This window comes from Muscardinus avellanarius, assembly GCF_963383645.1.
Source record: "Muscardinus avellanarius genome assembly, chromosome: 14".
Taxonomy (NCBI): domain Eukaryota; kingdom Metazoa; phylum Chordata; class Mammalia; order Rodentia; family Gliridae; genus Muscardinus; species Muscardinus avellanarius.
In genome coordinates, this window is record NC_137800.1 from 39,193,010 (window position 1) to 39,337,188 (window position 144,179).

Here is a 144,179-nt window from a genome sequence, read left to right on the forward strand (position 1 = left end):
AAAAGCGGGGCTTACGAGCCCCGCTAACAACCAATCTCTATTACCACAAAATCAGCGCCTTTTATAGCCAGAAAACACCATCAGCAGAGAAACAAAAAATGTAATTTCAAGGGACAGAGAAAAAGAGGGCTGGAAAAACGAGACACCAGAAACCAGATCGCAGTGCTATAGCTGGAGCTGCGGCGCGAAGCGGCGGCACCATTTTCCCTTGCAGCACCAGGCTCCAGAGAGGAAGGGAACTCATAACAGAGCTCAGAGCCACAGAGGAGATAAGCCGGCCTCACGGCCGAGGACGCAGCAGCAGCACCTTACTTCCGGCGGCAGTGGCGAGTTCACCGGGCAGCAACAGACCAACGCACTCAACAGCCCACCAGGCTCCAGAGAGGAGCGGCGGACAGCGAGCCGAGGGGAGCCACTACGGATCAGCCGGGAGGAATTCGGCAGATTTCTCGGCGCAGGGACCATCTAAAGCTCCCAGAGGCTGGGCTCAGCACACCCTACAGGGACTCAGAGCGGAGCTCAAAAGCAGAGAAGAAATATGCCAGCCTTACGGCTGAGGGCATGACAGTGGCGCCATATTGCTACTGGCGGTAGCAGCAGCGAATTCACCGAGTCCACGACAGCTCCATCTGCGCACTCAACAACAGTGAGTCAAATTGTGGCCCCTACAAGAGAAATCCCAGTACTGTACTCCCAGGGACTTGACCCAGTGGGGGAGTGGCAGTGGCAGAGATATCACACCATAGGAGAATACCCAATCTGGCACCCCCCATGGTCTAAAGCAGCCTCAATTGACTCCCTGGGTCTGAGACTCTGTGATACAACCCAGTAAAGGAGTAGTGGGGACTGAGATACCACAGACTCGAGATCCAGAGCACCTTAAGTGAAGTCGTAGTGACCCAAGGGAACAACCCAGAGAAGGCACAAACTTCTGAAATCATGGGAAAGAGGAATAACAATGGAGCAATGAATGCCCACAACCCCACAACATCAGAACCTGATAAAACAGAAATTCAGAGATTTCTAGAAGATCAAATCAGGAAAATAACTATAGAAATAATAGAGCTGTTTTGAAAAGAATTCAGAGAGAACCAAAGAGAGATAAAGGATGCAATCATTGAAATAAAGACCTCAATTCAAAGTACAAACAACCGATTAGACCACATGGAGAATAGAATCTCTATCCTAGAAGATAATCATTCAAAAAATGAATGCATAGTATCTAATTTAGAAAAAAAAATCAGGCAGCAGGAATCTGACATTGAAGAAATATGGGTCCATTTTAAGAGAGCTAACCTAAGAATATGGAATAGAGGAGAGAAAAGAAGGTGAAACTAAAGGGATCAACAATCTCTTCAAGGAAGTAATAGCAGAAAATTTTCCAAATGTAGAGCAAGAGGTCGATACACAGGTCCAGGAAACTTATAGAACTCCCTTTAGAGAGGATCAGAGAAGAGGATCCCCACACCACATAATTGTCAAAATGACCAATGTGGAAGCCAAGCAGAGAATCTTAAAGGCAACAAAAACAAAGGGCCAAATGACATTCAGAGGCAAACCGATTAGAATCACTCCAGACTTCCCAAACCAAGTCATGAGAGCCAGAAGGGCTTGGAGTAACACATTCCAAACTCTGAAAGAAAACAACTTCCAGCCAAAAAATTTCCTACCCAGCAAAACTTTCTATCAAATTAGATGGGGTAATAAGAAGCTTCCACGACAAACGGAAACTGAAGAAATTTATGTCTTCAAAACCAGCGCTAGAGAAAATACTCAAAGAGATTAACTACAAAGAAGAAATAGGTAACACAAACCAGAACCAGAGAAACAAAATTTTCCATCCAACAACTAAGATTGCTTATCTGTGGAGATTCATTATTTATGTTAGTCTTTTACCTATCTATCTCTAAATTGTATTGTTTGCTTTTATTGTTGCTAATTTTTAGGATTTCTAGTTGGAATATTAATATACCTTCAGATATAGCATTTGGAAATATTTTATCCCATTCTATCAGTAACTTTTAACTCTGTTTGCATTGTCTTTGGATATACAATTTTAGGGAGTTTATTTACCCTTTTGTTGCCTGTGCCATTGAAATCATATCCAAGAAATCACTGCCAATTTCAATGTTGTGAGGTTTTATGACCCAGATTTTCTTCTAAACGTTTATAGTATTAAGATATATATTTAGGGTTTTTATCTATTTTTGAGTTAATATTTGTGTTAGGGAAGGGTCCAATTTTATTCTTTTTTCATGTAATTATTATTTTTCAACAATATTTAGTTAAAAGATTAGTATTTCCTCCACCAAATGTTTGTGGAAACCTTGTCAAAAATAACTTGACAATATATGGAAGAATTTATCTCTAGGCTTTTATTTAACTCAAATAGTTTATATATCTGCCTTTAGAACAGTACTACACTGTTTCAATTATTGTAGCTTTATATGGTTTGAAATCAGAAAATATACATCTTCTAGCTTTGTTCTTTTTTTGAGATTGTTTTGCATATCTAGAGTCCATATTCCATATCAGGATAGATTTTTTCTGAAAAATAAATAAAATAATGTATGATAGTTTCACCTAAAAAAAAAAAAAGAAAAAAATAGTCTCTGGTAAGAAAGAAAGCAAAAAGAAATATTGAAATGTTATCTTTAAGTCATCAAAAGCTTGGTATCAGACAAATGAAACTGTTATGTGAGATTATCATTTTTAATATTGGATAAATTGCTATAAAACTAGATGTCAACCAGTAAGCCAAGCATGGGAAGGAGGGATGGGGAGGGAACAGGGTGAGGATCGGGTAGGGGCTAACTGGGTTATGTGTGCATGTATGTCTACAAAAGTATTTTCTTTATACCATTATGATGTATGAATACATTGCACCAATAAAAAATAAATTAAAAAAAAAGAAACTCAGACTTAGCTGGATGTGGTGGGGCATGCTGTGAGCCTAGTACTTGGGAGGCTAGACAGGAGGATTGCAGGTTCAAGGACAGCCCCAGCAAGTAGTAAAACTCTCATCAACCTAGAAAAACCCTGTTTCAAAATAAAGAATAAAATAGGGCTGGTGGTGTAGCTCAGAAATAAAAAATAATATACTCCTGTGTTCAATCTCCAGTACCGCAAAAAAAAAAAACACCACTCAGATTTTATTTTTCATGTTAGTTTTTTTATATTCACTAAATAAAACTTAAAAATAGTCACATTTAATGCATCTCCACATATTTATAAATTTTCCATACATTGTACTCTAATTAAATATTAGAGATTTATTTCATTTTGTAGGACAAAATGAAAATACTTTCTAATATGTTCTCCTACATCCCAGTTGTTTTTTCCAACTCTCTTTTAGGACAGTTGTGCTGCTGACAGGTTCTAAAGTGGGGATGGAGGCCATCACAGATTTGTCTTTGTACCACTCATCTGTCCACGGTGGTGCGCTGAGTTGAGGTTGATAGGACTGAAGAAGAAAGGAAGAGTAGTAAGCAAGATATTGCAATGGGTCAAGCAAGACAAAATACTATTTTATTTCAGAAAAGTCTGAAAGAAAGGGACTGAGTTGAAAAATATTTAGGTATCCTGGGCGTAGTGGCGCACACTTGTAATCCCTGTGCTTGGGAGGCAGAGACAGGAGGATGGCGCAGGTTCGAAGTCAGCTGTGCTGGCTTAAGAGACCCTGTTTCCAAATAAAAATATAAAATAGGTCTAGGAGTGTAGCCCGGAGGTAGAAGGGTTTCCAGGAACCCCAGTACCACCAAAAAAAAAAACAAAATAGGTAGACTTGGCAAGGCCTGGTCCATTGGATAAGAGTGAGGAGTGGATCTGAGAGATGGTGGTAAATGAAGGAGAGAAATAAATGGTGTACATGTTATTTGTGTGACTAGAGGAATAGTGGTAGTGGGGATATTTAATAAGAGAACTAGTAAATAAAAGTCTTGGGGTAAGAAATGGAAGTCATTTTTATATAGACCCATTTCCTTTCACTTTTCTCTTACATATTATCCAAAATTAGTGCATTGTTTTTCTGCTGAATGACCTGCATTCTTTTTCAAATTTCTACATTTTTGGCTCAATCTGGTGTTCTTTGGTAAATATATTGATTGTCTTTTTCTTGGAAAATAAAGGGCCTATTTTTCAAGTGCCTTCTTTGTTATCTGTAACACAATGTCTTTTTATTGTAATTTTGTAGATGATTCTTTTTTTTCATGTATATATACTTGTAGTTAGTACAGTCTCTGTTACTCTTTAGGAACAAATGACCTCAAAGTTTTAGTGGTTTGCAATAAATGAAATTGATTTTTGCTCATGTACTTTTATCCCAATATATACTTCAACAGGGGACCCAGAACAAAACAATCATTCTGACACAAGTGATTTATTTTGTAAATAGTTTTGAGGGATAATGAGGTAAGAAGGAAATACAGACAAACAATTTTCATTTTCAAGCAAGTTGTCACTGAGGACAACAGGGCTTGATCCTCCTATGGAGCTTCAGGATCCAGGATGAAATATGCACATGATTAGCCCATTCTAAGGCCCCAGGGAGCCATAACATTTATATACCTGTTTACATCGTGTATTGTTTGAGGCTGCACCCATGAAGACTCATTCTGCAGTATTTTGAGCTACATAAGGTAGCCCAGAGGGCTTCAGAGTCAGAGGAAGTCCTCATGCTGCCGTTTGCAAGTGAGTCAGGAGTACACTGGTGTGTTAAGAGGAAAGATACAGAGAGACATCTTGAAATCTGTCAAAGAATAACAAACAAGAAAGTGGGGGAAATGCTAATTTACTAATCTTATTTTACCACCATTTTTTAAAGAATTTACCTTATTATTATTTCTATCCTATATTTTTAATAGATTATGAAAATTTTGTAGCATGAATAAACTCAAATCAAATATTTACTCTCACTAGAATACTATATATATATATATATATATATATATATATATATATATATATATTTTTTTTTTTTTTTTTTTTTTTTTTGGTGGTACTGGGGTTCCTGAAAATTCTTCTACCTCTGGGCTACACAACCAGACCTATTTTTATACTTAAAAAAATTTGAAAACAGGGTCTCTTAAGCCAGCATGGCTGGCTTCGAACCTGTGTGATCCTCCTGTCTCTGCTTCCCAAGCGCGGGGATTACAAGTGTGCACCACCATGCCTGAATTACACCATACTTTTTTTTTTTATCTCTATCCTATTTCTCCATCTTTCCTTAATTTGTCTGGGTATGAAACATGATAAGTCATAATTTGTCTCAAATGATATCTTATCAATAAACACTTTTCTAAATTTCAGTAGGAATTGGTCATTCTGTACTGGGTACTCTTGAAAAACTTTGTCTAGACTTTTGTTATGCCATCTTATAATTTTTAATCTATTTCTTTTTTTGTGTGTGTGGTACTGGAGATGGACATCCTACTTCTAAGACACACTCCAGTCCTATTTTTTTTATTTTTTATTTTGAAACTGAGTTGCAAAAGGCCTCACTAAGTAGCTGAATCTGTCTGCAAACTGCGATTCTCCTGTCTCAGCCTTCCAAATACTGAGATTACAAGCGTGCACCACTATGCCCAGTTGACTAATCTATTTCTTAAAACCTGTGAACATCTTCAAGGTTTGAATTGTGTCTTTTGATAAATATTTGCTCACATAATAAGCTAATCCATAAATAAAAACACAATTATGATTTTCTTGCAATTATGTACATTAATCTTGACTTTGAAAAAATAAATGCCTCACATTTTTCAATGTACTTTTGAAAATTTCCATATAACTATTCTCTAAATACAAAGCATTCTTTATATATTACATGTTAAGAAATTTACTATTTTATTTATATTTTTATTATATATATATTTTTATTGGTGCATTGTAGTCATATATCACAATGGAATACAAGACTTGTGAGGATATACAAGCACACGTCATCCAATTAGCCTTTATTCCAATCCCCAACTCATTCCTTCCCCCTCCCTCGATCCCATGCTTGATTTGGTGATTAACTTTTATATATTTGTTTATGTGCATCATGAGTTTTAAAGAGATTCCATCTTCCTCCATCATATCCCCTCTGATTGGTCACCTTAATTGCTCCTCTATAGGGCCCTTTCTTCAACTAGATCTCCTCCTATTTCTTTCTGGTTTTTTGCATATTAGGGAAAGCATCTGTTTTTTAATTTTCTGTGATATTTCTCTGTGTATGCTGCACTGAAAGCTCAGATCCCACTCTTGAAGGTGCTGGCACTGGCCTGGCCACCCGGTAGACTCTAATCCTGGCCTCACTGGCCCCGGCACCAGCCTCACTCCTTGCCTCACAGCAGTCTCCGATTTCAGCTTCGCTGGCCTAATCCCTCGGCAGGCTCTGATCCTGGCCTCAGAGGCCCAAATACCAGCCTTGTCTCACAGTAGGCTCCGATCCCGGCCTCACTGGCCAAGCCATCGCCAGCCTCAGGAACTTAGAGAGACTTTCAACAATTGAAGGCGGTGCTGTTTTAAAAGAAAGATAAAATAAATATAAAATAGGGCTTATGTTTTAAAGGAAACATAAATATAAAATAGGTCTGTGGATATAGCTCAGAGGTAGAAAACCCTTGAGTTCAAGCCTCACTACCACACAAAAAAATAAAGCTTAAGAGCATCCACTTAAAACTGTAAAATAAAGCAAATTGTGCTAGTATTTAATCTCTTATATAAGTAGCAAAATAATAAATAATAAAATAAATAAATAATAAAATATAAACAATATTTTAATAAATATTATTTATTTATTATATTATAATAAATTTATTATTTATTAAAATAAATAAATAATAAAAATATAAATTGGAAATTTGGAATATTTGTGAATAACGTATGAAGAGACAGCTCCTATTTGCTCTCTGTCTTTGTTAAAAGTCTTGGATTTGCTCCGTATATCTCGCTATAGAAAACTTTAAAATTATGTTTAATTTAGAAAGCAAATCCAATGTATGTGCAACTGAATTTCCCTTGAGACAATTTATTATAGAAGATATTATACTGACAAGTTTTTTACAGCCCATACGGTACTCAGAGCATTCTGAAAAGTTATTACAATCATAAAAACAAATAGTCTTTGGGTTACATTGTTGTAGTTAAAGTTCTTGGGCAATTTTTTCAACATCCAAAACCACCTTTAGTTTGCCTTTTGTGGTAGCATTTATCATTTCTAAAAAGAAATACCAAGCCTTCTTTTCTATGCTACAATTAGTCAAGGTTCCTGGTCAAAATAGATTGTTCCCAAAATTACCACAAGTGCTCTTTGGGCAGCAGCAGAACTACACTGGTCCACTTATTTATTTTTGTGTTTAATATATAGCTTGACCCATCTCGAGGCAGAACTGCATGTGCCGGTCTTGGTTTTGATGAATGAGGTGTGGCACACAGATGGAGAAAAGGTAAATATCTCCCCCAAACAGACCTCTGCGTTCATAAATTATTTATAAAATACTTCGATGTGCTGTGGCAGTGGTCAGAGCCAGTTTCTCATGTGGAGACAAGAGCTCTTTAATCACACTCTTTCCCTCTACAGAAAAAGATTGGCATTTAACAGAGAGCTATAAGCCGAGAACAGGATGGGAGTGTGACTGTGAACGTGAATCTCTGATTAGTTGAGGAGTCGCTTATCAATTACAGACCTTGAGAGTTGACTGCCAATTTCACGAGCCTATACAGCAATAGCAATAATATCTTAAATATATCTAGTATTTTCTCCATAATATACTGAAAATAGTTTCAATTTATTACCAGAATTTTATAGGTTTTTTAGCAAGTAGAAAATGAGCACACACTATTTCTATGCTCCATGATCAGAAAACTATCACCACTTTCCTAGGATAAAAATAAATAAGTTTAGAAATTTTAGTGCTAGTCCAGTAGTTGATGTTTACCAATGACTGTTTTTGTGTGTGTGGTACTGGGGATTGAAACCAGGGGCATTGTACCTTTGAGCTATTTTTTATTTTGAAAAAGGGTCTTGCTAAGTCACTGGGGTCAATCTAGGTTTTTAAGACTGATCTTGATACTGTGATCCTCCTTTCTCAGCCCCCCAAGTTCTGAGATTACTAGGCATAGACCAACATGCCTGGCTCCAATAATTTTTCTTACTAGTGGATAGTAATTGTAAAAATTTCTGGGAATCACTGAGATATTTCCATACATGCACACATTGTACATGAATCTTATTCATCTGCCCTTTTTCTACTCAGTCCCTTCCCAGTGCCTAATACCTACTTCTACCTCTAGTTCTTTCTTTTATTCTTTCTCTCTTGCCTTCCACATATGAGAGAAAACTTATGATAGGTTGTCTTTCTGTGTCTTGCTTAGTTTTTGGATATGACATCCTTCATTTCCATTAATTTGACTGCAAAAGGCAGAATTCCATTCTTCTTTATGGCTGAGTAATACTTCACTGTGTATAGTCTACCATATTTTCTTTTCCTATTCATCAGTTGATAGGGATTTAGACTGATTCTACATTTTACCTTTAGAGGATAGTATGGCAATAAACATGAATTTTCAGATATCTCTTTTGTATCCTGGTTTCATTTTCTTTGGAGATATACTCAGGAATGGGATAGCTGGATCATATGGTAGTTATATTTTTAGTTTGTTGTTGTTGTTGTTGTTGTTGGTACTGGGGTTCCTGGAAACCCTTATACCTCCGGGCTACACTCTCAGACCTACTTTTATACTTTTTAAAATTTGGAAACAGGGTCTCTTAAGCCAGAAAGGCTAGCTTCAAATCATCGCAATCCTCCTGTCTCTGCCTCCCAATCACAGGGATTAAAAGGGTGTGCCACCATGCCTGGCATATTTTTAGTTTTTAAAGAATATTAAGGAACCTCCGTACTGTTTTCCACATGGCTGTACTAGTTTATATTTCTACCAACAGTGCACAAGCGGTCCTGTTTTCTATACATTTTCACCAGTATTTGATACTTTTTGCATTTTAGAGAATAGCCATTTTCGCTGGGATGAAGTGGCACCTCGTCATAATTTTGATTTGCATTTCCATGTTGACTAATGATATTGAGCACTATTTTCACATACTTATTGGCTATTTGCATTTCCTCTGTTGAGAAGTGTGTATTTAGATAATTTTCTCCTTTTAATTGAAATTTTCATATTTTTTGTAATTAAGTCTTCTGAGTCCTTTATTCTGCATATTAATGGTCATATAAACAACTGGCAAGTGTTTTCTTCCATTCTGTTAAGATGTATCTTCACTGTGTGGCTTGTTTCCTCTGCTGCAAAGAGATGTTTTGTTTGATGTATCCTGTTTCTCTGTTCTTGCTTTTGATCACTATGGTTTTGGAGTCCTATTTAGAAAATCATTGCTTGTACCAATTTCTTTAAGTGTTTCTCCTATGTTTTCATTTAATAGTTTCAGATATTACATTAAGATCTTTGATCTACTTTTGGTTGATTTTTGTAATAGAATTAGAGATTCAAATCAAGGCTCAATCTTCTATCTCCTTTAATTTCCCAGGATCAGGTACCAAGGATACTAGGGACAGTTTCTGTGGCCCAGAGACCACTGAAATTATTCAAATTAGCTGATCCTAACCCTGCTTAGCCTGCTGATCCTACCTCTCTCATTCCCTTCTGACAAAGCCATAATGAAGTCCCTCCCCTGCAGTCCCTCTCTCTGTCTGCAACCAGCTTTGGTTATATTTTTCCTGTGGCTCTGTGTGACATGCCGGCATGCCTTCTCCATTTGGAACTACCCTAAGAAACTATCTTTTTAATGGCAGTCTTCTAGTCTGCTAGCCTCACCAGACCTGAATGAAAAAGTCTACAATAAAATTGTAAAGCAGTGACTGAATGACTCTAATCTCTTCTCTGTCTTCACCTGGCCCTTTCTGTATGCTTCTCCTGAGTATCTTCTAAAGAAACTTATTCTTGGGTTTAGGACCCATCCAGGTAACTCTAGATTATCTCATCTCAAAATCCTTAATTATGTATCTAATGAACTGTTCTCTAAATAAAGCTGCAACTCCTGGAATCCTCTGGGGATCAGTGCTCATCCCACTGTAGAAGGAATGCCACACGTTCAGCCCTGGGACTTGGACAAGAGGCTTTCATGTGTGCATTTTATCTTTGCAAGCTTTTCCTTGCCAGGTAACTACAGAATTGCAGGTGGGCTGAGAGGGAAGTCACCATTGGTTTTGTTTTGCCATCATGAGAGGACCTGATCTAGACAGACAACAGAAGTTCAATACTCCCTTGTTCCACCCAGGTGGAGCTCCACACAGGGAACTGACTATGTCCAGAACTTGGGTTAATTTTGTAACTTTAGCTTCTCTCTTTTGGACTCTAGAGAGCACAGGATGTGTCAGCCACTGTCAGTTCCCTCAACCCTCGGTGTTCCAAGGAAACCACTATCTTCTTACTGTGGCACTGTGGTATCTGAGGGCTTCCCCACACAGGGATGTAGTCAGTAGCTCAAAATGGCAGGCGGAAAACACCAGTGAGATGCCAGCCTAGGAGCACCTCTCAACCTATGTGGAATAGAAGTTGGTGGATTAATATTTGACCAAGTTCCACATTCCATTGGTGGAACAGAGTTCAGATAGATTCCAAACAGAGGTCCCAGGAAGACTGAAGCCAGTTTCTCCAAGCATCAACGTGGTAGTTATTATCATACAATGAATTTGCTTCTTTGGTTTCATTTTCACATTTTCTCAATGCGTCTTGGAATCACATCTTAAACAAGAAACTTATACTCTAAGCCGGGCGTGGTGGCCTACGCTTGTAATCCTCGCGCTTGGGAGGCTGAGACAGGAGGATTGCACGGGTTCGAAGCCAGCCTCAGCTACTTAGTGAGGCTCTCAGCAACTTAGTGAGACCCTGTTTCCAAATAAAATATAAAAAAGGTCTAGGAGTATAGCCCGGAGGTAGAAAGCCTCTGGGTTCCACCCCCAGTGCCACCAAAAAATAAATAAATAAATAAATAAATAAATAAAAGAAACTTATACTCTAAGTCTTGTCTGGGGTCTACTTCCTAGAAAATCCTAGAGATCCTCAGATTGGGATTCCAGAGATTAGAACATTAGTTAGCTAGACGACAATGAAGACACTATTACTAGCTGTAATTTCAATGGTGATAACCTATGGTGCCCCATGGCATCATGATTTCTAAGATTCTTAGCTGTGGTGCGTAGGAAGAGAGACAGGCGGCAGAGTTTATACAGATTAATGCATTAATTTGGCAGTTGAACATCTAGGGTAAAGTGTAATGATAAGCAATGTGGAGTCTTTTATTTCACTTCAACAGTCAGTAAAGCCCTGCCCTGAATAAAGAGATTCTTCTGCACCGAGAGGGCAGAATTAAAGTCAGGTCCAGATTTGATATTAAGAATGGTCACATGACAAAAGAGGCTGCATATTAGTTGTCTGGGATTGCTATATCAAATCACCACAAACCAAGTGCATTAGAATAAATTTATTATTTCACAATACTGGAAACCAGAATTCAAAACTAAGTCTCCAGCACTAGGCCAAGCCATGCTTCCTCTGGGTTTCTAGAAGAGATGTCATTCCCTGCTTTCTTCAGCTTCTGGTAGCAGTGGCATTTCTTGGCTTGTGGTGGCATCACTCAGATCTCTGCCTCTATCTTCACATGGCTCTCCTCTTCCATGAGTCTCTAGTTGATATACTTGTTATGGTACATAGAAGCCATCTGGAGGACTCAAGTCGATCTCATCTTGAGATTCATAATTACATCTGAAAACACTGTTTTTAATAGGTTGCATTCATGGGTTTTAGGGACTAGAACATGGACATAAATCCTGAGGGGGACACTCAGCACACTGAGGGCTAAATTTACAGTCCTCAAAGGGATTCTACATAAAGTGAGGGCCTTCATTTAAAAAAAAAAAAAGAGGAGTTCTGAGACATGAGATAGGAAAATATTGATGGGAAACTAACAGACAAATTCCCGCCTCCTCTTTCAGGTTCATCCATGCCCCGTGCCCTGAAGATGATGCAAAACCTCTCTTGCTTGCCTGCATAAAAATGTGTAAGTGGCATGTTACAAATGTCTCTCTCTGTGACTGTTGTCTTGTTCACTTCTTGCCCTGTGAACTTTTATATTTTTCTATTGTTTTTTATTTTCTTAAATAGTTTTAAAATTTCTTCAATAAGGTAGCAAATTGGTATGATGATTATATTCCTAAAAAACAGCCTGCAGGTGAGGATGGGAAAAAATATGTTTTCTCTCCTAAGCAGAAGCTAAAGAGTAATTGGGATCGCAGGGACTTGAGATGATGGAGAAGAAACTCCAGTGAAGTGAGGGAAGTGGTCAAGGGGAAGGTGGGGGGAAGGAGAATTAATGAAGGAATCACTTCCATTGACATTATGTATATATGTGAGAATACCTATGCCAATCTCAATATCTTGTATGAGGAAGAGGGAGAGGAGAGGGGGCCGGGACAGCTGACCTAGAGCTCTGTGCATGTATGCCACTATCACTAGGGACTACGCTATGATGTGAGACTATAATACACCAGTAAAAGTATAAAGAAAGAAATTTACAAGTAATAATATTTGATAAAATAACAATATTTTATTTAATAAAATAATAAAGTATACTAACTATGATAATATTCTGTAATGTTGTATAAATGTGGGGAGGAAAAATAGCCTTTGAATTGAAAAAAGAACAAATTTCCATTTTATTTTAGTCAGAGTTCTGCTTTAAGTTCTCTTTCATTTATTTTCTTCTATATTTTGCTGACATTTTAAGGTTTTTATCTTGTTTTTGTTAATATTTTTTAAAGCTACACAAGTTCTTCTCAGTGCAGTTTTATCTATAGCATGTAGGTGCTTTTTATGAACATTTGTTTATATTAGAAATATTTGGCAGTGTTTTTCTCTTTGGCTCTTAGTGATATTAGAAACTTTAAAAATATGTGTTTTGTAGTGCTTTAGGAGTTTTATTTATTTAACCTCACTGCATCTTAATAAAGGAATGTTGTTGGTACTTTTTTCACTTTTTGGAAAACATTCATGTTTTTGTGGTCTGAAATATGGTCTTATTTTTTATGATCTGTGGATTCTTGAAATAAAAGAGGGCATTTTATATGTTTAAGGTGCTAAGTATGATATTTGTCAACTAGAAAACACTAATTAAATATGTTATTTAAGTATGTTACAAGTTATTAAGTATGTCTTTTTTTGCTTTCTTCAGCATTCAGTCTGATAATGGTGATTTAATTTCTTTGTATGCTAATATGTTTCTATGTTTTACCTTGTAAACTGCAGATTAGTCATTTAAGATTTGTTGATACAATGTTATTCACACTCTAAAATTCATAACTGGCATATCTCCATTGTGAATCACACACTTATTTTTCTTTTCTCTGTTTCTTTTCCTTACCACCAAGCTACTTTTTCTTTCCCAGTTCTTAAAAAACAAAACAAATAAAAAATCAGCAATGTCACAGGAATCACTTAACTTTCTCATGAGTCAGTTTAGAGCTACAATTTTAATATGTAGCACTTCCATTCAGGTGCTGTTGGGGATTGAACCTGGGGGCATTCTACCTCCAAGCTACACTGCTAGCCCTATTTTATTTTTATTTTGAAACAGGCTCTTGCTAGGTTAATGAAAGTCTAATTATTTTCTGAGGCTGCCCTCGAACCTGCAATCTTCTTGTCTTTTTTCCGGGTGAATTGTAATCATATATCTTAATGAGGTACAGGATCCACATTACTCACTTAGGCCTTCCCCAATTCACATTTAATTCCCTCCCCCTCCCTCCATCTCATGTTTGGTTTGGTGATTGATTTTGATATGTTTGTGAGTGTACATACTGTGCAATAGAGTGTTTCTTCCTGCAAGAATTTCATGGGTTGCTATCTCCCCTAGTTTTGAACACTGTTAGACCACAGTCCTGTGATTACAGATTCAATGTATCCATCAGACTCACATGAAGCAGATAGGCTTTAATCTGACACATTTTGTTAGCTTTGCAGAAGACTAGGGACTAAGAGATCAACTGGCAGATTAGCTATATCTCATTGGGATTCCCAGCAGCAAGTTTTTCTTCTCATCTATCTGGAGCATGAATGGCCACCACAAATAAGAGTTAGTCATTTGGGGCCACTTCAGGACTTATTTGCCACTGATCTGATTTCCCACAGCTACTTTCCCTTCCTTTCTTTCTTCTCTTTTTTTTGTATGTATGTGGTGTGATGGTATAAAATAGTGTGTGTGTGTTTGTGTGTGTGTATGTGTGTGTGTTTGATACTAGGAATTGAACACAGAAGCATTCTACCTCTGAGCTATATCTCCAGCCTTATTTTATGTTTTATTTTGAAACAAGATCTAAGTTGCTGAGGCTAGTCTCCAACCTGTGATCTTCCTGTCTCCAAAGCACTAGGATTATGGGTGTGCACCACCACACCTGGCTAACATCCACCATTTATTAACTCAGGGTGCTGCTGAGTAGTTCTATGGTCAGGCATGGGTCCGTGTGGTCTCACTCACACGATGAGCTTGCTCCTGTGTCTGCGCTACGCTGGCAGGATGGCAGGGGATCTGTTTGGCGGATGGCTTAGCTCCCATCAGTTCATGAGTAACGGTGACTGGGCCACGAGTGTCATCGTCCAGGAGACAGGTGGCCTCGTTCATGTGGCTTTTCAGTGTTCCGATGGCATCAAAAGAGGGTGAGTGCACTGAACACACAAGGCCCCAGCTTCTACTTTGGTCACATTGGCTAGTGTCCTATTAGAGAAAGTCCCATGGCTGAGTCCAGAGTCAAAGTAGGAAGCCATCTCAAAATTACCACAAGAAAACCATAGTGTGACAAGACAGACCTCAGGGTTCTTCTCAGCAGGACATAATAATATTAATATATATACACTTTTATTGGCGCATGGTAATCTCACATCATAATGTGGTTCTGAGTGATAGTGACATACATCACACAGCACTTGGTGGGCTTTCCCTTGGCTCCCTCCCTACTCTCTTCCCTTCCCCATTCAGGATATTGAGATTGGCATTGGGAATTTCACTTATGTACATCACATGGATGGAAGTGTTTCATTTATTAGTTATTCCCCACAAACTCCCCTAGACAACATCCTTCCCTCCACTGGGGTTTCTCCATTATCTAAAATCCCTCTTGTATCCTGATTACTCTTTAGCTTCTGTGTGTAAGGGAAAACATATGAAGCTTCACGTTCTGTGAAAGGCTAATCTCACTTAGCATAATGTCCTCCAAGGACTTAATAACTTTTGATTATGAAAACTGAATGAAGCCATTCAATTCCCAGCCCTCTTCCCACTCCCACACTCCTCTATGACCCAGCTGTGCCAACCAGAAGGACTCTTTCCTTAACTTCAGGAATTAGCAATTTTACTAGGTTAGTCCAGCACTGACTATTCTCAGTTTTTCCTGGGATATGGTGTTCACTTTTAGTATCTTTAGTGCAAATCTTCTATTAAATGACCATCTTTATTTACTTTATCTTTAAAAATGTATTCTGTTTTCTTATTTCTTTTTATTCTTTAAGATGAGATTTATGTAGGATGAATCTCTGCCCATTTTTTTCATACTTATAATTTTCTAATTCTTTCCTTTATTCTACTTTTCTACTTCTCATTATTTTTTCAATACTCATATATATATATATCATATATACACATATATACACACACATATATACATATTGTGTATATATATACACAAATGTTTTAATACCCCTTAATATACATACATATATGTTAACATATAAACATATATATGGTGGTATTGAGGATTGAATCCTGGGGCATTCTACCTCGGAGCTAGCTACACCACAAGCCTTCTTATTTTTAATCTGGGTCTCCTTAGGTTGCTGAGACTGGCCTCAAACCTGTGATCCTTTTGTCTCAGCTTCCCAGGATTACAGGCATGGGCCACCACACGCATCTTTTCAATTCTTTTTTTTTTTTTTTTTTTTGACAGTATTGGGGCATTCTACCTCCAACATCCCCAGTCCTATTTTTTATTTTTTACTTTTTTAGTTTGAGACAGGGTCTCATTGAGCTGTGGAGGGCCTCACTAAGTAGCTGAAGCTGTTTGTGAACTGTGATCCTGGATCTGAGCCTCCTAAATGCTCAGATTTTATGGCCTTCTTTTTCACCACCTTTTCCTTGTGCTTACATATTCTCACCTTTTGCCTCTTTTGGTTCAGTGTGTTGCTTGTTTCATTATGTTGGATTCTCTTTGGTTCTTAATTAATTATTTATTTTTCGGGTCTGGGGATGGAATCCAGGTGCATTCTACCTCCAAGCTACACTCCCTGCCCTATTTTTTATTCTTTATTTGAAACAGGGTCTCACTGAGTTTCAAAGAGCCTCACTAAGTAGCTGAGGGTCTCTGCGAACAGTGATCCTCCAGTCTCAGCCTCCCGAATACTGCCGGCTTGGTTCTTAATTTTTGATCAAATATTGGTCTCAATTTTCAGCTACCCTGTGGCTACACTTTTTTTTTTTCCTCCTGAACTCTCTTTACTAGCCATTTGTTTTCTGCTGTTATGCTTTGCTCCTTTCATGTGATTGCTAATAAGTCACTGATAATGAATTTTGATTACTTAGTTTTGAAGGTGTTTCATTTTTCCTGGACCAGTTCTTTGCTGTAGGAAGAGGGGCCAGAGCTGTGATTGAGGAAGAAAGACATGCAGAACTATGTTCAAGTTCAGGCAGCCATTTCTTTGACCCAGCCCCTGGATCCTGACTGTGGTGTGATTGGTCACAATGCAGGACAGTTCCCTTGGTCCGCAGCTGCTTCAGGGATAATCAGCTTCTAGCAAAACTGTTTGTATGATTTCATGTCTAACCTTACTGTTTGTAGACTCGAATTCAATACCAGGGAAAATTGGTAAGTCTTCTCCTCCGCCTACCATTCCAACATTGCAAGCCACGATTTTCCACTTTCTTCTTCAGCATGTCTCCCTTCCTCCCACACTGGAAAATTATTGCTTGCTGGACTTGCTGAGGTCTGTGGCCTCAGGGTCAGCCCTCTGCTTCTTCCCATAAGCAGTGCTGCTCACTTTGCACTGGGCTCACAGTTCTCTGTTTTGTGGTTTCTTGTTTCACCTCATTACTGTTTTCAATAAAAATGTTTGAAATTCTGTGGGTTATTTTGGGGAAATGCTATCTTTATATTATTTTCAAAGTGCAAATATATCCCTTAGTTTCTCTTCAGGCCCACACTCCAGCTTCCTCTTTCAATCTTTCCATTTGGGGAATGGGTAGAGGATATAGTTAGAATTATATTTTCCAGGAGCTCTTTCTGTTTCTCCTTTCCCCTCCTTTATAATTTTGTGCATGTATGCATGCATATGTATGACATACAGGTATAGAAAGATGCACAAATTTTAAATATACGGTTTATAAGTGGTTAGAAAGCCAATACGACACAACTACACAGTTGAAGAAGCTAAACCTAGACAGAGCTCAGATCACTATGGGTCAAATTGATTTTCAACTTAATGATAGTATGAAAGTGTATCCACCCAACCATTTACTATATATTATTCAATAAATTACATGACATAGTCAATACTTTATTATAAAATATACTTTATGGTATATGATTTGCTCAACCATGGGCTAATGAAACTGTTCTGACTATATGTAAGGTAGAGTAGGTAACTTTTGATGTTTGGTTGTTTAAATATATTAAATTTGCATTTTTACTAATGATAATTTTAAGCTCATGATGGGTTTATCATGACACAACCCCTGTGATAAGTCCCAGAGCATCTGTATTACCAAGAGCTCAGCAGTCTCCTGGGTGATGCCCTCCCCCGCCCAATTACACCACTCCTCTGACCCTCCAGTACAAATAGATGATTTTTGTGTAATTTTTTCTTTAAGGAAGATGGTACTGGAGATTGGGCCCAGGGGTATTCTACCTCCAAGCTACACTCCCAGCACCTTTTATACTTTATTTATTTGAAACAAGGTCTCATTAAGTTGCTGAGGGCCTTGCTAAATTGTTGAAGCTGGTCTCAACTTTGCGATTCTCCTGCCTCAGCCTCCTAAATTCTGGGATTATAGGGATGTCCCACCATTCCCGAGATGCCTTTTCTGACTTTAGTATAATCATTTCCTAATTTTTTTCATAAGTTTACTATCTATATTTTCATTACTATAGAAGATCAATTTCTTTATCTTATTGTTGTAGGTCATATCTTTAAGGATATTTGAAATAAGTTTTAAGACTATAACTTCTGTTTCTGCTATCTCTCTTTGTAATGGATTCTTTTCATCTGTTTGATTGACTTTATTCTACTTTTACTAAAAAGTTGTCTCAAATGCTCTATTGACCTTTGGATCTCCATTCATAAGTACATCGGATGAAGCAGAACATCGTTGGAAGTTCAGTATGTTAGAGGGGTTGTAGGCAAGTGGACGCTTTAGCAGATTATGACGGGCATTGTCTAACATACAACCCCTGTGATAAGTGTCTTGAGGAGAATCTCCTTTTTGGAGGTTGTGTCTGACTGCAGCCTGCTGGCAGAAGGTGGGAAGGGGCTAGTGTTCTACCATTTAAAAGGCATGTTACCACTTAATGTCCTCAAATTTAGTTTCATGCTTCACCCAAACCACAATGGTTCTGGAAAATTACAATGAAATCAGCACTGAAATAGATGCTCAAGATGAACTCTGGAGGCTGCTATGGAAGCAGGACAAATGCACCATTCCATCTGGTTCCTGGAATGTAAACTTCCATGCTTCTGCCTTTTGGTCACTGGCATCTGGAAAACCTAAAGGACCAGATAATTACATTGTGGGCAGAGGCTAAAGATAAATACCAAGAGATATCAAACTTTCATTTTATTAGAATCTCTATTCTGTTTATATATTTTTATTTTTTATCAATTACATAGCCTCTGTTCTTAAAGTTTAATACCCCATTTAAGCTTCCAATTTTCTTGCCTTCTCTGGAGCGTAGATTCAGAGCTAGCTGAAATCATGTCTCCCGAATTGCAACTCTGGAGTCTCCAAATAACGTCCTTTTTATGTTAACAGTGCCTGAGTTCTTTTCCATTTCCCCAGAGATGGAACCCTGGTATTCTTCCTTGTAAAGCAGAGCATCTTGAGTGTATGACTTCTTTCTACACAGACATTCATTCCACCTCATCCCAACATTTAACTTTATATTTTCTAATCTACCAGTGACTCCAAGTAATAACACTTTCTAAGATTCTCTGGGTGAATCACATTTCTTCTCTTCTAACACTTATATTATAGTCTTCTTTATCCCACTACATCAGTTACCAGTAGTCTGTTAAATGCCAAAGACATGTTCAACCTTTTATTTGCTAATATTACTTTTTTCATTTTTTTTCCTATGGGTCCATACATTTCAAAATTTTGACCAGGGGTAGTTGAAAGGAAACACTATGTAAAATTTTCCTTTTCGTCTATTCTCTTTCCAAAATCTCGTACACTAAAGAGATTTTTTTTTTTACTACTTATAACTTTCTGTGTATAGGTGTGTGTTAAAAGGAGATATTAAAAGTATCAGTCTTCAGGGTGGCAATATTGAACATTTATTTTAGTAGTGAAGGTAAATGTTAACATTCGACTATATCTTTAGAAGATCTCCTGCCGTTCCACCAATGCAGAGACAGCATTGATATTTTCAATATAAGATTTCTCATACAATACACTGTAGATGCATGCATTTTCAAAGAAAAAAAGAAAGGTATAAAATTGTGTTCAGATACTTTACTCATGAACACTATTCCCCCAACTTCCTAAGCTTAGTGTTTTAGCCTCCCTAGGATTTACCTATTATGAGTTTCTTCTTTCTTCCTAAAGCCTTTGTTTTACTGTCCCACTTTACTGCTTTCAATTAATGAAATCCAATTCTAAAACCAAGAACTCCTGAGGTGTTGGCCAGCAGCACTACCCTCCCTACTGCCATCCTCTCTGTCTGATCAATCTCTCTTTATGGGGACATCACAGGTTAAGGTTATTAACCTCACATAATGTTTCCTTCCTTCCATTGGACTCATTTTGTCCAGGGTGGGTAATTCAAATGTAAATTGCTTTGGTCACAAAATCCCCCACTTCTTATTCACCAAATGCCCTGTAATCTGCTCTTTACAATCATCAGCTCGCTCCACTTTAACCTCCTTGGTCTAATGGTAACTACCTCTGCCATGTCAGGACACCCCCTGCAGCCCTTAGATCTGAACTTCAGGGAGGCCACTGAAAGCCTTTTGTATTCTTTCTTTGACTGCCTCTGAATCTCCTAATTATTTTAAAGATAGAAGAGAATGGTAAGGTCTGAAAGTATAGAAACTATCTTTCTCTGGCTTGATTTTAAAATGTAAAATCCAAGTGCTTTAACTTGAAAAAAAGTTTTTTTTTTTTTTTTTTTTTTTTCTAAACAGAGCATGGTTCCTCCACTATAAGCTTCCCTGCCTGGAGAACATCATAGGAGATGCTATGTTTTTGTAGATCCTTTGGCTTAAACATGGACTCCACTTCTCACCAGCTGTATAGTCTTAGAAAGGACTTCTTACTTCATTATGTGTAGGACAAGGATCCCAACTCCAAGGGTTGTTGAAAGGATTAAACTAGACAATATACTTAAAATTCCTGTTAGATAAGAAACACTATAAAGACTGATAATTTTTATCACCTGTGTAGATATTATAGTTTGCCAGGATATTTTAGGATTTTATACTCTGCAAGTCAGAATTGCTTTTCTATACTTAATCTGATCTAACTACTATAGGACATTGAGAAAAAAAAATTTCAGTGCGTAGATATTTTTCAGCTGTTTTGGTCTGAAGAAGGAAAAATAAACACTTTAGATTTTTAAAAATAATTATCTCATTTGTTCTTCCTGTTGATTCTCAGTATCTGAGGAGGTATCCCACATTCTTGGCTCCAATAACCACATGATATACCATTATGTTTAGGGTGGGAGAGAGATCAGGGCTTCCTGTTTGATTTTTTCCCACTACTTCAAGGCATCAGTCCTTGTATAAAATCTTGAAGTGTTTCAGCTAGTATTGAATATTGAATTCTGGCTCATCAATAAGATCATATTCCACCATATTCCATTTAGAACAGTTTTACCTTCTAATTTCAATGTTTAGGATGCCAACTGGAATCTATAAATCCCTGTTCAAGGTATAATAGATTGAAGATAAACCTCTCCCAGATGAATTATAATGATTGCCATAATATTTGGAAAAACCAGCAGTTAACATAAAAGCAGTAGGGACAGGTATGTGTATATGTATGACTTAAACTTTAGATTCCATTAAGGAATTATCTGGAAAATCCCCCCCCCCGATATTAAAAAATGTATATAGTTTGTTTATTTAAAAAATAATATATCTTTGGGTCTTGACATTTTTAAACAAAAATATCTTTAAGAAAATATTGCTCTTGTTAGTTTTCCTAAAGAATGTTTTAATCTTTGGAATCAGATAAAGTGATTCTATTTATTGTTTTCTTTGAACCTTATATTTGTCTTTAGTACATCTATATTTTTATATGTATTAAAATTTGAAAATGTGTTTTATTTAAATAATTAAATTGCCTTTTTTTAAGACAAAATTTGGCTGTGGTCAATATTCTGATGTGAAGTATTTTGCTGATTTCTATTAGTAGTCTTGGATATTTTCTAAACTTTTAAGTAGTCTACATAAACTCCTCTGGGATAGTTCTATTTTTCACAGTTGTTGTAATCATACAACATATTTGCCTCCCTGTCTTCTTCAAAAGAGCTGGCTAGATGTTAGCTTCACTGTAGGATTTATTGTCTCTGAACTGCCACTTATTCTGAGCCGCTCACACCCATTAATCAGCCTGACTTACTGACTCTGGTGCTATCTACAATTGTGTGCTTATCTCAGATAGGTTGTGGCTCAAGTCTATCCATTATTTCTAAGCTCTAACTTCTCTGTACAATCCTACTTTAATCATGCTGGCAAGTATCTGGGAGGCACATAGTCCTGAGGAGTTCTATAAAGGAAAATTCCAAATAGCATTGGATTTTACATTCAACTTCATAATCAAATGTGCAAAGGCTTCAGGCATCATTTACAATTAAAGTTATTGCAGACTTTTTTAAATTTTAGATAGAAAAAAATTTGCACCCTAATAATACTCTCCAAACACAAAAATGTAAAACAATTAACATCCCAAATTTGGTGTATCTCTATCTTGGAGAAAGGGTCAGGCTTAGATGGTTACGAGTCAGCTCACTTGCCTATGGTTCACTAATTCTGGCACCTAATTAAATTTGTCAGCTGCAGTGATCACCAAAGCAGTTGTTAGCAAAATATTACTGGCATAAACTTAGCATATATTTCTGATTTATTTTATGGTTTCTATCCAGAATTGAGGACAAATAAAAAAATTCATGTTGAATAGGAAATTGTTAACAATTCTACATCATAAATTATACTAGTAATATAACCACTGAACATTGTTTATTTCTTACTTTGTTAGCCTTCATAATATTGCTTTAATGAGATTTTTCCATTTTTATAGTTAATTCAATTTTGCCAATGTTTTCTTTCAACAAACTTTCCAAATGTACTTAGTTGTTTTTAAGAAACGAAACTAAAAGTATCAACTTCTAAGTAAGTATTGTAAGGCTTTTTTTAAATCAATTTTTGTTAAAACAAATATTTGTAAAGCAATATATAATGTGCAAATGTTTGACTAAGATAGTTTTAATAATGGATTTTTGACTTAGTAGTTCAGGATGATAAATCTATATTTTCTCTCAAATCCTACTAACATAGGTTAAAAAAATTCTTCAAAACAATAATAAACTTGAGAAAAAACAATCAATAAAGCTACCAATATTTTTGGTTCCTACTTGACCTCAATGTGAAAGGCAAATTTACTAGTTAAATTCAAATAATTAAGAGGAATAAAAAATGGAAGATTTTAATTTTTCTCAATGAAATGCTTTCTTAGCATTGGTAAAACAGTGAATTCATTCATATGTGTTATTATTCTTTCTATGAATTAAGGAAAAGTGAGGGGTATTGTTTGGTTTTTCTGGTTTTATTCTATTGATCTTGTATCATAATAGCCAAGGTATGGCTTTGAATATGATTCAAAGAAGGATCTGCAATAATTATAAGAAAAGTAGTCTTGCCATCATTCAGAATGTTCACTGTGTGGCAGAACAACATTTTTATGCCTCTTGCCCTATAATCTTTATTCACATTCTACTTTCGTAAAGAGGGGTCTTTGCCAAGAGTAAAGGGGAAAGCTGAGACTTTCTTGGTATAGCAGATCTAAATTCCAAGACAAATTTCATGGAAAAAGTAAAATATTAGTTTATTTATTATAAGGCTGAACGTCATTTTTATCCTATCCATTTTTTATCCTGTTATGGAAACTTAGTGCCAATTAATTCAGAGTCTCCTCTGACAATCTGGTATCCTCTTTGACCAGGATTAAATCTAAAACCTTGAAAGCATTCCTTGAGCTATGGATGTGAGTTGGAGAGGCTTTGTGTCCTTGGCCATGGTCATCTCTGTAGATACCTGCAGAGGTGTATATTATCTCCTTAGGTCTCCTTAGTTACCAGTTATAGGCTTCACACCCTGTCAATATCTATATCTCTCTTTTAGCTGCTACTTTATCCCTCATTGAAAAACCAAAGTACCTGGATATTTTTCTGGCAGTCAGGCATCAGGAACAGGCCTTCATGAACCCTGCCCCTGAGTGCTTAAGACAGACCAAAGAGGTATTTTACTTTGTCATTCCTGTGTCAACACAATGTCATATAATAGTTGCCATTTTTCCAGACTCTACTTAGGATGAAGTCACACTGTGAGCTCTTGTACTCACCAAACCTATCTAAAGTTTCTAGTACATTACCAGGAAGTATTTGGAGCTATTCTGTGGCATGTAAAGCCATAGGGAAAAAAATGAGAATATGGAAAGAAGAAAAATACTAGATGAGACAAATGACAGGGAATGAATAGCAATGTCTAGTGGGACATGAGGGTCTCCTGTTCATTCATCATGTTGAGTGGTCCATGGGAGACTGTTTTCTTGAGATGAAACATTAATTCATGTTTTCTACCACCCTTTGGACTCAGATTTTTGTGGTTGGCCACACAATTTTTTTCTTTTCTTTTAAAAAATCATACCCTTTTGAAACTAGCCTGTATAATTTAGGTAACTGAATATGTGCATGTGTTTGCACACAAATATGTAAATGAAATTGAACTATTGTTTTCAAATTAAATCCTTTTAAGGTAGCTTATTCCAAAGACAAAATCCCATTGAGTTCAAAGAAACTTGTCTATATCATATATCACTTCTGCAGACTACCTACTCATTCTAGTTTTAAACACATGCACATACACACCTATGTCCTAGACACTCTGACTCATTTCAGTTCCTAAATCATGCCATGTCCTCGCTTGCATCAGATTTTTTTCTAGAATATTTTTTTTCTTTCTACCCACAGCCTATGATTCATGTGAATAATTTCTATTACTCATTTTCATCTTCATTTTGGGTAATAAGCTCAGGAAAAGTCTCCCACAAATACCTAAGAGTAAGTTCTGAAATACTTGTGTGTGTCCACAGCATTCTATAGTATTTGGTACCTATTTTTCATACAGTTGGCTTATATTCATACAGTTTTCTGTACTTACCAGGAGACTAAGCCCCCAAAGGCAGGTTTTATTTCTGTCCCATCCAATACTTTATCCTTATGTCTAATGCGGCACTTAAAATATAGAATAATTTTTAAGCCGGGCATGGTGGCCCACACTTGTAATTCCCCCCGCTTTGGAGGAGGAGACAGGAGGATCGTGAAGGTTTAAAGCCAGCCTTGCTGGCTTAAGAGTACCTGTTTCAAAAATAAAAATATAAAAATAGGTCTGGGAGTGTAGCCTGGGGGTAGAAGGGCTTCCAGGAACTACAGTACCACCAAAAAAAAAAAAAAAAAATTTAAGAATTTATATTTAGTATAGCTAATCAAAGTTGCAAAATCTATGAGAATCCTAGTGAAATGTTTATAGGTAAAATAACGAAGCAAAAATCTAGCCTCAGAATAATGGCATCTGTGTCTTAGATATCAAGGAAAACTTATTTTGATTTTGTTGTTTACTAGAGATAAGCTAAGGTTGTTAGGGTCCGAGAGTTGCCCCCTTATCCAAATAGTGAAGAACACACCCAGGATGTAAATCACAAGCAGTGTTTATTGTGCTGCAGCTCTTACTGGCAAGCCAGGGTCAAGTCTCCTTCACAAGCCTAACTATCATTCAGAGGAATTGTCCAGCAGCTACCAGAGGAATGCTTCCTTCTGGCCAGGCTAATGTTCAGCCTCTTAGACAGGCAAGTGGTTGGAGCTCGACCCCAGGCCCAAAACAGACCTTACTTTTATAGTCCCAGAAGGGGCATTCACATTGGGATACAGCCAATAGGTTTACAGAGTAAACAAGTGCAGCCATCTTTTTTTTTTTTTTTTTTTTTGCAGCCATCTTGTTTTTCTATTAAGTTCCAGACACTTTGGAACCATTCTTAACAGAAAAACAAGTTCCAGACACTTTGGAAACATTCTTAACATAAAAACAAGTTCCAGACACTTTGGAAACATTCTTAACAGAAAAACAAGTTCCAAACACTTTAACTTACTTCTATATCCTAATATTTTAATTTTATAAGGAGAACGGAATGGCCCTCTCAATACTCTTATATTCCTAATTTTATAAGGGGAGTGGGATGGCCCTCTCAATACTCTTACAAGGTAAGCTAAAATGATGACTTCCTAGACAAATAGGTATTTTATGGGTACCAAATATAAAATGTTAAGTTACTAGTGTATATAAATATAGTTTAGCATAACATGAAAATTATCTGAAGATGGTGATGAAGGTATTCTTGATATTATAATGACAATAAGAATGGATAGTAAATGGAATATAAAAATGATTTTATCAAAACACATAAAATAAATATTTCAGTAATAGGGCCAAGAAAAACATTGTCCTAAAAATGAGAAAGAAAATTAAATACCTACAATGAATATAATACTTCACATAAAATGAAAGAATAATGCTAATGCTTAATTAGTCTCTCATATAACTTCATCCCACTGAAATCCTGCTGAGATGGGGTGTCTTTGTATTTTCCCTTCCTAAATCCCCCAAGTCAACACGCTTACTTTTTGCATGAGGAACCTTCCACCCCAGCCCCCTCAGACCTAGATATGAGTTACCAAAATAATTTTAGCTACTATTGTTTCTGTTATATGCTTTGCTTGAGGGAACTAACCTGGTCAAAAGATAATGAAACCATGTTGCTTATTCCAAAAGAACACCTGGTGTTTCTCAACCATGAAAGCTTGACCTTTCCATTCCCCAAATTTGTAACAAAGGGGTATAAAAGACACTTAAAACTGACATGTGTTGCAAAAGTATTCAAGTTCTCTTTGCCCCAGATGGTGAATAAAGAGACCTCTTTGGCACTTTGGAGTCCAAGGTGCCTCTGAGGGTTACCTGGCAACACTGCAAGTTGATTACTATTCCTGTTTTACAGGTAAACAGACAAACATGCCAAGATTTTGTTTCTCATAGAAGTGTTATAGCATCAAAAATAATAATCATCTATTATATTCTTATTATTTACCAGGTCTTGAGTATGTGGCTTGTGTTTATTTTGTAATATGAGATTTATTACAATCAAATAGCTTACATATTATAAAATAATATAAGCTTGAAGGTTTAAGTAATTTACGTTTCACATGTAGTAAATGTTAGTGCTTGTGTTTGAACACAGGATAGAGTCTTTCTACCAAATAAATGCTGGCTGGGCCAAGTAGAGTTAAAATATTGTCTCATTATCTCAATTTCATGCTGTATTTTTGCCACTGTGAATGCTTTATCTAATTATCACAAATTAAATGTATCACAATCACAGAAATTTGTTCTCTCACACTTTAGAGCCCAAAAATCCTATTGCTGTTCAACAAATAGTGTTGGCAAAACTGGTTAAGCATATGCAGAAAATTGGAAATTAATCCCACTTTCTCACCCGGTACAAGAATCAACTCAAGATGGATCAAAGACTTGGAAATCAAACCAGAGACATTGAAGCTCCTTGAAGAGGGCATAGGTCCAACACTGCAACACATAGGCACAGATAAACGCTTTCTCAACAAGACCCCAAAGGCACAACAAGTTAAAAGGCGAATCAATACGTGGGATTGTGCGAAACTGAAGAGCTTCTGTTCAGCAAAGGAAACTGTCAAGAACCTCAGTTGAGAGTCAACAGAATGGGAGAAGATCTTTGCCACCTACTCCTCTGATAGAGGACTAATATCTAGAATATACAGAGAACTCAAGAAACTCAACACTAAGAAAACAAAGCATCCAATAACAAAATGGGCAAGTGAACTAATAGACACTTCACGAAAGAAGAAATTCAAATGGCCAATAAATGCATGAAAAAATGCTCAACATCACTGGCAATCAGAGAGATGCAAATCAAAACTACCCTGAGATTTCACCTAACTCCAACTAGAATGGCAATCATTCAAAATACAAACAACAACAGATGCTGGCGAGGATGTGGAGAAGTGGGAACTCTAAAACATTGTTGGTGGGATTGCAAATTAGTGCAACCACTTTGGAAAACAGTATGGAGGATCCTCAGAAGGATGGGAACAAATCTACCATTTGATCCAGCAATACCACTTCTGGGTATCTAGCCAAAAGATAGGAAACCAAACTGCCAAACTAATGCATGTGTATCTGTGTTCATAGCTGCACAGTTCACCATAGCCAAACTATGGGACCAGCCAAGATGTCCATCAACAGATGAATGGATTACAAAACTGTGGGATATGTACACAATGGAATTTTACTCAGTCATTAAAAAAAACTCAATTACATCCTTTTCAGGGAAATGAATGGAACTGGAGGACATTATGCTAAGTGAGATTAGTCAGTCACAAAAAATAAGAAATCAGATGCTTTCCCTAATATGTGAGAGGGAGAAATGGGTCATAGGAGGAACTCTTGAAAGAGGAAATCCTATAGAGGAGCAAACAAGACAACGTAAAGGAGGAGAAAGGACGGGGAGGGGGGGATCTCTAAAACACACAATGTACTTAAACATATCGAAGTCAACCATTAAGCCAAGCAAGGGAGGGAGGGACGGAGAGAGAATGGGGTGGGAATTGGGTAGGGGTTAAATCAGTGATGTGTACATGCATGTACACACAAGTTTTTTTTTTATCCCAATATGATGTATGAATATAATGCACCAATAATTTTTTTTTAAAATCCTATTGCAAGGTGTTGGGAGGGCATGCTATTCCCAGCATAAGTAAAACTCAAGGGCATAGGGATTCTGTTCCTAAACTCTCCTAGATCCTGATAGCTGTGGATTATTTCAGCTGGTGACTTAAGTCACTTTAGTCTCTGCCTGTCTTTACATGGTCCTCCCATTGTACATGTTCTTCTACTTCTAATTTTCAATAGTGAAATAATGTAGAACAAGGTTCTAATACAGTTATTTATTACCCTGAACACAGCTTAGGATTTTATTATCAGGTTTAAACTCTCTACTCAAGTGTTTTTGAAATATAATTATTTTAGCTTAAAAAATAAGAATATAAGTAAAAACTCTAAGCAACATTAAAAAAATAACTGTGAAAAACATAGCTAAGAGTTTAAAAAATTTCAGGGAGCAAATATTATCTTTTGTATTCTTCCTAAATGTTCACAAGAAATCAGCTGAGTTAAAAAAAGGTTATGATTTATGATGAAACATGTGCAGAATTAAAAAATTAAATAAAATTTAACTTTTCATACTCAACAAAATATTTTATAGAAAAAAGCTAATAAATTTAAACCAGAGTATATGAGTATATCTTTTAGAGTATATCTATTAGAGTATATCTTTTAGCTAGATACAAATCTGAATGGTTAAAGTCATCAAAATGACAAGGTTTACTGCTTTGTATAGAAAAGATTTTTCTACCATGATAGCTAAGACCTAGAGTTATTTTCCTGGGTCAAGGGAAGATGTGATAGAGAACGGGGAAGGCCAACTCCTCCTAGTGAGGATGTAATTAATAGATCAAAGTGGGTCAGCAAATTGAGGGAGTGCAAAGGGACTCACTAAATTTGAAGCTTTTGAGAGTTTATTCTTTTGGATTTGCCATTTGAGGTGGTCCACAGAATTAAGATGGTGGGACTGTGTGGATGGGCAGAGAACATCTTCTTTGTTTTCAAAGACTCCTTCATTTCATTTTTGTTGTTTACCTTCCCTATGGGATTTATATGCAGTAACTTATTTGACCTTCACAACAGTATCAGCAATTGAAGAATACACTTTAAGAATTAAGGTACAGCTAGGTATAGTGGCACACACTTGTAATCGCAGTATTTGGGAGGTTGAGATAAGGAGGATCACAGTTTGAGGACAGCCTCAGCTTTTAGTGAGGCCTTCTTCAACTTAGTAAGATTTTGTTTCAAAATAAAAGAATAAAAAATAAGGCTGTGGGTGTAGCTTGGAGGTAGAATGTCCCTGGCTTCTGTCTCCAGGATAGCAATAAAATAAATAAATAAGTAAATAAATAAATAAATAAATAAATAAATAAATATTAAGGTACAAAGACCATAAATGATTGGCCCCAGATCACAATTATAAAAGAAATATACCCTAGGCCATTTAGTTCTAAAATCAATACATTTAGTCACTATGTAACTGGATCCAGAGCTGTCATCCTTAAAAATTAAGTATTAGTAACAAGGATTCTAAATTATTGGATTTATTTTCAATTACAACCATATTAGATATAAGTGCTTTTATTAAAGAATGCCATTTCATGAATGAAGTCTTATCAGGAGGATTAAGTAAATTATAAAACAAAAATAAATAAATTTTCTCTTTAAATATATTTTCTGCAGATATAAAGATCTGCACACATATTTATAATTATATATGTATACATCAATATGCAGACCATATTTTATACACACATGTATATGCATATATCATTTTATTGCTGAGGGTTTTTTGGAGAAACAGAATATGTGTGTATACACAAATACACACACACACACACACACACAGAGAGAGAGAGAGAGAGAGAGAGAGAGAGAGAGAGAGAGAGAGAGAAGAGGGAAATAGAGGGAAATAGAGGAGAGAGGTTTATGATGGGAAGTGGCTTACATGATTATGGAGGCTGAGAAATCTCATCATCTATTAAAAAGTCAGTGGTATAATTTAGCCTAAATCCAAAGTCCTTAAACTCAAAGCATCCACCTCTGAAGGGAGGAGAAGATGGATGGTCTAGGTTAAACAGAGAAAATGTGCCCTTCCTCTTCTCCAGTTCATCCAGACCCATTGGATTGGATTGGATGATGTCTTACCTACATTGGTAAGTTTGGATCTTTTTTATTTGGTCTACAAATTCATATGCTAATCTCTTTCAGACACATTCTGAAACACCCAGTAATAATATTTTACCCATTATCTGGGCATTCCATAGGGCTATAAATTTGCTATATAAAACTAACCATCACATACTTATATACATTCATACATACACAAAGGTACGAACATATTTGTACGCCACCCTCAATTTTTCTTGCTCTGGCACTTATAATCTTTACATAATTATTTGGGAAGAGGGTAGTTATCAAGACTCCTCTAAAGAATTTTTCTGTGTTCCTGAGACACAGAGCCTGACTTAGCCTGAATCACAAAGCCAAGGAAAACTTGAGTGAATATTGAACTCAGCAGTTCAAAAATTAAATCTCTTCTAAAAGTATTTACTGTGTCCATACCACATGATGGCACATTTCAGGCTTTGCAATATATAAGCAACATGCATTCTAATGTGGGGAAAACAAACAATATAAGCAACATAGAATAAGTTATTAAGAATTTTTAAGAGGATGAATATTATGACCAGAAAATAGGATGGGAATGTCAAAATTCTAGTTTGGGTTTGTAATTTTAAATTGGGTGAGAGGTTGGAAAAAGTTTAGTGTTGTGAGTATATTAAATAATATTTAGAAAATAATGAACAATAATATACATCTACAGTTAGAAAAATAGCTATAAAAAGAGACTAATCAAAATTAATACGCTATAAAATTTTTGAAGCTTAAATTATAGTAAGGTTATTAAAATATCTTATGTTCATAAAGAAATCTACTTAATTTTATTTTCAAGTATTTGGCCACGTATATTTAAATCTTCAACAAAGACAGCTCAACTTTGTACAAAGGACAGTAGTGCGTCTATTGATAAGCAATGTGGAGTCTAAAGAACCAGAGACAGGAGCCAGCTCTGCAGTGAACATATGTGGGACATTGACTGTAGCAATGACTCAGATTTGCCTACACCTCCCTGTATCCATTCATTTTCCTACTGTCTTCTCATACAGACACTGGGATTGGATTCCTTGGACAAGTGGGACATTAGCAAACATGATGCATACAGAAACTCGAAGAGGCAGAAGCTTGAGGCTTATGCTAAAGCACTAAGAAAATAAGCTCAGACCACCCCAGTGGTGGATGGCAGATACTTACCAACAACCCAGCCTAATGCTGACCAACTACCGGCTATCAGATGGTAGTTGGTAGAAGTCAGGTGGTCTCAGCTGACCCACCAGCTGATGATGGTTACCAGAAATGCTGAGTCTACCTGAGGGCAAAATTGCCAGTAGAATTAGCCTAATTGTAAATTTATAGAATAGTAAGCTGAAAAATGATTGCCATATTAAACCAGTAAGGTTGGGTGGCCCTTTAAACAGCAAGAACTAATTGGTACTATTTATTTATTTATTTATTTATTTATTTATTTATTTATTTATTTTGGTGGTACTGGAGTTCCTGGAAGCCCTTCTACCTTCGGGCTACACTCCCAGACCTATTTTTTTATATTTTTATTTGGAAACAGGGTCTCTTAAGCTAGCGCGGCTGGCTTCGAACCTGTGCGATCCTCCTGTCTTCGTCTCCCAAGCGCAGGGATTACAAGCGTGCGCCACCACGTCCGACCTTGGTACTGTATTTAATACTTCAATTCTAATAACCCATCATAGGACACTTTATTCAGAACTACATAATTTCTTATATTTTCTTCTGTTGGAAATACTTCATAGAAATAGACTAGTTGCCATATACATAAAATGATACATCACTATGCATACATTTTTGTAACCTATCAGGCAGTTAAAATATAATAATTTAGAAGTTCTAGGAATGTTTACAAGTTTGTTCACATATCAATTTTTTATTATTATGTCTAAGTAGTCTTTCTTACCTCATCCCAAAGAGCTACCTACTGTTCACCTAAGGAACGCCAGCATTTATGCTTAATTATTCAGAATGAGTACCTCGTATGAAAATTGAAATTGGACATGCTTACTATAAAATGTGAAAATTATTTTTATTCCAAGACCAAATTGAATTAAAAAAAAAACCCTTATTGATCTGGATTGTACTTGAATTTGCTGAAGTTAGAAGGAGAGAAGTTCTGTCCAGCAAACTTTGAATAGAGAGGCTGGCAAGGCAAATAGCCTGTTCATCACAGGTGATAAAATTAAAAAGAAAAAAAGTCAATAAATTACTTTTTACTACAAGAGAAATTTCTACTTTATATGCCAACAAAGAGTTGAAATGCCAGGAGCGGTTGAGGACTAAATTACTAAACACTTATTTTATCACAACGGAACGTTAATGCCAGTGCCTGATTACAACAAGCAATCCAATTGCATGAATGTGGACTGCGAGGCACCCAGGCTTTTATATTCATTAGAAAAGTTATCGATTCTGGAAAGTTACCACTAATAAAACCACAGTGTTTGCGCAAGCCTGTTATATAGGCACAGACAGATTATTTGATCAATGATATTGAGCAAAAGGAAAAGCATTCATTGCCTCTGATCTCTTTCCCCTGGTTTCTAAATTGTACATTGCTAACAGCAGAAACACAAAAAATAGATGTGGGCCCATCACAATCTATGTACCACAGAAACACCTTGTTTGGATTCATAGAGCTATATATAATTTAGGGTAATTAAATTATATTCTTTTGATAAAAGTTGTTAAGCAGCATTTAAAGTTTAAAAATGACAAAATGATGTAACTATGTTAATAAAAATACTTTTAAATGTGCATCAATGTATAATTCTCTGTAATAAATTGGATTGAGCAACATCACCCATAAATTATACAAGTTATTTCCTTTAGCAGCTGTTTGAACTTCTATGAATTCAGTGCTTAGAAATTAGTGCTTAGTCTGTAAAAGAGCATGGCTCCATAATATCAAGAGAACTATTTTAAATTAATTTTAATCAAATAATATTCCACAGTTGTCATACTGAAGGGACTTTTAAAAAATAAAATTAATGAAGATGAAACACTAAATCGTTTTTTATTTTTAAAAATAAGATGTGAGCTGTTTTGCATCTGTTCATATTTTCATTTAAAAATTAGAATCATTTTGCCAATTTCTACACAAATATTTCTGATATTTTTATTAGAATTACATCAAACATGTCAATTTGGGAAATACTAAAATATTGATTTTTTCCTAGCCTATCAACAAGGGAATAGTTCACTATTTATTTATAAATTTAATTTATCTCAGCCATATTTGTTGGTCTCACTGTGCACATTTTAAAAAAGTTAATCTCTAAGTTTTATCTATTTTTATACAAAATATACTTAAAATTTTTATTTTAAGATTATTTGTCGCTAGTATATATAAATGAAATCAATTGTATTCTGTAGTATTGCTAAATTCCCTTTTCTAGGTTTCTTACAATATTTGTCCACAGATAAAATAATTAAAAGAATTTGTTCTTCAGAAAATTAGTTATGAAAATGAAAATTCAAACCACCAAGTAGGAGACAATATTTGTTTTTTGTTTGTTTGTTTTGGGTGATACTGGGGATTGAACACAGGGGTGTCCTACCTCCAAGTTACAGCCTCAACCCTGATTTTTATTCCTTATTTTGAAACAGGGTCTTGTTAATTTGCAGAGGGCCTCACTAAGTAGCTGAGGCTGGCTGAGAACCTGTGATCATCCTGTCTCAGCCTCCTATGTTCTGGGATTACAAACGTGCACCACTATGCCTGGCTTGATATTTGTAATACACATGTCCGACAGAGGAATTGTATCTAAAAGGTATAAGGACTGTTTTTATAACTAAATATTAATAAAAATGACAACTGAAAATGGTCAAAAGCCTGAAATAGGCAGTTGGCAATATAAGACATATAAACCACCAGCTGATGAAAAGTGGCTCAGCATCATTAGTTATCAGGAAAATGCAAATTAGAGCCAAAATGCTGCCTGCACACACACACACACATTAAAATGGCTAAAATTAAGATTTCAAAGACACTAAGATGTGGCAAGTAACTGAGGCAGCCAGAATTTGTATATGCTGTATACATATTTGTATACACATTTGTATATGTTGTTGACAGATTTGTAAAGTGGCATAACCACTTTGGTATTATGGTATTTTTTTACCCTTTACTATTTGTCCCAAAGACATAAAACACCATGTCCACAAAAGTGCTTGTAAAGCAAAATTCATGTCAGCTTTATTCATAATAGTTCCCAGTAGGAGATGAGCCAAATGTCTGTCGAATCATGAGCATAGAAACTAAGTCATAGTACACGTACAGAGTGAAATCCTCAGCAGCAGCTACTGCTGCAACAACATAGATCTTACTTGGTTTTAGATGAACCTCTCCCAAGCAGGCGTGTTTTTCAAATTCAGTAAGACAGTCTTTGTCAGGAACCTGGAAAATTTATATAAAATTGACATAAGAATAGCTCTTTTTTCTTTCTTTCTTTCTTTTCTTTCTTTTTCTTTCTCTCTCTTCTCGCTTTTCTTTCTTTTCCTTTTTGTTGTACTGGGGTTTGAACCCAGGGACATTCTACTTCTGAGCTACACTTCCAGCCCTTTTTATTTATTTATTTTTTATTTTGAAATAGGATTTCACTAGGTTGCTGAGAGTCTCACTATGTTATTGAAGCTGAACTGGAACCCGTGATTCTTCTGTGTCAGCCATCTAGGTACTGGGATTACAGGTGCGCCACCACACTTGGCTTGTTTAAAAGTAATGTCTCAGCCGGGTGTGGTGGCGCAAGCTTGTAATCCCTGCGCGTGGGAGGCAGAGACAGGAGGATCGTGCCTCGCTGGTTTAAGAGACCCTGTTTCCACATAAAAAAGTTAAAATATAGGTCTGGGAGTGTAGCCCATGGAAGTGTATCCTGGAGGTAGAAGGGCTTCCAGGAACCCCAGTACCACCAAATAAATAAATAAATAAATAAATAAATAAATAAATAAATAAATAAATAAATAAAAGCAATATCTCTTCAGCCAGACAGACAGCTTGGGTATGAAGGGTGTCTCTTCTTTTGGACAATAATTAACCTTTATTATAGACTGAATGTTGTGTTCCCCCCAAAATTTATATGTTGAAGCCCTAATTGCTAAAGTGATGGTATTTAGAGATGAGGACTTTGGGAGTGGTAATTAGGGTCACAGAACATTCACAATGGGACCAGTGCTCTTATAAGAAGAGACAGCAAGGAGCTCGCTTACCCTCATCCCCCTACACTGGCTGGCAAAGGCCCAGTGAGAACAGAGCTGGGAGTGGTTCCACAAGCCAGCGATGAGGATCTGCAGGGAGCCTGCCCTCCCTCATCCTTCTCTTTGCAGCCTCTTGAGCTGTGAGAAGACACTGTGCTGTTGTTCAAGTCACCCAGTTTACTGCATTTTGCAATGGCAGCCTGAGCAGAATAAGACTACCTCTCTCTGCCCAAGGTGTGCATCTGGAAAACCGGGGTAGGGGCAGTGCCCGCGCAAGGGTTTGTTGCAAGCAGAAAGTGATTTACTATATTTCACCATCTTTTAAACATTGTCTGGCAAATACAAGCAGTGTGAGTCTTGGTTTTAGTGTAACCGAACCTTTTGTAGGTCTTGCCTTCCCCGTGTTTTTTGATTCCTGTCTCCTTCCCTTCTTACTCCTTTGGAAGTGATTATTTTTCTCCCCCTTCACTATTTGAAAACCTGGTCCTGTGGTATACTATTTTAGTAATTACTCTTACAAGGTGAGCACATTAGCCAGACATGGCACTCATCTGTAATCCCAGTCTTTGGGAGACTGAGGCAGGAGGAATGTAGGTTCAAGACAAGTTTCAGTAACTAAGCGAAAGTCTCAGAAACCTAGTAAGACCCTGTTTCAAGACAAAAAAAAAAAAATGGCTTGTGGTGCTTATAGCTTGTAGGAAGCATTCTTTTGGGTTCAATCCTTAGTACCTCACATGTACACACACATACAAACAATTCAAAAACAGAAGCATGTGTATATGGAATAAATTCAAGGTCTTTACAATGATTTATATCTCATTATCCCTCTCAAAGTGCATTTGCAATTATCATATTTTATGCTTGTTTCTATAACCCACAAATTAAAGCATTTAACACTTCAAGCAAAGCTTACTAGATGTATCCTTTGTCCCTTTCTATCCCTTCCTCAGTGTGTTTCAGACCTTCTATGGTACCTTCACTTATTTTTGAAGCACATCTTTAGGGAGTTATTGTTTTGGGGTTCATTTAGAAGTAAGTGCTCAAATTCTGCCCATTTGTTGTTATTTTGTCCTCATGCTTGAAAGATACTTTAGCTGTGTAAACAGTTCTAGACTGACTTTTATTTTCTTTGAAAATACTGAGGACATTTCGCTCTCTTCTTGCTTTGTTGATTATTTTTTTGTGAATAAGCTAGCTGTCAGTCTAAATGCACCTTCGGAGAATTTGCACTTGTTTCTTCTAGGTCCCTGTGAGCACTACAGGCGCAAGCCCACCTTAATTTGGGGTTTGGGGATTGAGGTCTACATAAACAATATGGATCCAGGCTCCAAGCCAAGAACAGGCCGTGGATATCAAATTACCAGGAAGATGATTGTGTTTTTCCTCCACCCTCATCAAGCTGAAAAGACAGCTAGATCGTTTTTCCATTTTCTGGGGTTCTGGCTTTATGCAGATAGTCCCAGATGTGAAACTGTGGGCTACAGCGTGCTGGATGTGGCCCCAGTGTCTGAGCTTCACTGCAGGTTGTCTCCTCTGCTCTTCCTCCTGCTCAATTTCTGCCCACCTAAATTTAAAAGATAGGCACGCCCATCTGTGTGTCACTCAACATTTTTATTTGTTACATAAGTAAAATCAGGGGAGATGTAAAATCTCTGGTCAGTCGCATTTGTTGAAGTAGAAATTCACAAGATATCATCTATTTTCGTTTAATAAGTTTGAGGAAAGATATTAACAAATGAGCACATGTAGTTATCTTTGCTTTTAGCATGAAAGTTAATATACCAGTTATGTGGTCAAAAAGGGATAGATCATCTAATATTAAGGAAATTTAAAATTAACATCTTTATGTTCATGTTTTCCATATCTGTGGTGCAAAACAGACACTATAATATTATTATTATTAGTAGTAGTAGTAGTACTGTGGTATTGGGGATTGAGAATGGGACATTCTGCCTCTGAGCTAGATCTCTAACTCTTTTTAGTTTTTGTTTTGAAATAGGGTCTTGCTAGGTTGTCGAGAGTCTCACTAAGTTGTTGAGGCTAATCTTGAACCTGAAATCCTCTTGTCGCAGTCTCCCAAGTACTAAGATTACAGGTACGTGCTACTATGACCAGCCTGTGGTATTAGTCAAATATTATTATCTACCAGCAAAAATTGAAATAAGGACTACTTTCAAGTGGGAAACATAAAATTTCACCTAAACTTTGAGAAACATACATTGTTTTCTACATGTTATAAGATATTCTTTCCTAAATTTTTATATAAAATGTAGCTAAATATCAAAATTTTCAGGAAACATTTTTAAATAATTTAAATTAATTGTGAGGTATTTTGTTGATTCATTGTGTAGAGGACATTTTGAATCTGTTGATTTATTTTATTATTTATTATTATTATTTTGTGTGTGTGTGTGTGTGTGTGTGTGTGTGTGTGTGTGTGGTACTGGGGTTCCTGAAAACCCTTCTACCTCCGGGCTACACTCCCAGACCTATTTTTATACTTTTTTTTTTTTTTGGAAACAGGGTCTCTTAAGCCAGCACAGCTGGCTTCGAACTTGCGTGATCCTCCTATCTCCGCCTCCCAAGCGTGGGGATTACAAGTGTGCACCACCACACCCAGCTCTGTTGATTTATTTTGATGAACCATGACATAAAATTTTTACAGCATTGTATTAGAATCTGACTTGTGGGTTGTTGATACTTTCTTTTATTTATTTATTTATTTATTTAGTTAGTTAGTTAGTTAGTTAGTTTTTGGTGGTACTGGGGTTCCTGGAAACTCTTCTACCTCCGGGCTACACTCCCAGACCTATTTGCTTTATTTTTTATTTTGAAATAGGGTCTCTTAAGCCAGAGAGGCTGGCTTTGAACCTGTGTGATCCTCCTGTCTCCGCCTCCCAAGCGCAGGGATTACAAGCGTGCGCCACCATGCTTGGCTGTTGATACTTTCAAATGATAGTTATTACATATTTTTAGTAGGATTAGTGTCATTCTCTTTATAAAATATGAACTTTAATTTATACCTTAATCAATGTATGAGAGTGGCATATTTAAAAAAAACTGATTTGAAACGTCTAAAATTGGCTACAGTTTGTAACCGGAGTAATCATCAACTAACATAATATGAATGACCTCATAAAAAGAAATTCTAGGAAATAAAATATTTTAGTAAGACAAAATGAAGTCAAAGATATTTGCTGACTTTTTATTAGTGAGAAAATATCTATTGTAATCTATGTACCTAAAATGTAATCTGTTAAATTACCAAAAATGCCTGTTTTAACACACACACACACACACACACACACAGCATATTTCATCATTCATTATTTGCTCTTTCATAAGAATAACTCCACAGAAAGTTGTTTTTTTTAAAAATAAATGGTAGAGGTTGATTTTTTTCTTTCAGACATTAAACGTTGGAATCCATGTCTTTATTGAGTTATATTCAGCTTGTTGCACTCATGAAGCTAATCTATGATAATTAAGGGAAATGTATGAAAGGTTTTCACTAAAATCACCAATAAAGTAATTGATAAATAAAAATAGCATGTATCAATGCTAAGTAGGCTACTATACTTAAGTATTTCTAGTTTGTTGCCAAATATTAAATCTGCTAATACTTTTTTTAAACAATTTATTATTGTACTGGATTCTTCTCATCTATAACTTAGGTATATTATTAAGATGTTGGTTAAGACAACTTTAATTTATCCTAACATAATAACTGTCTATATTGTAAGTGTATTAATTAATAGGGCTTCCAAGTCTTCAATTACTTAATTCAATTAATTTTTATTAAATGTCTATTGTGCCGGGCGTGGTGGTGCACACTTGTAATCCCCGCACTTGGGAGGCAGAGACAGGAGGATCACGCAGGTTTAAAGCCAGTCGTGCTGGCTTAAGAGACCCTGTTTCCAAATTTAAAAAATGTATAAAATAGGTCTGGGAGTGTATCCCAGAGGTAGAAGGGTTTCTAGGAACCCCAGTACCACCAAAAAAAAAAAAAGTCTATTGTGCATCCAGTCCTATTCTAAATATTGGAGAAACATAAAAAAGCAAAGTCCACACTTTCAAGTAGTTTACATTATAATGAAGAAAGTAGACAATGAATACATATATACTACAATGTCAGATATAATGATAACTTTTAAAAGAACAGTAAGATAACTTGTGGATTAGAAAAGTGGTGGCTGAGAGAACGCTCTAAGGATCCTGTTTGAGTAGAGAATTAAAATGGATGTAAGAGCCTGCAGGTATCCAGGGAAAGAGGTTGTCTGGATGGAGGAACATCAGGGTCCTTAGGCATGTTGCTGTGTTGAAGAACAGGGAAGAGGCCATTGTGCCGGGGGAAGAGGTAAAAGGTGGGCATGCAAAAGTAAGATGAGGTCAGAGGGGAGGCAAAACAGGTATTTAATGTTTGGATAATTATGGTTAGGTTGTTGATCCTCCTCCTCCTCCTCCTCCTCCTCCTCCTCCTCCTCCTCCTCCTCCTTCTTACTATTATTATTATTATCTGGATTTTATTTTAAATGTGACGAGAAGCTATTGAATGATTTTTTTTCAGTAGAAGAATAACATAATCTGGTTTACATTTTGAAATGATGATATTGGCGGCTATGTGGGGGAACAACAGAGAGGGAAGCCCAGATAAGAGTTCATTTACAGGGAAATGGATGAAACTGGAGAACATTATGCTAAGTGAAATTAGTCGCAAAAAGTAAAATAACGGATGCTCTTCCTAATATGCAGAAGGTAGGTAGAAAAAGGGTCATAGAGGAACTCTAGGCAAAGGAGAAACCACAGACAAACAAATAAAGTAACCTGAGGGGGATGGGGGGGGAGAGGGAAATTCCCTAATGTACATGATGTACATTCACAAACATATCAAAGCCAATCACTAAGACAAATAAGAAGAGGGAGGAGGGAACGGGGTGGGAATTGGGGAAGGGCTAAATGAGTGATGTATTAGGCATGTATGCCTGTACCAACTTGTACTTCATTAAGATTATGACTACAATGCACATTAATAAATTAAAAAAAAAGAGTTATAAGGGCAGCCAAGCAAGAAATGGGGTGCCACACAGGAGTTAAAAAGAGAAGATACACTAACTCAGACAGTAATAAAACTACTTATATAAGCATTCTACACATGTATATTTCTAAAGTTATTTTTGTATATTTAAAAAGCTTGCTTTTAAAGCTGGGCATGGTGGCCCATGCTTGTAATCCCAACATTTGGGAGGCTGAGACAGGAGGATCATAGTTTGCAGCCAGCCTCAGCTACTAGTGAAGCTCTTTGCAATTTAGTGAGACCCTGTTTCAAATTAAGAATACTAAATAGGGCTGGGGGTGTTGCTCAGAGGTAGAATGTCTGTGGGTTCCATTCCCAGTACTGCACACACACACAAAAAAAGCCTGCTTTTATCACTTTTTTTCTATGTAACTATTAAGCTTAAGTAATATTTGATCAAATTGAGGTAGAGTGTTTCCTAGATATTGTACCACCTCAAGTGGGTTTCTAGTTCATGATATTTTATTTAGTCCATCCTTCATATAGAGTGAGCCTCTAAGCACTGTACAAACCAAAGTTACACTCTTTTCTCTCTTTTTTTTTTTTTTTTTTTTGAGAGTCTGGGGATGGAACCCAGGGGCATTCGACCTCTGAGCCCCCCTGCCCTATTTTTTATTCTTTATTTTGAAACCAGGTCTCACTGAGTTGCAGAGGGCCTCACTAAGTAGCTGAGGCTGTCCACAAACCGCAATCCTCCGGTCTCAGCCTCCCGAATGCTGGGATTACAAGCGTGCGCCACCATGCCCGGCTTCGAAGTTACACTCTATTAAAATTTGCTAGTGAGTCCTCACTGCTTCCACTGTAAGAACCCTGTATCACACACAAGGCCCCTCAGCTACCTGTCCCTTTATTTTTTTTTTAATATCTCTGTGGCTCACATTTTCCCTTTATTTAAAATTGCTGATAAAGTAAACTAGATAATTGAATTATAGTTTCTCAAATGCAGCGCTTTTGTGGTACTGTGTCCTATTTAAAATATATATATTTTTCCTGTGTTAAATCTGTGTAACCTCTGAGTTGTTCCTTTGTTCTAAAAGCTGGCAAAACCAAAAGCCTGCAACTCCAGCTCCCCCAGCTTCCAAAAAAGGAAGCATTCTCTGTGATTGGCTAAGTTTAAAATTACTCTGTGAACTCTTGTTTCTGTCCTGGGGATACTTTATATAGGGGTCTGTGAGCTGATGGGGGCTACTGTAGTTTCATGCCTAGCTCAGAGGATGGCAGCTGCCATGCAGCTAATTAAAGCCTCTTGCCTACAGTGTGTAGCAGTCTTGGTTTCTTTGTTCTACACTCGTGATATAACTTTCTTAATTTGGAGTGTCCTACTGCCCCTCTTTATGTTATTATTACACATTAGTGATTTTCTTCCCATGAAAAGCCTCTAAAATTTTCCAAATCTGAGTTTGATACCCTTTCCCTAAATCCTATTGTACAGTATGTATTTTACTTGAAACACCCCCATATTGTACCAGTATGTATTTTACTTGAAATTACCTATTTACTTTCATGTTTCTCCCATTGGACAATAGATTCATGGTATTTGGTTTTCCATAATTTTATCCTCAGAGCATAACACGGTAAAGGTGACTCCTAAGAGCTTGGTAAGTATAGCATTCCATAAATAAATATAAATTATTCTTATACAGCAGAGAATAAAACTTCTAGGGAAAGAATGTAAAGTAGAAAGGACACAAAGTAAGGTAAGAGACCTGGGAACACTAATATTTAAAAATAAAAACAAGAAATATAAGATAAAATAGAAAGGAGAGATAGCCACAAAACATAAAGTGAATATTCAGAGTATTATATCACAGTAGTCTAGGAAAAATATAATTCTAAGAAATGAATGGTTAGTGATATCAAACATATCTAAAAGTCAAGAATAGTGACTGTGAAATGTCCAATGTATTGGGCAGTTAGAAGGAGGCTGATGACTTTATGAAGCATATTTAGTTTAGTGGTGGATACAGAGGCCAGATGATGGAGCGCAGCGTGGCCAGAGGAGCACAGCGGGCAGATGACAGTGCAGCTCTGCTGTGATGTGACAGGGAAGATGATGTGGTTGGCTTTAACCTGCTATTCACTGCCTTCTCAGGGTGGTGAGTCCTGGTGACTAGCGGATATTTAATTTCCTGTACAAATCAAATCATGGCTTCTAATAGACCTGAAAATAGTAATGGGTGATGCCAATTTGCATAAACCTATGGAAGAGACAAGAGAAGGGAGAAGTGTAGAAAAGCTCTGGACATGAAGTCTTAAGTGACTGAGGTTTGAACGATTAAATCAGAGTGAGGTTCCTTGGGGCAGTCAGTGAAATTTGCGGTGGATATTAGAGCAGAGGGACAGTGAAGAGATGTTTGCAGTGGCCAAGGGAATACACCTGGCATATCTCTGCAGAGAGTGGCATTGGCCTAGCAAATGACTGTTGAGCTCTGAAGTCCATCTTGCATTGTGCTGTGGCCGCACTTTCCTGGGGCTTTTCTCTGACCAGGAAGACTAAGGCAGGTTTTTTTTTTTTTTTTTGAGGGGGGGCATTGTCTCCTCTGATGGCCAGGATGATTCAAGGACTCTTTAGTAGGTTTATTCAACCTTCCTTACACTTGAAGATATTCTAAGATGCTTTCTTTCCAGACCCTTCATAATTTTGTCTTACATTATTTTTTTCTTTCTTTTTGGTGGTAGTAGAGTTGCATTATTTTTGTATTCTTATATCTTTATTTTTAAATTTCAGAATCTTTTACTTTAACTGGCACAAAATAATTTATGGGGTACAGTGTAATAATTTATGCGTACAATGATCAAATTGAGGCAATTAATATTTCCATTTTCTTAACATGTCATTTGTGGCAAAATGGAAAGACTTGGAGCACATTCTGTTAAGTGAAACAAGTCAGGCATATAAAGACAAACATCTCCTGTTCTTATTTGTACATAAAGACTAAAAACATGGATTTCATAGCAGAACAGAGTAGAATAATGACCACTAGAGGTAGGAAGGGTAGGGAGACAGGGTTAAAGAAAGGCTGGATAGAGGTTCTAGAGTTTACAACAAACTTTTGCATATTACATGGAATGTAAGAAGAAAGGAATCAAAAGGCTCTAAGCATGAAGAAATGACTATTGTGAATTTTTTTTACTAAAATCTTGCATGTTTAGTCTTGTGTTAGTGTCTGTTTTACAAGGCCCAGATCAACATAATATCCAATGAGTACAGTGTGAGTGGCTGTGCTATTTGTGCTATATGCCTCTCCCATTCATGTTTCTTCAAGATATATTCAGTAACTGACCCTTACTTGAGTGAATTTCCTTCTTGGTAGAAGGGATACAGTAAAATGATGAGAACTGTCAGGGATGGCATATGTTAAGGACAGAAGCTAACCCTTAACAGCACGGAGTCCCACATGGATATTGGGTAGTGAGATTAAGTAGCAAGTTGTTTACAGAATGAAAACCCTAGCATTTATTTTTATGGAACTAGAGGTTGAACCCAGGGGCATTCTGCCTCCTAGCTACACCCCCAGCTGTATTTTTATTCTTTACTTTGAAACAGAGTCTTACTAAGTTGAAGAGAACTCCACTAAGTTGCTGAGGCTGGCCTTATCTGTGATCTTCCTCTCTCAGTCTCTTGAATACTGGGATTACAAGCGTATGCCACCAAGCTCAGCTTAAATTCTAACTCTTAAGGTAATGCTTTTTAATTTTGAGGCAATTTGTGTCATTCAAATTTTGCACTACACCTGAAGAAAACCTGAGTTCCAGATTGTGGAATAGCTTGAGAGGTGGAAGGCAGGTAACAATTCTATAGAAATAAAAATAGCAGTATATTGGATATGGTCTCAAAGTCTTAAACATTAATAGACTACTAATTACCACAGGGAATGTTAGAGATCATTTCCTAATTTTAAATGCTCTTTTGAACATACTAGTGAGAGAAACTGCAGGGTGTTGATATTTCACAAAATCAATATCTGAACAGAATCAACATGTGTGGATGCAGACGGAGAACAAAACCCACTTCCGTTTTCTTTAATAAGATGACTATGTGCTTCACCCTTGCTTTATATGCACTTAGGAATTCTTTATAAGACTCACAAGAGTTACCTAATAAAATTCTATTTTTATAGATGATAAGATGAAGAGCACCAAGAGATGAAATAATCAGTGTTACAAAGCTAATCCCACTTCTTCCAAACTCGAAAACAGGGACTGTCTATTGAACCTTAAATATCATTAGAATCCTTGTAATTATCTATCTGAAAGCCCATTTAAGTTGGACTCATAAGCCGGGCGTGGTGGCACACACTTGTAATCCCAGCATTCGGGAGGCTGAGTCCAGAGGATCGCGGTTCACGGACAGCCTCAGCTACTTAGTGAGGCCCTTTGCAACTCAGTGAGACCCTGTTTCAAAATAAAGAATAAAAAAAAAATTGGGCAGGGGGTGTAGCTTGGAGGTCAAATGCCTCTGGGTTCCATTCCCAGACCCGCAAAAAAAAAAAAAAAGAAATGGGTTCATATACTTACACATCCATATTTTATCATATAATTTATTGCAGAGGAAAAATAACAGATGCATTTAATATCTTTGAAAACATTTAAACAGGTGGATCTCAAAGTATGTGAAATAAACATATTGCTGCTCTTTATTATAATTTCCTTTCTTTCTATTTTTTTTTTTTTGCTACAAAACCTTCCAGGCCCTTCAACACTTGAAAAGAAAACGAGCATTTGTTTTATTATGTTACTTTATATAAATAATTTTTAAGTGTTGATTCGTGTAGTAGCCCAAAACTAATTCTAAGTAACAACAACAATAAAAAGTAAATGTTACAAATCCTGAACAAGTTCTGGAAACATACTTTACTATCTTGCAAGTAAGTTGTTTTTGTTCACATCAAATATGAAAATGATTTTACAAACTTCCTTTTAACAAACAATACTAACTTAAATTTTACCAATCAATATTAATACCTTTTGGACAGTCTTAATTTTCTTTTTTCAACTCCCTTGAGTGATATATTTATTGAATTATTCATTGCTTTCAAGAGAAAAAAGGATGCAACTAACAATATATGCAGAACATATGGCCATAGGCTGAAATATTGAGGAAATTAATTTATTTAAAAAATGTTCTCTCTTTCTTTGTGTTTCAGACTTCTTTAATTTTAGAACTTTATTCTTTTTTATGATTTATGATACAACAACCATATTTATATTCTGCAGTGAAGTTGGTCAGAATTTTCCTATCATACCTACCCAAGACCTGTCTTCTTTTGTCCTAAGCGATAGAGATCTAAGCTAATATATAAGGTATTAGAAAAACATAAAGAATAAGCTGGAAAGATAGTAATTCTCTGAGGTTATGCTGTAAATTATGGTCACAGCTTGGCAGAGGTATTGCTATAAGCTTAAAAAGAAAGGGCAGGTGGCTGTCATGTTTTTCTTTTTTTCTCAGGAAAGATCTGAAACCATCTTCCAGGCCTACATGGGAATGTCCAGATAAAACTGAATGACAAGCCTTCTAAGATGGATGAAAAAAAACCACAAAAACATCAAACCTTATAACAAGGGCCAAGGGATGAAGAGACTAAAGAAGTATAAAAATATGGAAGCAAGAATGTAGGAGTCCAGAAAAATCCTCTGTGGCCAGCCTGGGAGATTTGCTACGAAGTAACAGACAATGTCAAGAACATCAGTAGCCAGGTATGGTGGTGCATACCTGTAGTCCCAGTATTAGAAAAGCAGAAACAAGAGTATTGCAGGTTCGAATCCAGTCTCAGTAACTTGTCGAGGCTCTCAGCAACTTAGCAAGACACTGTTTGCAAAGAAAAAATAAATATGGGTAGGGGCATAGCTCAGAGGTACAATACCCCTGGGTTTTGTCCCCAGTACCACAATACAAACATAGAAACATACATACATACATATATACATACAAATTAAATGGTCTGGGGTGTAGCTTGCAGGTAAAATGCTTCTGGGTTCTATCTCCAATACCACTTGGACACACACACACACACACACACACACACACACACACAAGAATATCAGTATTTGACTACACGTTGCATTATTTTCTAGACTCTATGTGTGTACTCAATCATACATTAAGTGTTATTATTTATTATTATTTAAATAATTACTACTTATTATTACTGGTATGGACTCTATCTTGTTTTCTTTATAGATGTTACAGACTGTGAAAGGTTTTCAAAGCTAATAAAACAGAAATTAGCTATCTTGAATAATTAAATTTTACAAAATTAATAAAATTGAGTAGAATAGGAATTTATTTTCAAAGCCCTTTTTATTTTGTATTTTGAAGAAAGATCTTGCTAAGTTGCTGAAGCTCTTGCTAAGTTTCTGAAACTGGCCTCAAACCTGCGATCCTCCTGTTTCAGCCGACCACCTATAGGAATTACAGGTATGTGCCACCACACCTGGCAAAGGAGGACAGGAATTTCAATATTGCTCCCAGTCCCTTGATTTTACATTTGAAATAACTGATGTTCAAAGAAGTGAGATTTTTCCCAAACCCCTATTATTTATGATTAGAAAATCCAGCACTGAAGCCAGTCTCTGATCTCCAATTCTTGCTTTCTTACTGTGAGAAGACAAATGTCTTATGAGAGGAAACAACCAGACAATGTAAAAATCTCTAGCTTCTGTGGTGTACACATACTTTCTTGACAAGGGTGTAGAGGAGAATGTGGCAAGGAATCATCGGGCTTTCCAGGTGCCTCAGAGTGGCCATCATAGGCGTGACGGTGACTCGTAGTGGAAGCCCAGGTGGCATGTGGGAACCGAAGGACAGAGAACAGTGCACAGAAGAGGAGCAGTGACCACGAGAATAGGAAAAGCCCTTATCAGTGGATATGGGTAGAAATACCGAAGGAGAGGGAGAGGTGTCCAATCAGGAGTATAGAGCTTTCTTCTTACAGAGCTTTCTATATAGAATCATAGGTCCGGTATTTATCTCTTGGTGCTCAGCCTCTTTCTTCTGTGCTCTTTGATTGTAACACAGGGAGCTGGATATCTGCAAACTGCATTTTCCTAACTCTTTTGTATACGATCTCTAGTAAGTTTTTGACACTGGGGTGGGGGCACTGGAAAGAGATTGGAAGGTGAGAAGAACAAACCAGTGATTTTAGCTTTGTTATTTTTCCTCCCTGAAGTACCTCCAGCAATGGTAACCACAGTGAGGAGGGAATGCAAGCCAGGTTCTTGCTTAGGGAGCACAGTTCCAACAGTATCAGCAGCAGTGGATGCTCTAGAAGCTTCGTAAGCACCAGCACTCCTTGGCCCTGACTCTTGCAGTGTCAGAAGGAGTGTGGCTCTTGGCATCCTGCACCATCAGCAGGAGTGTGGGCTCCTGGATTCCTGCAAAGTACCAGAGGCAGACCTAACTACATCCGGCCAGGAGGAGGATCTCCAGCATGCTTATCAGCACAGCTTTGTGGACTTAGAGTTGAACCATCTCCCTATTCCTTCTTTGCCTCCCAAAATAGTAATAGCATCCTCTAGTTACTAATTATAGTGCAGCTGTGGCCCATCTCTGAGGGGCTTCTCCCCTTCTTTGATTTTCTTTACTTTTTTTTCCTTTACTTTTTATAACCAATATTCTAATTCAGTTTAAGATACTTGGGATTTGTTATTCATCTCCTAAATGTACATGGATAGACACAATATGTGACACTCCTATGTCATGCTCAAGAAACATACAGCAGAATTTTAGATTATTCATCAGTTCTGCTATTGATATGAAAGTGAGTATGGTCAAAGCCCAGTGTCGGTGGGGCCTTGGTATCAGCCTGTTTCTCTTGTGTCACTCTGCTTAGAGTATGTAAATAGTGAATAGAAGTAGCATTGTCAGGAAAAAAACTGTTGTGCAGTTTTGTATCAGAGCTGCTCTTTGTATTACTTTCTTAGTGCAAGTTCTTTCTGTGTAAAGTATATATATATATATATATATATATATATATATATATATATATACATACACACACACACACACACACACACACACACACACATACATAAGGCAAGTAATCACATCTGCAGTGTGATTTCATGGTTCAAAAGTATCTATTATCCCCAAATAGTGGTTTAAGGTATATACTATATATGTGTGTGTATACATATATGAGTAAACATATATATGGAACATAAATATATGTAATGTAACATATGCATACATATATGTTACATATGTATACATATTTATTACATTATGTTCAAGCTAGGCATGGGGGTGCACACCTGTATTTCTAGAACTTGAAGCCTGAGACAGGAGGATCACAAGTTAGAGGACAGCCTAAGCAACTTAGCAACACTTTCAGCAACCTAGTGAGACTCTGTTTCAAAACAAAAAGATTAAAAGAGCTAAAACTGGAGAGAGAATGCTCCTGGGTTCAATATCCAATGTCACTAATATATGCATATATACATATATGTACATATATGTTTATGTATGTAGGTATATATTATTTATTTAAATAAAGACACACAACTACCTACAATTTATATATTAGTTCAAATAATTGTTAAAATATTAGACCATAATAACAGCCCAAAATGCAAAATAACAGAGGAATCGGTTGCTGTTATATTTAACAAATATTGTGGAGAATTAGTAAGTTCTGTCAGTGAAGGAAAGGGCTCAAGAAAATTTCAGCTAAGGGAGACTTGGTATACAAAGTTTCCAGTGGAGTAATGGCCTGTGATGGCAGGAGGAGGTCAGAAGCTTGATCCCACTGAAGAGGGATGGTGCGGTTCCAATGATGTATTCCTGCCATCAGTGACACTCCTTGATGTTTAAAATGATATATTTTAAGAGATCTCATGTTAAAATTTTAGGGTCTTATATGGAAGAGTAACATAATGTCTTTGTTAAATTGCACATAGGTCATTTTCAGGTAAAACAATTTTGGGCAGACTGCAAGAAATAAAAAAGAGTCGCTGGATCTTGAATAGCAAATTCAAAAGGAAATAAAAGAGAGGAGAAAAGAGAAAACAACACATGATCTATTGGCTATGATTTTCTTTGGGTTTAAGAGGCACAAAAGAAAACAAAACTGTAGTGAGGGAAAATAGTGTTGGTGACTAAGCATTTAATTGTTTTCTAGCTTCAATTTATAGGGCAAATCCTGTTCGTGGCTATCTTCAGGAGAATGAGCAAGGAAATTCACAGACAATAGAGCGTGGGATATGAGTTCTAGAGGACAATGAGCAAAACATTTTGTAAAGGTTTAAAAGCTAGAACAGAGCAAAACAAGAAGTCTCTTCATCAGATTCCAAGGAGAGAAAAGAATCTCTTGTCATTGCATGCTGCCAAGGTCATTCAAAACCTGAGATTTGATTTATGGGAGTGTATATAACCATCTGTAACCAATACATACATTCTTTATATGATGTGTGTATATTTTCACTAATTAAAGTATTCCTTACAGCTTAAAATTAAATGCACTTGCAAGGTGGGTGAGCATGTGTGCTTTTTTTTTTTTTTTTGGGTGTGGAGGAGGATGCTAAATAAAGAATATTGCCTTGCAGCTAGCAGATTATTCCCAGGTGGGGTGGGAGCAATACACCATATGAATAGAAAGGTTTCTAAAAGTGTTTGCTTGTCCCATAAGTACATTGCAATAGAACAGGCTTGCACATGTATTAAGATATAAAAAGAAGTATACATTTGTTTAGCATTATCTGTCACACCTTAGAGAAGACACACTGGAGGACATGGAGAGATAGTAAGAGACACATAGAAGCTGTGTTGGGAGACCAAGAAACAGTATTGAAGACAGTAGAAAAAATGAAGGGAGCCTTGTTAAAGGGACTCTTGTGAAAAATGAAGGAAAACGACAGAGACAAATAGGGGCTCTTTTCAATAAATCTTTGAAACTCAGCACATCCAAATATGCACCCAAAGTGTGATGCAACTAAACAAATTTTAGTGTTGATGATGACAGGGAGATTGAAAATTTGGACTAAAAACATACCGTGATTATGATTATCTTTTCAAAGATTATGTAGTGCAAAAATATATCTCTGATGTTCTTCATCAATCTGAGGTTAAGAAAACTCAGTATATTCTCCAGTTTACATTTGGTTGATTGAACGATTGAAGAGCAATCAGTATAAAACCTAATTTCAAAAACCTTGGCAGCTACAATATAATATTTTAAGTTTCACATGAAGAAATTTTCATTCCAAATTATATTCTATTGCCTTAGAGGAATATAATAAGTAAATCCGTTTCAAAGGCCAATGAAAATAATGATATGCTAGCAAAATGAATATATGAACACTATATATTTATATATATTTATAAGATTTTATATTATATACAAAATATTATAATATGTGTAAAATATTATTACACTTAGCAGTCTTATTTATAAAAGCAAACAAAAAAGTCCCAGGTAAGTGTCAAGCTGAGCATACACTTTGAGCTGCCTTTTGACCCAGGACCCTGTAGGAGGCAAGATGAAGGGAAGATGAAAAGGTGAACAAAGAAACATCAGCAGCCTCCTCTTCACTGCCCCATGTGCTCCTTTCCTTCAATTCTGCTTTCTTTATCCAAATCCCTTCTCTCAGACTTGTATTCCTAACTGAAGGAGTAAGAAAGAACTCAGGTGGTGACCAGTCCAGGGAGTGACTACATGCTTGCTTTGTTCCTGAATTCCAGGCCAGGCACAGAGGAGTGGGGAAAACCAAGAGCCAGGGAGAGCATCGGTCTGTGTGTGTCTACCCACTCCCCTATCATCCCAGCTTACCCCAGGACCTTTCTTTTGGAGATGTATTCCTCTTGCCAACCGTGTTTTTATACAAATTCCGGACAGAGTTGAAAGAGAAATTTTCAAGGAAGAACTCTGCAATGGCTTTGGGTAAGGGGTAGAAAACAGAGATGGTTCCATAATTGGGCTAATGTGAATTGTGCTGCTATAAATACAGATACATAGCGGATGAATGTACTCATAAATTATGGGATACACACAGAAACAGAATTCTACTAAGCAATAAAAAAGAACAAAATTATGTCATTTGCAGAAAAATGAATAAACTTGGGGAACATTATATTAAGTGAAATTAGCCAGTCACAGAAAGTAAAGGGTCAAATGTGTTCTCTGATATTCAGCAGCTAGGGAGTAATCTGGATTCCAGAGAGACTTCCGATAATGGAGGAGAAACTCTAGTGGAGCCAGGGAAGTGGTGTAGGGGAAGATGGGGGAAGAATTAATAAAAGGATCATGTCAATTAACATTATTACATACGTGAAAGTGCCAATCTTAGTATCTTGTATGGAGAAGTGAAGGAGTGAGGAGGAAGCCAAGGTAACACCTACCACATGCCCTGTAAGTCACCATCACTATTAACTACCTTGTAATGTGAGACTAATGCACCAATAAAATTATATAAAAAAGAAAACAGAGATAGGAAATTTTATTGTTTTACCTTCATAGAGAATGGATCTTTCTCTTCTGTGGGGTCTTCTCCAGTATTAGACATGGAAGTTGGCTTCCTTTTCTGCACTGGCAATGATATAAGTCTTTCTTTATGTGCTACAGACTGCAGCAGTTTGTGCTGCTAGAAAAATAACTAAATTTACCCACTTAAATAATATTTCTATCTATACTTTGTTAAAATGAGGTTAAATACCAAGTGTTGTAGGCATGTATGAACCTATCACTGAGAACTATATTATAATGTGAGAATACCATGCACTAATAACAGTGTATTAAAAAAAAAGTGAGGTTAAAGATAATGTAAGACCACTGCAGCTCTTAAATCCAGAGTGACTATATAATCCTCTGGCTTTAGATGACATTTTTATACTTGTTTAAACTCAGCTTTCTTTGTTTCATTAAACTATTTCTAAGACCAACAAAAGGTCTTGGCAGCCTTGATCTTGCATAATGTGAGATAAAGAGCAAAAATTATCATATTAAAATTACACAGTTACAATATATTTATTATATATAAGATATAATCTCACATATCTATTTATTTCATATGTAATATATGCTTATATATAGAAATTTATGTTTAAATTTTTATATATACAAGGTTATGTGCATGCTGTTTTATTTGTTATCCAGGTCCCAATCTTATTATTAGAATCAGTGAGCCAGCATCTCAAAGAACTCTTGTATTTCTGCTTGCCTGCCAAGGTAACTCACAGAATCCGCCTTCCATTTGCAATTCATATAGTCAGTTCTGGTTGCAATTGCCATTTACTGATTCCCATCTGTTAGAGTTTTTTCTTGAACCCGATGGCAGTGGAAGCAGATTGTGAATGTAACAGAAAATGTTTTCCTGGCACAGAAAAGAAGTATTTGTTTTAATTGACAAAGTGTAACATTTATGAGACAAAAATGAGTTTTAGCCATCTCATTTATTTTACTCGGGTCTATTCAAGACAGTTATTGGCGTTTAGGTGTATATGCAGTGACCTCAGAAAATTATAGGAAAGGCAGAAAATAAAACTCTCAGGAAAGTCAATTCAAGAAATTTGATTTTGAAACATTCAGGGCAAGAGCAGATTTGGAGGATGGAGAGGAAGAACTAGGGAGCCAGTGGAAATTCTTACTCTCTTATGTGTTACCATAATTATTTATATTTTTAGAAAATAAAGGAGCCTTATTATTTTTTAAAAAGCAATTTCCCCTTCTTGGCAATGATAAATAAATCATTTTATTATAAATGAATCTGAAGTCAATGCTTTTAAATGAGAAAAAAATCAATCCACCCTCCTTATTAAGAATGATCATATATTTGATGAATATCTTTTATCTGATAATGATTTTTAAAATCCTATTTCTTGGTACCCTCATGAGTAGTAGCATATCTTGAATAGTAAAATGCTAAACAATTTTAAGCTGAAAGCACTGTTTCTATTAAACTTATCACAATTAACGAGAGAATTGAGGATATTAGATATGAACTACATTAAAGAGATATTAAAAAGATGTCAAAGAAAGTAAAGTTGAAACTAGCTATTCTTATTAGTAGAAAGAGATAATATTTTCTCAAAGGAATCAAACATGTTAGCAACATTCTCATGAGATCATTTTATCAGAGATTATTTTATATCATTTGCAACCCACTCAATTTCATTAAATAATTATACAATGCTAAAAATAAGAACTATCTATTGGCTGAATCCTATTTTTCATTTGGAAAAATACCAGGTGCAATGCAAAATATTATAAGGGAAAAAGTACTATGGTGTAATGAAGAACATTTTAAAAATAATACTGGTACTTTTAAGTTCACTGGGAAACATCAAGTATTCCTTTAGAAGTATACGATAAAAAAAAGAAACCTACAAAGCCCGGCATGGTGGCACATGTTTGTAATCTGAGCATTTGCGAGGCTGAGACAGGAGGACTGTGGCTCGCGGACAACCTCAGCTACTTAATGAGGGCTTTGCAACTCATTGAGACCCTGTTTCAAAATAAAGAATAAAAAAAAAATAGGGCTGGGAGTGTAGCAGAGGTAGAATGCCCCTGGGTTCCACCCCCACCCCACTACCGCAAAACAAAACAAAACAAAACAAAACAAAACAAAACAAAACACCCTACAATATATTCCATCTTCTTGGATTAGTGTTATCCGTTTGAGAGATAATTTTCCCAGAGCTATTTCCCTATCTTTTAAATTGGTTTATGAGTCAGGCTGGAAAAAGAAATAAGGGCTCTTGGAAAGTTTCTCCGACTGCAGTCTTTGTTATCCCTGCATCTTCTGACTGAGCACAACTGTGCACCTGTGCCTTTCCTTTTCAAAATTTTCAATATCAAACTCTGTATACTTTGTAATCCCATTATTTGGGAGGCTGAGACAGGAGGATTGCAGGTTTGCAGGGAGCTTCAGCTACTTAGTGAGGCCTCTGCAACTTGGTGAGACCCTGTTTCAAAATAAAAAAATTGAGCTCGTGTGTAGCTCAGAAGCAGAATGCCCCTGGGTTCTTTGTGCCCCCCAAATAAAATACCTCGCATATTAAATAATCTTCTATAAAAGGTATATACAAGTTCAGAAATTTTTTTTAACCATCAGTTGATTTATGCTGTGTTGACTTGTAAACTCTGTAATAACTGACTGGGGTCAGAGTGTCTGTAGGGATGGCCTTGCGTACTCCCAAGCTGGTTTCCTGGGGTGGTGGTATTTAGAGAATGCTCTTTAAGATCTGTTTCCCCTTGACCTTTCAAGTCTTGTCAATTGATTATGTAGTAAGCATTAAAAGTCAAGCCTGGCAAAATCAGGAAAACTGAAAAGAACAGATGCAGTTTGGTTCCAAGGAGCATAATGAGGGAGAAGCAAGGAGTGGGTACCATGTCAAATGTGGGTCAGCTGGAGACCTGGACTGCCTGGCAGAATGGCAGTCAATTTGTTTGGCTTGACTCCAGAGTAATTGAGAAGATAAGAGTCATCTCTAGGAGTCTTTTTCTGAAATTGCTGAGGTCTCTGACACTCCAAATATTTGAACAGAGGATAAACTAACAAACAATTGGAATACATCTGAGACGATTCGCATGTCAGATGGTGATAGGTGAGTAAAAATTATTTCTATGCTTCCTGTTCCGAAATTTATATTTGCTACAAAATTTATCATATCTAAAATAACCCAATTGAAAAACGGGCAGGTGAAATAGACACTTCACAAAAGAAGAAATTCAAATAGCCAATAAATGTATAAAGAAAGTTCAACATCATTAGCAGCCAGAGAGATGAAAATCAAAACTACCCTGAGATTTCAACTAACTCCAACTACAATGGCAATCATTCAAATCACAAACAACAATAAATGATGGCAAGGATGTGGACAAGTGGCAACTTGGGATTGCAAATTAGTTAAAATACGTTGGAAAACAATATGGAGGATCCTCAGAAAAATAGAAACAAACCTACTATATGATCCAGCAATACCACTTCTGGGTATCTACTCAAAAGAATGGAAATCAAACTTCCAAACTAATGCATGTGTATCTATGTTCATAGCTGCACAATTTACCATTGCCAAACTATGGAACCAGCCAAGATCTCCATCAACAGATATATAGATTACAAAACTGTGGGATAAGCCGGGCGTGGTGGTGCACACTTGTAATCCCAGCATTCTGGAGGCTGAGACCGGAGGATCTTGGTTCCTGGACAGCCTCAACTACTTAGTGAGGCCCTCTGCAACTCAGTGAGACCTGATTTCAAAATAAAGAATAAAAAATAGGGCAGGGGGTGTAGCTCGGAGGTCAAATGCCCCTGGGTTCCATCCCCAGACCTAAAAAAATAACCAAACAAACAAAAGTCTATGGGATATGTACCCAATGTTATTGTACTCAGCCATAAGGAAGAAAAGAAATTATGTCATTTGCGGGAAGATGGATGGAACTGGAGAACATTATGCTAAGTGAGATTAGCCAGTTACAAAAGGTAAAAAATCGCATGTTCTCCCTAATATGACAAAGCTAGGGAGAAAAAGGGTCATAGGAAAAACTTCAAATGAAGAAGGAGAAACCATAGATGAGCAAATAAGGCAACCCAACTGAGGGAGAGGGGAGAGAGAAAGAGAGAAATTCACTAATGTACATGATGTAAATTCACAAACATATCAAAGCCAATCACTAAACCAAACATGAAAAGGAGGAAGGGAAGAGAGAAATGTGGTGGGGATTGGGGAAGGGCTAAATGAGTGATGTGTGCATGTATGCCTCTACCATCTGAGATGTATGACCACAATCCACCAATATACTGGGGCTGATTTAATTGTGGGAATCTTTACATAATGTATAGCCATTACATTTTGTGTGTGTGTGTATATATGTGTGTGTGTGTGTGTGTGTGTGTGTGTGTGTACTTTTTATTTGACCATTATTCCTCAATAAAACTTGTAAAAGAAGTAAAACAAAATCAGAGATGAAGCTTGAATTTGATTTATTAAAAAGAAAGTCATGTGTAAATTCATTAAAAGAAATCACAAAGCTCGATTCCTGATTTTTGTTACTTAACACTTAAAATGCTCCCTTCTATAAGATGTTCTTCAATATTCCTTGCCATTAATAGGGAAGTGAGTGAACTTTCTAATAAGTTATTTTAGGCTTGAAGTCTGTTATACCCAATTGGAAAATTTAGACAAAATTAGCTTTCCAAAATAGTTAGCTATTGATAGCAAGCTATTAAGAAAAAAAGGAAAATTTAGTAAGCAGAAAAGTCATTTTTTTAGTAGTTATACCACACACCTGGGCTACTACCTCATTTCCTCAGGAAAAGAAATAATGTTTTTTGTTTGTTTTATTTTGTTGTTATTTCTGTAATCAGCAATGCTTCCACAGCTATTATCTGGCCCTGGAACTAAGCAGTAGAACTACTGAAATAAAACCCTTAGCCTGTAAATAATAACTAATATATGGGCTCCTAAAAGTTAGTAGGAATTCCTCATAAGCAAAGCCTAGTATTGCAGTCAAGTGAGCTTACTGTTAATATGACATATATAAAAACACACATTATTGCTACATGGTAGAGGAACTAGGCTGGATGGGTACTATAGTTAACTTATAACTGAATGCCCTTATGTTGCTATTCAATATCTAAACCAAAAATTTCAGTTTTGTCCTTTTGTCTTATGATAGTGATTGATCTTTAAAAATACAAATCTACTCTGTTATTACTCTGCTAAGGTCTCTCTTATGGCCATCCATCTTCTTGAGGATAGAGATCCAAACCCATTCTAGAATAGCTCCCATGTTCTGGTCCTGCCTTTGGTGTTAGCCTTCTCTCCCTGCTTAATTTCTGTTCCAACCATAATGAAATGCTTTTGGTTGATTAGTCTTGCTTCACAGATTTTTTCCTACTCTGTAACTCTTTTCTAATGTTCTTTTTCATGGATCTAATAGCTACTTATCCCTTGAGATTTACCTTAAATATCACTTTACAGTGGAGATGTCCCCTCATGCAGTAGACTTCTCACATTCTTCTATGTATGCGCTTGTCTTTCATTTTTTTTAACATTAATTATACTTATTTAATATATGACTCTGTCATACCTTTAAACGTTTATGTTGAATGAGAGAAGATACACAATAAACGTTTATTGAATTACCAGATGCATGGTAGATCTATGTCACATAGAGCTACTAATCTAGGCCCAGACTCAGAACCAGTTGGAGATACTAACATAGTCAAATTTCTCTATTTTTTTTCATTTCAAATGCACACACACACACACACACACACACACACCTCACTTGCAATTTTCAAGAAATAAAATTTCAGAGGTGGAGTTCCCACATTTCTCAGCTTGTCCCATATTGTCATTCATTCCTCATATATTATTAATTCCCAGCACCTGGGGACTATGAAGCAGCACGCCGGTTGCCCTACTCCCCTCCCTAATGCTAAACACTAGGAGTTCTGTGTTACAAAGTAGACTGCTTTGCTCCTGCAAGACAGAGGACAAACTAAATGTTCATCAGCATTAATGGAAGAGAAATGGACACTCTGACAAAGGAGTTATATTCAAGTGAAGCTCTGAAAACTTACACCTGTCCAGGTGCTGCATCGTGAAGATTCTGCTGTGCATACCCAGTTAATAATTAGTGGGCAAAACAAAAGAGATTATTTGAGCGCTGGGACCTGTGGTCTCTGAAAGTTACTGTGGAAAAATAAACCGTGACAATAGAAGCCTATTTCCTTGTTTAAGAAGGGTGCTTTGGTCCCACACTCACCCAGGCGAAAGTGAACACCAAATAAAATGGAATAAAAAAAAAAAACATAGCAGTGTGAAATTATTGCCTTCAGCTGACTATGCCTTGAATACTTGAGCACCAGATTGAAGACTCGTGGGGAGAAGACTTGAAGTCTGAGCACATTCAGCAGGCTGCACCAGGGTTAATCCTGTTTCTGCCATATGGAAGGCACCATGAGAGGCATTCAGGCAAATCAACTGGATGATGAAAATGAAAGCGTTTCTGCCTGCAATGACTTTCCAAATAGGCAAAGAAGAGAAGAAAATATGGCAGTAAGCGTAAGAAAGACAGATGAAAGTGCACACGGTGATACAAGCAGAGCAATATACCCTGGGAAGCCAAAGGAGGGGAAGGAATCTTGACTCTGGGAAATTCGGAATCTTCAGTGAGAACATGTGTGTGTGATAATTCTTGCAAGATGATAGGGAAGAAAAATCTAAAGATAGAGCAAGGGGCAACAGAAATGAGCAAAGGATGAGATGTGAAGTCGTCTCAAATCAGCGCAGGGAGCTTAAGTATTCTCGGTAGCTGAGGCATAAAATGTCTACACAGAAGAATTTGGAGAAAAACTTAGAGTGGTGGATATGAAAAGGGCAACACAACACCACGGCACTTAGAAATTAAGGCTAGAACTTTTGAGGCCATACTATAGGCAATACAAAGACGATACACTTGTTTTGTCTTTGTTTTTAGGAAGACAAAGGAACACATTTTTGTAGATTAGGTAGGTTATCCATTCCATAAACATAAAAAAAATAAAACTATGAGTATAATGAATCAGGCCCTTTTCTAAGAACTCATGTATCTTACATTTTATGGTAGGTGATGAATAATAAATTAAAAAGGGAAAACAATTATAATAGTACATGAGAAGAATGGACTGAAATTATTAGTGAATTTAGACACTGGCTAAAAAGGCCTTTGGGGAAATTGAGTTCTATTTTTTATTCTATTATTATTATTTTTCTTTATCTGGTACCACAAATGAAACTCAGGGGCATTGTACCTCTGAGCTACACCCCCATCCTTATCTTTTTAGTCTTTTTTATTTTTGAAACAGGGTCACACTGAGCTGTGAAGGGCTTCACTAAGTCGCTGAAGTTGTCTGCCAACCACGATCCTCCAGTCTCTGCCTTTCCAATGCTGGGATCACAAGCATGTGCCACCATGCCTGGCTATTCTATTATTTTTAATTTTTTTTTGTGGTACTGGTGATGGAAGCCAGGGGCCTTCTACATCCAGGCTATACTCCCAGACCTATTTTATGTTTTATTTGGAAACAGGGTCTCACTAAGTTGCTGAGAGCCTCACTAAGTATTTGAGGCTGGCTTTGAACCTTCAAGATCTTCCTGTCTCAGCCTCCCAAGTACTGGGATTACAAGTGTGTGCCACCACACCGAACTTACTATTTTTTGATACTATGGTATTGAATGTGGGAACGTTCTAAACCTTCTACCTCTGAGGTACACCCTTCTAGCTCTTTTTATTTTTTAGTTCCAAACAAGGTCTTGCTAAATTGCACAAGGTCTCACTAAGTTGCTGAGGCTGGCTTTGAACTTGCAATCTTCCTGCCTCAGCCTTCTATGTACTGGAATTACAGACATGTACCACCTTACCCAGATCAAGGGGTTAGGAAATTTTTAATAGGAGCTTACTTCGCTAACTTCATGGGTCCATGAGATATCTGACAAAGTAATTTTTCCAGCCAATATTATCATCTTTTGTATTTACTCTGCTTTATAAAGATTACCTAAATTATGGATAAGGTAGGGAAAATAACATTGTAATACTTTTCTGTTTTTCCTTTTTATGCCCCAATCAGCCTAACTCTTCTACTTTTCTCCATGCAATAAGCTACTCAGGCACCTCTTGCTCTTGAAAGTTTATATCTGAAAATTAGGTAAGACCTTAAAATTACATGTTTAATTTAAGTTGAAAAAAGTGTAGGATACCCAAATTTAGTCTCAAGACAACAAGTTTTAAATAAGGCAGAAACCTTTTTTGTGTGTGTGGTGCTGGGGGTGGAACCCAGGGGCTTTTCTGCCTCTGGACTATACTCCCAGACCTATTTTATATTTTATATGGAAACAGGGTCTCACTAAGTTGCTGAGGCTGGCTTCGAACCTGTGGGATCATCCTGTCTCAGCCTCCCAAGCACAGGGGTTACAAGTGTGTGCTACCACACCCAGCAGGCAAAAACTTTTAAGACTATCTTTCTGATATGCAACATAAAAAGGGCTACCTACTCTCAGTTGCCAAGTCCTCTATATTTTGATAAGCTTAAAATTTTAAATTTCAAGCAAGCAAAACTATTGACTTTCATCTGTTGGCAATAACTTGTAAATTTAAGTGTATCAAGCTTCTCAAAGGAAAGATAGCAATGCAAGCAAACCAGTACAGGCCAACAGTTGAGGGGAAGGAGGGCTCACCAAGGAGCAAGAATAGACTAGAAGGTCATGAAAGAAGATCTGTTGAGTGTCTACTGTAATAGGCCAAAGGGGGCTGGTGAGGACAGTGCCCTTGTCAACACCACAGGGAAAGTCAGCACTGGGCAAGTTAGAGCCCATGACGCAAAAGTTCAAGAGGAAAGAGGTGAAGCTGAGTCTGAGGTTGAAGACTGGGGGAACGGTGTTGCCATGAAGTTTATCACTGAGAGCAAAGAAAGGGCAAGCTCAAAGAGGAAGGCGATCTTAAACCCATGTCCCTCATGGGATTCAGTGGTGTGTTCAACTTCAGGTTCTGGGATTGACTTCTCTTCCTCTATTGTACTGGCACCCTCTGTTGGTAAAAAGAAACGCAGTGAAATGGGACTTCAACATGCTGATCAATTTATACGAATCTAAAGATATATAGAGAATAATGTTATAAAATAATACAAAGAAAAAGTGTTCTGATAGGAAAGGTACAAAACTAGCCTTAAAGTGACTTAACACAGATTATAAAAAGATGTTATTGTGAGTACAGGGGCCACAATGTCCTAAGACTCACTTCACATAGAATTTGTATCTTTCCACAGTGTCATGGGACTTATCCTACACTTGAAGGTTAAAGCATAGAGGAATTGATCAGAAAATCAAGTAACCTTAAGCCAAGTTTGGATGCCAGGTGGCTGCTTTGCCAAAGCCAATTAGCAATGAATGGGCATCAAATAAACTACTTCCCACCAGCAAATCTAACAATTTAAGTCACACAAATATATTAAATAATATGCAAGCCCTAAACCCTAGAACACTTCAAATACTTAATAACCAGCTACAAACAAGCAGGGGGAAAGGGATAATGAACCAAGTCTAGGAATGGAAGAGGAAATTTAAGATTTGGGGGTGGGTGCTGAGAAGGCTGAAGAGTCAGCTGATCCTCGGTCGTCTAGAAGAGCAGGACTGGAGCAAGTCACTGGATCAGAGCTTTACACAGGGCAGAATGTTGTGGCATAAGCAAAACTCAGCACACACTGCTGGGAGGAAGGCTGGTATCTTTATAGAACTTCCTAGGTATTTCCTGATCTCTTTGGCAAGCTCATCCAGGCTTATTGAACCTTCCCGTCTCCTGTCACTAGTCCAAATGTATTGATGGAGTAAGTCCATCAGAGATAAGAAGGCATTTTATGATCCAAGTGTCCGTTATCAACTGCAGCACAGACAGGCTAGTCAGAGCCCTATGCTGACACGTCCAGGCAAATTTCTGAAGCTATATGTTTGGCATGTCTAAATAAGTTGCTTATCAGTTCCTGAAAATTGTTTTATATCCTATGCTTTATACAAGGTTTCAGGCTGGGCATGGTGACTCACACCTGTCATCCCAGGTTTGAATCCAGCCTCACTTTAAAATAAGTGAGATCCTGTTTCAAAACAAAAAATGTAAAATAGGGCTGCGAGTGTAACTCAGAGATAGAACATCACTGGGTTCAATCCCCAGTACTACCACCAAAAAAATTAAAAATTGGGTTGCATAGTTTTTGTTACTGATGAACATTTAAAATGGGACTGTGTTAAAATCATTGGTAGATCTCCCCAAAGCAGAACCAGAGAAACACTAATTTTCCTTCTAATTAAATGATTGTAGGATTTGATGAGAGAAGATTAACTTCTGCTTTTGAATATAGTTTTTGAGGAATATGAATATGAACCAAATAAGGAAGATTTGAAATTAAAAAGGACCAAGATTCTTGATTGTATAAAAATGTGTGTCAAGTAATTATAGATATTTAAATAATTTTTGTATTTTTAAAATAAGATAATTCATAGACATAACAACTATTCTAAAATTAGCCACATTTTTAGTTTTTTTCTTTTCTTTTCTCTCCAGAAAGTGCAATTATTCTTAGCAGGGAGGAATATAAGTCTCACAGGATGCATGCACATCTTCACTTTGATTTATGAGCTTCAGTGTTAATTATACTAATGCCAATTATGCTCACAGCTTTGAAAGTCTCTGACAAACAGTAATGTAAATGGCAGTTCTGGCACATACACATATGGACAGAGACTTACCTAATTTTTAAAAAGGTATTTTACAGATATGGCCATGTAATACTTAATCTATAACTACTCATCTTTATTGTGAAAAATGTCATCCATAAAATGATAGAAAGAAATTGCCTTGTAGAACAAATTGGACTTAAACAGGAATAAATCAGTTACTGCTGAGAAAAAGCAGAGGCAAGAGACCAGAATGGCAGAGGCAAGCTTTGTTTTACCAACTTTTTCTATCTCTCATTCTCCCATGTACACATTTATATAGATTTTTGTCTTTAGGAGAAGCATTTCACTGAACTCCGTTCTTTTTAACATTTATAAGTTCATTGTAACTATACATCATAGCAAGATTCAAAGCGATGTGTTCATATGTGGACACAACATCGCTTGGTGTGTTTCTCTCATTGAATTCCTTTCTAACAGATCTCCCTCCTCTTCCCTGGGATCTATGTGTCAGAGTAGCTTGATTATTTTTGTTTCCATTTTTTCTTAAGAGTAACTATAATCCCAGCATTCAGGAAGCAGAGGGTGGAGAATCACTGTTCTTGGACAGCCTGAGCTACTTAGGGAGGCCTTCACAACTCAGCGAGACCCTGTTTCAAAAATAAATAAGACTGAAAAACAGGGCTGGGGGTGTAGCTCGGAGGTACAATGCCCCTGGATTCCATCCTCAGTACTGCACACAAAAAACGTAACTCTATTCACTAAGTCACTAAGTCTTGATTTTACTTTTTAAAGCATGCTATATCTTACTATACTACGTTATGTTAAATATATTAAAGATTTTAAACATGGATTTAATTAACTATGTATCGCTTATTCGGTAAACACAGAATGGGATTTAAGTCACAAAACTTGTATTAATTCCTGTGTGTGCCATTTACTAGATGTATAAGTAATTCCAGTTCATTAATGTATGTTTTACTCTTAGTATCAGCGTATTGATGTATTTTCAAGTTAACAGGTTGAAATTAAAGCATAAAGTAGTTAAATTAGTGTTTATATACAAACATATGCATTATGTATAAACATAAGGTATATTTGTATATTAGATACATGGGTAAATGTAAATAAACTTTTGGAACCAAGAGTTTAATTTTCAAAATTATTAATAAAACTGGCATACTTGCAGCTACCTTTATTCATAAAAAGAGAAAGAAACTAAAATAACTAACTAAATAAATGAAATCAGAAATGAAGGAGGGAACATTATAACCAAATTGACAGAAAAATAGGATTATAGGAGGTACCATGAACAAATACATGCCAACAAATTAAACAAATTTAAGTGAGATAGACAAATGCCTGGACACATACAACCAAGGAAAACTGAATAATGAAGAATAAGAAAATCTGAACAAAAATATTGAATCTATAATGACCTCCTAGGAGTCCCACCCTCTAACCAGACAGACAAACAAACAAAGAGGAGAAAGCAAAAACCATATGGCTTCATTGGAGAATTTTACCAAACATTTAAAAAATGTAAAAGAAATCTTTCTGCAGAAATAGAAATATGTATTCTAAAATTCATACTGAAACTGGAAAAATTCAGAATAACCTACAAAATCAGAGAAGTTGAAAATAAAGTTTTAAATTTCATAATTCCTTATTTCAACACTTGCTTCAAAGCCACAGTAATCAAAATAGCAATTAATAGCTGGGTGTGGTGGCACACATTTGTAATTCCAACATTTGGGAGGCCAAGACAGGAGGATGGTGGTTCACGCACAGCTTCAGCTACTTAGTGATGAGGCCCTTTGCAACTCAGTGAGACCCTGAGTTGCAATAAAATAAAGACTAAATAAAGTCAAAATAAAGACTAAAAAATACAACTGGGGTGTAGCTCAAAGGTAGAAGGCTCCTGGGTTTCATCCCTAGTACAGCAAAAAAAAAAAAAAAAAAAAAAAAAAAAGTAAAAGCAGCGATTACTGACATAAAGACACAGGTATACCAATGGAATAGACTAGAAAGCCTAGAAATGAACTTTTACAAACATTCCCAACTGATTTTTGACAAGGATACCAAAACCATTCAATGGGGAGAGAGCAATCTTTTTAACAAAATGTTCTGGGAAAACTAGATATTCATATGCAAAAGGATTAAGTTGGACCCTTATATAACATACAAAAAATTAACTGATTTGGATCAAAGACCTAAACATTATAGATAAAACTATAAAACTCATAGATAAAAAACATCTGGTGAAAGCTTTATAGCATTGGCGCTTATTACTTGAATATGGCACTAAAAGTATAGGCAAGAAGGAAAATAGATAAATTGAACTACATTAAATCTTCTGTAGCGGATGTGATAGTGACACACGCCTGTAATCCCAATACTTGGGAGGCTGAGACAGGAGGAATTCAGATTTGAAGCCACCCTCAGAAATTTAGAAGACTCTATTTCAAAATAGAAAGTAAAATAATCCTAGAAGTATATCTCAAAGATAGAATGCCTTTGGGTTTAACCTTCAGTAAAAAACCAAAACAAAGAGAAACATTTTTGTCAAAGTATACAATAGAGTGAAAGAATAGCTAAAAATGGGAGAAAATATTTAAACATAAAATACTGATGAAAACTGAAGCCGGGTGTGGTGGCGCACGTTTATAATCCCAGCATTGGGGAGTCTGAGACCGGGGGATCATGGTTCTCAGACAGCCTTTTCTTCTTAGTGAGGCCCTTTGCAACTCAGTGAAGATGATAATATTTATTCCAAGTTGTAAGCTTTCTTCTTTTCATGACAAGATGATAAAACATAGTGGTTCAGATAAGCATATCTCTTTACCTCTCCACTATAAACCTAGTTAATTAAAGGACTTGCCTTCAATTTTGTTATGAGGATTAAATGAGTTAGTATGCATAAAGCACACAGAAGAGTATGTGGCACATAATATGCAATATGTAAGTGTTTAATTTTATGTGACTTGGTTTGTGCACACTTTGAAATGTCTAAAAATTTAGCCGGGTGTGGTGGGGCATGCTTGTAATCCCCATGCTTGGGAGGCAGAGACAGGAGGATAGCACAGGTTTGAAGCCAGCCTTGCTGGTTTAAGAGACCCTGTTTCCAAATAAAAATACAAAAAAAGTAGATCTGGGGGTTTACCCTGGTGGTAGAAGGGTTTCCATGAATCCCAGTACCACGAAAAAATAAAAGTGCAGAAATGTCTAAAAATTTATATCAAGTCAGTTAAATTATTACATTTCTCTCCAAATACTACTCTTATTGGATACCTACATTCCAAGGTCATGAGACTCAGTTTCCTAATCTAAAAGGAAGATTGAATGATCTCTTATTTAACTTAATTTTTGAGCATTAAATGCTTTTACATCTCCCATGCTCAAAAAGACAGAGGTAAATAAAAAACTCTAGCATGAGGCTAGAAATTATTTCTCATCAAAGAAACCAACTTTAACTAAGAAGGTGAGAAGTCAAAAAGAAAGAAAAAAAAGCAAACACTAAGCCAGACATGGTGGCATACACCTGTAATCCCAGTACTTGGGAGACTGAGACAAGATGATCACAGGTTTGAGATTAGCCTCAGCAATTTAGCAAGATACTATTACAAAATAAATAATAAAATGGACTAAGAGTGTAGATTAGAGGTAGAATGTCACTGTGTTCAATTTTCAGCATTGAAAGAAGTAAAGGAGGAAGGAAAAAAGGGAAAGAAAGAAAGAAAGAAAGAAAGAAAGAAAGAAAGAAAGGCAGCAATCCAAGAGATGCCAATCAAAACTTCCCTGAGAAAACTCCAACTAGAATGGCAATCATTCAAAGCACAAACAACAACAAATGCTGGTGATGATGTGGAGAATTGGGAACTCTAAAACATTATTGGTGGGAGTGCAGATTAGTGCAACCACTCTGAAAAATTAGATGGAGAATCCTTAGAAGAATGAGAAAGATCCTACCATATGATCCAGCAATACCATTTCTGGGTATCCACCCAAAAGAATGGAAGCCAAACTACCAAACTAATGCATGTGTATCTATGTTCATAGCCACACAATGCACAACTGCCAAACTATGGAAGCTGCCAAGATGTCCATCAACAGATGAATTGGATTATAAAATAATGGGATATGTACACAATGGAATTTTAATCAGCCATAAAGAAAACACAATTATGTCATTTACAGGAAAATGGATGGAACTGGAGGACATTGTGCTAAGTAAATCACAAAAAGTAAGAAATCAGATACTCTCCCTAATATGCAGAAGCTAGGGAGAAAATGAATCATAAGAGAAACTCTAGATGAAGAAAGAGAAACTATAGAAGAGCAAATAAGGTGACCTAACTGAGGGGAATGGTTAGGGGGAAAGAGAGAAATTCCCTAATGTATGTGATGTATGTACATTCACAAATATCAAAGCCAAACGTGAAAAGGAGGGAGTGGGGAGGCAATGGGGTGGGAATTGGGGAAGGGCTAATTGAGTGATGTGTGCATGTATGCCTCTACCATCTTGTATTCCATTAAGATTAGTGACTACAGTGTACCACTACAAAAATTAAAAAAAAAAAAGAGAGGAAGCCAGGCACGGTGGTACATGCTTGTAAGCTCAGTACTGGGGAGGCTGAGAAAAAAGAGGACTGCAGGTTCAAGACCAGCAATTTAGCAAGACCTTGTTTCAATGTAAAAAATAAAATCAACCAGGTGTGGTGGTGCACACTTGTAATCCCCGCGCTTGGGAGGCAGAGACAAGAGGATTGCACAGGTTTGAAGTCAGCCTTGCTGGCTTAAGAGACTCTGTTTCCAAATAAAATATAAAAACAAAAATAGGTCTTGGAGTGTAGTCCAGAGGCAGAAGGGTTCCATCCCCAATACCACAATAAATAAATAAATAAATTAATTAATTAATATAAAATCAGGCTGGAGGGTGTAACTCAGCGGTAGAATGTCCCCGATTTCAATCCAGAGAGAGAGAGAGAGAAAGAGAGAGAGAAGAAAAAACTTTTTAGTCTTCATAGAGGCCCTTGAAAAAGAAGACTGAATCCATGAAAGCTGAAACCAGTAAAAAATTCTTCCCTTCCTTTAATTATACCCACCCTGACTCCAGATGCTGCTTTTTTACCTGGGGAAATACTATAGCATATGGCCCAAAGAAGAGGATCTCCCTAAAGCAGAATATAACTTACACAGCTAACATCTGACTCCCCAGGTGCCAATGACCATGCCACCTTTGGCAAATACTGTGCACAATGCATGGGGGCTGGGGGAGTAGTTTTGAGTTGAATCCCTATGTCTTGAAACTGAAAACTGACTGACCTCAAATAAAGGCAGCTTGAGATTTACTTATTTATTCAATATTGAGGTATTATTTTATAATAAAGTACTAAGATTACTGTGTAGAACAATCAATATAAATCTGAATGAATCTCAAATTGTTTTATTAAAGAGTATTTCTGTGCAGATTGAGCTAAGGTTAAAGAAAAGTTTGTGATCATTATGCCAAAGATAAATTTACTTCATAGAATTAGACCATATGTACCAAGTGAGTTCTAACATTCTGATAAATATTCATAAAGCCAGGCATAGTGGCACATGCTTGTAATCCTAGCATGCAGGAGGCTGAGACAGAAAGATCATGGTTTGCAGACAGCCTCAGCTACTTAGTGAGGCTCTTTGTAATTCAGTAAGACCCTGTTTCAAAAAAAAAGAATAAAAAATAGGGCTGGGGGTATAGCTCGGAGGTAGAATGCGCCTGGGTTCCATTCCCAGTATTGCAAAAAAAAAATCATAAAGCATATTTTGTTTTTCAATATTTTGTGTTTTATAATGGTACTGGGGATTGAACCCAGGGTCATCATACCTCCAAGTGATACCTCTAAATTCTCTTTTAAATTTTTTACTTTTTTTTTTTTTTTGGTGGTACTGGGGCTTCTGGAAGCCCTTCTGCCTCCAGGCTTCACTCCCAGACCTATTTTTTTTTTATATTTTCTTTATTTGAAAACAGGTATCTCTTAAGCCAGCGAGGCTGGCTCCGAACCAGGGTGATCCTCCTGTCTCCGCCTCCCAAGTGCGGGGATTACAAGCGTGCACCACCACACCCGGCTAAATTTACTTTGAAGCAGGGTCTCTCTAAATTGCTGAGGATGTCACTAAATTCTGAGGCTGTACTCAAACCTGTGGTCCTCCTCTCAGCCTCCCAAATACTAAGATTACAGGGGTCTGCCACCACACCTGTCTCTGACTTTCAATATTTTAATGGATATTTAGTGACTTAAAATTAAAAAAAACAAGCTTCAATAGTCAAAAACTTATAAAGTCAAAACCCAATGAAACGTGCTACACTAATTAGCAATAGAGACATCCAAATATGATAAAATACTGGGTATACGGGGAGCCAGCTAAGGCTAGGAAGTGCCATGATTCCTGCTCTAAAAGTAAGTTTAGTAAAGTAGAAATATAAAATAATGACAACTAAAATATCCAAATCCAAAAATTAGAAACATAAAAATGCAATCACAACATACTTTGAAAACAAAGAAGCCCGATTGTTAAAATTGTGTTGATTTGACCCAGATAAAACTTAAGCTGAAATATCTTTAAGTGACAACTTCATTTGCCGATTTGGTCTAACAACATGATATGCTTCAACTCATAAAATTATAATAGAGCATCAAAAAATATCAGGCACAGACAAAATGGGTAGGGCCTCTGATTTGACAGATAAATATCATCCAATAAAAAAAGAGTGATTTTACACAGAGAAATGAGTGATTTTGTTCTTTGTACTTCAGTTTGGTCCAGATGTCTCTGCATTTGGAAGTTTTTCTTCATGGTGTTTCCTAGATCCATTTTAATCCATTCTTTAACCTGTTTTTTTTTCTTCTTTTTGCTTACATAGAAGATATACAAAAGAGGATATAAATAGCAACATTTTAGTCTTTCAGAGACTATAAATATATTTAGGTTATTATGATTTATACAGATTCTAAGAAAAAAATTATTGTATTACTTATGATAATGTGTAATCATAAGTAGATATTTGAATTGGTTGCTAACATTGGCACTAAAATTTACCTATTTAATCATGGCACTCTTGTTCTTTTTAGATGATACAGGAAAATAAACGATGTAAGTCAAGCACACAATCAAGGTAGCAGACATAGATAGAATGTGCAGGTTAATTGGTTATATTCATTTCATGCCTTATTATAGCATATCTTCTACTTATGAACTTGTTACATGCTGAGCTTCTTAATAATCAGAGAAAACAGGTGCTAGGTCAAAATGCTAACCCAAGCAAAGTGTTCTTTACTTTTCTATCTTATGAAGCTATTATTTAAAATGCTGTTCTTCTCTTCCAAAGGTGGAGAAGTCCATGGATATATAAAGCATGAGTAAAGTTAAAAAAGGTCAAATTCCAAAAGAAAATGCATTAGTTCTCCTCCCAGTTCTGTTAGTTTGGGCCTTACATGCTTACATCAACCCTTGAAACTGTGAATGAGATCTGTAATTTTCATTATGATCAACAGTTTCTTTAAAGTGTATTTAGAGGGTCATCAGCCTTCTAGTGGCCTAAATTAAGCAGGATAACAGAAGGTGACATGTCAAAAAACCATAAGCTGCTCCCAGGCTGTACTTGCAATACCAGTTTTGTATGTTTCCGTTAGTATGCAATCATGCATGAACTTAAGCTTACAAGAACAAAGAGCTAGAATTTTTTGGCTATAAAAATTGTGCCTATAGTTTCAATATACTTATGTCTTTGAAAATGTCATTTTGAGGACAAAAAAATGGTGCATAATGCTTTGTTTTCAGCATGCATAAATAAGCCTTTTGAATGCAAATGTAGGCCTCACTGCTGATCTGCTACCATGGATTAGGTAAATTTTGTAAAACTATCCAAACATTGTGGAAACTTCCTGTTTCTAACGCTAAATATACTCAACTCTTTTTATTAAAAAGGGAGTGAGGCCAAGTTTGTAATCCCAGTACTTGGGAGACTGAGACAAGAGGATTACAGGTTCACAGCCAGCCTCAACTACTTAATGAGGCCCTCTGCAACTTAGTGAGACCAAATTTCAAAATAAAGAATAAAAAGTAGGGCTGGGGGTATAACTCCGAGGTAGAATGCCCCTGGGTTCCATCCTCAGTATTGCAAAATAAATAAATAAAAAATAAAAAGGGAGTGTAACAATCATTAGAACAAAAAATATATTTCTCAGTAAACATTGATGCCTTAACATTGGCACTTATTCTACAGCATCAGAGGACACCAGCTGTCTAAGGTTACGAGATAGACAGGGGTGGCACCGGGAGACATCTGATGCTTTGAAGGTTGTTCCCATGTTTATAAAATAGGTGTCAACCGCACCTGCTGAGACTAGAGAAAGCTGACAAAAGGTCACAAATTGGAGAAGGGAAAGCTTTGAAGGCTGAAGATGTAGCTCAGAGGTAAAGTGCTTGCTTAGTATTCATGAGACCTGAATTAAGTATAAATATAGATATATATATATACAGACAAACAAAGCCTCCATAAGATGTCTAAAGATAATCAGAAGAGAAGCCAACTAATTTAACAAACATCTTATTCTCTACAATGTCAAGAAGGCACTCTGGATTCACGGGAACAAATGAGAATATGGAAATTAGCAAGAGAGTAAGAGTTAAGAGACAAACTAATGGCAGGTAGTGAAATTATCCAAAGGGTTTTGCTTGATGAGGAAGCACAGATATAAAATTCTTTACATACATCAAGATGGAGAAGTGTTTATCCCTTGCGACTAATTAGGGACTAAGCCTAAAAAATAATTTTGGCCTTTTATGTAATTAAGCTTAGTGTACCATAAAGATGCTCAGTGTCACATAATGCATTATGTTCGTTAAAATGGGACTTTACATGTACATTGATATCTTACTTATTCCACTATCTTGTAAAATAGATAAATTATTAGTAAGTTATAGTTTTGTCACTAATTTAGGATGCATTAATTTTGTTTCCAAATTCTTGATTTTTGTTGGTGAAATATTTTGAAAGATGTAATTAATGATGTGACATAGCAAAACTGCCATTCTAGAGCACAGATTATATTTTTACATGAAGATAATTTATTCCAGTTTTGTTTTTGGTGGTACTGGTGTTCCTGGAAACCCTTCTACCTTTGGGCTACACTCCCAGACCTATTTTATATATTTTTTTTAAAATTTGGAAACAACATCTCTTAAGCCAGCGGGGCTGGCTTCGAACCTGTGCGATCCTCCTGTCTCTGCCTCCCAAGCGTGGGGATTACAAGCGTGTGCCACCATGCCCGGCTTGTCTTAGAATTTAATGTCATGCTTGAAAGCAAGTTTTCCTAGCGCTCAAGGCAATTATGTCAAGTTTTAAAAATTATGAAACTAGGAAATATTTCATATTAAAACGTATTTCCTTTTAGCTACTTACAGTAATGTTGAAGAATAAAGTTTACTTACATCCTTTATATCAGGCATGCCAGTTATAAATAAGTGTAATTATTACAGAAATTAATTCTTTTTGCCTATCAGGTAAAAAGTGTACTTATTGCCATGTACAAATAATGGAAAATATGTAGTATAGATTGCTATTAAATAGAAAAATCTGCCTCATCAAAGTTTCATTTTAAATATTATTTTTATCTTTTTTGTCCAGTTTATATGTTTTTTACCTTTCTTATCACAGACTTACTTTACTATTTCAGTAATGAGGATTGAACTCAAGGATATTCTTCTACCTTCAAGATATACCCCAGCCCATTCTATATTTTATTTTGCAATAGGGTGTAAGTTGTTGAGTCTGGCCTCCAACCTGTAGTCTTCCTGCCTCAGCCTGCTAAGTACTGGTAGTATAGGAATGTCCCACTGTTCCTGGCATGGGATGTTCCTGGATGGAACCCAGAGGCATTTGACCTCCGAGCTACACCCCCTGCCCAATTTTTTTTTTTATTCTTTATTTTGAAACAGGGTCTCACTGAATTGCAGAGGGCCTCACTAAGTAGCTGAGGCTGTCCGCGAACCACGATCCTCTGGTCTCAGCCTCCCAAATGCTGGGATTACAAGCTTGCGCCACCATGCCCGCCTTATGAAGTTACTTTAAAACAAAACAAAACAAAATAAAACAAAACAGCCAAAATAAAAAAATAAAGACAAGGCCTCTTCTTGGTCATTTTTTCTTGACGACGCCTTGTCTTCATAGTTATTTTTGTCCAAATATTTAGATATTTACGTTAAAGGACACAAGTCAGTGAAGTTATGGACCTTGCTTAAGCTGTTTTCCTTTCACCAAGATATGTTATTGGTGAAAAAATAATAATTTTTCTAATCCAAGATTCTTAGAAAATTATACTTTACCTTTTGTGAAATATCCAAAAACTTAAACACACCTGGTTCAGCAAATTTCCAATATCATTGAATGTCCATTCATAGTGATCTCAAACTTAGAAGGCTATATTATTTGCTCTTTTTCTAGATAAGGAATAAATAAGTTCCGCATACAGTGAATTTGATCACCTATGTGTATGCAGATGCATGAAAAGTTTCCCCTGAAGTTATTCCATTATCTCAGTTTAGTGTGTATCATGACATCCTACTGGCCTTGAACTTTGTACCTTAATTTACAGAGCTCATGCTCATTATAAACATGATTTGAGACCTCCTGATACTTGCTCCTTGTGCATATCATGAATTTCTACCCACATTTTTAAAGACAGGAGATGACATTGATGTTTAATTGTATCTTAGAAAAATCAATCAAGTCACCTGCGGGAGGTCGCAGTGACCAGGCAGTACACGCATTCAGTGTGTACTAAGTACTTGCTGAGACTCTGGTATAATTGTTTTGTTAATTTAAGGCGGTTTTCTGGATGATATCCCAGTGATCACAGGTTCTTGCACATTTGCATTTCTGGGAGGGTCCTCTCCATCTTAACTATTCATCAAATTTATAAAGGGCAACCACATCTCCTGCCACTGAGAAGATGATACTGTAAACATATCTGCACCAAATTGAAGCCCTTTATGCAGTCCCAGCACCTACCAAAAAGAACTCTTGAACTGTATTTGTATGTTATCTAGCTTCACAATTCTATACACGTTTAAAAGGGCAATTTTATAAAGATCACTTTAGTAAGATGACTTTTTCCTAATCTCAAGTTTTTTGTAAAGTAGTCAAATGTAAACAACATGTTGATCGATTCACTTTTCTTTTCTACTGAGGGAACTTAAGTTTCCAAATGTTCTATGTACATGGTGGGCTTAATTTAAAAGTTATTTTAAATTAGACTAGAGAGTTTGTGCAAACCTAATTAGAAAATTCAGGGTACCATATTGTCACTTTGTGGATAATCTTTCATGTACTTTTTTTGTCTGAATATACAAATATTTTTCAGTTATTGCCAAGGACTTTCAACTTATAACAGCATATATAATATAACTACTCTAATTTCCAATATTTCATTTTGTATGTAATTTTCTGTAAAGGAATGTGGTATTTATCTCTGGCTTAAACCACAATTTTGCTTCTTCTGTGGGCAGTGTGTTTAAGGAATTCAATTTATGATGCCTTGTGGACTTTTTTTTTTAGGTGAACTGTATATCAAGTAGTTTTGTGGTTTTTGAAGGAACTTTTTGGCATTCAAGACGATTTCTTGTGCTGTGCAAAGCAATCCTTCATGCTTTCTGGGGAGCAGACTACTTTAAATTCATATGGAAACATTAGATGTAATATGTATATTCTGAATAACCATTCAACTATTTCTCTATTTAATTGGGGTGGTTGATGTTAATTCACAGAGTGGATGCTGTCAGCTATTTTCAGTCTACCAATTATTTCTTTGGGGGACAGAGTAAAATATCTCTATCAGTAATTGTTTCTACTTCCTTAGTGCAACAGTTAGATTTCCATTCATTCTCCTTCCAGCTCTGCCTTAGTGGGCAGAGAGAACAAGAAGTGCTGCTGGTTTCGGTGCCAGCCCAGCAGGAGAGCACACACCTTCCCCCAGGAACTGAGCAAGCCATGATGCTCAACCCTGGTGGCTGCTGAATTTTAATAATTGCATCCATTCTTTCATTCTGGTGTCACATAAAGTATGTATTTAAGCAGTCAGGAAACTAAGGGATTGCTTATATTCTTGTCATAGTGCTAAAAATGCATGATTGTATCTTTATAACCAACCATTTGTGTTTCTTCTTTTAGTGCTGATTTGTCCTTTCTTGACTAGTGCTTACAGATAGTCTAGATAGTCACCCTGGACAGAATTTAAAATGAACACCAAGCTGGGTGTGATGACACACTTCTGTAATACTAGTACTCAGGAGGCTGAGACAGGAGGATTGCAGGTTCACCCCCAGCCTCTTAGCAAAGTTCTCTGCAACTTAGTAAGACCCTGTTCAAATATTTTTAAAATGGGGGTATGTGAATAGCTCAGGAGTAGAATGCCTTCAGGTTCACTCTCAGTACCACAAAAAATAAAATTTTTAAAATCTACAATGAAGTCGGGCATGGAAGCTCATGCTTGCAATCCCAGCATTTGGGAGGCTGAGATAAGAGGACCGCGGTTCACAGACAGCCTCAGCTACTACTTGTTGAGGCCTGTACGACCCAGTGAAACTCTGTTTCAAAATAAAGAATAAAAAATAGGGCTGGGGGAGTAACTCAGAGGTAGAATTCCCCTGGGTTTCATCCCCATTACCCCCCCACACACACACACATCTAAAATAAAACCCAAACTGATACTCTTTCTACTTCTCTGCTCTTTTGCCACGTCTGGGGTTTCAGTAAAGAAGGTGCCACTAGCAAGAACTTCAAATGCATGTCATGGTCAGGGCCATGGTTCTAGGAACAGGTGCCAGCAGGTCACAACAAGGGGAGATACCAATAAGTACATGACAGTAGATACCCTGGAACTTGGGTGGATCCAGAGCCCATTCATGTTCTGACACAGACATGGAATGAATTCATTTCACACATCTTTGGCCTTAGGGAACTTCTGGAGGCCCAAGAGTGAAGCAGTAGTTCACCACTATCTTTTCTATTAAAAATACTTAAAATTTTTCTTCTCAACTTTTTTTTAAAAAATGAAGGAGGTGATCTACTAAGGGTCAGAAAAAATATTCCTAATCACTCCTTGTCAAGATCTGCTCTGATGGATCCATACCCTATCTTGCAATATGGATGTAATTAGTAGTTTCTATCTTGGATTGTCTGTAAAAATTGAGAAAGAGGACTTTCATTTCAACATATACTACAGCTGAAGTTCACATAAAATATTCTTTTAAGTGATCTAACATACACTTTATCTTGCTTATGGATACCATTCCAGCAGATATCTGGATAACTTGTAATTTTCAATTAATATTTTATTTCCATCCAGTAAGCCTTGTTTATCAAAAAAGCATTTTTCACCTTATCTTATGGGTTGTACATCTAGGATGTACATGACATTCCAAATTGCATACTATACTAGATGAGATATTTTATAGGTACAAGGAGCTAAATGAAATGCTCTCTGAAAAATACTTAGTGAAGTGGGAACCGCTGGTTAGGATCAGAAGCTTCTTTTTGGCAAATAGTCACACGCCAATAGTGGAAAATACCCTCTTGCGGATTTCAGACTTGTTACCATGGCTGTTTGCTGACAGTGACTGTTTTGCCTATTGTTTACGGAAACTCCATGCTGCTACCCATCTGTCCTCGCATCAAAGTAGTTTTGGGCCAGCAACTATTACAGAAATTTCTAGGAAATGTCTCAGCTGTCTCGTTTTCTTTGTAATATCAAGTCTACTTGATATTACAACTTCCTATAGGTCTTAAATCATTGCTTTGGGATAACTGTATCCTTTTGGGTAAATTCCCAATATTTCACTTTTTTCACACTCTCCCTTTGTTCACCAAATAGTGGCTATAGTTTTGGATGTCTCATTGTGCATATGAATGTACTATTTACTTGAAGATTTGCTGCACAGAACTTCAATGCAGGCAGAATATTCAGCTCCAACATTTTTCCTCTGAGTAAGAATATGAAAGAAAGAGTATTTGAGTTATTTTAGGCTCAATTTAGCCATTCCACAATGTATACACATTTTTTTTTTTTTTGGTGGTACTGGGGTTCCTGGAAGCCCTTCTACCTCCGGGCTACACTCCCAGACCTATTTTTACATTTTTTTAATTTGGAAACAGGGTCTCCTAAGCCAGCGCTCGTGGCTGGCTTCGAACCTGCGGGATCCTCCTGTCTCTGCCTCCCAAGTGCGGGGATTACAAGCGTGCGCCACCACGCCCGGCTGTATACACATTTTAAAACATCATGTTGTACACATGATATGCCAAGACCAAGAGTTGGAATTGACCCAAAGTTGAAAGGAAGGATAGCAATCCCTCTAGGACCAGAGAAACCATTTGTACATGATGCATGAAGGACAAAGATTTGCTCTTTAGAAACATAAATAAGAGAACAAAAGTTTTTATCATCTTAAAATAAAATAAATGATAGTGATGAAAGACATGCTTTTAAGATATTTACTCTTCTACTTATTCAAACAATATTCATTGAGTATCTTCCATGTACTAAAGAGTATAATATTTGTATACAACAAATAAAAAGTCACCTATAAAATAAATGAAAAATTAATCATGAAGAATAACTTTTTTTTTGGTGGTACTGGCATTCCTGGAAGCCCTTCTACCTCCGGGCTACACTCCCAGACCTATTTTATACTTTTTTTATATTTGGAAACAGGGTATCCTAAGGCAGCACAGTTGGCTTTGAACCTGCGCTATTCTCCTGTCTCCACCTCCCAAGCGCAGGGATTACAAGCATGTGCCACCACTCTGGCTGAGGAATAACCATTTTAAAACTTGAAACTTTTGGAGTGATGATTATTACAAAAGGAAGTATAAAAAAATCAGGCTTCATAACATAATTTTCAATTTATTTTTTAAATTGACAAAATTTTATATCTAGTTATATTATTTTAATAAAGTGTTTTACAGCATAAGTGTGAATTAATAAAGATACCTAGTTATTGAATATTATTCTTATAGTTAAACGTGTTTCTATGCATGTAATAAATTAAAATCAAATTATGAAATTGTCTTTGAAAATATAAAAGTCCATCCCTTCAGTATTATTATTTATTTTTCTTTGTATTGGTGCACTATAATCATACATCTTACTGGAATACAAGATGGCAGAGGCATATATGTACACATCACTCAATTAGCTCTTACCCAGCTCCCACTCTATTCCTTCTCTCCTCCCTCCTTCTCATGATTGGCTTAATGATTGACTTTGATATGCTTGTGAATGTACATCATATACATTAGAAAATTTTCTCTTCCTTCATCCCATTCTTCTCAGTTGGGTCACCTTATTTGCTCATCTGTAGTTTCTCCTTCTTCATCTAGAGTTCTTCCTATTACCCATTTTCTTCTTACCTTTGTATATTAGGAAAAGCATCCAATTTTTAAAAATTAATTAATTTATTTTTTAAATTGGTACATTGTACTCATATATCAATCACATTGGAGTACAAGACTTGAGAGGATATACAAGCACACATCATCCAATTAGCCCTCATCCAGCCCCCATCCCATTCCCTCACCCTCCCTTGATCCCATGCTTCTTTGGTGATTAACTTTGATACATTTGTTTATGTACCTCCTGCGTTTTAAAGAGGCTCTGTCTTCCACTATTCCATACCCTCTGATTGGTCACATTAGTTGCTTCACTATAGGGCCCTTTCTATAGCTCAACCTCTTCCTGTTGCCCCTTTCCTCCTAGTTATTTCTGATTAGGGGAAGCATCTGATTTATATTTTCTGGGATATTTCTCTGTGCATGCTGCGTTGCAAGTACCGATCCCACTCTTGATGGCCCCAGTAGTGGCCTGGCTACTCGGTGGACTGATCCAGCCTCGCTGGCTCAAGCAGCGGCCTTGCCTCATGGGAGGCCCCAGTTCTGGTCTCACTGGCCCCCACACTGGCCTAACCCCTCAGCTGGTTTCAATCCCGACCTAGAAGGCCGCAGTTGTGGCCTTGCCTCACGGCAGGCTCCGATGCTGGCCATTGGCCCCGGCACCAGCCTAACCCCTTGGCAGGATTCCGGTGTCCACCTCGGAGGCCCCAGTACCTCATGGCAGGCTCCGATGCCGGCCTCGCTGGCCCCAGCACCGGCCTAACCCCTCGGTAGACTCTTATCCTGGCCTTGGAGGCCCCAGTACCGGCCTTGCCTCAAGGCAGGCTCCGATCCCGGCATCAGAGGCCCCAGCACCGGCCTTGCCTCACAGCAGGCTCCGATGCTGGCCTCGCTGGCCCCAGCACCGGCCTAACCCCTCGGCAGGCTCCAATCCCGGCTTTGGAGGCCCAAGTACCGGCCTTGCCTCACGGCAGGCTCCAGTGCTGGCCTCGCTGGCCCCAGCACCGGCCTAACCCCTTGGCAGGCTCTTATCCCGGCCTCGGAGGCCCCAGCACCGGCCTTGCCTCACGGCAGGCTCCGATGCCAGCCTCGCTGCCCCCAGCATCAGTCTAACCCCTCAGCAGGCTCCAATCCTGGCCTCGGAGGCCTCAGTAGTGGCCTTGCCTCACGGTAAGCTCCAGTGTTGGCCATTGGCCCTGGCACCCGTCTAACCCCTCTGCAGGCTCCGATCACTGTCTCTGGGTTTATTATTTCAAAGGTTCCAGGTGTAATGTATCATATTTCTGCCTCCCCTGAGTACTGGCCACTGCCATTGCCACTACCTCCACCATTTCAAATCCTTCCCACGCTTTTTTTCCACTCTGAATGTTGCCCAGTGTTCCTAAGCCTGCGTGACGGTAGTATTCGACATTTGGTGTAATTTCTCCAAAAAAAATAAGGTTGGTAGGATCCGGTTTCTGCTTCTCCTGAATACAAGTCTCCACCGCCATCATGGAGACCTCTTTCAACACCTCCTTTTTCCTTGGTCTCCGCTAAACTCTCTCCTTACAAGTGATGTCCAAGATTCTTAACAATATAGAGAAACAGCAGTCCTCCTTCATGGGGAATTTTTCCATAAGTTCCATTGCATTTAGATAAGTTTTGTCTGCATCTCCAGTGTCCTGGCATCCGCAACGGCTTTCTTAACTCCTCTCCGATATTTTTCTTTTTCTTTTTCTTTTCCTTTTTTTTTTTTTTTTAATAAGAGAAGACAGTATATGTGGTTTGAGGAGGTAGTGGGATCAGGCACTCACTCAGTAGCACTGTAACCCGGTCAGTTTCTCCATGGGTCCAGAGTGCTCCGCACTACTCCAACTGGGGCCCAGAGTCTCGCGACCCAGGCCCCGGCTGGTGTGCCCCGCGTGACCCCCACCCGGGACCCAGGATACTGAGCCCGGTTTCTCCAGGGGTCTGGTGTGCCACGCACAGTTTGGCCTGGGGCCCAGAGTCCCGTGACCCGGGCATGCCCCGGGTGGCGTGCCCCGCGCAACCCCCACCTGGGACCCAGCATCTTAATGGGCCTGGTTTCTCCAGGGGTCTGGCGTGCTACGCGCAGTTCGGCCCAGGGCCCCTCAGAAGACAGTATATGTGGTTTGAGGAGATAGTGGGATCAGGCACTCACTCAGTAGCACTGTAACCCGGTCAGTTTCTCCATGGGTCCAGAGTGCTCCGCACTACTCCAACTGGGGCCCAGAGTCTCGCGACCCAGGCCCCGGCTGGTGTGCCCCGCGTGACCCCCACCCGGGACCCAGGATACTGGGCTCGGTTTTTCCAGGGGTCTGGCGTGCTATGCGCGTTTCGGCCCAGGGCCCAGAGTCTCGCAACCCGGGTCCCGGCTCCAATTTTTTTTTTTTTTTGACTGACTAATCTCACTTAGCTTAATGTTCTCCAGTTCCACCCACTTCTCTGTAAATTACATAATTGTGTTCTCTTTATGGTTGAGTAAAATTCCATTGTGTACATATCCCAGAGGTTTGTAAGTGTGTGGATTTGTTTCTGGGTTTTCTATTTGGCTCCATTGGTCTATGTATTTGTTTTTGTGTCAGTACCATGCTGTTTTTATTACCATTCATCTGTTGATGGACATCTTGGCTGCTTCCAAAGTTTGGCAATTATGAATCATCTGGCTATGAACGTAGATATGCATGTATTAGTTTGGTATTTTGGTTTCCATTCTTTTGGGTAGATATTTAGAAGTAGTATTGCTCGATCATATGATGGGATTATTCCCATTCTTTTGAGAATCCTCCATGTTTTTTTCCAAAGTTCTTGCACTAATTTGCAATCCCACCAATATATTAGTTCCCAGTTCTCCACATCCTTGCCAGCATTTGTTGTTGTTTGTATTTTGAATGATTGCCATTCTAGCTAGAGTTAGGTAAAATCTTAGGGTAGTTTTGATTTGCATCTCTCTGATTGCTAATGATAGTAAGCATTTTTATACATTTGCTAATGATGGTAAGCATTTTTATACATTTATTGGCCGTTTAAATTTCTTCTTTTGTGAAGTATTTAGTTCACTTGCCCATATTTTTTATTGTTAGTGTTTTGTACCTTTGGGATCTTGTTGGGAAAGTTTTTACCTGTGTCTATGTGTTGCAGTGTTGGACATATAACCTCTTCAAGGAGCTTCAAGGTCTCTGGTCTGATTTTGAAGTCTTTGATACATCTTGAATTGACTCTTGTGCAGGGTAAGAAATTGAGATTTATTTTCTATTTTCTGCAAATGTTTAACCAGTTTTGCTAACACCATTTGTTGAACAGGCTATCTTTTTTCCAGGGTATGTTTTTGGCCCCTTTGTCAAAAATATATTGCCTGTAAGTGTGTGGATTTGTTTCTGGGTTTTCTATTTGGCTCCATTGGTCTATGTATTTGTTTTTTGTGTCAGTGCCATGCTGTTTTTATTACTATGGCTTTGTAGTATAGTTGAAAGTCCGGTATTGTAATTCCTCTTCCATGGTTTTTGTTGCTGAGAACTACTTTAGCTATTATGGGTTTTTTGTTGTTTAAAATTAATTTAAGGACTGTTTTTTCTATATATGTGAGGAATGGTCTAGGTAATTTCTTTTTTATTTCTTTTTTATTTTTATTTTGTTGTGGTACTGAGGGTGGAACCCAGTGGCTTTTCCACCTCTGGTTCATACTCCCAGACCTAATTTTATACTGTATTTGTAAAAAGGGTCTCAGTAAGTTGCTGAGAGCCTCACTAAGTAGCTGAGGATCACTTTGAACCTGTGCAATCCTCCTGTGTCAGCCTCCCAAGCACTAGGATTGCAAGCATGCACCAATACATGCTGAGACTTTGTTGAGACCACCTACTTCCTCTTGGCATCTGTGTGTTTGTGACAACCCCCCACGTAGTCAAATCGGCAATTAGCCCTGAGAGAGGGTGTCATCTCTGGCCATAAAACTCCTCCACTTTTAGATATTCTTTCATAACTATTATTCTTTTAGTATTCTTTTAACTCTCCACACGAATTGCTCTGGTGGTGTAAGATCAGGACTGTGAGAGAAACTGAGTCTGTGGAAAATAAACTTTCTGGTAATTTGTCTAAGCCTCTAAATGTCCTCGGCTTTGTTCAAATTGTAATAAAATCTAGTTAGAATTTAGATGCAGTGGCAGTATTCCAGTCAGTAATTACAAACGCAGATTTCCCCTCAATCTCTGACATTCAACCTAATCACTAACTTACAAAACAAGGCCCTAGAGGGGGAGGCGATCCGATGCCTCTATTTACCTCTCTCTTTGTGATCCTGCCCAGATACAGGAAGACAAACTTTGGGTGTGACATCAAAGCAACCTTGTTTATGAGCAACTAATACTGCCCAATACAATGGAGCTGAAGTCTAGGAAGATTCTTAACCTTTACATCCAGTATGAACCCTGCCCAAGACAGGGGAGGCTAAGAAATGAATATGTCTGAAACAAGGATAGATATAATAAATGTGTAAAAGAAAGGGAATATGGTGAGAATAAGAAAGGATTCTCGTATGAAGAAGAGCTTATCATAAGATTGTCCCAAATGGGAAAGAAAGGAATTAGAAAGATTAAAAGCAGGTTGCAGAAGGATTGTGATGTCGAAATGGATTATTAAAAGAGGAATAGGTTTCTAATAAGCCTATCGTTCGAGGAAAAGTGGCCAGCAGCTAAGGAAGTATATCTGACAACTAAATCTAAAAACTACATGGTATTTTTGGTGTTTGTCTGCCAAACTGTGTTGTGAGTTTGCTTAAGCTTTCAGATTTTAAAAGGCAAGGTGGGTGAGACCTGGGAGAACTCTATCACATCCACATGAATTTCCACATCTCCCCATGCCTGCCATATGGACTGAGTCCTAAAGATGGAAAGTTCCAACAAAGTTAAAGAAAATTCCCTGAGAGGCCTTCAAGCCCTGGGCGTGCCCTGTGTCTTCTGGAATTTGCCCTTTGGAACTGCCTGTCTGCAAGATCCAGAGAAGATCTGGAGCTAATCTCTTGAAAGCCTAAAGCCGGACTCGTTTTTTTTTTACCTTTGTTTACATGTTATTCACTATTGTTTTACAGTGATTGCATCCCCCTCTTTTTCTCTTATTATTAACTTTACTGGTGAAGGGTATAAATTTTTCTGGGTTCTTGTAATAAAGTGTCATTAACTCACGAAGCTCTTGTCCATGTCAGATTCTTTCCAGAAGCGCCGTAAATATGAACTTAAAGAAATTTATTTCCTAGAAGGGAAAGAATCACTGCAGATAAGCAGCTGCAGTATGGCACCCTATCCTCACCCATCTTTTCTGAGATTGATTCGATCACGAGTGGGATCACGCTCATCTCAACTGAGCCGGTCAGCGGCAAATACATCTGGTGATCTTGGTAATTTAATCACTTTGGAAGTATGACTATTTTGATGATGCTTTTATATTTATTCTGAGTATCCATGAACATGGAAGATCTTTCCATCTTCTAAGGTCATGTTAGATTTCTTTTTTAATTTTTTATAATTTTTTTGGTAGCAGTCTTTTACTTCCTTGGTTAAGTTTATCCCTAAGTGCTTTATTTTTTGTGGGAAATCCTGAGTGGAATTGTTTTCTGAGGTATTTTTTTTTCAGTGAGTTTATAATTGGCATACAGTAAGCTTCTGATGTTTTAAGACTTACTTTTATACAGATACTTGGCTGAATTTGTTGATCAGTTCTATAAGCCTTTTGATTAAGTTTGTTGGATCTTCTAATTATAGTATCACCCCTAGACTGACCTTCTAGAAAAAAAATCAGTAAAGATGTCTCCAACCTAAAGAACACCATAAACTGAGTAGACCTATTAAACACACATAGAATATTCCACTGTATTACAGTGGGGCTCACATTTTTCTCAGCTGCTCACAGAGCTTTCTCCAAAATAGATCACATCCTGGGCTACAGAGTGAGCACTAGCAAATTAAAAAAAAATGTAACATACTTCCCTGTGTCTTTTCAGACTACAATGAAAGGAAACTAGAAATCAACTAGAAGAAGATCCAGATAAATGACAGAAACAAGTGGGGACTGAATACTGCTGAATGAAGAGTGAGTCATAGAAGAAGTAAGGGGTAAAATCAAGAAATCTTAGAAACAAATATAGAATTTTTTTTTATCCAGAAACTTTTCTGAATTTGTTAATCAGTTATATAAGCTTTTTGGTTGAATTTTTTGGGTCTTCTAAGTATAGTATGTCATCTAAATTGTAAAAGTTTGAGTTCTTTTTTTTTCTATTTGCACTTCCTTGATTTTCTTTACCTGCATTATTGCTTTGGCTAGAGTCTCAAGTACTATATTAAAAAGAAGTTTCATGTAATTCTATGAGTTGATTCACCTTTTAGTTTTTTGTGTCTTTGGGGTCTTGTTGAGAAAGTTTTTATCTGTGCCTATGTGTTGCAGTGTTGGACCTATGACCTCTTCAAGGAGCCTCAAGGTTTCTGGTCTAATTTGCAAGTTTTTAATCCATCTTGAATTAAATCTTGTGAAGGGATTTATTTCCATTTTTCTGCATATGGTTAACCAATTTTGCCAACTTCATTTGTTGGACAGGCTGTTTTTCCTAGTATAAGTTTTTGGCCCCTTTGTCAAAAATTAATTGGCTGTAAGTATGTGGATTTGTTTTTGAGTCTTCTATTCTGCTCTATTGGTCTATGTATCTGTTTTTGTGACAGTACCATATTGTTTTTATTACTCTGGCTTTGTAGTATAGTTGAAGGTCCTTTATTGTGATTCCTCTTCCATAGTTTTGTTGCTGAGAACTACTTTTGCTATTCTGGTTTTTATGTTGTTCTAAATGAATTTAAGGACTACTTTTTCTATGTTTATAAGAAATGATCTTGATAGTTTAATGGATATTGCATTGAGTCTGTAGACCACTCATAGAAGTATGGCCATTTTTTATTATATTTATTCTGCCTATTATAAACATAAAAGATCTTTCCATCTTCTCAGATCCTCTTCAATTTCTTCATCAAAGGAAGATATCAAAAACCTTAACTGTGAGCCAACAGAGCCAAAAAAATGGGAGAAGATTTTTTACCAACTACTCCTCTGATAGAGGACTAATACCGAGACTATATAGAGAACTCAAGAAACTCAGCATTAAAAAAACAAATAACCCAATCAAAAATGGGCAAAGGAATTAAATAGTGCATGAAAGAAGAAATTCAAATGGCCAATAAATGCATGAAAAAATGCTCAACATCATTAGCAATCAAAGAGATGCAAATAAAAACTACTGTGAGATTTCACCTAACTCCAACTAAAATGGTAATCATTCAAAACACAAACAACAAAAAATGCTTGGAAGGATGTGGAGAAGTGAGAACTCTAAAACATTGTTTTTGGGTTTGCAAATTAGTGAAACTACTTTGGAAAACAGTATGGAGGATACCCGGAAGAATAAGAATGAATTTACCACTTGATCCAGCAATACCACTTCTGGGTATCTACCCAAAAGCAAGAAAACCAAACTGCCAAACTAATGGATTTGTATCTATGTTTATAGCTGCACAATTTACCATTGCCAAACTATGGAATCAGCCAAGATGTCCATCAACAGAAAAATAGATTACAAAACTGTTGAAGAGGTACACAATGGAATTTTACTCAGCCATTTATATCATTTACAGGAAAATGAATAGAACTGGAGACATTATGCTAAATGAAATTAGTCAGTCACAAAAAATAAGAAATTGGATGCTTTCCCTAATATGCAAATGCTAAGGAGAAATGGGTAACAAGAGAAACTCTAGATTAAGGAGATTTTGTAGATGAGCAAATAAGGTGATCAAACTGGGGGGATGTGAGGGGGGAAGAGGGAAATTCTCTAAAGCACATGATGAACTTTAATGAGCATGTCAAAATCAATCATTAAGCCAAGCATGAGAAGGAAGGAGGGGAAGGGGAGGGGGTGGGAAATGGGTAAGGTCTAACTTGGTAATGTGTGCATGTATGTCTCCACCATCTTTTATCCCACTAAGATGTATAACTACAATGCACCAATAAAAAAAAATTAAGGGGAAACTATTAAAAAATAAATAAAGAAATAAAAATAAAGAAAAATGGTGTTAATGGCCATCCTTATCTTGTCCCTGTTTTTAGGGGCAATTCTAGCAGTTTTTCACCCTTTAATATGATGTTAGCTGTGGGCTTATTTTAGATTGCCTTTATGATGTTGAGGTATGTTCCTCCTATTCTGATTCTCTTTAGTGCTTTTTGGCATAAATGGATGTTGGATTTTGTCAAATGCTTTTTCAGCATTTATTGAAATGACCATGTGATTTTTGTCTTTAGTTCTGTTTATGTGATGTTTTACATGGATTGATTTTTGTACACTGAAACAGCCTTTTACCCCTGGGATGAACCCTACTTGGTCATGGTGTATGATTTTCTTGATGTGGTTTTGAAAGTGTGTTGCTAGTACTTTTTTTTAAATCAGTTTTGAATCTAAGTTCATAAATGATATAGACCTGTAGTTTTCTTTTTTTGAGCTGTCTTTATTTGCTTTTTGATTAATGTGATGTTGTCTTCATAGAATGTATTTTGGAGAGACCCTTTTCTTTCCATTTAATGAAATAGATTAAAGAGTGTTGGGATTAATTCTTTGCCAAGACATCCTGCTGCCTCGGCATCTATGTGTTGAGACCCCACTCCACATAGTTAATTCGGCAAAATGCCCCGAGAAGGAGGTGTCATCTCTGGCCAAAGTACCCCCCACTTTTAGATACCCTTCACTATTATTCCTTTTAACTTTCTACACGAATTGCTCCAGTGATGTGAAATTAGGACTATAAATAGAAACTGAGTCCGTGGAAATAAACTCTCTAATAATTTGTCTAAACGTCCTTGGCTTTGCTCAATAGTAATGAAAAAACTGGCCAGAATTCAGATGCTGTGATAAGCATTCCAGCTGCAGCAATCACAAAGGGTCTCCAACCCTCACTATCACTAACTTAGGTTAAGCTATTAACTCCAGTAAGGTAGCTCAGTTTAAGGTAACTTTGTTTACCCTTGAGATCCTGCCTAGAGACAGAAAAGATAAAAACCTTGTGTGTGACCTTAAAGCAATTTAGTTGATAAACAACTTAGTTGCCCAAATACAATAGACTCAAGGAAAAAGATTGGTGACTTTTACGCCCAGTGTAAATATTCCTGAAGACAGAGAGGCTGACCGCATGGTTAGAAATGAATATGATAGGCTTGTTGTCTAAAGAAGAGTGTTCAGCAGTTAAGGAAATACATCTGACAATTAAAACCAAGAACCTTGTGGTGTTGTTTGTGGTATTTTGCCTGCCAAACTGTGTTGTGAGTTTGCTTAAGCTTTCAGATTTAGAAGGTAAAATGCCAACACCTGGAGAGACTCCCATCGCATCTCCCTGGACCGCCACATCTCCCCATGCTTGTCATATGGATATAGATGGAAACTTCAAAAAAGAAAGCAAAAGAAGATTCCATGAGAAGGCGTATTCTCCAAGCCCTGGGCCTTGGGCGTGCCTGTATTGCCTTTGGAAATGCTGGACTAGTCATTTACTTTGTTTATATGTAATTCACTATTGTTTTGCTGTGATTGCCCCCCTTCCCTTTCCTTTTTCTCCTATTATTAATCTCACTGGTGAAGGGTATAAATTTTTCGGGGTTTTTGTAATAAAGTGTCATTGGCTCAAGAAGCCTTTGTCCGCCTCAGATTCTTTCCCAAACGTCGTACCTAAAAACTTAGGGAATTCATAGAGGGGAAAGAATCGCTGCAGATAAGTTTCTGCAGGACATCACCTGCCTTTTGCCCCATCTTTCTGAGGCTCCCGGCCGCGAGTGGACTTGCCCCCCCATAAGGACTGAGCTCGTCGGTAACAATTCTTCTATAAAGGTTTTATAAAATTCACTTGGGAAACCATCTGGTCCTGAGCTTTTTTTTTGATAGTAGGCTTTTTATTGCTGCTTCAGTCTCTTTGAATGCTATTTATTAGTTTTAATTTTCTCTATCTTCTTAAATCAGTTTAGAAAGGTTGTATTTATCTATAAGTTGTCAATTTCTTTTAGATTTCCCATTTTGTTGGAGTAGTTTCTGATAATCCTCTGGATTTCTACACACTATCTAAAGTAATATCTCCTTCTTCATCTCTTATCTTCATATTTTGAATTGATTGATTCTTTCCTTTTTTGGTTATGTTGGCTAGTGGTTTATCTATATTGTTAATTTTTCAAGAAACCAGCTTTTGGTTTTGTTGATTTTTTTGTATTTTTATTCATTATTTCATTGATTTTGGCTCCGATATTAATATTTTTCTGTCTTCTACTGGATATGGGGTTAGAGTGTTACTGTTTTTCAAATGCTTGTGGTGTATCATTACGTTATTTTTGGGGTGGTTTTCTGTTTTTCTTATGTGGGTACTCAGTGTTATGGATTTTCCTCTTAATAATGCCTTCAAGGTGTCCCAGAAATTTTGCTATGTTGTATCTCTATTTTCATTTGTTTCTAGGAATTTCTTTATTTCACCCATTACTGCTTCTATGACCCATTATTCATTCAGCAGTGTGGTGTACACTGTCCATATGCTTATGTGGCTTCTCTGAGTCTTCTTATATTTGATCTCTAGTTTCATTTCATTATGTTCTGAAAAGACACAGGGAAGTATGTCACTTTTTTAAAATTTGCTAGTGCTCACTTTGTGGCCCAGGATGTGATCTACTTTGGAGAAGATTCCATGAGCAGCTGAGATCAATGTGAACTCTGCTGTAATTGGGTGGAATATTCTATGTGTGTCTAATAGGTTTATTTGGTTGGAGGCATCTTTATTGACCTATTGTCTAGAAGATTTGTCTAATGGTGTGAGAGGGGTGCTGAAGTCTCCTAGTGTTAGTGTATTGGAAATTATGCATAAATTAATGTCACAAAGATTTTGTTTTATGAAAGTAGCTGCAGCTATGTTTGGGGCATTAATGTTGACTATTGTTATTTCCTTTTGCTGGATTGTTTCTTTTACCAGTAAAAAATGACATGCTTTGTCTCTTCTGATAAGCCTGGGTATGAAGTCTAATTTGTCTGATATCATGATTGCTACCCCAGCTTGTCTTTGATTACGGATGGCATGAATTACCTTGCTCTAGCTCTTTACCTTTAATTTAATATCTTTATCTGTAAAGTATGTTTCTTGCAGGTAGCAAATAGATGAATTCTGGGTTTTAATCCATTTTGCTACTTTACATCTTTTTATTAGTGAGTTGAGGCCATTTATGTTCAGGGTTATTATTGAGAGATGATTTTTAATTCCTAACATTTTGAGTTTTATCTTCTGTCTTAAATAGTGTTTGTTCTTCTTTGCTTAGTTGTTTGCTTGATGGGAATGATTATTTTCTGGTTCTGGTGTGTATTATTTATTTCTTCTTGCAGTTAACCTATTTGAGTATTTTCTCTAGTGCTGGTTTGGAAGACATAAATTCTTTCAGCTTCTGTTTGTCGTGGAAAGTTTTCATTTTCTCATCAAAGAGATATTTTGCTTAGTAGAAATCTTTTGGCTACAAGTTTTTTTCATTCAGAGTTTGGAGTTTACTTCATGCCCTCCTGGATTTCATGACTTGGTTTGGGAAGTCTGGAGTGATTCTAATTTGTTTGCCTCTGAATGTCACTTGGTCTTTTGCTTTATTGCCTTTAAGATTCTCTCCTTGGCTTCTACATTGGTCAGTTTGACTATTATGTGATGTGGTGAGCCTTTTCTCTGATCTTGCCTCAAGGGGATTCTATAAGTTTCCTCTACCTGTGTATCAACTTCATTTATTATGTTTGGAGATTTTTCTGATATTACTGATTTGAAATAATTGCTTATCACTTTGGTTTTACCTTCTATTTTCTCTTCTATGCCAATTTTTCTTAGTTTAACTCTCTTAAGATAGACCCATATCTCTTCAATGTCCAATTAATGCTGTTCAATTGTTTTTTTTTCTAAATTATATGCTAGGCATTTAAAGTGATCATCTTCTAAGAGCGAGATTCTGTTCTCCATGTGGTCTAATTTATTGTTTATAGTTTGTATTGATGCCTTCACTTCAATGATTGCATTTTTTATTTTTTTCAGGATCTCTCAATTATTTTGGAAAATGCTGTATCATTTATACTGTTAAATTTCTGATTTGTCCTTCTGCCAATCTTTGCAATTATGTGTAATCAGGTTCTGTTATTTTGGTGTTGTGGGAGCTCATTGTTTTTTTATTCTCTTTCTAATGGTTTCAGAAGTTTTTATCTGTTGCTTGGGATAGATTTCTCTCAATCTCTAGGTGTCAGCTGGTATATCCAAGGGTAAATAGTGTTGTATTCAATGGTGAAGTTTGAGTGAGGAGGAAAGTGAAGTCATAAATGCAAGAATAGGGTAAAACCCCACAGAGGATCAAATAGAATGAGAATATGTGTTTGGTAAGGTAGTAGTTAGTAAAAATCAGAGATAGTTAATTTATAGTAGAATTCTAGTAATCATTGTAGCATATTTAGTAAAGTGATATGAACTGAATTTAATATATGACAAAGAAAGAAAGGAAAAGAAAAGAAAAGAGATGGAGAGAAGAAAGTAGGTATGTACAAGGGAAGAGACTTCTGAAAGGGGTGGGGAAGAGATCAAGAAAATCATACACATATGCAAAAAAAGGCAAACAAAACAACAACAAAATAATGCAACTCTACAAATATATGAATACTCAGAAACCTTTGCTTCTGCAGTCTCTCTCTGTGCAGATGCCAAGTGCCACCAGCACCTTTCCTGCTGAAAGTCAGGTTCTCTGAGACTCTCAGCCAATGCAGATACCCAATATCAATGGGGCTGTATCTAGTGTAAAGTATAGATCTCCCTCCACATTTTCCACTGATGTGGAGACTGAGCCTCTCCCTGCCTGTGAAAGTGACCAGTGTCTCTGAGACCAAACCCAGTATACGTAAAAGTCCCTGTTCTCCACAGCTAGGGCTGGGTTGGTTTGACTTCTCCCTGTTCAACACGAGTGGTCTGTGGTGATCTCAGAGATCCTACTAGTAGGATCTATTGTTAAGCATAGCTCTTTCTCTATGCTTCCCACCAATATGGAGGCTGATTCTGTCTGGGCCTCTGCTATGTCCAACAGCAGACTCTATTCCACCCTTCGTCACGTTGAACTGCAAAGTCTTAACCTGGTTTAATGAAGTATATCACAGCTCTGAAAGTCTCTATGGATGCACTGGGCATTCTCCCACAGGGACGGTGGTTCACTTATGGTGCTGTGGAGTGTCGCTCTGGATCTCTGGAAGGTGTGGTGAGCTCAGCTGCTTCTGCTGCAAGTCATAGCCGATGTTTGTTCAGGAAGAACTGACAGCTTACAGTTTCAATGAGCTGCAGCCACTGACTTGTTTTTTTTCCTGTGGGTCTCTGGCAGTCAGGGATGGTGAGGTAAGTGATGCTGCTGCAGTGCCCATGGCTGCAGTTTTTGGAGGAGGGTGGGCACGTTTCTGCTCTCAGTCTGGCCTTCTAGCTTTTTTTTTTTCCTGCTGCCTTTCATTGTGCTCTTTTTATATTTATGCTGTTTTCTTTGTTTCATCAGAACACTGTTTTCATGGCAATGAAGACTGAGTGTGAGCAGAACTGATATGTGCTGCTTCCTTCAGTTGCCATCTTCCTGAAAGTCCCTGCCAGTATTATTTTTTAATGAATAAAAGCAATCACCCTTACAAACTGGAATGGTCACTAGTTATCTAGCTCCTCTGCTATATAGAGATATAGAGAATAATTTGGTTCCATGAGTCCATTTGTAAGTATATTTATTAAAAAAACTATTTGAACTCTCTCAAGAAAATATCTTCTGAAAAAGAAAGTTCATGCATATTGTCATTTCTCCCAAAGGACATTTCTTTTTCTATTAGCTATAGGAAAAATAGAATTACAAATTGCCTGAAATTTATTCCCAAGTTCAAGTAAAGAAATAGATTTTGCAGTCAGATGAGGTTAGGTTTTATATTTTTTCAATTGTATTTTTAAAAATTAAGCTCTATTGAGGTACAATTTGTATACAGATTTTGTACATTTTAATTATATGTTGTAATGAGTTCAAACACATGTGCATACTAAGGTTTTATATTACTTAGGTTGTACATATTTCATTTGCAAGACACTTTACCATTTCTTTGTACCAACTAAAAAAATTACTATTTCCTTAAATCTGATTAAGTAACTTATAAAGAAAATATCACATTCAAAGCTATGTCTTTATCCATGTGGCATATATTTTATTTATTTAATACTTTCAGAGTTTCTCTTTCAAATCATCCAGCTTACTGGATTATAGGCTTAGAACAGGTAAACAGAAAGTTAATTATTATGAGTAGTATTTCATGTATTATCAATAGTAAAACATTTCAAACACACACATACACTACACAAACACACACATACATATACTCACACACACAATTTTTGGCTCCTTATTTTATGTCATGTATTTTTGTTTCTCTAGAATAGTGTGTTTAATATAGAGCATAGTTTTTCCAACTCACTTAAGAGAAAGAGAAATAGTAATAGTAATTACACGAATAGTGCTATTTCATGTAAATTTTAGGCTAATACTGACATCAAATAACTTCCTGTATTAATGGAAGAAAAAATTATATTCTAGTGTTGGACTCAGAGCTAAGGCAGATTCATTTGATGTGGGACCTCTTCAAAAGGCAAAGAGGGAGGCCAGGTGTGGTGATGCACACTCATAATTCCAGCATTTGGGAGGTGGAGACCAGAGGATCCCTGTTTGTGGACAACCTCATCTGCTGATTGAAGCCTTTTGCAACTCAGTGACACCCTATTTCAAAAATAAGAAGTCTAAAAGATAAGGCTGGGGGCTCCATCCTCCGGTACAAAAAAAAAAAAAAAAAAAAAAAAGGAAAGCAAAGAGGGAAAAGAAAGATAAATGCAAAACTTTCTTCATGGATGGAAGATGGGCACTAAAGCCTTTTACCACAAAGCCCTCCTAAGATTGGAAACTACACAGACTACTAGCATCCTGTCTGTGTGTCATGCATTGCATCTGCCCTTCAGGCATGACTTCAGTGATCACCCTCTCATTTACAGAGAGATGCTATTAAGACCCTCATTCTTCAGATGTCCTGTGAGGAAAGAAAACAATATAGTTGTCGAGGACATATGCCAGTGACATATACCATACCTCTTAATAGCTTGGTAATAGTGTGACTGAATGACGAGGCAGGAAACATCAAATGCTGAAAGAAAAGAAAAAATGTAAAAAAGCACCAAGATGTTTTTAACAGAATGGTATGTATTCACATAGTCTATTTTCATTACCTGAGTTTAAATTACATAACTTGATCTAAATGTACAACTCACGCACTAAGGGGGAAAAAAAGCACAATGAGCTTCTTTTTCTCTTATATTTTTCTCTTATATTTTTCTCTTATATTTTTCTCTTATATTTTTCTCTTATATTTCCTCTAATTCTATTCAGGCTCCAGAAGTAGGTGCCACCTTACTTAGATGTGTAGAATTGGGATAATCGGTTTTAGCAGAAAGTTAATGTACATGATGTTGATTCACAAACATATGAAAATCAATCATTAAGCCAAACATGTACAGAGGGCGGGTGGAGGGATTGGGGTAGGGATTGGGTAAGGGTTAAATGAGCGATGTGTACATGTATGACTCTACCGTCTTGTACTCCATTAAGATGTATGACTACAATGCACCAATAAAAATTTTAAAAAAAGAAAGGTTATGTGTAGGGATTTTCAGCTGAATGCCAAGTAATTGACAAGTACATTTTTTTATTAGTTTCAACCCAAATGTTTATCTTAACATGGCAAAAATGTAGAATTTGTGGGATTTATATAGTTTCTAATATCACTACTGCTGCAAGACATAGGCCATCCATAAATCTCATGTTGTAATCACTATCGTTTATCTTTGTTATTGTCACCTGGTGTCTTCATCAATGTCAAAATAAGAGCCTTAAAAAAAAAAAAAAAAACGAAGCCCTACAATTGTCCTGGTCCAAGAACAGAGGTTTTACTAAACAAACCATACCTCTGTATGGCATAAAATGGGCAGCAGAAGGATCTCTGACAGCTGTTGCCTGATGTGGTAGGATAAAGGTCACTTCCTGCAAATGTTAGGGTTTTTAAGAATCCCACAGGCCCTGGGCGCACAAAATTGGACTCAACAAGCAATCAATCATTTGTGAAGCATGTGAAGTATACAGAAGGCACAAAGGTCAGCATTTAATGTCCAAATTCACCCAACTGCTCAGATGGCCTGGAAATAAAAGGATTTTATTTTAGCAAAGTTTTCATGGCTTAATTCACATGGAGCTAAATATGAAATCTAGAGGTTTTTTCTGTCTTCCTTTGAAAATCTTCATTTATTAAATTAATATAAGTTAGAACCTTAGGAGTAAAATATTCTCTTAATTTAATGTATTATTTTCTAAGTAATTAATATAGATATCATATTTTTTCTTAAGAAAAATTACTTTTTCAGAAACTAAAAAAAGCATTTAATAATGCACTGGCTTTAAGGAATCTGTGTTAATAATTTTAAGTGCTAAACTTAAGAAGCAATAAAAAAGTGATAATATGATAATTACTACTTAGCTTCCTACTGAGATACTTAGTTGGCAATTTAATTTTAAATTACCTGGTTTTCTCCTAGATTCACATATTATTAAATGTGATTTTATTTAAGCTACTATATTAAATGTTAGGGAAACATGAAAATAAAAAGGACAATCTTGTTTTTCAAGATACTTAAAATAATTTTATTGAGAATGGCAGGATCTTAATTATCTCTCAATATTCACTGTACATTTTTTTTAAAATTTCAAGTTTTATTTTGAAATATGTTGCCTCTTATACATTGCAAAATGATAGTGTGAGGTCTGGTCACTTTGGTTTTTGTCAGTGTCCCCTAAGGATAGCCACAATACATAGTCCAAATCAGGAAAATAACACTGAGACAATAATATTAAAGGATGCATAGATATTATTTGGATTTCGACAGCTTTTAAGTACATGATTTCTTTCTCTCTTTTCTTTTATGTATATAGTTCTTTGAAATTTTATCACATGTATTTATATGTTTAACCATCATCACACAATCTGTGCTACAGTTAAGATATGGAGCTGTTTTACCACCAGATAGGAGCTCCTTGGGCTAACACCCTCCATCTGCCTCTATAATCTGAACACCTCAGGAAGGTTATACAAACAGAATAAGATGGCATGAACCATTCTGAAATTGTCTTTTTACATTCAGCATAAAGCCCTTGAAGTTCATCTACACTGTTATGTGCTTCAATAGTTTGTTTCTTCATAATGAATCACAGTTTGTTTATCCATTCAGTGTTTGAAGAATAGGGGGGTGAGGTCTCTAGCTATAAATACTGGGAATGTGTTACTGTGTGGTCATGCCTTTGTGTCTCGGGAATAAATACCCAGGGGCAGCGACCATACCATTTTCCATTTCCATTCACAATGTGTGAGAAATTTAGTTGCTTGGTATCCTTGTAAGCACATAATAATGTCAACATTTTATTTTAGCCATGTATTAGGTGTGCAATGGTTTCTCATTGTAGCCTTAATTTACATTTCTTTGAAGGCTAATGATAATTTGCTTATGAGTTTTTGCTATGTATGTACCATGTATGGTGAGATGACTGTGAAACTGTGTTTCCTATATTCTTATGGATGAGATTGGAGAGTCCCTTTTACATTCTAGATAAAGGTTCTGTTTCTGATTAAAATATTTCTTCCAGTCAATGGCTAGCTTTTTGGCCTCTTAACAGGAACACACAAAGAGCGGACATTTTAAACTTTGATGCATTCCATATTATAAATTTATTCCTTTACTACTTCTGGTGCCATGTCTAAGAACTCTTTGTCTAACCTTAGCATTGTAAGATAATTTATTTCTGGTTTTCTAGAAGTTTTATTGCCTTATATTTTATATTTAGATTCATTCTATGATTCATTTTGAGATATATAATGTATGAAATTAGATTTTTTCCCTATGATGTCTGTTTCAATACTGTTTATTGAAAAGGTTGTTCTTCCTCCATTAAATTGTTGGTGGTCTCTAAAAATATCAGTGTGAATTGTTTTCTGAGTAATTTATCGTGTCCTACTGATTGATGTGTCTAACCCTCTGCTTAAAACCATGGTGATGACAGCTTGGAACACTTGGGTTGTTAGACATTAGACTGAAGATTGGATCGACTCCCCAAGCTTTTCCCTCCCCAAAATTTCCAAGCTGGGTTTGTTCTCTCTTCCTCCTTTGTAAATGTGGTATTGGGGATTGAACCCAGAGGCACTGTACCTCCAAGCTACACCCCTGGTCCTTCTGTAGTTTTATATTTCTTTTGTTAAACAGGGTCTAACTAGGTTGCTGAGAGTCTAAGTTGCTAAGGCTGGTCTCAAATCTGTTATCCTTTTGTTTCAGTCTCCCAAGTACTGGGATTACAGGCATGAGCCACCACAGTTGGCTTTTTTTTTCTTCTTTTTGATCTTCTGGCCAGAAATTTGGTCATTTATTTTACTCTCTTCTGCCACACACTTCCTGAAGCTATGGCTGCTCTAAGTAGGAGACGGTGAAGCTGGGCGTGGTGGCGCAGGCTTGTAATTTCAGCATTTGGGAGTCTGAGGCCAGAAGATCGTGGTTCGCAGACGGCCTCAACTACTTAGTGAGGCCCTCCGCAACTTAGTGAGACCCAGTTTCAAAATAAAGAATAAGAAAATAGGGCAGGGGGTGTAGCTCAGAGGTCGAATGTCCCTGGGTTCTATCCTCAGACCCGCAAAAAAAAAAAAAGAAAGAAAGAAAAAAAAAGAAAGAAAGAAAAAAAAAAGGAGATGGTGGAAAAAAAATAAACAAAAAAACAAGGATATTGTTATCCTCTTACCTGAAAGGAAGTTTCCCAGCTTCAGAGTTTCAGGCTCTGGCTCCCACCATGTGGCTGCATGAAGGGAAGTGGAGGATTTCTCCCACCCACTGTCTCTGTTTCAGAGGCCAGATGCTGAGACACCTGGTGGTCAGTCACCTCCTGCTTCTACGCTGCCTTAAGCCAAAACCAGGGGAACCTGGAGGAGAAATGGAAGAGTGAAATCTCACCACCACTGTGCTGGTACTTCTGATTCTTGCCTTGCCCAGTTGTCAGCTGGTACTTAGTTTTCAGAGTCCTTACATATCTGCTGCATGCATTCCTTCCAGAGTTGGGCTGCATTCAAGGAAGAGGCAAGGCAGCGGGCACTCGCTTTAGCTGCCAGAGCCAGAAGATCCGCGCTTACTTAATCCAGGCATGACCATTTCCATTTTTATCATTTACCTTTCACAGTTGATTATCTTAATGTTTTTCTTAGTATTTTCAATAATCCAGTTTAAACAGTGAATGTGAGTAATAAGACTTAATTGAAAAAAATCATAGTTTTTGGACTGGAGAGAAACTTAAAAGTGTTACAATCAACCCTTACAGCTACCAAGCTAAGATTAAATAACTTGCCCCAAGTCATTCCTAGCTCTCTGATCTTTCTACTGTGTCATGTGCATTCAGATGAGACACTGACAGACATGCCATTAATGTTTTCTGTTTCATTATATCTATTAAACATTTTTGGGGGTGAGTGTGTGGGGGGAGGGAAAGGTCTTCACATTATCTTGACTGAGTTGTACCCTCAAAATATGCCAATTATTGCTGAATTTATTTTTTAAATTTGGATAAATTTTCATAAAGTTTTCATGAGTGGGTATCTTTTATATGTTCTGCTTTGACTCTATAGGAAATACTGCTTCCTGGTCAGTCTTAAAATTATGAGGTAAAAGAGAAAGGAATCAGTAATTCTGATCTCCAACACTTCTTCATTCAGATTTCAATTTCTGTGTGTGTGTGTGTGTGTGTGTGTGTGTGTGTGTGTGTGTGTGGACAAGTGTTCATTGCAAGATAACTGAACAATAGCAAAAATAACAATCAAAGCAAACTTATTGCCATCAACAGAGGAACACATACCTAAGATGTGATATTTTTATATAGTGAAAAATATGCATATATCTAATTACATAGCTTTAAACACACAATAGTGAATGATGAAGCAAGTTGCAGATACCTGTAAAACAACACACATTTAATGTGTGTAAGCTACAGGACAGTGAAATGGGAGTGTTTCCTTTTATTAGGGCTCTTGTTCAGTGGATCTCGACAAATGAAGTCCAAGGACTAGTTGAAGGGTATAGAAATATAAAAGTTTATTTTAAGTTAGGGAAAAATAGAGGACAAAGCAGTCCCCAAAAGGAGAGGGGGCTGGAAAGCGAGTGACCTTGAAAACTTCTGGGAGTGGACTTTTAAACCTTCTTGAGATTTTCTATCTGTTCTTTTTTTGTGTGTGTGTGGTGGTACTGGGGTTCCTGGAAGCCCTTCTAGCTCCGGGCTACACTCCCAGACCTATTTTATACTTTTTTTTATTTTTGGAAACAGGGTCTCTTAAGCCAGCGCGGCTGGCTTCAAACCTGCGCAATCCTCCTGTCTCCGCCTCCCAAGAGCGGAGATTACAAGCGTGCGCCACCACACCCGGCTCTATCTGTTCTTTTATGATTGGCCAGAATTGGGTTTTGGAGACCAATGACTTTTGTATAGCTTCAATCTTTACTTTGGATGATTAACTGTGGGGCTGGTCAGGGCTTGATTCCCTGACACCCATAAGCCTCTCACCTTTCTGCTCACCTCCCCCAACTACATAGAAAGGGGATGAAGATGGCTGCATGGCTGCCTTAATTCTTCCTGTTCCCAGGGCCTCTGCCCTGCCTCAACAGTACCATATTATTTTTTTGGCATATATACATGCTCTTGCATTTTTAAATGGCTGAGAGATGCACTAAAGTTATAGCAGCCTGAGGAGAAATGAGTGAAAGGACTGGAATTGAGTGAGACAAAGGAGACTTCAGCTTTATCTTTGTTATCCAGTTATTTCTATTAAAAAATAAACAAACAAACAGGGCTGAGGATGCACTTAGTGGCGAAGTGCTTGCCCATACTGCACGAGGCCCTGGGTTAGATCCCCAGCAGTGCCCTTTCTTAGATCCCCTTCCTCACGCCCTTGGAGTTTGTCCTGTAGTATCTGAAGTCCTTCTGATATCCTGATTACTCCTTAGCTTCTACATATGAGAGAAAACATTCGATCCTTCACTTTCTGTGACTGGATAATCTCACTTAATATAGTGTTCTACAGGTCTATCAATTTTTCTGCAAATTACTTAATTTTGTTTTTTTTTATTGCAGAGTAGAATTTTGTTTTGTGTATATCCAATAACTCTATAATCTATTCATCTCTCTCTCTCTCTCTCTCTCTCTCTCTCTCTCTCTCTCTCTCTCTCTTGTTTTGCGGGTTTGGGGATAGAACCCAGGGGCATTTGACCTCCAAGCTACACCCTCTGCCCTATTTTTTATTCTTTATTTTTGAAACAGGGTCTCATTAAGTTGCAGAGGGCCTCACTAAGTAGCTGAGGCTGTCCATGAACCCTGATCCTCTGGTGTCAGCCTCCAGAATGCTGGGATTACAAGCATGTGCCACCATGCCTGGCTTATTCATCTCTTTCTTCTTTTTTTTTTCTTGGTGGTACTGGGGTTCTTGGAAACCCTTCTACTTCTGGGCTACACTCCAAGACCTATTTTATATATTTTTTTAAATTTGGAAACAGGGTCTCTTAAGCCAGCGAGGCTGGCTTCGAACCTGCGCTATCCTCCTGTCTCTGCCTCCCTATTCATCTCTTGATAGCACTTAAGTTGGTTTCATGATTTTGTTATTTTGAATTGCATTTCTATAAACATAGTCATGCATGTATTGCTATAAAATTCTGAGTTTAAATTCTTTTGGAAAAATACCTAAGAATGCTATTGCTGGGTCATATAATGGATACATTCCTAGTTTTCTGAGGAATCTCCACACTAAATCTTGATAGTGGCTGCAGTAGTTTGCAATCCCTCCAACAATATAAAAGGATTTCTATTTCCCCACATCCATGCCCGTATTTATTGTTGTTTGACTTCTTACTGATTGCCATTTTATTTGGTGTTAGATGAAATTCCAGTGTAGTTTTGATTTGCATTTCTATTTTGGGCAAAACAGAAATAAGTATTTACCTATGAAAAGAAATAAAACAATAAACTAAAGGCTTATATTTTCTATTCTGTGATCAGTTTCCTTCTCTGGTCAATTAAATAATACATGTGCACATGCATTCACACACATAGAATCATGCACTGAAAAATTGATATGATAATTAGATATAGTAATAAGTAGAATAAATGCAGCTGGGCATGGTGGTGCATGCTTGTATTCCCAGCATTTTTGGGAGGCTGAGACAGGAGGATCGCGGTTCGCAGACAGTCTCAGGTATTTAATGAGGCCCTTTGAACTCAGTGAGACCCTGTTTCAAAATAAAGAATAAAAAATAGGGCTGGGGGTGTAGCTCAGAGGTAGAATGCCCCTGGGCTCCATCCTCAGTATCACAAAAAAAAAAAGAAGAAGAAATGCACCTTTATTTTTAGCAGTTAGGATGCACATTCTACATAGTCTTGGGTAGAGATGACATCTTAATATCCAAGAATGGTGTCTAAAATCTTAAAGAGGATATAAAGTGATATGAATAAAGTGGCTTTTAAAATTAGATAATTTGGTCTGAGTGTATGCAATAAATGGGAATCAACTAAGCAGAACTGGCATCTGATGATCCAAGTATAGCCATGGAAATGAAAGAATCCAATCCAAGGAAGAACTTTGAAGGGAGAAACAATAGGCCACAGGTTGCTGAGAGTCTTGCTACAATGCTAAGACTGATCTTCAATCTATGATCCTCTTTTTTCAGCCTCCCTGTCGGGGCCCACTCGGCTGGACCGAGATGGCACCCAGGCTTGTTGCCAGCGTGGATTCAAGATGGCGCCTAGGCTTGCAGCCAAGTCATGAGACTCACAAGATGGATGTCTCCTTGAGCATGTGCAGTGTGCCATGCTACGTGCCTGCAGAATGATCAGTGACGCAAAGCCTCATGCTATCACCAGCCTGCCTATGAGAGAGTCAGAAGTGTGCATGCCCTAGCTGCGGAAGCTTGGGGTTGGTAGGGAATAGAAGGAGGGATTATGATGCTGATATAAATTGTGCTTGTTGTACGCATTGAGACAGAAGGAAAAGAAACATATTAAGGATCCATTAAAGAAGAATTCATATTTCAGCTGAAGAGGTGTCTGTGTCGTTCTCTAAGCCCCTGCGGGTCGGAGTCTTAGGGGACGATACCTCCCAAGTATTGGGACTACAGGCCTATACAACCATGCTTGGTTGATTCTTATTTTAGAGAGAACTCCTACTTACTAAAAAATATTTTCTATAAAACAGTATGCTGTGTAATACCAACAGGCAGGCCAGTACATCTTGTGCTTACCATGTGACTGCATCACTATCTCTCTCTCTCTCTCTCTCTCTCTCTCTCTCTCTCTCTCTCTCTCCTTCTCTCTGTGTGTATATATATATATATATATATATATATATATATATATATATATGTATATGTATGCACAGATTTGTTTATTCTTTATATTTTATAAAGTATAGGCATGTAATAGGTTATATCATCTAGGTTTGTGTAAATATACTCTACAGTGTTAAACAGAACAATGGCATTTCCATAAAAACACATTTTTTCAGAATGTACCCCATTTTCAAGTGACATATATGATCGTATTTTGGAAACTGGCTGGGGAAATGGCTAAATTTTAAGAGAAAGATTACTAATGAATAAAAGGTAATGCCATGCACAGGAAACAAAGCTTTCAGACAGTAACAGTGAAATAAAGGAAGACCAAAGGAAAGGAAGAGTGACAAAAGACAATGATAGAGACTCTGGAATAAAAATTAAGATTATAAAATTTATATTTAAAATATCAAAAGTTTCAAAAAACGTTATAATCCTTAGAGTTGCCCAAAAGTGAAGTAGGATATCTTGATTGAGGATTTATACAAATATTTCTACAGATATTATCTATCATACCAAATAATAATATCTAGAGATAATGCCTTGTGATTTTTCTTGTGTGTGTGTGGTACTGGGGTTCCTGGAAACCCTTCTACCTCCAGGCTATACTTCCAGACCTATTTTATATTTTTATTTGGAAACAGAGTCTCTTAAGCCAGCAAGGGGCTTCAAACCTGCATGATCCTCCTGTCTCTGCCTCCCAAGGAGATTACAAGGAGGGGATTACAAGCATGTGCCACCACACCTGGCAATACCTTGTGATTTTTTAAAAAGACTCAAATCAATGGTAAAATCACATATTTATGAAGGGAATTACCAAAGGTTTGAAACTGTACTGGGAGGAGGAGCTTTGGGCTCAAGTTTAATTTTGGTGCCTCTGAAATTTTCTTTTTTATTCAAGGATTCTCACTCAGAAACAACAACAACAAAAAGTATAATGTTCTCACATGTGTTCTGAATATATTTAACAGCAGTGAGAAGGCAGAAAATAGTGTATAAAATATTTACAGACTTTAAAATTGGACAAAAAGGAAATCTCAAACCATTTTGTAGGTAATTTAGGGGAAAATTCAATAGTAAGAATTTCCTGTTTCACTTATTTTCAAAAATAATTCACAATAAGTATTATTCTAATTAATACAGATAGTAAAGAAGAGAGATTTTGATTCAGTATGAGTGGAAAGTTAATTATCTATCTAGAAGTTTAAAATATATGAAATTTAGCTGAGAGGCTAAGAATAAGTCACATTTAAGAAGCAACAATTTAATGAACCAAGGCAAAATACTGGTAAGTGTGTAAAAATGATAACAAATGTAAAAGGGAAATGAGTATTTCATTTGAACTTTAAGATATAGTTTCACAAAAACCGCTAGCAAGTAATATAAAGTGAAAACTGATTAATTTATGCAGGAAATATAAGCAGAAAACCATTTCTACTTTCATTCTTCTTTTACTCAATATTTTTGAATGTGTGTTGGTGTTTCTGTGAATAGTTGCTTAACCCATTAAGCTTTCTATTGACATCTTGCATCAGACAGGAAAACCATTATATCATTTATTGATTGACATCATGTTACCTTACTCCTAGATGCTAAAACAAAGAGAAGTTACTAAAATTCACCCCCCTAACAGAATGTGTTAAGGATGATGAAACGATCTTCTTATCTAAAATTTTTAGAAAAATTTCGGGCTTATCAACTGAAACCTCCTTTTTGTCAGAGACGCTTAGAGACAATTCTCAACATGAAGATTTCCAAGTATCTCACTGAAAATTGCTGAAGCAGGTCCACAGAAGTGCATTGCCCTATTTCTAAGGGCTGAAAGCCTTTTCTGCAGCATTTTTACACTTAAAATAAATCTGAACTTACTGCCTATCATCCAAACTTATTGGGGAGCTTAAAGTGTAGTAGTTAGATCTCTAACCCAAGTTTGTTCTAATGCATAATTCTAAGACTTCAAAATATATCCTTCACATGGATCTGAACTCCTGAATGTGCTGATTCAAGCAAAAATGCTAATAAACACTTAAAATACTATTTCAGAAGGCTTCAAAATAGCTGAAGTACTCAGAAATGGTCCTCCTTATCACTGGATCTGTGCCAGATTTCTTGGTGCTCTTCCTCTACCAGATTCTGAATTGGGTCTGAGTCATGTTGAGTACTAGGTAGAATTGATTTTATTGCTGTCTTGCTCACAAACCAAGAATGAGCTTCTAAAATCGCCAATAGTGTAAAAGCAGAAATGGTTACAGTAACTCAAATCTATTTTGTTTCTCCCCATTCTAGTAACTATTATTTAATAATGGAGTGATGAGGAAAATTCTGCATACGTGTTTAGTTGATTATATCCTAAAGATATAATTCAATGGAAGATATAAAAATTGATCTCAGAATTCTTATGTCAGGTTCAAGTTTTCTCTGATTCACTTAGTTTTTGTAACATAATTAAGATTCTGTCTTGCTCCCTGTTTACATAAACAGATACATATGATTTATAGACAAATTATAAATTTAATACAAACATTTGAAATATTTTCTTCTTGCTCACTTTGAAAAGACTCCCAGTTTTTTTTTTCTAAACGAGTAATGAATCTGAAAGACCAAGTGATTTGAGGCAGGTGCATTATTATTTTCCAATACGGTTTGTTCCAGCAGGTGAAGAGTACTGGAGAATCTGAACATTCTCTGCAACAGTAGATTCAATTTTCATCAGCAAAGACCCAATTTGTGTCAGAGGCTAAAACTTGCCTGATTAGATCTGTTCAGCCAGGCCATTAAACAACTTGCAATGTTCTTGTTCGCTCACATTTAGGACACTAAACTTTTGCAGAGACAGACTGTTTGAGGCCTTCCTAATTATTTCCATTATTATCCAAGAAAGATTACTAAGGAGCAATCTCTCTTGTAATTCTCAGAAGTTCTCGGTGCAAATTATATGGCAGTCTAAAATGCCGTTCTCTGGCTTTAAGGCCTGATTCTTACTTAGAGTCTTTTCAGCAGTTAACTTGAAGATCATGCAAATGTGTTCTTTGGGAAAGTCACCATGTCGACAAATGATTTATTTTATAGGAAGTCTGCTTAAATTTATCATCAGTCATGAAAATTTGTTATCAATGTTTTTCTAAAGTATGATTAGACTAGTTCCACTTTAACTCTGATAGAGACTTTATCAGTAATATTACTATTAAGCCTCCATGGCTATTGTAAAATGTGTTGTCTTACATTATTATACTGCATAGTACAATCGATTCATAGAATGCTTTTTTTTGTGTGGTTTTTGTATGTGGTACGTCATAATCAAAATGAGATAATGCTTTTAAAATGTATAGCATGTACCTAAACTTAAGAAGCAGATTAAAACTACAACTTTATTTGTATAAATGCATACAAATATACTGGACAGAAATGACCTGCATTCACTACATACAATATTCACAATGCCAGCAACAAATGCATTTGTCAGAATGTTTATGTTTCATTTCATGAGATAAAATGTAGCAAAAGACATTCATTCACTATTCAGTATTTATTGAAAATGTATTATATCAGCTCCTCTGATACCCTGTTGAATAACTCATTGTGTACTCATGAGGGGATTATAGCCAAATGAGAACAAAAACAAATTATTCCAATTAGTGAAATAAATTGTAATAAAAACTTATCCAGGCTATCACTGGCACACCTTGCTGGGCTTTATTTTTCAGGGAAAGGATTGAAGATTGAGAGATGCCTAAGTCAGAGCTGACTTGGTATAACGTGCTGGGAGAAAGATTTCTAATCAGGGTGAGTCATTGGCTCAGAAAAGCTGCAGTGTAAAGTTCGGTCACATCATATCAAATTTAATGTGGAACTTGGCCTTCATCCTAATGTTAAGTTGTCTCAATGGAGAAAGAAAGAACCATGAGCCTGGGAAGATTTGATTAGTTAAGAAATGATACTGATGGTCAAAGAAGAAAAAAAAAACCATAAATACAATACACTAATATCCCAACTTATTTCATTATGAATATTTTTCTAATGGATTTTACATATGTTATTTTAAAATATTCCATGATTCTGTGGATCTATTTGCTTATAGATATATTACAGTGATAGCATATTTAACTGCTAATCTCACAATTTACTCATATTATCTCAAATTCCTAGGCTGTCTGGCAAAATAAATCATTCATTTTTTTCTTCCAAAATGTGACTAAATATGAGCCCAATCACACTCATAAAATACTGCATAGCTATGCAAATATTTACATTTTTGTGAGAAAGATGAGTAAAGACAATGGCTGAGATATTAGGTTTTGTTGATCTTAGAAATGATAAAGAAACACAGAGGAAAATAGAACACAAGAAAATGTGTAATTGTGTATGCTGAAACTACAGGTGCCATCTAAGAAGTGGATTGTTTATAGAAAATATAGGTACAAAAAGAACACATACGCACAAGAAGAGAAAGGATGGTTAAATAAAAAAAACAGAAAAGAGGAAATGAGGTTCTAATACTGATATGAGTGCTTCGGGCAGGACATATAACCTCTTTGGACATCTATTTCTATAGTTATAAAATGACAAAACACATTCTACTATGCATCTCACTTGTTAAGTGAGATTAGCCAAGCACAGAAAGAGAAGGGACATATGTTTTCTCTAATATGTTCAAGCTAGCGAGTATTTGGGATGCCAGAGGAGCCAGAGAGGAAGGGTAGGAGAGGAGGAAGGCTGAGGTTCATTAATGGAAATGCTACCTGAGACTATATGTATACATGTAACTATAACACTGTTAAACTGTATGCTCAGGATTGGGAAGGAGGGAAATGAGGAGGCGGGGAGAGAGCTCCAAGTGTTGTGTGAATATATGTCACTGTCAACATAATCTACATTATGATGTGAGACTATAATGAACCAATTAAAATATATAAAAATAATGAAAACCATAAGACTTAAAATGTCTAAAATGAGATAATAGTTTTGAAAGTGGTTTTGAGAAAAGTGTGCAAGGGTTTCTCTACTGATTCATTGTAGGGAGTGACCTGTTTTAGGAGTCAGAAAAAGGTAGGGACATACGGTTCATTCCAACTAAGTGAAGAAAAAAAAAAACTTGTACTGGTAGACTTTTAAGATGACAAAAATCTTAACGTTATATAAATATTATATGAATACTATATGAATGATAGATGAATACTGTATCTGAACCCATGAAAGTTAATTAGTATATAGGAATCCATAAAGTTATATACTCTAAAAACGAATAATCAGAATAAAGCCCTTGGTATTTCTTACACATTCTCTACCCACATATGTCTTACACATGTTCTTTGTTTTTCAAAGTCAGTGTATTCATTACATACATTTAAAAGAGTTATTGTGACTGGTTTCTATGTCAATAGACTTTGGCCTCACACATTGACAATGCATTATTACAATTACATGATAAATCTGAGTAATTCTAGCCTTTTAAAATATATAAATGATATAAAAGTATTAGATAATTGGAATCCCACCTCATACATGCCTTGCGACCATTTAGGCCACACAAGACTGCAGTTCAGCAGACTGCAGAACTTTGAAATTTCATATTCAAAGTGCCAGGTGTAAATAATTCTGAATTATTTATCTGAATGAAGAATTTGGATAACTTGTATAACTTAAATATGCAAATCATCACAAGTATTTTTTTTTTTACTCTGCCCTTCTGCTGTTAAACTTGTCCGTGAACTGTGGCTAGAACGAGAGTTCACACTGCTGTGCTTATTTCCTGCTTATTTTCCTCTTGTCAAGATGTTAATTAAAAGCAAAATGATAGAAACTCAGGGGCAATTAGTGGTTGATAGACAAAGTGCCAGCAGACTGCAGAACTTGGAAAATGTGCCCTTGAAAACATTAATAGCATATAATGTGCAGCATCAATATTGGTTTTCTCTCCCTATTGCGGGGTCAAACACCAACAGAAGCAGGAGGCAGCAAGGCCAGAGATATCATTAGTGGGGTCAATTTAAAGTGTGGGAAGACTGTGTAGACCTGTCGAATATCTTTCCACTCTCTCAGAAACTCTGTGCTCCATCACACTGCTGAGAATTCACCCAAGCCCATTCACTAGGCGAAAAAGTACAAGTAATCCTAGGATGCTGAAGCAGGAGAAAGTAGTTGTTGATATTTAAGAAACCTTTGTTCTCAGCTGTGATTAGTCAAGAAGAAAGAAGTGGAGGTGTCAGAGGAAAGCAGAGAGAAATTGGAACACTGGGCATTTTCAGAGATGGGAGTCCTGGGAGATGTTATTAGTCCATGGTCAACATGATTGCAGAGGTAAAGTATGCCTCTGAAGGAAGGAATAAACAAAGATGATACTAGGAACAAATAGCAGCCAATAAGAAAGGAGAGGGTGGGAAAATAGGAACCCTCATACACTCTTGGTTGGATTGTAAATTAGTACAGCAGCTATGGAAATCAGTGTGGAGGAATCTCAGAAGACTAGGAATGGATCTACCACATGAGCCAATTGTACAACTCCTGGGCATCTTTCCAAAGGAATTGAAGTCTGAATATTATGTGGATACATGCTTATTCATGTTTATAGTAGCAGAATTTGGAATAGCCAAATTATGGAACAAACCTAGGTGTCGGTCAACAGACAAATGAGTTATAAAATTATAGTATAGAAGCCAGGCGTGGTGGCACACTCTTGTAATCCCAGCATTCGGTAGGCTGAGACCTGGAGGATCGTGGTTCATAGACAGCCTCAGCTACTTAGTGTGAGGCCCTCTGCAACTCAGTGAGACCCGGTTTCAAAATAAAAGAATAAAAAATAGGGCAGGGGGTGTAGCTCGGAGGTCAAATGCCCCTTGGTTCCATCCCCAGACCCGCAAAAAAAAAAAAAAAATGTAGTATAGGTACACAATGGAATTTTAGCCTACTATAAAGAAAAATAAAATTATGCCATTTGCAGAAAAATGGATAAAACTGGAAAATATTATGCTGAGATTTGCCACTCTTAGAAAAAGAACATTTGTATATTTTCTCTCATATGTAGAAGCTGCAGAGAAATTGGGTAACAAAAGGAACTTCAGACAAAGGAAAAGAAACTCTAGTGGAGCAATGGAGGAGGTTTCAAAAGGGGGAGAAAACTAGGTAAAAACAGTAGTTCAAATAATGCCATGTATACAAAATTATCACTACCAATCTCAATAACATACACAGGGAAGAGGAGGAAGTAGGGTGGGATCCATAGGGAAACACACAAAGTGCTGTGTGCATGCATCCTTTTATCACTCTGAACCTCATTATGATATATAATTAAAATGCACCAATAAAACTATATTAAATCAAAGTTGTTTTTTTTAAAGCCAGGCATAGTGGTACATGCTTGTATTCCCAGCATTCAGAAGGCTGAAACCTGAGGATCGTGTCTTGAAGACAGCCTCAGCTACTTAGTGAGGCCCTTTGCACACATTGAGAACCTGTTTCAAAAAAATAAAGAATAAAAAATAGGGCTAGGAGTGTAGCTCAGAGATAGAATGCCCCTGGCTTCCGTCCCCAGTTCCACAAAAAAACAAAACAAACAAAAAACCCTTTCATCTCCTTAGGGTTGCCCAGAGAAAATTGTGGTACATTCTATATGAGGAAAGTAACTATAGGAGTGTGCCTACTATGCGGGTAAGATGAATGCTTCCTTGGTATTGTGCACAATGTTACCTGATCTGGGGCCTCAAATTCTGCAAGAATTCTTTAGGACATGTCATTTCAAGAGAATATGAGAGTGGCACATATGATATGCACCATCTTCCATGCCCAGAACCTAGTAGTGGCTCTAGAACGTGTTTCTCCTTTACCTCCACATCTGTCCAGTTGTCCAGTTCTACTAATACTGTTATGAGAATATGCCCAGAGAAGCATGTCAGCATCCACATTTCACCAAAGTAGGGAAATCTAAGAGAGGAGAAACGGCGGTCAGAGTGGGCCATATGTCTTTTTATAGCTTGGCACTTTGTTTTTACAAAGTAGCCTTGTGGTCTAGTAAGGGATATCAGGTTTGTAGAGGATTATGATTAATAGATACACACTTTTGGAGAGAAAGTACTTAAATTTATGCACAAATACAGCCTTTCCAAACCACTGTGCCATACACATATTAGTGATAAGTTCAGATCTTACCCCTCGGAGTAACCAGCAGGAGTTAGGGTAGCAGGAGTGCCCAGGTCATCTCACAGGCCATAAGATACTTCCTATGACCCAAGAGTGTCCTGGACCAGAACTCACTTCCTGGGAGCATCATAGCACCATACAAAGAAGCAGTATGCCTCCTCCTATTCCCTTTATTAAAATCAGAAAGAAATAGTTAAAATACATATCATGAAAACAGAAAACATCAAATAAGGTCAAATTATTAAGTATACAAATATTACATTCACAGACAAACATATACAATGTGATATAAAATTATTTTTAAAAACTTACAAACGTATGTTCAATCTCATTAGTAATCAGAGGATTGCATGTTAAAGTAGCAATGGATTTTTTTGGTACTGGAGATTGAACCCAGGGGCTCTCTACATCCAAGCCATATCCCCAGCCCTTTAAAAATTTTTTTTGTTTGTTTTGAAACAAGGTGTTGCTAGGTTGTTAGATTGGTGAGAGTTTCCCTACACTGCTGAGGCTGTCCTAGAAACTGCAATCTTTCTGTCTCAGCTCCTCAAGGTGTGCCACCACACCTAACTAGCAATAGAAAAATATGACATTCAAGTTAGCAAATATTGCTTGACAATTTCAAGTACAAGTGAGACTATGAAAGAATAGGCAGTCCTAAACTGAATGAAAACGAGAATTGGTACAACCTTTGTGGAAAAGAAACTGATTGCATTTAGAAGAACGAACAATGCATGAACTACACCACTAGAATTCTGTTTGTCTGCACGCATGCCAGAGAAAAGGGCCTCACATCCTCAAATAGTCAGGCGTAGAGAGCTCTGTCTGACTATAGGAGGGTGATGAATGTATTTTGGTTAAATACCTACAGAAGACTATGTAGCATTAAGAAATTAAAGGTCAAGCCAGGCATGATGGCACACATCTGTAATCCCAGTACTTGGGAAGTTAAGTCAGTCTCAGTCATTTAGCAAGACTTTCAGCAACTTAGAAAGATCTTGTTCCAAATTAAACAAAGAAAGAAAGAACAAACAAACAAAAATTCAAACAGGCAGGTTCCTGGAGGTGCCCAGTGCAGTGGAGCTCTGGGGCATGGAAACCAGTGCTCTACAGAACTGCTGCTGCCAGACCAGCTTTTGCCATCCATCTCCACCTGTCGAGCTCTCCAGGATGGAGAACTACAGCTCCCCACATGCCTTGAGGTATATGGCCCATGCTCTGGCCAGCCTGGCTCTACACCTGCCCGCAGAGGAGATGCTGCCCCCATGCTGGGCTGCAGCAGGCCTCACCTGGGGAAGCTGACCCGAGGCATCACCTGCATCCTAGACTCTTCTCCATGTGTGGCAGAGGAGGTGACCATCCTTGAAAAGGCTCTTGCTGAAAGTCATGATTTCTTCAGGCAAACACAAAAACTGTCTGATGCCTGAGGATATAAAAATCTTTCATCTGGTGACTTTCAGCTTCTTCACGACAGGGAGTGTGGAGCTAGACAAGCAGCACATCATCCCCCTGGGCAGCGTCTCAGAATGGACTCAGCTCAGCCAGTCTTCCACACATTCACTTCCTCACACACTGGCTCTGGCAGACCCAGAAGACAGCAAGGACCAGAAGGCTCATTTAGTCTCTTGCAGTATTTGACCTGGATTCACACAATAGAAATGGGAAGCGTTGTCTTGTTTACAAAAGTGGAAACCAGCATTGACCCAAGACACTGAGATCTGATTCCTCATTATACTGACATTTTCTCACAGACACCCTTATGGCCTATTATCGCCTGTTCGTCACCCATCTGGCCCTCCCCAGTGGGAGTATGCCTTCACCAGTGATGGCCTCAGCCCACACGCCAAGCAATGGTTCAGCATGTATTAATCCATAATCTACAAAGACCTACCCACAGAGGAGACTGACTCCATTTTGAACAAGCTGAATCCCATGAAATGATGAAAATAACAGAAAAGGAAGCAGTCTTCTTAAGAGCAAGAACAAGATCTTAGTTCCCAAAAAGAAAAGGTCCACGCAGCCTGCAGGTGGCCAGAAAGAGCCCTCAGATTCTTCCACCCCTAAGCTGTCTGGGTCTGAAAACTCCTGGAAGCAAGCACCTCTTCTCCCACATCTCCCTCGGCCCAACACTGGTGATTTCCATGCAAGGATGGCTCCATCCTGGGATTCTTTAACTGTAGGTATCTTCTTGAGTGGGAAAAATCCTTGGCCTTTTACTCCACTGACATTAGCAAGGAGTTGGAGGGGCATACAGAGTTATCCCTCAGAATGCTTCCCAGTAAGCTATTGCTAGTCCCTGACTCCAAAAGCTGTTTGAGAATTTCAGATCTTATTCAAAATGCCAGATAAATCTATTGAAAGCTTTATTCTTGATAAATCTCTTAACAGTGATTAGAGAAGTCCTTCAAAGAAACCACTGGTTTTGAGCTACAAAACATTAAAACTGCATTGTCTAGTCAGTAGCCACGAGACACATGTGGCCATGTGACTATGTAAACCTACATGAAAAATTCATATCCTTATTTGCATTAGTGGCACTTAAAGAATATGTATGGCTAGTAGATTCCCTAACAGGAAGTTCTTTTGGACAGCACTGTATCAGACTATTTTCATATATCAGTTAATTTTTATTGATAGATAATTTTGATGCCTTAACTTGATGAGTTATAGTGTTTCATGAAAACACTTGAAGATACAATTGTATGTTATGTCCTTTACCATGGACATATCTTATTCGCTATTTTTTTCTATAAAGTTTGCCCTTCTCATGATAAAAAAAAATGCTATGGGTGTAACTTAGAGACTGAATGTCCCCTGGGTTCTATTTCAGTACCAAAGGAAAAAGAAAAGAAAAGAAAAGAAATGAATGATAGGCAAATCCAGGTGAATCTGTGTGTGCTGACATGAAATTGTAGTCATTGCAAAAATCAAGATGCAAAATACAGATGATTTGACACTTATTTTTACATATACCTCCACATAAAGCAATGGTACATATTTCTAATTGCTATTTATTGTTATTTTAAGTCTTAAAAGAACTAGAAATGTTCATCAAATTATTACCTATTATCTGGAATGGATAGTGATCAGAAAACATGATCAGAGAATATTCTAGCTTTATCTGTAAAGTTATTTTCACATGGTGTAGATTTAAAATTTTTAAACTATTTATAGTTTTTCCATAATGAAACAATTTTTTTATTTTTAATCATTTTTACTAGTCAGGCACTGAATAAATAATATTCTATAGAGAAGAAGTGAATATTGAACTGATAGGATAATTCTCAGTGAAGTGACTATTTCATAGAATTCAAGATTTAAATTTTAAAATTTTCATAGTGCTTTAAGGTTGCTAACAGAAAGAAGAAAATGTGCTCATTAAATATGGCCAAATGATGGCTTGTTACATAAGCCTGCATGCGTTTGTATATTTGGAAGTATGTGGTGTATAAGCATTTGCTCTTCGGCTGTAATTTACAAATTAGAGTCATGTGTAGATAGCAGAAGAATTATTGTTGTTAAGATCTGTAAGAACAGCAGTATTAGTGAGAAGAAGGATGCTGTATCAAATTAAATAAGGCATGTGACACTCAAGACTGTTAAAGCCTAAAGAATATTGTATGCATGATTTCTTGATAAGAGAAAGGGAGACAAAAGTTCAGCACTTTGTTGAAGGCCATACTAAAATTTAATGGAACAACAAAGACCTAGACTCACTTTAGAAACTTCAAAGCTTTGGGAATATTTATCAGTCATGATAACTTACAGGTATTAGACACTGGGCATTAGACCATCTGATAATGTTAGTTAATTAGATTCTCAAAAGGTTCATTACTCAAAAAGCTGCTTTATTAAAACCTGAGTATTAACTCTGCCATACTTGCTTTAAGATTTAAGCCTCCTTTTTTTTTTTCTTAATGAGGTCTATGATGTAAAGTAAATTGAGACAGTATTAAAATATCACAGATTTCGTATGGCCCTAAAGATAATCTAAATTTTTTTATTTTTAGATTACCAATGATTAATAGTAACTGACCTGCAACATAGACAAGATGAAAATAACAGAAAAGAAAGCACAGCAGTCTTGTTTAAAACAAAAAGCTGTCTGTGATTCAAAATCAATAATCTCAATTGCAATGATCAGCAACTATAATAGGAAAGGACAAGTTCATGCTTGTGATGTACAATTATATACCATGAATTAAAACAAGAACAAAAAATGACTAGGAGGGCCTGGTGGTGCACACTTGTAATCTCAGTTCTTGGGAGGCTGAGACAAGAGGGTTGCAGGCTCAAGACCAGCCTCAGGAACTTAGCCAGACTCTCAGCAATCTAGCAAGATCTTATTTCAAAACAAAAATTTAAAGAAGGGCAGAGATACAGCTCAGAGGTAGAATGCCTTTATGTTCAGTCTACACACACACACACACACACACACACACACACACACACACAGGCTAAATTTCACTAATAGAGCATGAGGCAGGTGGAGTGATCATCTTCACACTCTTGTTTTTCAGTTTTCAGTTCTGCCCATACAAAAAACTTCATGCATCAGGTAGGCACTGTCACTTATGTAAAGTGAAAATTGAAAATTTGCAAGTGTTTCATATTATTAATGCACCTGATCAATCATGATTACTCAGTTCTCAGATCTATTGTTCTGTCTAGCAAAAGAAAGCTCTATTGCAGATATTCCATTATAAACCTACTTCTACTTACAGGTTTCTATTATTCTAAGATGATGTTTAAAAATGGTGGAAGTTATGGTGAGCCAGTGAAGGCTCGATAACACACTCTGAATACAAAAAAAAATTAGTATAAGCGATGGAAAATCTTTTTCTAGTAGGCATTACAAAATTACTTACATACCATTTTATGTTAAAGACTGTATATGGCTTTCTCTCAACTCCAGTGCCATTTCCAGTAGAATGAGAGTTTCATGAAATACATTAAAAATCATGTTGCATTTAAGTAGTGATATTATTTCAATCTTTCATACAAATAGGTCATTTCCATTTAGAGAGTTTGATACACACTGAATATTTTTGTATAAGAATGACTAAAATATGCTTTGATCCAAAATTTAACTCATCATGCAAGTATAGCTTCGCTTAAGTCAGCCAAGTTAATCATGCATCTTCCTTTATTCTTAATACTACCTCTGCCCTGAGATAGCTTTCTTGAAAGTCTGGCATAGCTGTAGAAATGTGGATAAGATGTCTTTCTTACTAAAGGATTCAATCTTACCATCATTAATAAGTAAGTAAATACTTTTCTAGTTATATTGAATTAAGTTATAATGTTTTCCTTATTGCAGAAGGAGGTAGTTTGCAGATATTTGGAAGAAACACAGAGGTGCAGTTAATTTTTTAGCACAGCTCTTGAGAATCTCCCAGGACAAAAACAGGGAGAGAAGAAAGTAAAGTTTTATATGATGAAAGGCTAATGTGAGGACCTTTGTGCCAACAGGCAGAAGTTGGAAAAGAGAAAATAGAAATGTCGGGGCCCACTCGGCAGGACCGAGGTGGCACCCAGGCTTGTTGCCAGCATGGACTCAAGATGGCGCCTGGGCTTGCAGCCAAGTCACGAGGCTCACGAGGCTGGCGGTGCCCTGAGCCTGCGCAGTGAGCCCTATCAGGCGCCTTACGGATAATTAGCGACGCAACGCCTCGTGCTACCACCTGCCCGCCCAGGAGAAGGTTAAAAAGCGCGCATGCCCTAGCGGGGAGGAGGAGAAGGAGCTAAGAGGGTTGGTGGACAGGAAGAGCAGTTTCTTGGCGGACTGCTCTGGGCTCCGAGCTGGGACGGACATGTTCACAAAGCCACCACTGTGACCGGTGTGTGCTGCAGCAGAGACGTAGAGTGCCACGGAAGAGGGTTGGTGGAGTGATGAGGGAGAGGATAGAAGACTGATGTTGTTTTTACCTGAGAGGGCGTTGAGAGAGCATTAAAGAGGAATGGTAACTGTACAAGAACCTGGGGTAATAAAACTGCTTGAGGAAGATCGTGTAAGAGTCGTCACTGCGCACGACAAATGGTGGCCCGTACGGGGAACTTCGCTTTGATCAGAACCTCGGCAGTCCAGGGCAGCCGGCTGGTAAGTACTCCTTGACTCCGGAAAGGGAGGAGGAGGCTCCGTTTATGGAGGGTTATTTTCCCCGATCAAAGGGGGCTCCATTAAGGAGGGCAGCTGGCTGGTAAGTACTCCTTGACTCCGAAAAGGGAGGAGGAGGCTCCGTTTACGGAGGGTTATTTTCCCCGATCAAAGGGGGCTCCATTAAGGAGGATATTTTTTAGTGTTTTCCCCGATCAAAGGGGGCTCCATTAAGGAGGATATTTTCCCCGATCAAAGGGGGCTCCATTAAGGAGGTAAATAAGGCTCGCGGATAAGCGAGGCTCGCGGAAAAGCGAGGGACAGCGCTGTATTTTCCCCGATCAAAGGGGACTCCATTAAGGAGGATATTTTTTAGTGTAGGTAGGTTAGAGAATCGGGCTGGTCCTGATTCGACAAGATAGGAGTAAATAAGGCTCGCGGATAAGCGAGGCTCGCGGAAAAGCGAGGGACAGCGCTGTATTTTCCCCGATCAAAGGGGGCTCCATTAAGGAGGATATTTTTTAGTGTAAGCAAGTTAGAGAATCGGGCTGGTCCTGATTCGACTCCCTCTCCTAATCCGCCACCATAGATGGAAGACACCTGAGGTTAGTTGGAAAAGGCGCCTAATGTGTAAAGGATAGGTCAGAAGATTAGTTCCTAACGTAAGAGTTGTAAACTGCTGCTCGGTACCGTAGAGATGAGTTGTTTTCTTTAAGATCTTTGGGGAACTATTTCTACTTTCCCTCTTCCTTTACCTTGGTTAATGATAGTTTAGGTTGTTTTATTGATACCTGTTTTCTGACTTTCTGCTATGCTTCTATGCACCCTTGGAGACTTTGGAATTTCTGCTCTTATTGCTGTAATTGTGGCCTCTGTGGCTGTGGCAGTTATTGCAGCCACTATGAATGCTCTATCCTCACATGTGGCTGCTGGCATGGCTCAGCAAGCTCAATTATCTGGACTATATGTATAACGTATGTGCAGTATCAGAATTTCTCCTATGCAGGCAATTTGTTTCGTCAATTAAGCAAGACGCTTCTAGGAACTTGGAGCCGTGAATTTGAACACACCATGATTGAGCTATGAGCATCCATCGCTGCAATTAATTCTACCCGCGTGGAAGTCGCCGCAGTACAATGAATGGACTTAATACATGGAACATTGGGTTTTTTAAAAGACTGGGGTGGCATGGCGTTCTGGGCATTCTTGCTGGTGGTAGCATGATGTTTCATGGTTGGATATATCAGGCGAACTCGACAACACGCACTGCAACAACAGCACATATTGGTGCAAGCTATGGCAGCCCTTGAAGCTGGCTTATCTCCCCATGTACGGCTCAGTATGCTGGATCGGTAGTCAGTGACGGGTAAGATCGTCCCCGGGACCTTTCAACCTAAGACAGGGAAACAATCATGCTATTGTTCTCCCAATGACGGGTAAGAATGGTCCTTGAGGGTCGGCAACCTAAGACAGGCACGATCCCGAGCCTTATTTTAATAAAACAAAAAGGGAGATATGTCGGGGCCCACTCGGCAGGACCGAGGTGGCACCCAGGCTTGTTGCCAGCATGGACTCAAGATGGCGCCTGGGCTTGCAGCCAAGTCACGAGGCTCACGAGGCTGGCGGTGCCCTGAGCCTGCGCAGTGAGCCCTATCAGGTGCCTTACGGATAATTAGCGACGCAACGCCTCGTGCTACCACCTGCCCGCCCAGGAAAAGGTTAAAAAGCGCGCATGCCCTAGCGGGGAGGAGGAGAAGGAGCTAAGAGGGTTGGTGGACAGGAAGAGCAGTTTCTTGGCGGACTGCTCTGGGCTCCGAGCTGGGACGGACATGTTCACAAAGCCACCACTGTGACCGGTGTGTGCTGCAGCAGAGACGTAGAGTGCCACGGAAGAGGGTTGGTGGAGTGATGAGGGAGAGGATAGAAGACTGATGTTGTTTTTACCTGAGAGGGCGTTGAGAGAGCATTAAAGAGGAATGGTAACTGTACAAGAACCTGGGGTAATAAAACTGCTTGAGGAAGATCGTGTAAGAGTCGTCACTGCGCACGACATAGAAAAATTTTCATTAATGTTGCTAATTATCTATCTTACACACATAATTCATTAACATTTGATCCTCAAAAATTTATTTTTATTTTTATAATTTTATTGATGCCCTGCATTTATACATCATATTGAGGTAGAGAGTGGTAGAAATACACATACACACAACAGCTGTGTTTCTTTCTGAATCTCAGCCCTTCTCCCCTACTCTGAGCATTATGATTGGTATTGGTAATTTCATAAAGGTACACAGTGCATTTTATAACAATAATTTGTCTGTGTATGTATTCCTTTTCAGGTTACAAAGAGATTTATATACACTATATAATTGAACTCTTACAATAGTGACTGTTAAAAGCAAGTTTTGACTAATAACAAAAGAATTGGAGTTCTTTTTTTATGTTACAGAAGCACAGAGCTTCCTTAATCTTTTCAGTAGCTGTAACAATATATCAGGATTGGCCAGGTGTGGTGGCACACTCCTGTAATCCTAATACTTGAAAGGCTGAGAAAGGAGGATCACAAGATTAAGAAAAGCCTCAGCAAGTATCGAGACTCTCAGCAACCGATCAAGACCCTGTTTTAAAATAAAAATTAGGTAAAGGCTAATTTGGTGATGTGTCAATGTACGCCTCCACCATCTTGTACTCCATTAAGATGTATGACTGCAATGCACCAATAAAAAGTTTAAAAAATTTAAAAAATTAAAAATTAAATCAAAATTAAAAAATAGAGCTGAGAATGTAATTCAGAGGTAGGATGCCCCTAGGTTCAGTCCCTAGTTAAAAAAAACAAACAAACACAACACACATACACACAAACACACACACTCAAAAAGAGAATGCATCATAATTGATTTGATCCATTAGATATTCATTTACAAATGGGTCTTTTTATACAGAAATCTCAACCCACACAGGCCAATGGGTCTTCCAGTTTGCACTACTGGAAAGCCAGATATGTTAAAGACTCCTAATCTATTAAAGGAGTTGTAATTCTTTTCAAGTTTTAATTAACTAATTTTTTGTGTATGTAATTATTTTTACAAGAATTCTTAATCTTTATGGACTTAAAAATATTTATTCATACATTTGGAGACTTTGTCACATTAAGAAAGCCTTTTCCAATTCAAAACTTTAAAAATGCTTCATGATTTCTTTTCTGTTTTATATCTTATATGTAATGTCTATCGTTTATTTTGCTATAAAGCATGAAGTATGTGCCTCGTTTTACTGTTCTTTTCAGATGATAATTCATTTATTACAATGCATCTATAAACTAGTTCCTCACAGTGAATTGAAATGATACAATAAACTCAACATATGAGCCTCATTTTACCATTTATCAAAACTACTTCGTAATTTCTATCTCTCTATTTATTGTTCTCACATTCTATTTTTTACCTATTGGCAGTCTAATATTTTAAACTATTTTTAAGGATGCTTGTTATATAAAAATTTCACATATGTGTATATATATTTATATATGCATTCAAATGAACTTATTCATGTTTGTACTTATTTATGGTGTCTATAATACATTAGGCTTAGGGATAAAGATACCAAAATATAATTGCATTTTCTCTCTACATTTCCCAGAAAATGTTAAGGTAGATTGAAATATTAATAACATTTAGCAAGAAAATTGTTTTTAAAAAGCAAACTAATAAGCTTACCATTTTAGATTCATTTATCACAGGTTACCTCTCATTTCAGTTCAAACTTTCAAAGAACTAATATATAGAAAAAAGTATGTGGAAATAAATATTATTTTGTGAGAAATTTTCTTTGCAATTTAAAGTAGGATAGTGAGTATAACTAAGGAATAAAACATAGTATAAATAAATAAACTATCCCCTAAAATAAAAATATTCAGAAATATCTCCAAATGGCTAAATTTTTACATTTCTACTTTATATAAGTGAGGAATTAACACTGATGCATACATCAATAAATATTTCTTTAGGTAGTAAGATAAAAATCATCTAGGTATGTCACTTACTGATAAGAAGATATAATCTTTAAACTTTCTTTCCCCAAAACTACAAAAAGAAAACATTGCCAAATATAAAATATGATAAAGTTCAAAGAATCTATAATGCTTTTTGATGATTAAAAATGTAAAAGCATGAGAGATTCTCCCTTAGTAAAAGATTAACCTAGTTTTTGTAGAGTAGATAGTAAATTTGCTTTCAGATACTTTCTTGAATATTAACTAAATTTTCTTGAATGAATATTTAATTTGATTACCAGCATATAAAAATAATTTCTAATTTTCCAATAACTTTGGAAAATTCACCAGTCTTTATCTGCCCAGTTATATCTTATTTGTAGAATTATATTTTTAGTTAAACTTTGACTTCTTAAGTCATTTAATGAAATTAAAGAACAGAATATATCATCAGGCAAATGAATAAATCATACTGTTAAGGAGGGCATGGTGGCACATGCTTGTAATCTCAGCATTCAGGATGCTGAGATTGGAGGATGGCAGTTTGTGGACAGGCTCAGCTGTTTAACGAGGATCTTTGCAACTCAGTGAGACCCTGTTTCAAAAATAAAATAAATAAATAAATAAATAAATAAATAAATCATACTTTTGGAAAACAATACGTCCTCATTGAATTGTGGAGAAATTCAACATTTTACTTTTTTTGCATGGTCAATATTTAAATGCATAGTCATTAAAAAGTAGATTTTTTTTGTTTTTATTGATAAAACCACGATTTGACCTAATGAAGGATACATTGTCTTCACTTCCAGTGGAAAGTTGCATACATTGCAGTCATCCAATAGTTATGAACTCAACAAAAATTAAGATGCAGGGTATATAGTTTACATCCTCTTCACTATGAATTAGAGTTAGAACTTTGTACCTGGAGCTGGCCTCGAATCTGAAATCCTCCTGTCTCATCCTCCCCAGCACTGGGATTATAAGTGTGCCCCACCATGCCCAGCTAGCAAAATAACTCTAAGGCAGGTTAGTTCCTGGCCCCAACAGAAGTCATGAGCCAACCACAAATGCAGACACTTCTGAGAGGTGAACATTCTGCTCCATTATGTCAATTAACAGCTTCTCCAGAGATAGAAAATATTTATCTACAAAATCTGAAGTCCAACTACTCTAGACCTAAGAATTCTTTCCTTCTTGGGAGACTCAGATGAGGCTGCATCCAACCATTTGTTCACATGGTGATCAGGAGCCTCTGATGGCCACAAGCCGGATGCCTAAGCCAAACTCTTCTCTAGTTTACATCTAGGAGCGAGCACCCCAAGGAAACAGAGCAGGTATTCATCCACGCTACCTGGGCTGCATACAGAGGATTGGAGACATAATTTATGGGGCCAGGTAGAAAATGAAAATACAGAGTCTTTTGGTCCAAAAGCAGGAAGAACAAATACCAGTAAATGTACTAAAGTATATAGCTCTAATGCAGAGGATGTACATTCACACACGTACCAAAGTCAATCACTGAGCCAAACATAAGAAGGAGGGAGGAGGAAGGGGTTGGGGTGGGAACTGGGGAAGGGCTAAATGAGTGATGTGTGCATGTATGCCTCCACCGTCTTGTACTCTATTAAAAATGTATGACTACAATGTTCCAATAAAATAAATAAAAAGTAAAAAAAAAAATAAAAGAATTTGAACTTTGTGAAAATGTTGTTCTTGAGCTTATTCTAGACGCCATATTGTGAAATAGACTTTGTTAAAGCATTCGTGATTTTTATCTTTGATTAGAATCTACAAATTTAGTTATCTTGTTGATAACTTTCATGAATGGAAAGCCTCATAATTAAATGATATATATTAAGAGAGTTTGTAAGCCGGGCATCGTGGTGCACTCTTGTAATCCCTGTGCTTGGGAGGCTGAGACAGGAGGATTGTGCAGGTTCAAAGTCAGTCTCAGCTGGCTTAAGAGACCCTGTTTCCAAATAAAATATAAAATAGGTCTGAGAGTATAGCCTGGAGTTAGAAGGACCCTGGGTTCCATTCCCAGAACCACCAATAAATAAATAAATAAATAAATAAACAAACAAATAAATAAAAAGAGAGTTTATATGTGTTTTCTCTTCTCTTTCTCTCTCTGTATTGGGGATTGAACTCAGGATCTCATGCATGGTAACCAAACATTTACCAGTGAGCTACATCCACTACCCTCCTTTTTATATATTTTCTTGCTGACATGAAAAAGTACATGTGAACAATTTATAAGGGAATATCTGCACAGAAACCTATACACTATTTTTATAAGGACATAAATATCTCTATCTATATATATACATATATAGGTATATGTATGTATATATAATCTGAAGATTATTATTATTATATGCAGCACTAATATTTTAAATAAATGTTCCATATCTCATACCATTATTTAGTGACAATAGATTTTTTATTTTTTATTTATTTTTTGGTGCATTGTAATCCTACATCTTAATGGGATACAAGATGGTGGAGGCATACATGCATATATTACCCAATTAGCCCATACCCAATTCCTGCCCCATTCCCCTTTCCTTCTCATGATTTGGCTTAGGGATCGATATTGATAGGTTTGTTAAAGTACATCATCTGCATTAGAGAATTTCCCTCTTCTTTCCTCCCATCCCCTCAGTTAAGTCACCTTATTTGCTCATTTATAGTATCTCCTTCTTAGTCTAGAGTTCCTCCTATGACCCATTTTCTTCCTAGCTTCTGCATATTAGGGAGAACATCTGGTTTCTTATTTCTATGACTGACTAATCTCATTTAGTATAATGTTCTCCAATTCTATCCATTTTCCCTTAAACGAAGCAATTGTGTTTTTCTTCATGGCTGAGTAAAATTCCATTGTGTCCATATCCCACAGTTTTGTAATCCAGTCATCTGTTAATGGACAGGCAATACCCATTAAATTACCATGGTCATTCCTCACAGATGTAAACAAATATGTCCTTAAATTCATTTGGAATAACAACAAAAAAGCCCCAGAATATCCAAAGTAGTTTTTAGCAACAAAAACCATGCAGGAAGAATCATAATACCTGACTTTAAATTATACTAGAAAGCCATAGTAATAAAAACAGCATAATACTGGCACAAAAACAGATTCATAGACCAATATAGCAGAATGGAAGACTCAGAAACAAATCTGCACACTTAACAGCCAACTGATTTTTGACAAAAGGGCCAAAATCCTATACTTGAGAAAAGATAGCCTGTTCAACAAATGGTGTTGGCAAAACTGATTAATCATATGCAGATTTTCTTTATTTTAAAGTAGACTATATTCCTTTCCCTGTAAGAGAACTCATCTGAGCAGTTAAATCAGACAAAGGACATTTGACAGCTTGGAAGATTCTTTTAGGAAGATCCCAAAACATTTCTACATTCTTGGAAGATGTTGCCAAAAATAAGACAATTGTTTAAAATTCAAGAACTTAATATGAATTTGTTAAGCCAGTTGAAGCCTATAAATAATTATTTACAAAATAAAAAGAGGAGTGGTATTTGTATATAACACTCAATTTTTAAAATTCTAATTTAGTCATCTAAATGTTTGGCCTGAATTAATTATACTCAGATAATTAATATGTACAGTTCTACCCCCAAAATAATTAGTTCCTACGTTTCACTTAAGTGATATACTTTTAGTCAAGATTTTAACACTATTACAAGTCATTTAAATTATGAAAAAAATTAGTACATTTAGTCCACTTGAAACAACATAAGAAAGTAGATGAAAGATTTAAAAAAAATTTTGCATAATTAATTGCTTTAAATGAAGCAAATTCTAAATGTCTGGAAACATTTTTGTTTCTGTTTTAAATTAGTATATATAGAAGACTTTAGCAATAGGAAAAAATAAAATATTTTAGAAAAATATAGATCACTGAGGAATAATTGCAAATGGCATTGCTCATCAATGAGAATTACTCTGTAGGGCTTTCTATCTGAGGTAAGGAAAGTATGTGAATTGGTGGGGTCAAGATAGAAAGTTGCATCCACAATTTTAGGCACACCTATTGCAGGTTTAAATACTTTCAGTGTAGTGGGCCTTCATTTTGGATTACATGTCATAGTAGAGTATTGATTTAAAATTACTCAGGCTCAGATTCATATCAGGATGGTTGACTATGAGTATAGAGGAACCATAGTAGTTAGCATTTTTTTAGATGATGATCATGAAATCTTTCTACCTACATTTGATCGCATGGTTTTTATAAGCACAAGACATATGAATTCACTCTAGTCCTCCAGTCACACAGGAGCTTCTCTATCTTGAAACGTACCCCAAGTGGTCACACAAGGACAGTCATTGTGCATATCCTGTGTGTGTCTGTGTTAGTTGACTTTCTAGCATTGTGACAAACTACCTGAGATAATCAACTTAAAATATAAAGCTTATTTGGACTCAGGGTTTCAGAGTTTCTAGTTCATAGTTGGTTGTACTATGCTTTTGGGCGTGGGGTGAGGCAGTACATCATGGCAGGAGTGTGTGGTAGATCAAAGCTGCTCACCTCATAGTGGCCAGGATAAAAATAAAAAGTAAAGGAAGCCAGGCATGATTACGCTTGTAATCCCAGTATTTAAGAGGTTGAGACAGGAGGATTGTAGGTTTGTGGCCAGCCTCAGCTACTTAGTGAGGCCCTCTACAACTTAGTGAGACCTGTTTCAAAATAAAGAATAAAAAAGCATAGGGCTGGGGTGTAGTATGGAGGTAGAATGCCCCTGGTTTCATCCCCATTTACACACACACACACACACACACACACACACACACACACACACACAGAGTAAAGGGTTCAAGTATCATCTTCAAGGCCATACCACTAATAACCTACCTACCTTTCACTACTAGGCTCCATCATCATAAGAGTACCACAGGCTGGCTACGTGTGGGATTTGGGGGACAGTCAAGATCCAAAATATTAGGCATGTCAAAACACATAGACACATGTTTAATGAATGAATAAACTAAAAATAGACAATTTAGAACATTAACCAACTGAATAAGAGTAGTTTTCAAGCAGTAGAATTAAAATACTATTAGCTAACATATATACAGAGCTTATATGTCCCTCTTACTTCTCTAAGAACTTCCTATAAGTTTCATTTAATCTATTTATATAATGAAGAATGAGCTATTAGTATGGTTATTTCACTAAAGAGGAAACAGAAGTACTGTACTAATTAAAAGAGCACACCCGGCCGGACATGGTGGTGCACGCTTGTAATCCCCGCACTTGGGAGGTGGAGACAGGAGGATCACACAGGTTCAAAGCCGGCGGCACTGGCTTAAGAGACCCTGTTTCCAAATTAAAAAGTATAAAAAAATAGGTCTGGGAGTGTAGCCCAGAGGTAGAAGGGTTTCCAGGAACCCCAGTACCACCAAAAAAAAAAAAAAAAAAAAAAAAACACACCCTTTGTAAGTGGAAAGGTCAAGTGAAACATCCAGGCAGTTTTAGTTGGTGAAGCCTATAGTCCTCACTACAATGCTCCAATTTATTTTATGAAAGTTCTTAAATAAAATTTTGATTTTTAATACTGCAAAAATCATTAATATAAAGAATAGATATGACATATTTGTAAAATATATCAATGAATTTAATATTCCATTTCACATTGTCATTATAAAACTATATTTAAATGAAATAATCTTCAAAAATAATAACAAGGTTGCCTAAAGTCTACTTCTTAAATAATCTGAGCTGTTTTTTCTGCTTGGTCACTGCCAGAAATCTCTATTTCAAGACATGAAAATACATTGAAAGGGCACAGAGGTGAAATCTTTTCAGAGTAGATATGTTTTATGTCCACTTTCTTATAAGATATCAAAAAAATATATGATATACACTTATGCATACCTTGCCCTGATAAAACCTAGTGGATTGCCACACTCCTGTCTGACCCTTTTGGAATGGCAGAGCACGTAGGCTATATGTCCAATTGGACAACGCATTTGAAGTAATGTTCTTTAACTCTTAGATTCTTCAGAGCTCAGTTGGGCTCAGTCTCCACACCTGTTCCTATCAACTTCAGTTGATTCAGATCTTTCAATTTCAGATTACCTCAATTCTTGAATTTTCTGACCTCATCAACACAAAGAGAGATGACCTTCTCAGAATCAAATTCAAAGTCATCTAAGTCTCTCTTTCTTTTGGTATTTCTAGGGAATTATGGCAAATTCAAGGCTCCAATGACCACAGACTCCCATTTTACCTCTGAATGATTATTGGACCTTGACCTCAATAAACAAAGTAGCCATCACATGTGTGTTCATATGGGTCAATAAAATTGCTCTTACGCTTCATTAGAGCTAATTTAATTCTATGTAATCACAACTACACATATTAGTCATAGAAAAATTTAACCTCAGAGTATAGTAGTCAACTATGTGATATGTTATATATAATTTATGTGTTTGAAAAACAACTAATGTCCTCCTCCCATGCACTATTTTGCCTCTTGGCACATTTCTTAAGGTTTATCAATGGTTTGTTTCTTTTTTACACATTTTTCTGGTCAAACTTTATTTTATAAATCAAATACTAGGACACAAAAACCATGTAAGACTACACACACATATATGTAACATATACATATTTGTAATATATATACACATAAGCTGAAATGGGTTGCAAATGGTAATAGTTATTAGAAATGGGGTATGATATAGAGATATAGAGGGAAGTGTGTGAGGAGCTGTGTGTGAGATGTGGCGGGAAGAACATGAGGGCTGTGTGTATACATTTTTGTATCACATCGAACCCCACTATGGTCTATAATTTTGATTCACTAATAAAATTGAAAAATAATTTTTAGAAGAGGGGAAAGAAGAAATAAGGTAATAAAAAAGTACATTTTAAGTATGCTGGAATTTTTTCAGGCCTCAATTCTGAATTTAACAATAGCCCAATGTTTGTAGAAAGAATAGAAAGATAGTAAAGACAGTTTATTAGGACCTGGCTTCTTCTGCATGAAAAGCTTTTGGCATTTACCACTCATGCTCTCTGGATACTTAGAAAGCATGTACTGCACTCTCATACTTGGGGAGGGGAGTGATATATAAATGAAATGGGTCGAAGTAAGGAAAACATTCATTGTTTTCACAAATTTTCAGAATCCATGTCAATGTATGAAATTGTTTGATTTATAAATATGAAGTTATTTCATTAAAAACACTATAGAGGCAAAACCAAAATAGTATAATGCACAAAAATCATTGTGCTAGATGTAAATCTGCTGAATGTGTTTACTTCTGGGTTGTCAGCTTGTGACTTCTGACTGAAGTTTGAAAATCATCTTTGGGAAATCGGGGAAGGAAAGATCCAATCTGAATGTAGCCTCGTGTAGCCCTGTAAGAGAATTTGTAAAATGAGACAGAGTGTGTACTCAGAACATTACCTAAGTAAGAAAGACAAACTAAATTGTAAAGCAATGAGGTTTATAGCAGGAGGAAGGAAAATTCATTCATGTGCCATCACAGAGGCATGCACACTTTTTATGAGTAGGTAGAAGACGAAATCAGGCACTCAGAAAGAGTATATGTAAGCCAGGTGCAGTGGTACATGCCTGTGAACCCAGTACTTAGGAAGCTGAGAAAAGAGGATCACAGATTAGAGGCCAGCCTCATCAATTTAGTGAGGCCTTCAGCAACTCAGTGAGACCCTATTTCAAAATAAAAAATAAGATGGGGTTGGCAGTATAGCTCACATGTAGAACACCCCTGATTTCAACCCCCAGCACCTCAATCAATCAGTCAATCAATCAATAGCAATTGTAAAGAAACAAGCAACAATAAAATATAGAAGGATGAAGCATTACATTTACTCTTACCATTTTAAATAAGTATTTTATTAGAAAAGTCCTAACTACCTAGAAAAGATGACATATACACACACACAAAAAAAAAACCCAAGACTTTCATATGTATTGCACAGCAAACTTAGGTATTAATTACAATTTTACATTAAATTATGGGTTTTATTTGTCCCAACTCAACTCAGCTGTAGTTATAATTTATGTTCTGGTTAGGAGTTTAATTCCTGAGCTTTCTAAGCCTAATTTTTTAATTAGTTAGTGTAAATAACAGAAATAATTTAGCTTCTGTGCTTGCTTTGAGACACAGATAAATTAAATGTAATGTTACATTTTAAAACCATTTTGTGAATAATAAGTGTTGATTATCCACTGGTGATTTTATTCTTAGAGAACATAGCAGGGGCCATATGAGAAATGTAAATATAGCTATTGACCTACTGTGTTGGTAACAAAAGATTAGTCTTCTCTCTAGGAGGTTGGGATTAGCCTGGCTGAAAATTTTTGTTGCATACTAAATGAGACCATACATTGTATTGCTGTCATGGAATGTTTTCCTTGGTTGCTGTGTGAGTAAAACAAATTGAATGTAGGTTCAATGACTATCATTCAGGCACCTTCTTTCAAAAGTAATTAGGATCTTACTCACTTAAAACCAAATAATTACATTTAATGTAATTTTAAAAGAGCCCCCAAGCATTGTTCTTTGGTAAATGCATAAGGAGTGGAACAAATTGACTTTTGTGATCACTGAAGTTTAGAAAAACTATGGGTAGAGGAAAGAATAATGAAATAAAAGTCGTCTTGAGTGATAAAGATAAAATATATTTTTTTCCATGCAGCTCTTAAGGAATTTTTGTCCAGTGAAGGTGGTGACTGCAGCCAGGTATGGTGGCATGTGTCTGTAAATAGGAGGATCGTAGGTTCAATACCAGCCTCAGCAAGTATCAAGACTCTCAGCAGTGTAGCAAGACTCTGTTTCCAAATAAAAATACAATAGGGCTTCAGGTGTAGTTTAGAGGTAGAATGCGTCTGGGTTTGACCCCCAGTACCGAAAAAAAAAAAGAAAAAACACTTGGATTAACTTAAAATGCTTAATTATTTTAAACGCACTCTGCCAAATTCTAAAATATAATAATAAATTTACATAAAATTATTTTTAATGATCACTGTAACCCAAACTTGTTTATTTAAATTCATTTATCTTCATCGGGCGTGGTGGCCCACGCTTGTAATCCCCGCGCTTGGGAGGCGGAGACAGGAGGATCGCGCAGGTTCGAAGCCAGCCGCACTGGTTTAAGAGACCCTGTTTCCAAATAAAAAAAAAATATATGTAAAATAGGTCTGGGAGTGTAGCCCAGAGGTAGAAGGGTTTCCAGGAACCCCAGTACCACCATAAATAAATAAATAAATAAACAAATAAATAAATAAATAATTTTATGTTCTACTAAATTAAATATTCCTTCTATTTTATGGATGTTAATTTTTACAGATGCTCAAATAGGCAAATGGAAGTATTCCTTCTTTTATGTAGGTGTATGAAGCACATTGCCGTACGTGGAAATAGCCTTTAAAGTTTAAACACATAGAATATTGTTTTGCTCTTTTAAAACATGGCCTTGTAATGATCCACTTTAGCTGAATATATTTCAAACAGTAAATCTGTCATGCATCACACATTGGACAAAATCGTGATATGTGTCGTCTTGACAGCTTTCCTTTCTTTCCCAAAGGAGTCTCTAATGGGGTCACTCTCTTGTTCCTGAATTTTTTCAATTTCAGTTTTTTGATGGGATGCACATGGTAACTTTTTTTTTATGGTTTGGCCCATTAAACTGTATTTTGCTTGTAAGAGTTGCCTTTCACTTTTCAATAATTCTTAACCGATTTATTGAGGTGTAAACACATTAAAGTTTACTGCTTGATGTTTTCACACACACCCACGTGTGTGTATGTGTATTGGGTTGATCTGTTCCTCAATAAGATATGTCAAAGTCCTCGTTACAAGACCATATTTAGACACAGAACCCTTGTTTGGGGCTAGATTCCTTGTAGATGTCATTAGTTTAAATGAAGTTCTACTTGAGTGGAACTGGCCCATAATACATTATGACTGGTAGGCATATAAGAAACAGGAAATTGTGGAAAGGGACAAATGCAGAAGCAGGTGGCTAAGAGAAGAGGATACAGAGATTGACAAGATGCTACCACAGGCCAAGAGACTCCTGGAGTTACCAACACTGGAAGAGGTAGGGCCTTGCCAACATGGGGGCCTTGCCAAGACATAGACTTTGGAGTTTTAGCTTTCATAATTATGAGTCATACGTTTCTACTATTTTACGATGACAAACTTGTGGTAAAGCAGCCCTAGAAAACTAATACACTTTACAATAGTGAAGCCATCTGAAAATGAAAACATTAAACATATCTCTTACTTCAAAAAGTTTCCCAGTGCTTTTTCTATCTACAGTTCCTCAATTCTTACCCCATCCAAAGAAACCACTGAACCAATTTATTATCACTCTATTTTAATTTGCATTTTATAGAATTAAAAACAATACTTAAATTTATACAAATTCTAAAATTATACAAAACTACATATTTTTACTTTTTACAAAGAGTTAATAATATATTCTTCCAAAATATTTATTTTAATATTTATTTATATCGTTCATACTTTAGAACAATGTTTATTTGTTGATTCTTTATATTACTGAGTTGTATTCACTTGCATGGATATACCACAAATTGTTTATACCTTCACTTGTAGGTATATATTTAATTTTATAGCTTTTGGCTACCACAAATATAACTGCTACATATGCACATATACATGTACAAATATTTGTGTGGAGATATACTTTGACTAAGAAATAGTCTGACTTGATACAGATTTTAAGATAAGTAATATTTTAAGGATCTTACCATCATCATTGTATCTTTTGTCCTATTTAGAAACTTCACCATTTTAGAACATCAAATATAGTACATCATATTTCTGTATCCTTATTTGTAATGATACACTTCCAATTCTGAAATCCATGCTCACAATTATATCAGCATCTATATATCAATGCACTGTAGTTTAAAACATATCTCTTGGCAGTTGATCCTTGGCAAATACTCAAGCTTCGTCACCGTTGAACTGCTTCTCTCTCTAATCCCCCAATTTAGGTGAGTCCTTTGAAATTAATAGATACCTGTATGGATGATATATTCTGTATATTATTATTGTTAAAGAAGTTCTGTTTTACAAAAGACAACTCTTTTACCATTAATCTGTTTTGTCCAATTCTTTGATCGGGATGAGGACTTTTCTATCCCTAAATAGGTCTGAAAGTAGTATGCCTATCTATGTGTTTTCCATGAAACGAAAATTTCTAAAAATCAATTTTAACCTATATATCCTATATACTATTATTCAAAATTTTTGCTGAATGCCAAATGAATCTATTATTTCATCTATTACTATAGTCATATAATTAATGCATCCGGGTCGCGGTACCCTGGGCCCTGGGCCAAACTGCGCGTAGCATGCCAGACCCCTGGAGAAACCGGGCCCAGTAAGAAGCTGGGTTCTGGGCGGGGGTTGCGCGCGGGGCACGCCAGATGGGGCCCGGGTCGAGGGACTCTGGGCCCTGGCCGAACTGCGAGTAGCACGCCAGACCCCTGGAGAAACCAGGCCCAGAACAGAAAAAGATAAAGAAAAATATCGGAGAGGAGGTAAGAAAGCCGTTATGGATGCCAGGACACTGGAGATGCAGACAAAACTTATCTAAATGCAATGGAACTTATGGAAAAATTCGCCGTGAAAGAGGACTGCTATTTCTCTATATTGTTAAGAATCTCAGACATCACCTGTAAGGAGAGAGTTTAGCGGAGACCAAAGAGAAATGCGGTGTTGAAAGAGTTCTCCGCGATGGTGGTGGAGACTTGTATTCAGGAGAAGCAGAAACCGGATCTTACCAACTTTATTTTTTTGGAGAAATTACACCAAATGTCGAATACTACCATCACGCATGCTTAGGAACACTGGACAACATTCAGAGTGGAAAAAGAGCCTGGGAAGGATTTGAAACGTTGGAGGCAGTGGCAATGCCAGTGGCCAATACTCGGGGGAGGCAGAGATCTGATACATTACACCTGGAACCTTTGAAATAATAACCACAGAGACAGTGATCGGAACCTGCTGAGGGGTTAGGCGGGCGCCGGGGCCAGTGGCCGACATCGGAGCTTGATGTGAGGCAAGGCCACTACTGAGGCCGCTGTGGCCAGGATTGGAACCTGCAGAGGGGTTAGACCGATGCTGGGGCCAGCGAGGCCGCCATTGGAGCCTGCCATGAGGCAAGGCTTGTGCTAGGGCCTCCGAGGTCGGGTCAGGAACTTGCTGAGGGATTAGGCCGGTGCTGGGGCCAGTGAGGCTGGCATCGGAGCCTGCCGTGAGGCATGACCAGTGCTGGGGCCTCCGAGGCCAGGATAAGAGCTTGCCGAGGGGTTAGGCCGGTGCTGGGGCCAGCGAGGCCGGCATCGGAGCCTGCCTTGAGGCAAGGCCGGTACTGGGGCCTCGAGGCCAGGATAAGAGCCTGCCGAGGGGTTAGGCCGGTGCTGGGGCCATCGAGGCCGGCATCGAAGCCTGCCTTGAAGCAAGTTCACTACTGCGGCCTCCAAGGCCGGGACCGAGGCCAGCTTAGGGGTTAGACCGGTGCAGGGGCCAGCGAGACCAGAACTGGGGCCTTCCATGAGGCAAGGCCGCTGCTTGAGCCAGCGAGGTCTGGATCAGTCCACTGAGTAGCCAGGCCACTACTGGGACCATCAAGAGTGGGATCAGTACTTGCAACGCAGCATGCACAGTGAAATATCGCAGAAAATATAAATCAGACGCTTCTCTTAATCAGCAATAACTAGGAGGAAAGGGGCAACAGGAAGAGGTTGAGCTATAGAAAGGGCCCTATAGTGAAGCAACTAATGTGACCAATCAGAGGGTATGTAATGCTCGAGGACGGAGCCTCTTTAAAACGCAGGAGGTACGTAAACAAATGTATCAAAGTAAATTACCAAAGAAGCGTGGGATGGAGGGGGGAGAGGGAATGGGATGGGGGCTGGAGGAGGGCTAATTGGATGATGTGTGCTTGTATATCCTCTCAAGTCTTGTACTCCAATGTGATTGATATATGACTACAATGCACCAATTTAAAAAATAAATTAATAAAAAAATAAATAATTAATGCAGTATGTAATGACCTAAGGCAATGTGTTATTTTTAATGTTTTAAAGGTGCACTATAGCCTCACATTATAATGTAGCTCAGAGTGATAGAGAAATACATACACACAGCCCTTGGTGAGTTTATCCCCAGCTCTGGCAAGGTATTACGAATGTCTTTTTCTATCATAGAAGAATTTGAAGCCAGAACCCTAGGATAAATATTTTTTGACATTTGTTCCACTTTAATTATATGTAGCACATATCTAGTCAATAGAAATGATTTTAGAACATTATAGTATTACATTTTGGGGGGCTCAATCAATCCACTGACATTGTTAAAATGTGACTAGTAGTTTTTCAAGATAATTTTTAGGAAGTGTTTATTATGATCTGATACACTTGCATTTTTAAACCAGAGGATAAATATTTAATTTGAGAAATGTGATAACACTTTTAGTCAAAGTTACATTCATGACCCTTTTAATGACATCTTACATATAATGAGGTTGGCTCTGTTATTACAGTTAGGAAGTGCTCACCTTGCGGGGTGTTTGGATGCTCTGCATGTCACTAATATCCTGCGATGGTGTAAATGACTTTGTTCATCTTCTCTTCAGTTGCAGCACTCCTGAGTATGCTAACCAAGTCTGTATAATTTTAATATTCATGGGAAGAACAAAAGTTTGGGAAGAAAAATAAATAAATATACTTGGGAGGGAAAGACTATCCAAAATGTAGGTATATGAGAGAGGCCTATCATTCTCAACATAAGCATTTTATAATTATCTCCAATTCCTGCCTGGTTTACATCTATTAATGCTGAATATTTTCACTAATAGAATTATTCAGATGGACATTGTAAGATTCTTACTTGGGATATATTTAGTGAGTACTATATCTATTATTCTCTTAGCATAATCTCAGATTCTATAAGTAGTATAAAAAGTGTATAATGAGTCGTTTTCATAGAGATCTCAATTTTCTTTTCTGCAAGGAAAAATTAGAGATGTCTATATTTGACTAAAGATGTATTTGGAATCTTTGTGTTTAAAACATTTTTTTATTGGTTGATTGTAGTCGTATAGCCCTTTAAATCTTTAAAATCCCATAACAGGATTATGTACTTGGTATCAAAATTATTTATTTATTATTTATTTATTTTTATTTATTTATCTATTATTTATTCTGTACTGAGGACTGAACCCAGGAGCAATTCTCTTTCTAAGCTACACTCCCAATCCTTTTAATATTTTTAAATTTTAAAAAAGGGTATCAGCTATGTTGCTGAGGGTCTCGTTAAATTGCTGAAGTTGGTCTCAAACCAGGATGCTCCTGTCTCAGCCTCCCCAGGGTGTGATTCCAGGCATCTACCTCCATAATGGGTCTAAATCTCATCTCACTTTTCTAAATATTTCTAAATTGGTGAAGCTAGATAGTTTTATTACTATTTGAGGACTTCATGGTCTTCTAGTTTTAGGTTAAATTAAGAATTATATTACTACTGGAAAAGAAAACAGTCCTCCCCAAATCAGAAATTGTCTTCTATTTCTTGTGTGTTATTTTGTCTCTCCACTGGGATAAAATATTTCTGATGACAGTGATATTTTAACTCTTGTCTGTTACACCAGTATTTGGCAGTGTGAAGTCAAGAACAGGTCATTCACTTGCTTGGTGATAAACTTATTGTTTGATATGCTGGTTGATATTGTCTCACTATTAACTATTATCAATCTATCTGTTCATTTATACATCCTAGATTTTCTATCCCATCGTATAGATACAACTAAGCTTCTGTAGTAATTATTAAATTTGTTTTTTTATTCATTAAATACTTTGAACAAAATGAGGGTTCTAGATAGTAGGGGCTCATTATTATAGCTAATTAGATAAATACTCTAGTTTCTATTCACAGTGGACAAGTAGTTGAAATAAATTATAAAATATATAAGTTTCTAGTTCTAAGCTGATAACATCTTCATTAATAGCAATAAAGCCTGAAGGATTTATTCAACCTGAAAGTAATTGACTCATCCCAGAAAAAAGCTTGTTTGTAGGGTTTAAATGTCTATTCTCATATTCAGTGATTTATACTTCACTTAATTATTCAGATAAAGACAATTTCAATTTCCTTTTTTGTTGTTGTTTTTGTTGTGGTTCTAGGAATGGAACTCAGGGACATTTTACCACTGAGCTCTACCCCAGCCCTATTTTTTATTTTTTATTTTGAAACATGGTCTCACTAAGTTGTTGAGGCCTCACTAAGTAACTGAGGCTGCCCAAAAACCATAATCCTCCTGTCTTAGCCTCCCAAGTACTGGGATTACAAGCTTACGCCACCACACCCAGCTTCAATTTCCTTTTGAGAAAGCTCTAAAGGCTCTTTAAAATAAACAAGTTTACACTAATACAATATGTTATGGTGAGGACTTCATGGTAGTTTTAATAAAACTCCATTATTGATAAAGACTAAAATGGTAGGCTTATGTTCCTAACAAGAAAGATTTTCAGAGCAGGAGATGAAACTAAGTTCTTTATATGTAATAATGGAATTATAGTGTGCTAAAGAACACCTGGAATCTAAGATGGGATACAATCCTGCTTCTCCACTACTACTGCTATAATACTAGCATAGACCCTGGTGGGCGCAGCTTAAAAACAAGTCTCTTCTTTTTTTTTTTTTTTTTGCCTCTAGTCTTCTGTTCAAATTCACTTTTTGAGTAAGTCCTTTCTATAAGCTCAAATCTAACAATATCAGTCTTCTGATATGTAATTTTAATGGGTCTGAATTGTCTTCAAAATTGACTCCAGTTTCTCTCACGTTATGTGTGAGAGAGAAGCTCACATACCCTCTTCTGCAACTGTAAGCACAAGAGGAAAAAGGAAGCTCTAACTTGGAATCGAGTTGTGAATTTGAGTTTATGGGGCTAGACATTAACTGAAGGGACTGACTTGGAAAATCAGAAAGTCTCAGCTCACCAAATAAACAGAAAGAATAGAGATGCACACTGCAGGACTGTGCTACACTGCCATTACTTGTGAGGTTGGTTCAGTACATGGCGCATTTCTAAACGTGCTACTCCTTCTACACTTGGTGTGGATGGGGTTTATTTGCTTCAGCGCTCTCTCTTCTTTAGAACGTCTTATCTCTTCTGCCTTGCTTAATTTCTCTTTATCCTGTAGCACAGAGCTCACTCATCATCTCACTAAGCAATCCCTGATATGTCAAGTCTTGGTTTGTATTCTGCATCTTTGTTCATGTCCAGTCCTTTGATTTACACTGGCCATCATCCTTACAATATTGGATTCGGGGCTTGTGTTCTGGTCTGATTATACCAGCGCAGACAAATGTCTTAAACTCAGGGAAAGTGTCTCATTCATCTTTGTATTCTTCAGAGCTGAGAATTGGGCCTGAAATGTTAAGTGATCAATAAATGAAATGAATGAAATGATGCTGTCTAGAAGGAGAGACAAATGGAATTGTCAACAACAATAATAGAGAAGTGGTCATGATTATTTTCCAGGGTGGATGAGGAACTCCATCTTGGAAAGTTCATATTGAAGCAGCAATAGAGATTTTTATAGAGCTTCCTAAGGACATAAAGAACACAAATTGTTGAAATAGCACAGAAAATGCAGTTAGGATAATATTCTTGGAATGTTTTGAACTGCAACCTCTTTATATATTAGAATCTGCACTGGGCAATCTGAAGTTACAAAGGACAAAATATGGCTCTCCATGTTTCACGATAACTTTATATCTATAAACCACCTTTGGGGAATAATCAACTTCTGAGATGATAACATTTTATTACTGAAATACAGAGAAAACAAGGACCTACACTACACAAATAGAAAATAGAATGATTTGGATATAGACAATTCAAGGATGGAGATCAATTCAGCCTCTTGTATAAAGAAAGATATCCTGACACTGTATCTTGAGAAAATTATATACATATTAGTAGCATGTTTCTATTTTCTTTTAAAAGATATCCCCTGATATAAGATGGAGCTTTAATGGCATTATGGATTTAAGGGCATCCCTTTGTATTTACAGGTCCCACACCCACAGATCTAACAAACTTTGAATCAAAAATATACATTTTTAAAACTTAGCAAACATGAACAAAATCTTTTCTCATTATTCCTAAACCATACTCTATGACAACTGTCTGCATGAAATGTGTGTTGTGTTGAGTATTATACACATGTTAGAGATGCTTTAGACAGGAGGATGTGTGTGGGTTATGCAGAAGCACGGCACCATTTTATGTAAAATCCTTGAGTGTCCACTGAGTTTATTAGCTACATTGGTTCTGGAACCAATCCCCTATGGATACTGAGCGATGGCAGACTACATAAATATGTACTTATAGACTTCCTGGAAGATGGCGACCGAGAAAAGCGGGGCTTAAGAGTCCCGCTAACGACCAATCTCCATTACCACAAAAAGAGCGCCTTTCATAGCCAGAAAACACCATCACCAGAAAAACAAAAAAACCACCAGGCTCCAGAGAGAAAGCGGACTGAGAACAGAGCTCAGGGCCACAGAGGAGACACACGCGCCCGAGGACACGGCAGCAGCGCCATACTGCCGGCGGCAGCCGCGAACACAGCGGACGGCTACAGCAAGCCGAGGTGAGCCGATGCGGAACAGCCAAGCGGGATCTTTCGGCGCAGACAGCATTTAAAGATCCCAGTGGCTGAGCTCAGCACACGCTGCAGGGATTCAGAGTGGAAATCAAAACCAGAGAAGAAAAAATACGCCAGCCTCATGGCCGAGGGCGTGGCAGAGGCGCCATATTGCCACCGGCGGCGGCAGCAGCAGTGAATTCACCGAGTCCAGTACAGCTACATCTACGTACTCAAGAACAGTGAGTCATATTGCGGGCCACAGAGGAGAAATCCCAGTATTGTGCCTTCTGGGACTTGACCCAGTGAGGGAGTGGTGGTGGCAGAGATATCACACCATAGGAGAGCGTGCAACCTGGCACCCCCCATAGTTTAAAGCAGCCTCTATCGACTCCCTGGGTCGGAGACTCTGTGATACAACCCAGTAAAGGAGTAGTAGGGTCTGAGATACTACATACTCGAGATCCAGAGCACCTTAAGTGAAGTCATAGTGACCCAAGGGAAGAACCCAGAGAAGGCACAAACTTCCGAAATCATGGGAAAGAGGAATAATACTGGAGCAATGAATGCCCACAACCCCACAACATCAGAACCTGATAAAACAGAAAATCAGAGATTTCTAGAAGATCAAATCAGGAAAATAACTGTAGAAATAATAGAGGTGCTTCGAAAAGAACTCAGAGAGAGCCAAAAAGAGATAAAGGATGCAATTAATGAAGTAAAGGCCTCAATTCAAAGCATAAACAACCGATTAGACCACATGGAGAACAGAATCTCGCTCTTAGAAGATGAGCAATCCAAAAATGAATGCATAGTTTCTAATCTAGAAAAAAATATCCAACAGCAGGAATCTGACATTGAAGAAATATGGGCCCATCTTAAGAGAGCTAACCTAAGAATAATTGGAATAGAGGAGGGAAAAGAAAGTGATACCAAAGGGATCAACAATCTCTTCAAGGAAGTAATAGCAGAAAATTTTCCAAATATAGAGCAAGAGGTTGATACACAGATCCAGGAAACTTATAGAACTCCCTTTAGACAGGATCCGAGAAGAGGATCCCCACGCCATATAATTGTCAAAATGACCAATGTGGAAGCCAAGCAGAGAATCTTAAAGGCAACAAAAACAAAGGGCCAAGTGACATTCAGAGGCAAACCAATTAGAATCACTCCAGACTTCCCAAACCAAGTCATGAGAGCCAGAAGGGCTTGGAGTAACATATTCCAAACTCTGAAAGAAAACAACTTCCAGCCAAAAATTTCCTATCCAGCAAAACTTTCTATCAAATTAGATGGAGAAATAAGAAGCTTCCATGACAAACAGAAACTGAAGGAATTTATGTCTTCAAGACCAGCGCTAGAGAAAATACTCAAAGAGATTAACTACAAAGAAGAAATAGGTAACACTCACCAGAACCAGAGAAACAAGAGTTTCCATCCAACAGACAACTAAGATTGGTTATCTGTGGAGATTCATTATTTATGTTAGTCTTTTACCTATCTCTAAATGGTATTGTTTGCCTTTATTGTTGTTAATTTTTAGGATTTCTAGTTGGAATATTAATATACCTTCAGATATAGCATTTGGAAATATTTTATCCAATTCTATTAGTAACTTTTAACTCTGTTTACATTGTCTTTGGATATACAATATTTTCTTTTATTTTTTAGGGAGTTTGTATATTCTTCTGTTGCCTGTGCCATTGAAATCATATCCAAGAAATCACTGCCAATTTCAATGTTGTGAGGTTTTATGACCCAGATTTTCTCCTAAAAGTTTATAGTCTTAAGATTTATATTTAGGTCTTTTATCTAGTTTGAGTTAATACTTGTATGTGGGATTAGGTAAGGGTCCAATTTTATTCTTTTCCATATAATTATTATTTTTCAACAATATTTAGTTAAAAGATTATTATTTCCACCACCAAATCTTTGTGGAAACCTTGTCAAAAATAACTTGACAATATAGGGAAGAAGTTAGCTCTAGGCTTGTATTTAACTCCAATGGTCTATATATCTGCCTTTAGAACAGTACTACACTGTTTCAATTATTGTAGCTTTATATGGTTTGAAATCAGAAAATATACATCTTCTAGCTTTGTTTTTGCTTCGAGATTGTTTTGGGTATCTAGAGTCCATATTCCATATCAGGATAGATTTTTTTCTGAAAAATAAATATATGATAGTTTCACCTAAAAAAAAGAAAAAAATATTCTCTGGTAAGAAAGAAAGCAAAAAGAAATATTGAAATGTTATCTTTAAGTCATCAAAAGCTTGGTATCAGACAAATGAAACTGTTATGTGAGATTATCATTTTTAATTTTGGATAAATTGCTATAATACTAGATGTCAACCACTAAGCCAAGCATGGGAGGGAGGGATGGGGAGAGAATGGGGTGGGGATCGGGTGGGGGCTGACTGGGCGATGTGTGCATGTATGTCTACAAAAGTTTGTATCCCACTATGATGTATGAATACAGTGCACCAATAAAATAAAATTAAAAAAAAATATGTACTTATATTTGAGCATTAACATATATTTATTTATAAATGATTAATTATTTTTATTTTATTAGGGTATACTTTATTTACTTCCTTTGACCTTTATGAGACTATTTAAAATTCTAAGAGCTTCTTTCAATGAAAAGTTTCAAGTTTATACCTTAACAGAAATAAAGAAAAAATAAAGCATCTTTGAGACTGACTATAATAACCATTATATGGCTACTAGAAGGGAAATGGAATAAAGAAATACCTTATAGAATTAACAGGGCTTTACTAGTGTTTCATGTTGTATGAAAGCCACTCAGCTAGAAAGAAAATTGAATGGCTTAACTAACATAAAAATTCCAGCAAACTAAAGTAAAAAAAAATAATAGAATCCAGTTTACAAGAGCCGGTTTGAGTCTTGAGTTTATCTCTTGAGCCATTGTCTATGCCACCGTATTTTTACAATGACATTTTCCATGTTCATTGCTCACTCACTGGGTCTTTGTCTCCTCTCCAAATGGTTTATGGCCACAGGAGTTAACAGCTATGAAATTGCAGGAGGCGCCTTAATAAGTACTGCCACTCACAGAGGGAAGCAGCTGCATACATCTGTACACATTTATATAACATCTAGCTTAAAACAAGTTGCTACATTGGATTATCTTGAGATTCTTCTTTAAAAAATGGAAGTATTCTTATCTTGGTGGGCAAAGGGTGGATTTTACTTCTTAAGTGAAAACAAGTGTTTTTCTGAAGCCTTTTATTTGTGGAATTACTGAAAGGGTTAAAATACACTCATTTGTGTACATGCCCATTTCCTTGGTCTTGACCAAAGAAGGGATTATGAAACAACTTAATGGAAAAAAAAATGTATAGATGAGAACATGTGGCTTAGGTATGCATATATATGAACACAACACAAACACACACATATATACACACATATATTTGCATATTTAATTTCCTTAGTTGAAATCTTTTTCTGATTCTAAAACCAAACCTACCCTAGAAATGAATTCTTCATTTTATAAATTAAGATAAAACACTCCTTGAAAATTATCTTTTTTATCTACATTTTATAAATTAAGATAAAACACTCCTTGAAAATTATATCTTTTCTATCTTTTCTAATGAAAGAAGAATTCTTAAAAGTAAAAATTAAGAGGTAAAAATGAGAAAAATAACCCGTTCTTGTGAACCTTTATTTTTTTCTTCTTTTTTGCTTAATTCTTAAGGTTACACTTTATTTAAATATTCACCAAACTAGAAAATATTAGTTTCTGGATTTCTGCTGAGCACATAAATAAGTTCTAGGACACTATTTGAGAAAATTATGCAAACAAATTATTCTGATATAAAATAAAATCAAGATTCAGCCATGAGCAATTGCATTTTATTTTAGTGAATGTTAGGATAATGACATATATGAGTTAAGCCACGAGCATCTAAGGGTTTTAAAATGTGTGGTTGAGGGATTTTCCAGCTGCCACTTATCCTGCCAGCTGCTCCAGCGATTGGGTCTGTTCCACAGCTCAGGACTGGAGAGGCTCTGGCTCTGCAGAGGAGCCTTCCTCTGCATTCTGATGTCTTCCCACGTCTGCTGCATCTATGGCATGATAGCCAGAGGATGTCTGCCCGTCTAACACTTTGGCTTCAGTTTCAAAATACTAATGACAGTAACATCAGGAATAGCTACTTTCAGATACATAAATTTAGTGCTAATTTCTTCTCCTTTGTGTTATGAATATTAAGATAAAATTGTATCACAGCTATCAAATTTACAAGATTAAAAAATTAAGGACCAAAACAATACTTAGTATAAAAGAATCAAATAACCATGGACTTCAGGAGCATTTCCAAAAGTCACCACAAAATACTGATCTCATGAACTTAAAGGTGATGCTGTGTATATGATGATACGTATGCATAATAAAAGCTACAAGCCAGATGTGATGGTCCATGTCTGTAATCCAAATACATGGGAGGCTGAAATAGAAGAATTGAAGATTGGAGGCCAGCCTCCACAACCTTGTGAAGCCCTCTAAAACTTGGTGGCACCTTGTTTCAAAATAAAAAGTAAAAAATATAGGGCTGGGGTGGATGTATGCACACTGCCTCTGAGCTCAATCCTCAGTACCACAATAAAAATTAAAAAATTAAAAATAAATAAATAACTAAATAAATAAGTGCATCAATATCTCCACCATGAATGCTTGTATTACAAATAACCTTTTCAGCGAATGTGTGCACAGGGGATATTTGTGAACTCATAACACTTGTCAAGAGAAAATTAATTCCCACTTGAACTAAGCTAATGTGAATGTCAAAAATGCCCTTTGGAAATTTAATCACAAAATAAAAGATCATGCCCAAGGAGTAAATTTACATATATAAAACCAATCTATAACGTGGCCCAACTATTGTTTTAATATAACCTATTTTAGTAAATAGCCTAGTTCTGTGAATGTGGCTTCATTATTTAGTTCCGATGTCCTCATGCAAATTACTGAGTTAGGTTTGAATAAGGCATATATTTAAAGTATTTTGAAAATAGTAAAGTGAATCTAGAATCCATTAGTTAGGATTATTAGCAATGTTTACATCACGCACATATGTATGTACTTAGATATGAATTAGTTACCTATGAAATTGTTATATTTTATTATTTATTAAAATATTTATAATGTTCTAATAAAAATTCAACTATTTGAATTGGTATTACCTCCCAATCTTCTTAAGTAATATTCAAATCAAAAGAAGAGAATAACCACAGTCTCTCTCTCCGGTAGTGAGAACACGTGAGAGATTTTACTCAGTGTTTTAAAAGTGACGGCTGCAAATCTTGAAAAGTGAGGAGAGGTTTTCACAGTCAGTAAGACAAATTGAAAGACATGGGTAGAGTTGTGGGATGTTTATATAAACATGATAAAGTTTTATTTTGAGGATCAAGCTGCTGACTTCCAATCATAATTTTTGTTTTAGAGTTCCAGAAAACCATGCCTAAGAATGGGTTTGCTTTTGTATATATTTATATTTGGACACAGATCAAGCAAACAAATATGAAAACCCAAATTTAAAAAAAAAAAAACGTTTTCCAGGATTGGCTAAGCTGTGAAATAAGATATAGTCTCATTTTAAGGGAGAGGAAATTTTTATTTTAAGTTGCCAAGACCTTTTTTTTAGAACTGCACTGCAGCAACGTTCTTATGGCAAGTAAAATCCATATGTTGTTTATATAAACAGACGGGGGCTCAGAAATGAGTTTCAGACTTAGCCCAACTTCAGAAGTTTCAAAAAGAAAATTCTAAGTTACTTATTTAAATTTTTTATACTTTATTGGCACAACTATAGTGAGATGGAGAGTGATAGGAGATTACATGCAAACAACACCTGGTGTGTTTTAAATTTTAAATTTAAGCTGGGCATGATGGCACCTGCTTGCAATCCCAGTACTTGGAAGCCTGAGGCAGAAGGATGTCAGGTTCACCACTAGCCTCAGCTAATTAGTGAGGCCCTTCACAACTTACTGAAACCTTGTTTCAAAATAAAGAATAAAAATAGAGCTGGAGGTGTTGCTCAGAGCACTATGCCCCTGGGTCCAATCCCCAGTACTACACACACAAATAAAATAAAATTTAATTAAAGATGAAATGCTTTGACACATTTCAAAAGAGTAAAGTTGACAAATAATACGTAAACTTAAAATTCAAAATATTCTAAATTTATGGGAGTATGAATATTATTGATTCATCTTGACTAATTTTGTAGCATGATAAATTAATACTATCAATTACGAGATTAATTCAATTTGTGAGTATAAATACTAGTCAATAACTTCATGATATTTTTTATTCCTCTTTTAAAACTATCCTTACCAAGTCCTATGCTTGGCAATGAAACTCAAATATCAATTTCTCTAAAAGACTTGATTTTTCTTTCCTAACAAAATGGTATGCAT